Source organism: Meriones unguiculatus, chromosome 5, assembly GCF_030254825.1.
Source record: "Meriones unguiculatus strain TT.TT164.6M chromosome 5, Bangor_MerUng_6.1, whole genome shotgun sequence".
Lineage (NCBI taxonomy): Eukaryota > Metazoa > Chordata > Mammalia > Rodentia > Muridae > Meriones > Meriones unguiculatus.
In genome coordinates this window covers 103,901,822-104,018,490 of record NC_083353.1, presented here as the reverse complement: position 1 = coordinate 104,018,490, position 116,669 = coordinate 103,901,822, and the positions used below count along the sequence as shown (strand labels likewise).

General features: G+C 38.9%; 2 protein-coding genes, 1 long non-coding RNA gene, 1 other non-coding gene and 1 pseudogene across 16 annotated transcripts; 3 read left to right on the top strand and 2 right to left on the bottom strand.

Annotated features, from left to right (window-relative positions):
- Positions 1 to 750: 750 nt before the first annotated feature.
- On the bottom strand, positions 751 to 81,748 carry Setd5 (SET domain containing 5). Of its 11 annotated transcripts, none has more exons than XM_060383895.1 (24): positions 49,544 to 49,728; positions 48,514 to 48,738; positions 44,923 to 45,115; positions 44,546 to 44,651; positions 44,011 to 44,219; positions 43,614 to 43,672; positions 43,022 to 43,200; positions 42,071 to 42,109; positions 39,810 to 40,052; positions 39,190 to 39,338; positions 38,681 to 38,798; positions 37,888 to 37,997; positions 36,996 to 37,245; positions 36,279 to 36,362; positions 34,860 to 35,117; positions 32,902 to 33,225; positions 32,256 to 32,498; positions 26,689 to 26,818; positions 17,629 to 17,876; positions 11,297 to 11,767; positions 5,686 to 5,981; positions 4,312 to 4,445; positions 3,801 to 3,889; positions 751 to 3,344 (listed from the first exon to the last, which is right to left on the bottom strand). In XM_060383895.1, the coding sequence occupies exons 3-24, from the start codon at positions 45,012 to 45,014 to the stop codon at positions 2,736 to 2,738; spliced, it is 4,440 nt and encodes a 1,479-aa protein (XP_060239878.1). In that variant the 5' UTR covers positions 45,015 to 45,115; positions 48,514 to 48,738; positions 49,544 to 49,728; the 3' UTR covers positions 751 to 2,735. The 11 variants fall into 11 exon arrangements, with proteins under 11 accessions (XP_060239878.1, XP_060239887.1, XP_060239880.1 ...); XM_060383904.1 differs by lacking the exon at positions 44,923 to 45,115 and adding an exon at positions 44,315 to 44,451; XM_060383897.1 differs by lacking the exons at positions 44,923 to 45,115; positions 48,514 to 48,738 and adding an exon at positions 81,539 to 81,748 and having other exon boundaries at positions 49,544 to 49,730.
- On the top strand, positions 53,406 to 81,668 carry LOC110561371 (large ribosomal subunit protein uL5-like; annotated as a pseudogene).
- Positions 61,004 to 61,158, top strand: LOC132654453 (small nucleolar RNA SNORA81). The gene has a single exon (XR_009592095.1). It is a non-coding gene; the product is annotated as a small nucleolar RNA SNORA81 (small nucleolar RNA).
- Positions 81,749 to 81,886: 138 nt separating the features above from the next.
- On the top strand, positions 81,887 to 88,702 carry LOC110561367 (uncharacterized). The gene is made up of 2 exons (XR_002477171.2): positions 81,887 to 82,078; positions 87,688 to 88,702. It is a non-coding gene; the product is annotated as an uncharacterized LOC110561367 (long non-coding RNA).
- Positions 88,703 to 90,606: 1,904 nt separating this feature from the next.
- On the bottom strand, positions 90,607 to 115,092 carry Thumpd3 (THUMP domain containing 3). Of its 3 annotated transcripts, none has more exons than XM_021657752.2 (10): positions 115,003 to 115,092; positions 113,602 to 113,879; positions 111,966 to 112,043; positions 103,910 to 104,383; positions 99,914 to 100,044; positions 96,453 to 96,522; positions 93,625 to 93,740; positions 92,100 to 92,210; positions 91,578 to 91,701; positions 90,607 to 91,102 (listed from the first exon to the last, which is right to left on the bottom strand). In XM_021657752.2, exons 2-10 carry the CDS (start codon positions 113,854 to 113,856, stop codon positions 90,983 to 90,985), a joined length of 1,479 nt encoding a protein of 492 aa, XP_021513427.1. In that variant the 5' UTR covers positions 113,857 to 113,879; positions 115,003 to 115,092; the 3' UTR covers positions 90,607 to 90,982. The 3 variants fall into 3 exon arrangements, with proteins under 3 accessions (XP_021513427.1, XP_021513426.1, XP_060239889.1); XM_021657751.2 differs by having other exon boundaries at positions 114,986 to 115,087; XM_060383906.1 differs by lacking the exon at positions 115,003 to 115,092 and adding an exon at positions 114,712 to 114,878.
- Between the last annotated feature and the right edge of the window lie 1,577 nt (positions 115,093 to 116,669).

Genomic DNA, 116,669 nt, shown 5'->3' with positions numbered 1-116,669 from the left:
GTTTGGCCTGATACTTACTGATCTTGACACCACTGAAGACAAGTGCTGCCTCATTTTCATGCATGCTCAGTGTCAGGGGACCTTGATTACTTGTTTCCTGGGTTGCTCTTCTAAGGCTATCTGGAGTGTTATGGAATCAAGTGCCTCGGGCTGCTGAAAGGCAGGTGACAAGTGGTTTGTCTGGATTTGGTTCTCTTCCAGAGATATATTCTTGGGTTTCAAAGCTGTTGTGTTTGGGTTTGGAAAAGGCAGGGGCTTCCTTCTTTATGCTTTTGGTGAAAACATATTGTGCACGGTTCATGAAAAAAATTTTCATCTTGGTGAAAACAGTGCAATAACATGGAAGTATTAAAATTACATACTAGTTTTTATCTCTTCCCTAGAACATAAGCTTTAGGAGAGAAGAGACCTTGCTTTGTTCAGACCCAATTCCATTTTAATCTGCACTTACTATCACAAATAATGGCTGACCTTGCCTTTAAATGAGAAACGTCAACGTGTAACTAATAATGATAGACAACAGGACACTGCTCCAAGTCAAGTTAGCTTCCAAAGGTGTGTTCCAATATTGCAGGTTTGCATTAACATTGGCCTGATATCAATCATAGATTGATACCCAGAGGAAGGTAAGTCAAGGTAACTACTAAGATCAACTCTGGACATGGGTCCACTTTGCCCTTGGTCAGTTAATGTTAAATCAGAAAAAGTGATGTTCCAGAATTGAACAAAACATTCTTAACATTGTGATGATTATGGTTAAGAATTTTATTATCAAAATTATTACATCTCTTGTGAAAGTTCAAATGTTACAGCAAGGTGTAAACACTCCACTTGAGGAAGAAGCAATGCTCCTTCCCTTTCAAGAGTCCCCCCTCCCCCCACCCTCCCCCCCAGAGGTCTGGTCTTGACAGCACCCTGCCCACACAGAGTGGCTGGGGTCTCTGCACGTGCCAGGCAGGGTGAGGGCCGCCTGCCCGCTGGCCTCTCCCTTTGGCTTTGAGCCAAGGGGAGACTGCAAACCCCAGCCCAAATGGAGAGACATTTACATACGTTTTATATAATATACAAAGAAACCGGCATCCCAGGCAACATGATTTCCACTCCCAATGCTCTCCCAGACTGATGGGTTTTTGGGGAAAACAACAAAAAGAAAAGTACTATGCTGAGGGTTCAGCATTAAAAACAAAAAACTAAAACCAAAACAAACAAAAAAAAAATCTCCCCTCATTTGAGCAAACACCTGATTTCAATTTTGAAAAGTGAAATTTTGTAACAGTCACACACAAAGAGAGAAGACTGTGCATATGATAGTTGTGGGTCAGGGTAGAAAAGGAGATGAAAGAGGCTAGGGAATGGGAAAGAAAACAGATTAGAGGTAAGGAGGGAGACTCACAGTATATCTTGTCCAAAAGAAGTACGGTCCACTGCAGCACCAGGGATCACACTGTCATACACTCACTACCCTACCATGGTTATAGCTGAATACAAAATTAGATAAATAAAAACACGCCAGGTATTACAGTAAACAAGTGAAAGAAATAAGCTGGCAACCATATGGAATTTAAAAAGATTGTGTACCCCACCTGGGCCGGCTTCAGGGCTCCTCCAGGGGTGTACAACAGGCACAATGCACTGATGGGGAGAAGCCAGTCTGCTCTTGTCTCTCGTCAGAACAGTGTTAGGGGTATGGGTGACTTGTTAACTCTCTGACCTGCCCACTGTCATATAAGCATCCCCCAAAGAAACGTGGGGCAGGCCCCACACACAATCACAGCCCTGTCGGTGCCACTCTGCAACCCTATCTGTCCCATTCTTACCCTGCAGTCATGAGTGCATGCTTCTCAGTCAGGGAGGCTGTCCTGCTCTTAGGAAGGCAACTCCTGATTAACTGGGTATAGGAAAATTAAAATTCAAAGATTCCCCAGACCACTGAATCCTTCCTAAATTGGCCTGCCTCACTTCTCTACTTACTTCACAGGGCTATTACTAAGCTGTGAAACAATGTGGGAAGGAGTGGGATGGAAGCAGCTGGAGCTCAATCTACCCCAAATCTGCTCCCAAATAACCAGAAGCTGACCACCGGCTCCTCTCAGAGAGCCAGGGAAGCCTCAGTCAGAGCAGGCGCCAAGCATTCCTCTCCCTGCACATGTCCTGGTGGCTTTAAGACAAAGGTAGGGAGCACTCCTAGTGAACATACCTTGACCAAGCACCTGCTTTAGGAATGGTTGTCTCACAGCGAACATTTACATACCTACCTTTTTTTTCTTAAGTGCATAAAACCCTAATACTACTCAGATGGCTTGGGGCTTTGAGATTGGCTCTTTCCACGTCTCTCTTTTGAAAAGGAAAAAAAAAAAATTTTTTTTTTTTATTGAAAAAGATGTCCTTACTGCACAAGTGACTACAGGCTACAGGCAAGGATGGGAGACATAGGCTTCAACACAAGTCATTGCACTTAGAACCGTTACTAACCGAAACACCATTTGCTTGTTAACAATGTACCCTTAACAGCAGGGAGAAACTTCTTTATAGTCTCTGCTTCAGACAAGATTTACATCTTTCTCCAAGGCCGGAGGCCAGTCATGACCACAAGTCTCATTTCTTGCCGACCAGATCCATTCCTCTGGCACCTTGTACCCCTCTTCCCCAGCAATATGCTCGGCCTTGGTTCCAGAGGCAGCTGGAAGGAAGCAGCTATGGGCTCATTAAGTTCAGTTTGCCCATATCCAGAAGCCCTAGGAAAGTCCTGTCTGAGTCTTGACTCCTGACCCTTGCAGTGGCTGGAGTCGGTACTGGTGTACACCCCCACTCCCACGATGTGGGTAGTGCTGTGAATTGGAAACCGCAGATACCCTGGAGGCCTGGTAGGCAGCTGACTGCCCAGCACTGGGCAGACTGATAGTCCGTAAGTCTGATGGCAATGACGACCTAGAGTTCTGAGGAAAGGAGGTGGAACTCAAAGTTCCTGTGCTGGACTGAGAAACCGAGTCTGAGGTTGGTGAGTCCGAGGGGCCCTGTGGGGTAGGGCTAGCAGCACTTGAAGAACAGCTCCTCCTTGGAAGATTGCTGCCAGTGCTGTTTCCAGAATGCGGCTGGCTGCTGTAATACCCTGGAGTCCCCGTAAATGGGGCCAACGAGTCTGTGGATACAGGGTGGGCAGGGCTGGGGTAGGACGTAGAAGAGAGGGATGATTCTGAAGAACCATGAGAGGGAGGGTTTCCAGGTCTCAGTGCAGTAGTTCGATAACTGTATCCTGGAGATTGGGTGGGATGTCCTCTAAAGGGGGACGAACTCTGCTGAAGGAGGCTCTGTGATTCTGTCCGTGGACTGTCACACTGTAGGAGCTTGGAAGAGTTGGGAAGAAAGCACAAAGAAGTTAACATAGTCCTCTCAACAGCTTGAAGTGCTTATAACATTCTACTTTTACTCTTCACATTAAAAAGTAGTGTGTGTGTGTATGTATGTATGAGCTATACAACTAATGAGGAGGTCGGAGGACAACCAGAAGAAATCTATTTTTTCCTTCCAGTGTACGGATTCTAGGGATCACAGTCAGGTCATCAGGCTTAATTACAAATGTCTTTACTCACTGGGACCTCCAAAAACATTTTTTAGAGGATACCAAAAGCAGTCAAACGGCTGTCTCTGATGAACTCATTTGCTTTACTGAGATCTCTGGGGTAAGCAGACGACTGACTTACAGGGCTACTGAGACACTATGCAGATGCCCACACCTAGAAACACAGCATCTAAACTCCACAGACACCATCTCCCTAGAGCCCAGCATTTTCCTGACTTACCTGGTAGCTGTATCTGGAAGGGCTGTAAACAGTTGCTCCTTTAGAGAGTGCTGAGCTCAATGGCTCTGAGCCTTCTCCATCTGCAGGGTCTGGAAGGCATTATAAGAAACAACTTGGCTTCTCAGAATACACAGGAAATAGACATCATTCAATCAAATGATCAACGTTATCATCAACACGTGCCGCTCTCTGTGATAAATGAGCGCAGCATGCCAGAAGGGCAAAGTAAGTGGTTAATTATGCGCTAAATTTTAAATGCCTCATCTTATTCTCGTCTCCTTCTTTCTCTTCATCCTTCATGGAGGTGGAGCTCCGGAACTTTGGAGATGAGAGTTACAGAAAAGTATCCCTTGGGAAAAGAGCAGACAGAGAGCAAGCAATGCTAGATCTCATGAATACTGTAGCCAAAGAGTAAGACTGAACTGGAAGCTAGCATAAAGCAGAACCCAAGTGTGCCAGAAACCAACTCACTTATCCCAACATTTGCTGTGAACTTCAGACTTTGGCTCACCTGACTCTTTCTCTGTGATGTTACTCTCCCATGTGGGAGAAGGCTCTCCCTTTTGGGCGACTCTCACACTGCTTCGGAGAACTTTTGGGATGCTTCCTCCTTCTCGGAGTCGTTCAACTGATGTAGGAACCATCCTGCAAAGGTACCAGAGCATAAGTTTAAGGCACAGAAAGTAAAGAAAAAGAATGTGAAACAACCACGACAAAGATTGTGCAGTACAGTCTCTTAAAACATCTTGAAAACAAGGCATTTCCTCTGCTTCAAACTATATAATGTATAAAAGTAGGGACAGGAAGAAAGTAATCAGGGAAAAGTAGATAATAACTTTTAAATTGTTTTGATTGTGAAATTGCTTCTCCTGTGAAGCTGTGTTCCCGACACAAACACCATAGTTTAATATAGGATTCTTAGATTAATCAATGTAATAATTTGAGACCTGTCTCTTCCCAGGCTCATTTAAAGATCCCCATTGCTTGAGGATCCTTGGAACTTACTGGCCAGATATTCTGGCTTAATCAGTGAGCTCCAGGTTCAGTGAGAGATCCTATCTCATAAAATAAGGTGAAAAGTGATAGAGCCAGACACCCAATGTTGATCTTGCGCCCCCAAATGTACCCTCCATCCCACCTCCAAACAAAAACAAAAACAAAAAAACCAAAAACTGAGTGTTGTAGCCCTAGCTGAGGTCTGTGATGCATACTTAGAATCCTAGTAACTGGGAAGCAAAGGAAGGCGAATCAAAGAATTCAAGGCCTGTTTGGGCTAGAGAGCAAGACCTTGCCTCAACAATTGCAAAAGAAAACAAAAATAATATTTCTATCTCATTCAATACTCATAACATTTTGTTGCTCTGCATATGATATTCCATGCTATATATACATAAATAGAGTTCCTCTTGAATAGAGAAACTTGGAGTCAGCAGGATAGCTCAGTGAGTAAAGGTGATTGCTACCAAGTCTGAAGATCCAAGTTCAATCTCCAGAACCAACATAGTGGCAGGGAAAAACAGATTCCTGCAAGTACCCTCTGATCTTCATATGTACGTACGAATGTACACGAACACACACACACGAAAGAAAAAAGAAACAAAGAGAGAAAGAGGGAGAGAGTGCGCAATTGGGCCGGTTTACTTACCTTTCATATAAATTAAGACAACTCAAGAGCTCTCTAATAGCTTATGGGCACCCACAATTACACACTGTCCACTAAGACTCTGAAGGGTGAGGATGTGACTTACAGTAACTAGCTGAATATGACAGATGGTAAATTGGCTGCTTGGCTTAGATAAGTGTTCCTAAACATTTTAGGTAAAACTGGAAAAGATCCAAATATACTTCCTACCTGAATTTAATTATAAAGATAATATAAACTTACCACCTACTGCTGATGTTTTCTTGAGGTCTGCAGTGAGAAGAAGTGCCCCTGGAATCTGATGGGCTTACCGCCTCCAAATGAGACGTAGAGGAATGAGATGGGGAGAATTTTTTGTGAGGGGATGAGGGGGTTCGGGTTGAGGATCCCTGCACAGCATGGGCACCAGTGTCAGAAACAGAGTTACTGCTGCCTTGCCCAGTTCCTGCAGACTTGCTTTTGCTCTGTGAAGAGTCACTTCCCCCACCAGAATTCTCCTTGGCTTCTTGTTTCCGTTTGCGGTACTCTAGCAAGGATACCTAGATATAAAAAAGAAACAGTGTCATTATGGGCAAGAGGGGAAAGAAAAGGTGGGTAAAGCAGTAGCAAGCTATGCAAACAAAGCAGGCACCAATCATGACAAAACATTACTATATTTTGAAACTGTTATCTATGTGTGTACATCTTTGCATGCTGAGTGCAGGTGCCTGAGTTGGAATGCCCTTGGAGAGCTGGGTTACTAGCAGTTGTGAGGCATCTGATGTGGGTGGTGGGAACTCAACACCAGTCCTCTGGATTAGCAGCATGTGCTCCTAACCACTGAGGAATCTTTCCAGCCCCCATACAGAAAAACCTTTTTCAGATACAAAAGAGATCTGAGCACTGCTACAGATTCAAACCTGTCAGAAACTGGTGAGAACAAAAAGAATATTTTAAATGTCATTTCTGAAGAATGGTGCTGAATAGACTGTATCTATCTTTTTACTTTCTTCAGAGAAACCTGTGAGATTTCTATTACCTTGGTCATCTACTAATAGTTATATCCAACAATGGGGGCACCTGTAAGAATCAGGGCAGAAAAATGGAATGCTTATGTATCCTGGATAAAAGTTCTTCATTCATTAGGGACACCTACATCAAAAACAAACCCACAATAAATAAAGTATCACCAAGAGGAAAAAAAGCCAGTATTTTAGGATTCCTCATAATACTCAAAATTCAAAAAATACAGTGAAGTTAAGGACTGTTTGTATTACATATAAAGAAATGAAAGTATTAAAGAATTAAAAGAAGAAATATTTCGCTTATATACTTCAACAACCTGTACAAGACCCTCTTCCTGTCCAACCAATACTATGTTCTACTGCCTATTAAACCTACTAGAGAATCTTGTTTCTTGGTTAATCTGTAAGTTAAATCAAGGTATTGGCTAAGTTTACTAAGTTTTTAGTTTTTTTTTTTTTTTTGTATGTACATCCACATACAATGATGTATGTAGGGAAGTCAGAGGACAACTTTTCAGGAGTTGGTTCTCTTCTTTGACCTTGTTTTTGAGGGAGGTTCCTATATTTTCCTACTTTGCATCTTGCTCTGAGCACTGAGGCTGGGATTATAGACTTGAGACATTCAATCTGGCTTTGGCATAAAAAAAAAAAAAAAAGGAAATCTCATTTTTTTCCCCCTGTATATATGAGTGATCTCATCTTGTGCATATCTGGTCCTGGTGGAGGTCAGAAGAGGGTGTTAGATCCCCAAGGAATGGAGTAACAGACTACTGTGAGCCACCATTTGGGTGCTGAAAATTGAACCTGGATTCTCTGGAAGAGTAGCTCTTAACTGCTAACCTATCTTTCCTGCCCTGGCACTGGCTTTTTAAATGTGGCAAACTCAGGTTGCCAGACTCCATGGTTAGGAATTTTACCTGCTATTTTATCTTGTTGGCATGTATTTTACTTTCGAAAGGAAGACTTGGGTTCTTTTAGAAAGTCTCATGTTGTCCTGGCTGGTCTCAAATTTCTACTCCATTTCCCAAGCGCTTGCATAGCTTACAGTCAAGAAGCACCATGCCTAGGTCTATTTGTCCTTTAAAAAATTTTATACTTAGACCTTGGACTTAGGATCTACCTACTTCAGTCTCCCAGGTCCTGAGAATACAGTTTTGTGATATCCCATATAAGCTTATTTAGCTTTAATTAAAACAATCCAAAACAAACATTTACTATTATTATTATTGTGGACAACCCAGGAAATGGTTTCCCTCCTACTGTGTGTCTTGGGGATCAAACTAAGATTTGTCAGGCTTAGCAGGAAGTATGGTTGGTTATCCATTGAGCCATCTCAATGGCCTTTCCTTGGCTTTAAAATACTATTTTATTTACCCATACATAAATGTGCCTTCAGAGGGAAGAAGGGGATAAAAGATGGCTTGTAGCTGGAATAATTATTATTTGTACATCCTATGTAGGTGTCCGGTTCTGAATTCAGGTCCTCTGACACATCAGTAAGTGCTCTTACATGCTGGGCCATCTCTCCAGTCACCTAATCCTAGGTTTTTTGTTGTTAATATTTAGTACAAAAACCTGGCATATCACAGGTGCCCAATGTATTTTAGAAATATTTCTGAATCAAATTCTAACTTCAATTACCTGTATATACAACAAATGAAACCAGAAACGCAAAGACATTTCTCATCTTATTTATTTGAAAGCTTTGAGTCTCCATCATTATCCCTATTGTGTGCTAGAGTGTTCTTTTCCTATCCTAGGGCCTCTTAGTTTTATGCCTAAGTGTGAAATATCACAAAAATAACAGGAAAAATAATTTTTTGTGTGTATTTATATATATATAATCTTGGAGAAAAGTTAATAAATTTGGATAATTAATACTTGTAATTGAAATAAAGTCACAAGGCTCTATTTCAATGAAGCTATAACTAGTTTTTCTGTGAAACTGTCACACACAGGATACTCAGCATTGTTAATTCCTAATAAACACCTACAAGTCACTATCACAACCAAATCATAGATGGGGAGGGAGGCATTTAGGTTTTGTGATTTTTAGAAAAGGCATTAGGTATAAGCCTCAGGCCATGACAAGCTCTTGTAGGTCTGGTCTACCCACTGCGCTCTATACCTGCTTCCTGGTTCTGCCTGGTATCATAACTGCAGGCAACTGTCTGTACCCATCTGCATCCCAGTGCAGTGTCACACACTGACTGTACAGTTACATCTTCAACTAGATTTGTTGGCTGATTCCTAATTCATTGTTTGAAATGTGGCTAAACCTACCACTTCTTGATTCCTACCTCTCAAATAAAAGACTTGGCTTTTGTTTGTTTGTTTTGTTTCTGATTTTACGAGAACAGGGTTTCTCTGTGCAGCCTTGGCTATCCTGGACAGCCTTTGTAGACCAGGCTGGCCTTGAACTCACAGTGAGAGCCCTGCCTCTGTACTCTCGGAGTGCTGGGATTAAAATTGTGTGCCACCATGCACCGGCTCCTTCTTGTTCATTCTTAAACTACCTTCTGCTAACATATAAACAACTCCTTTGGAGCAACTACCACCACTGTAATTCAGGATTCACTAACGCCATTCTCTATGGAAGCTCCATTAATGCAGAATCTAGGAGGCAGTCTAGCACATTAACAACTAGAATGTGCCTCGGCCCCTCATTTATTAGCTGCCATTAAAGGCAAGATATTCAACTAGCTTCAGTTTTCTAATGCGCAAAACGGGAAACTCCCCTATTATAAAACCACTGTGGTAACACAAAATATGATTTCTAAGCAGTTAGGGTTTGCCTTGAATGCTCCAAAAAGTAATTAAGTGTGTGTGTATTGGGAGAGCACTATATGCTTTTAACTTTTGACCCAGCAATCCAGCCTCTGTTGTAGAACTTCTCAATCCTCTTGCCTCAATGTCACAAATGGGCACTGGGATTATAAACATGATGGCAAATGCCTTTAATCCCACCACTCTGGGAGGCTGAGGCAGGAGGATCTCTCAGAGTTCGAGGCTAGTTTGGTCTCAAAGTGAGTCTAGGATAGCCAAAGCTACACAGAGAAACCCTGTCTCAAAAAACAAAACAAACAAAAAAAAAAAATGAGCAACCTCATCTGTATGAGAAAACAGCCCCAAACTGAGTTTTGTTACTAACAGAGCTTTCAGTATTCTTTTCAGTGTTCTAGCCTTTCAGTTGCATATAATAGCTATTTAAAATTTGCTGTGTTTTCTGGAAATCAATCTGGCGCTTTCTCAGACAACTAGGAATAGTGCTTCCTCAAGATCCAGCCATACCACTCCTAGGCATATATCCAAAAGAGGCTCAAGTATACAATAAAGACATTTGCTCAACCATGTTTGTAGCAGCTTTATTTGTAATAGCCAGAAGCTGGAAACAGCCCAGATGCCCCTCAACTGAAGAATGGATGCAGAAATTGTGGTACATCTACACAATGTAATACTACTCAGCAATGAAAAATAAGGAAATCATGAAATTTGCAGGTAAATGGTGGGACCTGGAAAGGATCATCCTGAGTGAGCTGTCCCAGAAGCAGAAAGACACACATGGTATATACTCACTCATATAGACATGTAATATAGGATAAACCTACTAAAATCTGTACATCTAAAGAAGCTAATCAAGAGAGAGGACCCTGACTAAAATGCTCAATCCCCATCCCGAAAGGCAAAGAGGAAGGACATCAGAGGAAGAAGAAAACAGTAAACAAGCTAGAAACCCGCCATGGAGGGCCTCTGAAAGGCTCTGCCCTGCAGACTATCAAAGCAGATGCTGAGATTTATGGCCAACTGTTGGGCAATGTGCATGGAATCTTATGTAAGAAGTGGGAAATAGTTAGACCTGGAGAGGACAGGAACTCCACAAGGAGAGCAACAGAACCAGAAATTTGAACACAGGGGTCTTCCCAGAGACTCATACTCCAACCAAGTACCATGCATGGAGATAACCTAGAACCCCTGCACAGAGGTAGCCCATGGCAGTTTAGTGTTCAAGTGGGTTACATAGTAATGGGAAGAGGGACTGCCTCTGACATAATCTGATTGGCCTGCTCTTTGATCACCTCCCCCTGAGGGGGGAACAGCCTTACCAGGCCACAGAAGATGACAATGCAGCCACTCCTGATGAGATCTGATTAGAAGGAAGGAGGACCTCCATATCAGTGGACTTGGGGAGGGGCAAGCGTGAAGAAGGGGGAGGGAGGGAGGGTGGGATCAGGAGGGGGTTATGGGGGGATACAAAGTAAATAAAGTGTAATTAATAAAAAGAAAAAAAACTGTTGTGTTTAAAAAGCCTAGGATGGTTTCGAATTTGAAATCCCACTTCAACTTCCAGAATGCTAGGATCATAGACAGGTGCCAGCTACTATGCCTGTCTGGGTATTTGCTGTACTTGTATTTGAGTTGCTGGAGATGGAAGGCCTTACTCATGATACACAGTACTCTTCTATTGATGACACTACAGTCCTGCTGGCATTCAGATCACTTACCAGCTGTACTAACAGAGTCTACTTCTCAGGGGCTGATATATCTCAGCTGATAAAGGCAGTGGCCGCCAACAATGCCATCGACTCAAGTTCAACCCAGGACCCACATGGTGGAAGGAAAGAACTGATTCTTACAAATCATCTTCTGACTTCCACATGTGTGCCTCTGGCATGTTCATATCCCACCTCCACCCAACATAAACCAAAGAAGTAAATGTGATTAAATAAAAGACCTAATTTTCACAGCTCATATCACAGTGCAGGACATGTGCTACACACTGGAGCTTCGTAAATTATGAATTATTTGGCTAATATTCTTTTAAAGAGGCCCTATGTAACATGAATACTTACTTTTTTCCTTTGTGGTGGGTTCTGAGGAGCAGATGGGACTCCTTCACAGGCCCTTTCACCACCAGGTGACATGGATCCCCGAGAGAGGTCTTTCATAAAGCCATGTTCATATCTGCTGGAAAAGCCTTCTGCAGGGGAACAATATCCTCCATCTAAATGTAAAGGCTTCCTGTCCCCCACCAAGGGGGACCCTCTATACAGTCCATCTGCTCGAGGCATAGCGTTCAAAGGGGAGTAGGCGTACATCAAGTTGAACTCTGTCCTAAACGCCTGGTCTGAGTTTCTCAGCAAGCTCTGAGGGCCATCTCCACTCCTGCTTGGGAAGCCAGTCTCAGAGGTGGGAGCAACAGAGGGATGAGAAGCCAGGTCAGGACGACTGCAGTTGAGTAGGGAAGGCCTATCAGTGCAGCTGTGAGTGCTGGAGTCTGGATATCCCACTTTTGTCAAATCCAGGTCTTTTCGGTGACAAAGCTGAAAGAAAGGAAAAAGTCAAAGGGAAAGAAGGGAGTAAAGGGGCACAGGTGTACAAGAGGAAGTAGAAATTAACATATGTAAAATCCCACAGAGCAAAAGTATCCATACTCTAGATTACTGAAACAATCTCAGTGTTTCTGGATGAGAATACTGGGGAAGCTGGCATTAGACAACTGTGAAAACACGACTACTCTGCCAGCTCAGCCAACATCAGACTGCTGGTCAATGACAGACAGCACTTGGAGGATGGCGGTGCAGCAGGAGTGTATCTGAGTCCCAACCACACTACAGAAAGGTCTTAAATTGCTGGCTTCTGGTGTGATACAATACTAAATATCAATGGAAGCTCATGAGGGAAGGTGGGGGGGAAGCAGAAACTAGCTGAAAAGCCAAGCACGTGAATTATTGATTGAGTAGGTAAGTAGCATTAAAGGGCATTAAACTGTTCTTCATTCACTTCCATCTTAAAACTATGTTTCTTACACAACTTTCTGTTTGCTCATCTTTTTTCTGTGTCCTTTGCTGTCGACCAATGTATCAAAGGACTGCTGAAGTCTATCACTGAAGAGTATGGCAAAAGCTGACACACCAGCGACAACCCACCTACTATTGCTTATCTTCATCTTCTAACACCAAGATTTCCTCTACTAGGGCGACTGCCTCCAAAGAAGGTACCAGATACCCAAATACGAGGTCAAGTACCAAAGCCTTTCTATACTGGAATATTTAGCAACCAAGAACAGAGCAACCTATACTTTCCCAACAAATGTATACCCAGGAAATCATCAGTAAACCAGTAGAATACAATCTTTTCAGTTTCATAATCTATAGAAAGTCCTACTGGTTCAGAATTTGGTTAGTTCTTAGGGAGTTGGGCCCTGATTATTTTACAGACTGGGATTAAAGATTAATTATTTTCTAAAAGGTACAGAGATTATAACTTTCTTGTTAAGAGAGAGAAAAAAAAAGGTTCCGTATAGATTTACAGGACTAGTAACTACTACATCTGTCTAAAGCTTATATTAAAAGCTAACACTAAAGAGATCTCAACTCTGGCTCTTTGTATATAGCAGGAGGGTTTCTGAGAAAAGCATTCAAGTTGATATCCTAAAAGGATACAACAACTGTATCAGAGCCACTGTAGAATAAAGGCTTGTAACCCAGAATGTGGGCTTATGCTTTCCTGAATATTTATACCCAGCAAGGCACTCCAGAGAAAATAAAGGAAAGCCAGAGAAAGTTGGATGCCCTAAGGAAGCTGCTCACGTACCACACAAAGCCCAAATTCCTGGTTATGAAGAACTGTCAGTGTAATAAAGTATGTTGCTGACATGGTACTGAGACAGTGTCTACCAACTTTACTTGCCTTCTTTATGGACACCGCTATTCACTACTTTCTCTAACAAGGTTCTCACACACAGAATCTGCATCCTTTGAAGATTATCTTCTTTAGTGACTCTTCAGCCTTCTTCCCCCAAATGACAACAACAAAAGCCACCACAACATATATACAGCTACTTAATTTCCTTTGTCTAATCCCCTGATCCTGTGCAAACAGTTACAAAGAAGATTCATCCTACTTGCTGTGAATGAGTGGCTGCCCCCCAGACCAGCACCCCATTCCCTCAGATTCTTAGCCCTCCCACACATTCAGAACCACACTCATGTACACTCACTTTGATCCTCCATGTATGATTGAAATGGTGTGACAACTACCTCAGGTGATAGTGACCCAGGCCTATGTATAGGGGAACCCTCAGGGGAGGATATGTTCTAGAGGAGGGAAAAGCACCTTGTTATGTATCTTCTTTGAGTAAAAAAAGCAAAACAAAACAGAAGTAAAGGCAAGCATGAGTGCTAGTGACAACTTTTTAGAGGGAGGAGTGAAAGGTGGTTAGGCATTCATGGTGAAGTGTTTAACTGTAGAACTCATCTCCATAGACAAACTGGTTTGCTAAATGCTTCTTGTCTTGGAAAGCAATTAAGAATGTTTTATCCTATACGTAAACATCTCAAGTAGAACTCAGGAAAGAGTTAGGTGAAATGTTATTACACCTTTTTATATTTTAGGGGACTTACAGTATTTCTTAAGGGGGGCACCCTACCCATTATTCTTCCTAAAAGAACTGTTTCTTCACCTCATAACCCCTCTGATCATAGTCTTTCTTCATTTTCTTACCAACTTCAGGGCTATCAGTTATCAAGGGCTATACCTGGAAACTAACAAGAGATGGAGATTGCCAGTTCCTCTCAAATGACAGTTAAAGACCTGAACACCTCTAACAGAGGTGTACTTTAGAAACCACAAAACAAACAAACAGCCTCTCCCCCAAGTATCATGTATATGTAAATTTCTTCTGTGACTTACATAGGATACATAGGACAGGACATTTAGCTGAGGCAGTACCCTTCTAGCATATGGGTACTAGACAGTGAGCTCTTGTTGGGGTAGTGTGAACCGCAACAAGAAAGCAATGATAGCAGCTATGACAAGGAATCAGGGTACTCAGGCACTGGGATAAGGAGAGGGTTCTCAATATACAGACTATCAACAACTGCAGCCCAGATAGCAGACATAAGCTACGCCATGATATATATAGCAGGTTATACAGAGGTGCTTCAGCAAAACAAGGTTTGGATAGCGAATGTTGTTCAATAGAGAGGATGCTGGATGGACAAGGCATACTAGGGACTGTGTAAGACAGAGTACAGTACAGATCTGAGAGCACACAACAAGGGAAAGGCAAGACTAAGAATGCTTTGTTCTCTCAAGTAGTTTTCATTCTTCCAGATTCTTTCTCCTCATTCTATTTGACTGTATATCTCATCCCCTCACTAGATATATCCTGAACACGTTTACTGTTAAAAGATTTTTTTCCCTCTGCACTTGAAGCTAGTTTTAGTTGTCACACTTTTTGATATTTCAAAAAAAATTTCTGAGATTCTCTTTTTACTTTATGTGTATGAACAGTTTGCCTGCCTGCCTGCATGTCGTGCCCAGAAGGGGCAGAATAGAGCATTAAATCCCAAAAGACTGGAATGAATTACAGATAGCTGTAAGGAGCCATGTGGGTTTATTGGGACTTCAAAATTGGGTCCTGTGGAAAAACAGCCAGTGCTCTTAACTCAGTCACCACTTTAGCATATATTATATATATTTTTAAATTTTACCAGAAAATTCATTTCAACATTTTCTTCTCCCAAATAAGAGTTCCATATTAAAAAAAAAAAAACAATATAGAAGTAAATTTTGTATTATGCCATCTTTCAATGTATTATTTCCTTTTAAAAGACAGGATCTTGCTAATGTGGCCCACAGTGGGCTCAAACTTAGGTATCTTCAACTGTGGGGACTACAGATGTATGGCCAATACCCAACTGTTGGTTTCGATGAGAAAAAACTTGCAAACCAACCTTTCTGTACTCAAATACAGAAAAAGACCATTGCTGTCAGAAGGATGACAAAGACTAGAATGATGGTGACGCTTTTTTGTAATGATGAGAACAGTGACACTGCGTTATTAAATTAGTACTTTATAATCACTAATCTGAATTGTTGCTATTTAATATATTTCTTTCCTTCCTGATAATCTTTTTAAAAATTATTTTATTTTTCCATTTTTATTTTATGTACGGATGGGTGTTATACCTGCATATAATGTCTGTGCACCAGGTGCCTACTGTCTGTGGAAGGTAGAAAGGGCATTGGATTCCCTGGAACTGAAGTTAGAGGGTTATGAGACACTATGTGGGTGCTGAAAATCAAAGCCTAGTCCCTGGCAAGACCTTCAAGTGCCCTTAATTGCTAAGCTATTTACTAGCATCTAAAATATTTTAACTCACCTTAAAAAATTTATGGGTCGATGTGCCTGAGGAAGACACAAGAGGAAGTTCCATCCCTTGGAAGTAGAATTATGAGCAGTGTGGCCCACCCAATTTGGGCACTGGTAATGGAATTCTGGTCTTCTGCAAGAGCAGTATAAGCTCTTTACTGCTAAGCTATGTCTTTAGTCACTTCTTGTTTTTTAATTTATTTAATTTTATTTTATGCGCAATGGTGTGAAGGTGTCAAGTCCTTTGGAACTAGCATTAAAAACAGTTGTGAGCTGCCATGTGAGTGCTGGGGATTGAACCCGGGGTCCTCTGGAAGAACACACAGTGCTCTTAAGCACTGAGCCATCTCTCCAACCCCCAAAATTTATTTACTTATTTATACAGTGTTCTGCCTGCATGTGCACCTGCATGCCAGAAGAGAGTACCAATCTCAGTATAGATGGTTAAGAGCCACCATGTGGTGTCTGGAAGTTGAACTCAGGACCCTTGGAAAAACAGCTAGTGTTCTTAACCTCTGAGCCATCTCTTCAGCCCATTAGTTGCTTGTTTTATTGTTTAAAAATTACATTTACTTATTTTATGCCTATGTGGGAACTGAATTCAGGTACTTAGGCTTGGTAGTGCCTTTACTTCACTGATGAGCCAACCTGCTTCCTGGTATTTTAACATTATGCTCAGACCAAGAGTCACTATAACTTACGTTTTCTCTCTTAAAACACCTTTCATTTACGTAGCATTTATAGTTATTAAAAATGCATCAAGGGTAGAAAATGTATAACCTTCTTATTTCTGTAATTAATAATAATGAAACTTGTCATGATAAGGTACAAGTCCATTCCTATAAATGATTGTACTCCAGGAACAATTTCTCCTTAGGATACCTTACAATCAAATTCTAATTGCTAACTGAAAGCTTAACTGTTAAGTAGACAAAGTTAGATAGGTCTGAATTCTTCTTTAATATCTGATTTAAAAGGATAGCATAGGAATATGATAATTTCCCTAGAAAAAAACAAATGAAACCAAGATTTTTCCCATCTAGAAAGGTTTGCTCTATAGGAAGTAAATGCTGGACTGAGTTGGAAATAAAACGGCACATCGATCTGCTTTCAGTTGCTAGACTCCTTCAGAGTCCAGGTGTTGTTCATCGTTACACACTCATGAAGTCTCAAGCACAACTCGATCTGCTAAGATACTCAACTCAATCAAGAGAACATCCAGAGATGTGGACATTTTTAGTGGGTGGATCAAGTCTCTGACTCCAACAGACATCCGTCTAATTAAAGCAACATGCAAAAATGAGTTTTTTAAAACACATGGATAATATTCGTGACTGCCATGTGAAGTTGGATACTGAAATAATTGAGTATAACATTTTTTTTGAGTATAACATTTTTTAAGAACAGCTAATACACATATTTAATGAAATCCAACCATGAATGCATGTTAACTAGCCTCTAGTCTACTTCTTAGTCATAATACATTATAACAAGGAGGGAAAATCACCCACAGTGGGAAAAATAAATGAGCAACAACACAAAAAACCCCCAGATTTGCTGAAAGCCATACCCCAAATGTTTAAGCCCATTTTTCCCTGAGGCCACAGTGGAGGTACCACAGAACCTGGGAAAAACACTTTACACAGCTTGAGATCTAGACATACACCTACAGTGTAGTCTGAGTTCCCAGACTCATGAAACTAATAGGTACCATGGGCACCTAGACACCTCTTTTGACTAACACAGACAGTAGATAAAGATCCTGCATACTTACTACCTAAAATTAAGATTGAAGGATGGAATGGCAAAAGAAAGGTAAATGGATCTTAACAGCACTGTTAATATTCTGGCAAGAACAGGGGCTGCCAAGACAGAAGGCTACCACCTACCAGCCCATAGTGACCCTAGGTTTCCGATTTTCTTAGGAATGAAGAAGAAACATCTGAAATGATATTATATTTGAAATGAAAAGGTATAAACAGTGATTTTCATATCAATCACTCCCAACAACCAAACCCCAATCACCTCAAACTGCAGAGGAGTGTTGGAGCGACTAGCAGTAGTAAGAGATGTGATTGGTGAGAACATGAGGCTGTATCCATTTCGACACTCCTCTTCTCCTGGGTGAGTCTGGCCAGGTGTGGTCAGCTGGGGACTCTTTGAGCCTGAGCTGGGAGGGGGTGGTGTAACTGGAGACAGAGGCCGAAGCAACTTGGTGATATTCTGCTCCATCAGATAGCGAGACTTCCATTTCTTTAATGGGCTCAGTAAGTCTGTGAAACACAAAGCTTGGATGAGAGCTGAATCATATCTTACTGGAAGGCTAGGTAGCAAAGGCACCTCTATCCTGAAATGAATCCTAATTCTTCTTATGGCTCATCCCAGTACATAATCTCCTCTAATCAAAACCAAACCAAAGCCCAACTCGCCCTCCCCTTTTTCTGAGAGACAGGGTTTTGCTCTGTAGCCCTGGCTATATGTGACTTGCTCTGTAGACAAGACTGGTCTTGAACTCATAGAGATCCACCTGTTTCTACCTCCTGAGTGCAGGGATTAAAGGCATATGCTACCACCACCTAGATACCTAAACATAGTTCTCATCATTACAATGAAAATAACTTCTGAGGCATTCTGTGTCCCAGAGAAATGCCATATGAATATGGACAATTTTAATCATCAAAGGCAAGGGGATTTCTTTTCTTTTCTTTTTTTTTTTCCTGGAGCAAAATATAGGTTATATTCCACTGAGTTTTAGAGAATCTTAAACTTGTGTTATATTGTAAAACCACTTTCTACTTAACTTCTATACTATCACCTGCTGAACTGGCATACCTACATTCATCTATGTATTCTCTGAGCAGCTCTTCTGAAAAACTTTTCTGAGTAGGAGACACACATAATCTTGGATCCTTATCTAGCTCCTAGTGTTCAACACTTGAATACTAGGAGCTAGAAAAAAATGGTTTCTGTACAAAATACTTCTCAGCTATTAAAAAAACAAACAAACAAACAAACAAACAAACTCCTGATTATACTAACTGTATCCTTAGGTCCATTTAAAAAAGCAATTTATCATACTTCAGTGACTATGTTCTGTGTTATATATACTGCAGCTACTTGATTTTTTTTTTTTTAGACAGGTTTCTCTGTGTAACAGTCCTAGATACCTTGGAACTTGCTCTGCACAACAGGCTGGCCTCGAACTCACAGAGATCTGCCTGCCTCTGCCTCCCAATGCAGGGATTAAAGGTGTGTGCCACCCTGGAAGGTGTGATTACTTATTCTTAAGAGGACATTCAGGACAAAATATATCTCAGATGACAAATATACATTTATTCACTTACAGTTAAAAAGATCATTTATTTACTTAGTATGTACTACATGAAAAGCTAGTGTGTAAGGGCCATTATACATTGCTTTCAAAGAGCTCAGAGAAAATATGTAAAATATGTTTAACACAAATTTCTGATTGGTATGACCAAGCTTGACTATAACACTACAAGTTTTGAGGCAGAGACAAGATTGACTCAAATTTTAGGCCAGCCTAACACACATATCAAGTTCTAGGCTAGCCTACGATATAGTGAGGCCCGGCCTAAAAAAATAATTAGTGGTTCAAGAAGTTACAAAAAAAAGCGACTTTGAGATGATTTGACAAGTAAAGGTGCTTGCTGTTCAATCCTTGGAGCCTATATGAAGGTAGAAGGAGAGAACCAACTCCCAAAAGTTATCTTCTGAACTTCACATAGTATGGCCCCTCGGTTATGATGATAAATACACAAACATCCTTCAAAATAGGTAAAGTCAGATAAAGGGTTAAAGGACTATAGCCCCAGCTATTCAGGTGGCTGAGGTAGAAGGGCTGCTCTAGCCCATGAGTTGAGTCTGGGCCTGAACAATACTATGAATCCCATTTCTCAGAAAATAAAATAAAAGAACATCATTATTTAGGCACACATTGTATGGTGTGCTTGATATGAAAACTTAAATCTAGCATTATTGTTATTATCATCACCCTGTATTGAAGATGAAGACTCTGATGTGTCCCCTGCCCCATATGGTGCTGGAGATCAAACTTGGGGCCTTATAAACCCTCGACAGGAACTTTTGCCAACAGAGCTTTCATTTCTAGTCATCCAGTCTATACTCACAATAAAAGCATGTTAAATTGTAGCCCCATGGCTTGGTAGAAACAATGACAATCATATCAAGCCTTCAAGACAAAGTTTGGATCATAATCAGGGTGTACTTAGGAAGATTCCTCTGGTGATAATGTTCAGTATATAACTAGACCTGCAAAACTACTGGAGTAATAGAGCAGCCAATATACCTGCTACACGAACTAATGAACATGATATCAACCAACAAACGCAATGACTGCCCGAATTCATAGGACAGGTCTTTGCCATTTGTTTTCCTATTGTTTTTTGGATACAGTTGTCAAAAAAGTGTACATGTACACACACACACACACACACACACTCATACTCATTTTAAAAACCTTGCCTTAAACTTTCCAAGATCATGAAAAAACAACAAAAACAAACAAAACCGTTCATGCATTTAAACTCACACACGAGTTTCTGCTAGTGAATAAAATTTTCTTAAGTCTCTTTCTTTGGGGGTAGTATGGGGTTTGTTTTGAAATAGGGTCTTACTATTGTGAACTGGGCTGACCTTGATGTGGCTGGCATCTTTCGCCTGTCTTTGCCTTCAAAAACCTGGGATACGGGCATGCTGAGCTTGCTATGCCACGAACACTAAAAAGTTTCCTTTATTGCAACTATAAATGTACTCCAAAAACAAAAACTATCCTCCACTTGTTCTGTACTCCTTTTGTTATTTATAGGGCTTTCTGTGTCTTTTTCTACTTTTATTTATTTATATATATATTTAAAATAAAAGAATGACTATGGAAGCCAGGTGGTGGTGCCAGCCTGGTCTACACAGAGAAACCCTGTCTTGAAAAACAAACAAAAAGAATGACTATGGGGTTGGGCGATGTGCACACTTGAGAATATAAGTGTGAGTCTCATACATATGAAAAGCCAGCTATAGCTGCACTGCTGCCTATACCCCAGTGCTGGGGTGGGAGCAGACCAGATGGCTGGAGCTTGCTGTGCCAGGCTAACTGGAGGTTCAGTGAGACAATCTTTCAAAAGCAGCAGTGTAAAGAGCAATAGAGCAAGACACCTGACTGCGTCCTCTGATCTTCATGCATGTACATCTATACATTTACTTATGCTTACTACTGCTGTATTTACTCTTCTGTGAATGTAAATTCTGTGAATCTGCTAATGTTCAGCTTAAATAGTGCCAGTATGCTGGTCTTTCTTCTTTGAATTCTATAAATAAAGATGTTGACTGTCAAAAATGTTACAAATGTACTTTTTGTTTGCTTTTAAAACTTGGGGCTGGAGAGATGGCAGTAGTTAAGAGCATGTCTACTTGCAAAGGAACCAGGTTCAGTTGCCAGCTCTCACAAGAGAGCTCATAGCCATCTATAACTCCAGTTTCAGAGAATCTAAAGCCCTCTTCTGAACTCCATGGGCATGAGGACCATATGTGGTAAACATACATATGCATAAACAAAACACTCATACAAAAATAAATCTAATTTTTTTTCTTTATTGGCTTTGTTACAATGCTTTTTTAGTCAAATGTATCTAATTATGTCTTTGTAATTCTATTTATGAACTATGAAAATACTATCCATTTGCTCTATCACCTACCTTTAGGTTTAAATCTTTTGTTTTGTTTCCTGGTTTTGGATTTCTCTGTATAGCGTTTAGGTTTAACTTTTAATTTCTATTTAGTTTTAAAAAATATTTTATTTCATGTCCATGTGTGTATGTGTACGGGTTGGATGCATGCTATGTATGTTATGTCATAGATTCGGAAGTCAAAAAGAACTTGGAAAGTTGATGCTCTCTCCTTTACCATGTGGGTCTCAAGAACTGAGCCCGGGTTGTCAGGCTTGTATTTTCTTTGGTCTCACAGGCTGGTCTGTAATTCATAGATTTATGTGTGTGTTTGAGACAGGGTCTCTCACTGTGGCCCAGCATGTAGTCTAGGCTGGGATAGTACCTGTTGGCAATTCTCCTGCCAGTCTCCCACATATTGGGATTGTAGTATGTACAAAGAACCATTATCAGTTTGTTTTGAGGGTTAAACTGAGGGACACCCACAATACTGAGTAAGCACGCTCCCACTGAGCTATATATCCCTATCTTAATTTATGCTTAAGAAAAAGAAACGTGTGTGTGGCCGCATTTGTAAAGGCCCTATGTGGAGTCAGAAGCTAACTCTTGGGAGTTAGTGCTCTCCTTTTACCCTGCGGAAGTAGGACCTCTATTATACAGCATACTCCAGGTTAGCTGGCCTAGTCCCTTCTGGCCCTTTTACTTGTCTCCACAATCTCATTTGCAACAGTAGTGTTGGAATTATAAGCGTACGTCACTGCATCCTGCCTTTTACATGGTTCTGGAATCTGAATCTAGGTCCTCAGGCTTGACCAGCAGGCACTTTTATGCACTGAGCCACTCACTAACCCCCTAAATCATACTTAAAGAAAGCATTCTTGTTTACAAAAGTACTTATAATTAAGTTAGGGGCAGTGATTCCTACTCCACCTTTTTCCTTCTTTGAAAATCATCTGTAATTGAAAAACTATCGTCTTCTTTCACTGAATTAAAAAAAAAATCGTGTTTTCCATTACACTATTATTTTACATCTTTTTGTCCTTGTATATTTTGGCCATGTATTTTACAACTGAAGTACAATGCCCCCCCCCCAGCTTATTCCTATTGATTAAAAAAAAAAATAAAACAGTGCTTTTTCTAAAAATTATTCTATTTCTGTACAATCATACTGAATTGATATTAACATGTATTTTTTTGAGACGGGGTCTTGTAGAGTTGAACAGGTCGGCCTCAAACTGAGGATTTTCCTTTCTCAGCCTCTCCAGTGGGATTTTTACGCATATACCACACTGAGCAATACTCAGAATTTGTTTTAAACAAACAAACAAAAAACAAAAAACTGACTAGAAATGTTCTAGCTACTCAACTCTAGTTCGTCAAATTTCTTTGGAAAACCCTAGCTTAATTTTTTCCCCCTCCAAGGCAGGGTTTCTGTGTGTAGCCTTGGCTGTCCTGGACTCACTTTGTAGACCAGGTTCGCCTGTGCCTCCCCTGAGTGCTGGGATCACAAATGTGCAGCCCCGCAGCCAATAGGTTAATATTCTTATCAATGAAATATAATAATAGACATCCAAGTGTATATTGCAAGAAAAAAATGTTTTTACAATTTTTTCTTTGCAGCCCTGGGTGTTCTGGAACTTGCTCTGTATACTAACCCAGAGATCTGCCTGCCTGTGCTCTGAATGCTGTGATTAAAGGCATATACTACCATGCCTAGCTTGATAGCCCATTTTAAAGTTTAGTTTTCATAATAAATACATCTAGAAAGAGTTTTCAGATAAATTCATTAGAAAATTATAAATGTGTTTTATTATCCAATGAGTGGCTGTATTACATTGCTTTCTCCATTTCAAATGTTAAAAAAAAATATAAAGTCAAGTTTATACTTCTAAGAGAATTGGTCTTATACATTATCCTTTAATTCTCTTACAGAGTCAAGAAGATGAGAAAAACCTAATCCACAAATGATGCTATGCTTATTTTGTGGTCTTAGATCAATTTAATAAAACCAAGCAAAGGTAAACTATTTTAAAAATTGTGGTATCAAGAGATCAAACCAAGGGTTTTTCTCATGATAGGCAAGTACTATCACTGAGCAACAACCTCAAAACAAAAATAAAAACGAAAAGGGTCCATGAGATGGCTCTGAAGGCCAAAGTTGCTGCTAAAGCTGACTAGCTAAGTTAATCCTTAAGATCTACAGGAAGAAGGAAAGAACTGACTGATGCAAGTTATTCTCTGAATCTTACATGGGTGGTTAAGTGTGTCAGTGTACATGTGTGCCTAAACATTTGGTTGTCTACATCTTTGTATATAACTAGAACTAGTGAGTTTAGGATTACAAATATTCTCAAAGCACATGATGAATCTGAATAGACTATTAGTTGAAATACTATTCTATCATTTTTTTTACTGAGAACACTTTTCTTAGTATGTTAACTCAAGAACAGTATGAGCACAGAAACAAGAGCCAATACTACTTGAATTAAAGTACTATTTTTGTGATGGAACATGCCTCCACCTAGCACTCTAGAAACTGAGGCAGAAAGATGGCAAGACAGGACAACATAGTGCAAACCTTGTCTCAAAAATATAAACTCAAACAATCAAAACCAATCAACCAACCTATCAAAACAAAAGGAGCCCAAAAATAATATGGGAAAAATATTGGCACTTAGAATTTGCATTGGCAAAGGATCCAATTACTTTACAATATCGAAAAAAGTTGAAAATTCTAAGGCAATTTACCATGTCCCTATTTCACAGCTATGATAATAGTCTTGTACATGTGCTATAATAATTTGCCACTAATGTCACAGGGAAGCTAACTGCATTTTCAGAGAAGTATTAACTACCTTTCCAAGTTTTATTTTAAAAACTTTAGATTAACTTAGAATCAAAAATTTAAAAGAAGGCTCTATGTAAATCATAGGCGTAAAAAGAATATGGATGCATAGTATTTATTCTTTCTATTATTAAATACGAAATTTCCTTTATGCTCAAACTTGCAAAGTACTTCTCAGTAATGGTTTGCATCCCACATCCAAGTATATTCCCAGTAGTTTCCTAGCTTTGTTAAATTTGGGCATGTAAAACCTGTATTCACTCACTTTCTTAAGCACCTAAGTGATATTTATTCTACTTCTAAGCAAGGATTTTATTCAACTGTCAGCAGTTCTGAAATTTTCAGTTATTAAGGTATCCCTAAGGATACATACATGCTGTTTACAAACACAGCATCTCTTCCCTATATTAATGGTAATACCTTTTATTCTTGTACAATTTTAGCTTTAAGCATCCTTTTGACTTTTGCTTTTGAGATAGCCTTACCATACAGCCCACAAGTCTTGATTACTGGGATTACACATTAAGCACAACCAGAAAGAAGAATTTATCTTTTTTTATTAAATTTTTATTTTTTAATATTAGTTTATTCACTTTGTATCCCAACTGTAGCCCCCTCCCAATCTCACTCTCCTTCCCTTATCTCCTCCCATGCCCCTCCCCAAGTCCACTGATAGGAGGTCCTCCTCCCCTTCCATCTGACCCTAGCCTATCAGGTCTCGTCAGGACTGGCTGCATTATTCTCAGTATCCAAGTAGGTTCTGTAGTAAGGGGAACAGGGATTGTCTCTGACATGAATTTATCATCTTTAATCTAGGTAGTACATAGTAGACAAGAAAAGAGTATTCTATGTGGAATAACAGCAGTATTATCTATGGTGGGTCTGACACTGAACAGCAAGCACTGCTATTTTCACTGTACAGATGAAGTTCAGAGACATTTATTAACATCACATTTAGGGGTAGAGAAGTGAAGATCTGTTTGATTTTTTACTACTGCATCAACATTTCTCCAGACTTTCTTCAACTTTCCTTAGCATTCTTATCAACAAAACTAAAAATAAATCCACATGATTCATACTAAATTTTAGTGATGACTCCTGACTGATTTATGTAATGCTTTTCTTCTGTTTACACTGATGCTTAAAAGCAAGGTGTGTTCTGAGAACGTTTCTTGCTACTCGATAGGATGGTAGAAATGTAATGATGACTAAGTGCTAATTCTGTTCCACTGAGGGTATGTAGTAACAAAGACAATTCCTCTTTAAGTGTGTGATAGCCAGGACATGAACTGCTATGTAGTCTCTGTTTTCCAAAATTAACTATATACTTATGTAACATAACCATCACATAAAGGGAGGCACGTATTATAGTCTAATCCAGCTACTCTTCTAATCCAGCTATTCCTTCTAAAAGCAGTAAGTTGACACAATTGATGGAAATATGACTCAACATTTTTACTAAACTAAACCCAAACTTCAGTCTAATTAGATGAACAGATTAAAATCTAAATGAAAGTAGAATTTTAATACAAAGCACTTACTAGTAACATTCTTTTAAATTCAACTTTGTAACTACTCAGTACATCAACAAATAGTGGTTTAAAAATTACCCATAAAAACATATAACTTCCCATCCCCAAATAAAGTATTACTCTCAAATATTATGGTTTAATAACTAATTTGTTTTGGTAATTATTTTTTGTTTTCTTTTGAGATAGGGTCTTGCTATGTACCCTAGGCTGGCCTTGAAGTTGAAGCAATCATGTCTTATTTTGTTTCTCAAGTGCTGGGATTTTAAGTATCACCATTCCTGGCTATGGTATGTTTTGATTACTCAATATTCAGAAAACTAATTTGAATTTGAGTACTGGGGAGGATGAGTTTGATAACAGCCTAGATTAAACAAAGAAACTTTTTCTAATAACTAAACAAACAGGCTATCCTAAGTCAATGTACCAATGCTTTCAGGTAGAAGACTACAATATAACAGTGTGAAAGACAAAAAATAAGATTTTTTTTCATATCCATTTGGCTCAAATCCTTATAATTTTAAGTCATGTTATCTCAGGAATTTTATAGTTCTTGGGGTAAGTCCTTTTGAAAAAAAAAAAAAAATCAATAATGAATCCTCATTGATTTCATTATTTCCTGCCCCTTTAGTCAGGTCCCACCCAACAAGCCACTTAACATTTCCATTTTGTCCACCACCCTCTGAACATTTAATGTTCCACCACTTTCTACTGTCTCCCCTTATAAATACAAACAAAAATTTCCTAAACTTACTACTTTAAACGTATCTAACCTTTTTTATAACCATTTCTGCTGTTATCTGTATACTGTCTAGTTCCTTCTTTGTCGTCCTGGGAAAACTGATCCCTGACTCGAGATCTTTCTCTTCCTCTGTAAAGACAGATGTAAATTAACTATTTAGAGAACACACTAATTCTTTTTATAGCAGAGTACCAACACTGAAAATTTTATTGTGAACCTCAAATGATGACTGTTCATGTCAAATTTAGAAAAGGATCAGATACATACCTGCATTGTCTTTACAGATACTAGAAGAATTACTATTCTCATTACTTTGGTATAGTTGCTGTGTTCTAGTCTCTTGGGGCACAGATGATGTCTGAGTCATCCCTTCTTCCAAGGCTTGCTTTATCCAGCGCTAAATGGGGGGAAAACCCAGAGAATTTTCAATAACCATTTAAAACTATTTAGGACACCTATCTGCAGTGCACTAACCAAATCGTTACATACTAACTGGTAAAAAATTCAATACAAATACATTCACACAGTTTCATAGTCAAGTGGTTCTGGACAGGGTCCTGCCTGTGCAACCAAGTCTGGCTTCTACTGCTTTTTCCTTTCTCTTCAATGAAGATTAGTTTTGAAATATCTCATGTAATCTAGGCTGTCTTCAAACCTGCGTCATAGTTAAAAACAGCATTAAAATTATAATCCTGCTCTGCCTTCCAAACAAGGATTATCAGGTTACTGTAGGGTTAAGGACTGAACCAAGGGAGGCACTCTACCATAAAAATAAGTTACATTCCTAGCTCCCTCAGCCAAGTCAGTTTTTTTTCTACTATGCAATACTCAAACAGCTTGAATTATATACAATGTGATCTTATCAACCAATTAAAAAATAGTAAACATTCAACATTGCACACTGCTTTGGATAACATAACTGTTAAAGATAGGTTGACTCTATTAAAGATGTAAGTCTTTACTGATAACCTGTACATGAGCTTCTTTTCGCTTGTCAAGTAGTTTGGATAAATTATAACCAAGTAATGCAAATCACTGGGCAGGGGAGGGAGAAACAAAGAGAGGGAAGTTCTGAAGAAATCAAAAGTAGAAAAGGTTAACAAAGAACCCCCTAGTTAACTTTTTTTTTTTTAGTAACAAATATGCAATCTGGACGGATGGCAAATAAAAAAATTAAAAGTCAGAAGAAAACATGCAAGATTTGATTAGGTATCCCATGGAAAAATAATTTTATTATCTATAATTCTGTGCTTCTAAGATACAGAGTTGTTAAGTCGTCCCTCACTCTGCAGCTCTGCTGCCCTGATATAAATCTGAGGCAATTTTGATAAACATCAATTTCAGCCAGACTGTCTCCAAATAGAAAAAAGTGAACTACTATGATTTTATACCTTTAGAGAACACATACAATGGATAAATAAATATTTTCTTCCAAGATCTGTGGCCACTGGATACTTAGAACCTAAGAAAACCCAGGGAAATTTTACTATGAAAAATCTTCTATCATGAAAAGATTTTGTTGTTTACTAAACTGAAGAAAAAAGTAAACTGAGGTAAGATGGGTATATTAAAAAAAAAAAAAAAAGATAGCCAGGGTCACTTAGATCACATTATTATTCTAGGATAAGACAAGATGTTTGAAGAAAAGCCCTCTCACATATAGTATCCCAACACACAAGCTATCAGAAGCACAGACCCTTAGCATGTACAGGAGACCTCCTGAGGTCATCTTGGTTCTAAAGGTCTTTTTCAGAGATGGGGAAAATTGGCCTGGGACGATAAATAAAAAAATCTTTTGTAATGAATATATAAAATTTTAATTTATATTATATACAAGTTATTTTAAATTTATTTTTCTGTTCAGAGAAGACAGGAATTCAATTTCGGTATTTCCTCAAAAGAAAAAAAAAGATTATTAAAAGTATTTTCAGTGTCAGGAAGCCATATAAAAGTTTACATTCTAGATCTTAGGACTAAAAAAAAAAAGGTACTTGTTTGTCTTAACAATTTCAATCACCCTATGGATAAAAGATTACTTTTAAATTCCTGTTCTGTCCACCTATGAAATTTTTTAGACTAACTAAAGCCTGAAAAAAATTTTTATTTTCTATGAACTATAGTGAAGTAAAAAGTTTTTTAGGATGCCCAAAGATGAGTAAGTTATTTTTGAAAAAGAAAAGAGCAATGAAGTAACTAAGTTTTGGGATATAAATACCTAGTTGAAATCTGTTCTCAATTACTGGAGATGCCTTACCTTGGGCGAATTTTAGAACCCACTACTGGTTTTGAGACAAAACTACTAGATTTATGAACTGTAGCCAATGAGCTCAATATGCAAAGAAACCTTGTGGCATACCACTGGAAACACTCTAAACTTTTAATTTCTTTCTTCAGTGTGATTCAAATGACTCTGGATATCTTTCACTTATTTCTGTTTACTTCCCCCACCTAATTTTTAACAATATGTTTATGTTTAAAGGAATAGATTAACAATCTTTCAAGGGTATACAATAAAACAACAATGCAATGGGCTGGAAAGATGGTTCAGTGGTTAAGAGCACTGGCTGTTCTTCCACAGGATTCAGGTTTAGTTCCTACCACCCAGTTCCAGGGGATCTGACAACCTCACACACACAGATAGACAGCGACAAAACAGCAATACACAGAAAAATTAATAAAAATTAAAATACATTTATTAAAACAACAACAATGTAAAATATAGTCATTTTTTAAGCAATCTTGAAGACCAAAGGTCCTTTACATATGTTCACATGACTACACAAAACAAAGAGGGACACTACCTGAAGGCTTACACGTTTATTATTATAAAAAAAAAAAAAAACAAAAAAGACATAACTTTGTATATTTTTTGGGAACTGTACTGAACTGAATTTAGATACTCCTTGGATATTAATAAATGTTCTTACAAATGAATAATCTAGCCACAAACACATATTCACATATGGAAACACATCCTGCTTTTAACATATTAAGCTTATCACCTTTAATGATATACAAAACAGTGGATCTATATGTAAGAATATAGATTGTTCTTTATGTTCAAGAGATAGCTCAGTAGTTTAGTTGCACTTGCAGAGGACCTAGGTTTGGTTTTTAACACCCATATAGAGGCTTACAACCACCTGAAACTCAAATTCAAGGCTGCTGGCCTTCCATTACAGCAGGCATGCATGTGGTGGGTTCACTTACATAAATGGAGGGAAAACACTCATACACAAGAAAAGTCAACTTAGATCTCTAGCTTAAAAAATATACAGTTTAGTTTACCCTACCCAGAAAAAGCTGTGCTGTATAATATAACCTGGATTTTTTTTTTTTCGAGAAATAGTAAAGCAGCGATTTAAGCTGAATTCCAATGCAAACAGGGTTTTAGGAAGAAAGGAGGGTAAGATGGTCTTATGAGGCTGGCCTTATATTTCTGATTCTTCAGCCTTCACCTATCCCAAGTACTAGGAGGACAAATCTGCACCACTGCCAGTTTATTCACCAACTTTGTGAATGCTATGTAAACACTATTCCAACTGAGCCATCACCGGCTATAGTAAATAGTTTATAGACAGCGAGTGATAGAGAACTAGCAATACAGCTTGGCAAAGTGCTTGTCTGACATGTGGAAGAACCATGGTTAGAGACCTAGCCCTGCTTGAGAAAAAAGGTGGAGAGGAACAAAGGATGGGGATGTTCACAGATTCTTGGAGAATTGAATATGGAGTTCAGTTAAATTTAATTTCTTTTTATCTGTTGCCAAAGGAGATACTATAGATAAAAATGCTAAACTAAGTCAAGTGTTATGGTTCATGACTTTAACCCCAGCCCTCAAGAGGCAGAGGCAGACAGATCTTCATGAGTTTGAGGTTGTTCTCTTCTACATAGAGTTCCAGGCCAGCCAAGATTATTTTGAGACTATCTTTAAAACTAAGTAAGTAAATAGATAAATCAATGATCAAAATACAAAACCTGGCCAGATAAAAGGAGTTCAGAAGCAATTGGTAAGTGGGCAATGAGCAAATGCCTGATGACCTGAATTTGATAAAAAGGTGGGAGACAATGGACTCCAGAGTTATCCACTGACATCCCCATGAGAACCATCTCCCCACATACAGAGTAATAAAACAACAAAAACAATAGCTCAAATGAATTTTCCAATGAATATAAGTCAAGGTTTTAAACATTTTTTTTTGTTGTTAGTTTGTTCACTTAGGTCTCTGCTACTTGGAAAATCAAGACAGGAAAAAAGATTGCAATCTTGCATTGTAATTATGAAGAAGGCATTTGAAAAGTTAGTCTATATATGTACAACAATTTTATTTAATCTCTATTATCAATCTTTCCTATAAAAAATAGATTAATTTTAATTTATCTATGAGTGTTTTGCCTAAATGTATGTGTGTGTGTGTTTGGAGCATGTAGGTCAGAAGAGGGCGTCAAATCTCCTGGAACCAGACAGTTGTGAACCACCATGTGGATGCTAGGACCCAAACCCAGGTCTTCTGCAAGAGCAACAAGTACTCTTAACTGATGAGCCACCTCTCCAAAGCCTCCAACCAACTCTTAAACACCAGAATAGATTTTACTACCTGACTTGATAAAAATGCTTAAAATATATATATATATTTGCATCCTAATTTTCTTTTATAAATGTTGCTTTTCTAGCATCTATTAACTAAATAATAACAGGTCTCATTACTTTTCCATATACCTTTTGACCATAGTCATACCTTTTTCATTCTCTTTCTTATTTCCCTCCCACTCCCACTAAATCTTCTGTTATATAACCAACTTGATTTCTACTCTTATTTATTTTTAAACTTAGTAAGCAGAGTTTCAATTAGGGTTGTTTACAGAAGCACCTTACTAATGCCTACCTATTACCACTGAAGAATATTTACCCCCCTTAATAAACTGAGTATGCATAAAAAGTTAAGATTATACTGTTATTTAAAAAAAATTAAATTAAAAAACATCATCACCGTGTGTAGAACTGCAGATTTCATGCCTGTGTAGATGTTAAAAGACAACTGTATGAAATAGGTATTCTCCCTCCAGTTTTACATGTGTTCTTGAAATTTAAGTTAGATAGCTAGGCTTGTGTGACAAATGTTTGCCAAGGAGCCATCACATCAGATTCCTGCCATTAATTTTGATGAAGAATTAAGCAATGTTAACTTTGTAGCACAGTGGGTCTCAGTTTTGCCATTCTAGACTTAGGAGTTCTATCACTTACTATAGCCAGTATTTACATGCTTTGTTTTTTGAGATGAGATTTTGCTATGTAGCCCAGGCTGGCTACCTTTGTCTCAGCGTCCTGAATGATGGAACAACACTATACATGGAACATGTACTGGTAATAGTGTTTTTGTACAACAAACCCATTTTCCTTTTCAGATAAACTCATCAAGACCCAAGACAAGCTAGTCAATCTAAGTGACTTGGTATAAGTTAATTCCCTAGAGACCCAACTCTCCTTCATTACCCAGATAAAATGCTTATAGTGAGCAGATTGCCTGTGCTCTCTCAGTCAGTAATTTGAACAACTTCCAGGTAAGACCATACTGGATAGTCACAAGTCTGAGCACCAAAAATCGAATACAGTACATGTTTGAATTTGACCATAGTGCTCCTGAAGTGTCTAGGTCCAAGATTAACAAAACAATATAACCTCATAAAGTTATCTAGAGATTCTTGAGTATCTAGACAGTTCTGTAAAATATGGCACATCTATATGTATCCTACAAGTGAACACACTTTCATTCATGGTCAGGTACACACACACACACACACACGTGCGTGCACACACGGGCAGAGAGACATACCTTCTTACACGAGCTGAATGTGCCATCAGGCAGAAGGGGCCTTCGACGCCTCTCAGGCATAAAGGGTGAGCCAAAGCGGATGTAGTGTTTAGGGGTGGTACAAATTAATGGGGAATGAATAAGACCCGGTAGCATGTTCAGGGTTGTTGCCAATACAGTTGGGTCAGTGGTGATACGTAAAGGACACTCAACAGGGCATTCTTGCTTCTCTGCCTTGTCATTCAACCATTCTGTAACTAGATACTAAAGGTTAAAAAAAAAATCATTAGTTAAATTCTGTATACATAACTGAAGCATACATGCCAGAAGCAGTAGTGTATGGTGTATGTAGTCCATGACAACGAACCTCATCCAAACACTAGAACAGATGCAGTAACTAGAGTGAGGATGAACTGAGCATTCAGACTAGCTTTCCTTTACCTCCTCCATGCTCAAAGAAGGAATACTTTCAGTTATTAGTGATTTGAGTTCTGTCTAAAATCAAACGAACAACAAGTAAGTGGGATAGTTTCAATTTTCACCATAAACAATTTTGATGGAGAATGTTCAATCTAATTATTCTAAGATTCCTTCTTTTCTGGGGGATCACAGCCCTCCTGTTTTGCTCTGACACTCCTTACCATACTAAACTTATATTGTCACTTACCTTTTTGGTTTTGGGGTATTTAGATGTAGCACGGTTGACGTGGGATCCAGTAACTGATACTACAGTTGGGTCAGATCCTGTTAACTGTCTGTTCTCTCCGGAACTGTCTGTATTTCCAGCTTCAGGAGGAGTTACTGAGCTGCTACTTCCTCCTTCGTCCAAGGCAGCTTGCTGTGATAGTTCTGCCTGTTGTGCATTGGCCTGCTTCTGGCGTTTTAGTCTTTGGGCTGAACTGGTCCGGTACCGAGAAATGCGACTCTTCGGTCGGGGTCTAGAAGGCTTAGCAGGAGGTGGTTTGGGGATCGGTTTTTCTGTAGCCACATCCTGTAACAATATCAAGGACAAATGTTTACTAGAAATTTCTCTTCTCTTCTGCAAACAGGATCTCCATGGTGGCCTCTACCTTACAATCCTCTTGGCCTTAGCTTCCCAAGTGCTGAGATTAGACAAGGCCAACTCTCACCCAGCACCAGAAATTTTTTACCCGTTTCTTATTTAATTTTTTTCTCTATTTAAAGTATTCTAAATGATAATGTAAAAATATGTAAATGATAGTAAAGTAAAGATTTGTTGTCATTTTAAATATAAGGGGGCTGGAAAGATGAATCACCAAATAATAGCACTTGGTGCTCTTGCAACAAAGACTTAATTCAGTTCCTAGCACCCACATAGCAGCTCACAATTCCTCTAACTAGAGTTCTAGGGACCCCAGTGTCATCTTCTGGCTTCTGTTGAGTACCAGATACATACATGGTACACAAACACATATATATGTAACCATTCACACATAAAAATAAAAAAAAAATCTGAACTGAGTATAATGTCTCATATCTTTAACCTCAGCACTCATGAGGCAGAGGCAGGCAGATCCTTATTAATTTAAGGCCAGTCTGGTCTACATAGCAAGTTTCAGGCCAGCCAGAGCTATATTGGAAGATCATGTCAAATTTTTTTACAAATGTAATTTTTTTTTTTAAAGATTTATTTATTTATTATGTATACAGTGTTCTGCCTGCATGTACACCTGCATGCCAGAAGAGGGCACCAAATCTCATTGTAGATGGTTGTGAGCCACCATGTGGTTGCTGGGGATTGAACTCAGGACCTCTGGAAGAGCAGCCAGTGCTCTTAACCTCTGAGCCATCTCTCCAGCCCCCTACAAATGTAATTTTTAAGTGCAAAATTTTATAGACCTGTCACCTAAAGAGACCATAGACACACATCTGGCTTAGTTAATTCCATTTTTTTTCTTTTCTTTTTTGGTTTCTTGAGACAAGTTTCTCTGTGTAGTCTTTGGTGTCCTTGAACTCACAATGATCACTTGCCTCTGCTTCCCTGAGTTTTGGGATTAAAGGAATACACCACCATACCTGGCTAAATCTGTTTCTAATAAACACCTATAAAATAAAAATACATCAAAAGTCAGTTAAAGCCAGCTACCTAATATAAAGGTTCTTAGTAGGAAAGACAATTCTTATTTCCTTTTTACACTCAGGTTTTATGTTAAGCCTTAGTCATTGCTAGGTCAGTGAAGAAACTGGCACACTTAGCCAGAGAAGCCCTGGAAGATCAGGTACATAACTGGGCCATAAAGAGAGAAACCCATTATCTGCTTTCTCCCGTTAGGGGTGGAGACTAGGCTAAGTGAGGCCTTCTTCATGTTCAGTATGCATTTTCATACTAAGTCCAAAGCAAATGATTCTACAAACATGTCACTGTGCTTATCTGGAAGACACTCATGTGTGGAGGGGCTATGCCACTCAAATTCTGATTTCAGCTGTTACCCTGCATACCACAAACCAGCTGCTGAGATCAAAAAGGCTTTTACTGATTCTGATATAAAGCAATGTTGAAAATACTAACTTTTACCATTCTAAAAAAGAAAGAGAAAGAAAAAAAAAGAAAGAAAAGAAAACTGACATTAGTAGACACAGGACTTTAAGAGCTTTCACTCTTACCCCAGCGTGGGAAGATCTCCGAGTATTCACACCGGTGCTCTGTGGGGTGCTTGGGATGGCAATACTTGAAACAGGGTTGCTAACTTCAGACTCAGGAGCTGCAGTTTTTGTGTCTTCTCCAGCGGCTATCTCTGAACTGCTGGTGGTAATCTCTATGTCCGAGTTGCTCTGCTCTGTAGGTTGATCCCGTCGTTTCTTTCTCTTCTCTAGATTTTCAAAAGCATGCATGATAGCTTCAACCTTCCTATCTTCCCGAGTCTAGGGAAAAAAATTCGCTTCCAATGAAATTACCACAGAACACAAAAAATTCGCTTCCAACGAAATCAGCCCAGAACACAAAAAAGTTTTTGTTTTGATTTTTTTTTTTTTAAAGAATCTTCAACCAGACACAGGTGTAGCTATTTTAGAAGTTACATTAGTGCAGCTTATTTAAGAAGTTATTTAAGACAGAATATGCATTGCTGAACTTTAGGAAAAAAAAATTTTAAAAAAGAAAAAATTGTTTTAAACATATAGAAATATAGAGAACAGCTGTAAAATAAAGCAAATTCAAGAGTTACATTTTAGAAAAATAGGTGAGATGCTTTAGTACATAAAGCAACCACAACCAATTTCTATCCTATTTTCAGAGCTTAAAACCCAAGGAAATTGTCTTTTTCTAAGCACAAATAAATATAATTAACAAACTTCTTAAATCAATCTGACAGAAAAAGATTTATGGCTTGAATATGGAATATACCCCAAAGGGTTGTGTGCAGTGAAGGCTTGAAACTCTAATGTTAAGTACTAAGAGGAGGTTGAAGAAGGCCCAGGAACTGACACCTACTTGGAGGAAGAGCACCTACTTTGGGAAGGTGTATTTTATCTTTGGCCCCTACTCTCTTCTGTTTCCTGACAGCAAAAAGGTAAGCAGTTTTTCTTTGTAATGGACTCCTGGTATCCTATTTTTGCTTGTTCCCAAAGCAATGAAGCCTGCAGATCTGGACCGAAACCTGTGAAACTTGAGCACACGTAAACTTGGCCTCCTTTAAGCAGTTTTTCTGAGGAACTTCTGTCACAGGTATAAAGGGCTAACAAAGTTGATTCCTCTCCCTATTCTCCCAGTAATTTGAGATCAAACTTAAGACCTTGCATGCTGTACAACTAACTTACTATTAACAACTGTACTTGATTTTGGTCTTTAAATGTTAAAAACACAAAAGAAAACTAATCCAGCAAACGTTGGTCTTCATCAACCAGTTTTGGGGAAAGTAAGCTGTAAGAAGAAAATATCTTAAGGACACTTTCTGATAGTGTTCTTAAGATATATTGTTGTGTACATGCCTACACACAGAAAAATAAAAGCTATAATGAAACTTTCTTTATGGTAAAAATCTTAGAGCTAGAACAAGTGCAGAGACACTCCTGAATGATACTTACTCTCCTGCTATGAGCTGAGTTCTCCTGGTCATCTGTAGCCTCTTCTTTTTCTTCTTCTGGTTTTTCTTCTGGATTGTCAACTTCCTTTAAGACAGAAGCACTATTAGATCAACTGTGAGCAGCATTAACCTGCTTTATTCTGGCATCATTACCTCCCAACTCCTTTCTATGCTCTATGCTGGGAATTAAGCCCAGGTCCTTATGCATGCTAAGCAGGTGGTTTAAGAGTCAAAGGATGCTTTATTTTTGTCTGTATGTTTCTTGAGACAGGGTCTTATTATACAGCCTAAACTAGCCTCAAATTCATGATCATCTGGCCTTAGCTTTACAAATACCAGCATTATATGTGTATATATCACCACACCAGCCCCTGAAAAAAAGGTTTTTGGTATTTTTTTATTTTTCTTTCTTTTTGAATCAGCTCTTGTATTTTTCTTTTTTCTTTTCTTTTGACAAAGTCTGTGTAACTGCCCAGGCTGTCCTGGAATTCGATTTGTAGACCAGGCTGCCCTTGAACTCAGAGATCTACCTGACTCTGTCTCCTGAATGTTGTTATTAAAGGTATATACCACCATGACCTGGCATTATCTTATCGTTCATAATATTATAAAGTGAGAAGAAAATCCATGTTGATGTAAATAGCAGTAACTATTTTTAATACAGTTCTCTAAAACAATACATGAGATCAGACCATCCTAACCTGGCCAGGGAGATTACCTCATGCTCACTGGATACAGTCACTTTTTCTGGAACTTCTTGTGGTGGCGGGTCATGATTCTCTTCTGGGGCCTCAGTTTGCAGCTCCATCTCCAGCTCTTTCCGCCGTGCTTTTCTACGTCTAGTCTCTGCTCCAATGGTGGGAAAGCTAGGAGGAGGTGGGAGTGGCAATTCTGCAGCATTGGGATTTCTTTTCTGTATAGGGCAATTCCGGTTTCCCTTGTGACATGCACAGTCCACTTTGTAATTACTGTGCCAAAGAAACAACCAAAAGCATCTCAGCATTCTTAAAAACAGAGTATCACGGCATATCATCCATTTACTTTATTGAAACAGTAATTGTTAATAATTAATTGATAATGTTATCTTTGAATAACTTAGAATAAGTATGATACTTTCAATAAATATTCTGTTTTTCTGTATATCTCTACTTGTAGTCTATGTACAGAAGTGGAAAGTGAGCAAACCTCCATGTCTTTCCCCCCTAGAGACATGGTCTGCCTGGCCTGGAACTGCCTATGAAGACCAGAGTAACCACAAACTCAGACACATCCACATGCTTCCACCACCCATGTGGTAGGATTATATAGCTTCTATGCAGAAAATACATTAATTATGAAAAGAATAGGCAAAGCAAAAATGGGGGGGATTGAAAAGAAGCTTTTTGAGTTAAAATACCTTTTTTTTTATTTTGGTTTTTTTGAGACACAGTTTCTCTGTGTAGCCTTGGCTGTCCTGGACTCACTTTATAGACCAGGCTGGCTTTGAACTCAGCAATCTGCCTGTCTCTGCCTCCCTGAGTGCTGGGATTGCAGGCATGCGCCACCACACCCAGGTTGAGTTAACATCTTAAGAAGGCCATTCATACTGGTAACAATTCCTGAGGTCTTACCAGTTACTGTATTCATAATCAAATGCAATAGTGACTTCAGCATCCTTGGTGATAGCAGACACAGCATAGATACACAGGTGAATCATCCCATCTGCAATCATGTGTCTCACCTGCATGAAGAATGTTGTCATTAGGTCTGCCTTTAAAACTAAGTTTTCCATAGATGGGAAAAGTATGACACAAATAATTCCTCCTCATTTTGAGTTGTCTGTTATTTTGTTGAACTTTATCATTTCATTTGAAATTATTATACACTAATGAACAACCTATTAGACTTTTTCAAAATAGAAAACTCCAATGATATTATAAATCAGGATAAAATTACTTTATATCTTAAAAGGTATCTGCATTCTGCTAGAGAATTAAAATTCCTTAGCCTGCAAACAAAGCTCTGTTACTCTTATTGTTCCTACAATTAATGAATTTTAGAAATGTCTAGAAATTCTCACAACAGCATTTCTTACAATCTATAAAAGTGAAAACAAATGCCTTAGCCGGACCTAATAAAAACAACTACCATGTGGCCTTTCGCCCCAATCCAACTGATTCTTATTATTTGTTCCGTATTAGCAAATACTATCTTGCCTTTTCTCATTTCTGTCCTCTCTAAAACCTGTTTTTTGTCTTTCTCCATCTCCATAAGGCATCATACCTCTGCTTTTTATCTTTGCATTTAGAGACTATACAACTATTAGCCACAGACCTTTATCTGGGTGAAGTTTTCAGACTGTTTCTTCAGTAAACGTGTCCTTTGGTGGTTCCATTGAAAGGTAAGTTGCTAAAGATAGCTTACCTCTGCATTTGGTGTACATGATCTTCTGATGAACCGAGCATCATTACCGAAAGTACGAGCATCGACACACATCTCTACACCATTGAATTTTGAGTAGAAGAGCACAAAGGGATATGGTCTAGGGATATAATTAAAATTCCTGTAATTCTCAACACAAACAAATAGGCCACCCCACAACTAAAACTCTGATGCATCTGCTGACACAATAAAGAGCAGTCATTTGCAATTCTAAGCTAGCAAACACCACAAACTTGTCTGCTTCTCACTGATGAATAGCACAAAGCAAGGAATGCTGGGCTTGGAAAGAAGTCATCACCACTTTATATTAAACACTAAATGTTTTACACATTTACTTGCCCTTTTCTACCAATAACGACAGGCATGAGCTTATCTGAATCATTAGCATTTCCTCAGAAGCAGCCGATCAAGTAGAATGGTTTTCATAGTAACACTGACTGGTCAGCCAGAAACATGCAAGACCTCAGGTGCTCAGTGAATGATGTTCTTACTTTTTGAAGAAATGCCCATTGACCTCAAATTGTTGTCGTAACATGACTTTCCCACGATATTCTATTATAAGAGTATCTAAAGCCAAATCTCTTGCTGCCCTCAGAATTTTCCGGTGCTTTTGAACACGAGTGACTCTTCCCAGCTGTAACTGAATTTAAAACAACAACAACAAAAACCAGAGTGTTAACACTTAAGAATAGCAATGCAGTGTGGGAAGCATTTACAATGTTTCCTAACAGTAGTATGAAAAGGCACCAACATTTTTAGGTTTTATCTTGGAGATAAAATAATTTATTTTGACATAAGCTCAATTTCCCCAGGAAACATGCTCCAACTAGTGATCCCAGAAAAAGCAAGATCAAAGAAAGCTTAACATGTTAGTGGAGCCGTATCTATTTTACAATTTTATGAATTTACAGCTTTCTATAAATCTTTTGTAATTCTTAATTTTTCAAACATATACCTTGACACTTTAGCTACTGTAACCTGATTTTGGTCAGCAGGGAGGTAGTTCATTTGTTATTCTGTAAGGAACAATAATTCCAACCCATTCTTGTTCTTTAGGCATTAAAAGCAAAACAAAACTCAATCTTAGTGCCTTTAATGCTTTAGTTCTTACCTGCATTTGTGAACCAATTACTGTATTATTACAGGCCAGTTCAGTCTTATTGATAGTGTCTAAAATAGCAGGTTTGCCCACAAATTCCTTGTTAGAATGCAGATGTTGTTCAAGGGCATTCTGTACATCTGCACTATACTGATTAGTTAAAGCTTCTTCATACTGATCAGTCCATAGTCTTATCCGATTTTCCCAGCCCTCAGTGGTATTTTCATCTAAATTCTGTGCTTCAGAGGGAGAATTCTGTAGAGAACAAAGATCAAGTGACTTAGTAAGAGACCATTCATGACTATGCGGGCAGGATAAGCAAGACACTTGTTTTCACTTGGCAGTTGGTGTGGGGTAAGAGCAATGGACTAAGAATCAGGGGATTTGGCTTCTATTACCAATAAACTGGGCAGTCTTGGACGACTTCCAATGAGAAAATTATCTGCCCACTTTTAAAGTTAGAAATTAATATAGTCAGTATCTTCACCCATTATTGATTTCATAAACATTTTAAGTCATAAAAATCTTTTTCTTATCAAAATTGATAAATTCTTTACAAAAAACTCATCAAAAAGTAAAAGGTTCTTAAGTTATCATAGTGCACAAAATTTCAAAAATACATTAATATTCAGCCATATTAATATAGCACTATAATTACTGTCTTCTTTGTAGTAAGAGAATGACTTTTATTTTTGTGTTACCTATTATTTTCATCAGCAAACTATCTTATCACCCACAGGGAGTGTTAACATTTGGGGGCATTATCAAATATACTTTGAATAATGTACTGTCCTTCTATGTATTTATCGCACAGAATTACTTACCCAAATGTGTTGAAAAAACACTGGTTTACTTTATTGTTTTATTTTTAACATTTATTTTACTGGTGTGCATGTACCACAGAAGACAGCCTGTGGGAGCTAATTCTTTCCTTCCACCACGAAGACCCTGGGGATCACACTCAAGTTGTGAGGCTTGACAGCAAGTGCAAGTACCTGTTCAGCTGTCCTGCTAGCCCAAAACACTGGCTAAGACTTGTGTCTAGTAGAAAAGCTCTCGATTTTAAGACTAAAAGCCCAAATGCTATTTCTTATCTATTCTTATAGCTCCCACTTGAATCTTCAGGAAAAGCCTTATTAATTGTGAGGACAAAAATTCATAAACCAACTTTAATATTATAACTTAATTAAAGTAAAACTCTGACGGTCGTGAAATTCTGGAGTTAGTTACAGTAATTAGCTGATAGCAAAAACCGTTGAGGTCTACAGTTAGCCCCCAAATTCTACACAAGGTCCTTCTTAATAAATTGAATAAAGTGAAATGAGAAGTTAAAATAAATTTAGCTACTTGCAGATCTATCTCATTAAGGAAATAATTCTTATAACATGTTCCAAAACACAGCTTAGGTAAAATGTCACTCAACACCATTGATAACATCAACTGGTGCTCCAAATAAATACAAAGTAATCCTGGTAAGTTTCTCCTAACTCAAGGCATCACTGTTTATGTAATGGTCAACTTAAAGAGATTTAGAGATATGAATACTTAGAAGAACCATCCTAAAACTTAAATTCAAAAGCTCTTAAATCCTCAAGTTTTGGGAGATATGTGAGCTTATTCATGAACAGGTAAAAGAAGATACAATAAAGTACAACCAAACCTTCTTTCCATTAACTTTTTAAAACCAACTAGTTTCTACAACAACAAACAACAACCACCGGCCAGCATCTAAAAAGCATATTATTTTCCCATTGTTCAAGGCCCCCGAACCCTCCCTCACACTAGCCACTATTTGATAACTAGCATTACAAAACTCTGCACCAAACAGAAACGCCAAGAAAAATGGTACTAGTCCAATAAGACTACCTCATATTAACAACACCAAGTTCTCAACTTCCAAATGGTGAGTCCAAGCCACACACTGTCAGGGAGGGTTTACAAGAGAGCCTGGCTCATCACCAGAAAATCCTCACTCCTGAGGTTGAGTCCAATCAACAGAATAAGACACACTAGCCTCATCTAGTTTAAAAAGCTGACTTACTGCCCAACCCCACCACAGCACAAAGGCAGCTAATGAAACAGATGTGAAAATATTTCATAAAGTAGCCAAGAAAATCCACTTGGGAGAAAAGTTCTATGAAAACTGAAGGGCAACAACTACAAACTCATGAAAAGCAGACTCCAAGATTTCCAGACCATCAATGTCAGGAAAGAAGATAACCAAAATGCAAGATCAAATATTAAACACAGCATCAGGGAAGGTTACCCCTTACCTTCATCCGCAAGGACTTCCGGGATCCCTCTCGAAATGCCTATCCCAAAGAGGAAAACAAGTAGAACAAAACAAAACTTGGTACCAAGAATGACAGTTATATCCATGAGACTAGAAATAACCAGTATTGTATGCTGTCTCATTTTCTGTGTAACAAATACAATGGTATACCTCAAATTATGTTCCAGAAAAAAAGACAGTTCAAAGGCTAATGAACTCCAGTACTTTGGTGGAGCTAGACAACTAACAGATAAGAGCATGCACCACTTAAATACTATAAAAACCCCTAACACTAAGCAGAAACTACAATCCTTAAGTTGCAGATTATCAGTTTTGAAATTAAAAATGAAACAAAGACCAATCCCTTTTACAAAGGGTGGGCAAGTGACCTAGGAGCAACCAAGTTGCAATGATGGGGAAGAAAGAATAGCAAACACAACAGGTTTCTTCTGGAGACCCTCTAAGAGTATAGGAAAGTGATCAAGACAATAAGGAAACCTAGACCATTCAAGAGATGTTTTCTCATTTTTTGTGTTGTTTTGTCTAGATACAAAGATAATCAATCAGCCTAATGACATGAGGTCAGCCATGTAACCAAGACAAGAACTTCAGATTGTTTTGGGGCAAGGAAGTAGGGAGATGCTGTAAGTATAGTGGAAGCCTAGCCTTGAAGCTGCATTTCATATGGGATTGTACCAGGTAGGGATGGCATTCCATACCTGGGATGGTAGCTGAAGTAGAAGAAACTGAGCCTGTGGTGATAGTAAGGTAGGTGAGAAGACAGTTTGGTCTGTTTGTACATAATATAGATCAGCTGGTTTTTTTAAAGTAGGAAAAAGTGGACAAACACTGGCATCAAATTTCTTCAAAGAAATTTAGTGTATTCTTGCTCAAATCAAAAGTTCGAGCTATTTCAGACATATTTCTATTCAAGTAATTTTACACTGCATACCTTTATCTTCTTCGTCTTTGGTGCTGCACGACCCTTTTCTGGACTCTTTTTCCGCTTCTTGGGTTTGGTTCTTCTAACAGTTAAGGTGATGCTTGTAGGTGTGTGCTGTGTTGCTGTGTACAACACAGTGGAAGGAGAAAGCTCCTCATCCCAGCTTTCTGTTGCACTGCTATCCCCACCTGAAAAAAGATGATCATATACTTCAGGCACTAACATCAGCTTCCTTCCTTCTATATGTCCTATATCTGGTAAGTCATTACTTCTATTAACTTTATACTATATATCTACATAGACCCCACCTTTCTTCTGAAAATAAAATTTTTTTGCTGGCATTATGAATATAAGATATATTCTTTATTCCATCTATTTTCCCTCCAGACTCAGTTATCTGTAACTATAAATGGATAACTTAAAAAAAAATTTATTTATTTATTTTTGGTGCTCATAAAAGATAATTTGACTGTTACAGGTCCAAGAAATGTTTCCAGATAAAAGGGACTTCTTTATGCGAAAAATAACTATGTACTTGTAGAACATTTAAATCACAAAATATTTACAGTCAAAATGTGGGTTTAACCCACTTTCTGCTCACCTGATATGTTGTCCTGCTTCCGCCGATGAAGTCTAATAACCTTCCCCCTGCTCATTCCCCTAAAGAGGGAAAATAAACTTAAAGTAGTCCTTCCAGCAGCATGCAGCACATCACATCATACATGGGAGAAGTGTCTCTGCATATACTACCCCCTCCCTCCCACCTACCAAATGTTTCCAGGACATTAAATTTCATATCAAATTCAATAGCTTTAACATCAATCTCTCATTCCTTGTTGTCAGCAATTCTCACCTAGTGCAGAGAATTCGAGCCAAGGAGCACTAAGGAATCATCTACATTAACAAACACAAGAAAGAATACTTTGAGCTTTTCCCTACTGATAAGAAACCCTAATCCCAGCAACCCAGGTTTGAATTTAGATGGAACAGGATCTTACCTGCACTTGTCACAGTTGAGAAGGAAGCCATCCTGAGAAAGACCACAAGGACACCAGGTAGGAACAGTCTCTCCTTCAGAGTTCGGGCTGTCTCCACAGCGTTCCTCTACGGGCGACGGCAGGCCATTCAGGTCAGAACGGGGGATGATCGTCTGGACAGGGGGAGAAGCAGGAGGTGTCGGAGGAGGAGGGGCTCCGTAATTATGATCCTGAAAATAAGATTTTTTAAATCAACAGTGTCCAAACACTGGCCCCTCTCTCCCCTAAAGTATGGTACATATGGAAAGAAAGAAGAAAGTAGTACCCTTCGTTTTTTGGCTTCAACCAGGAAAGTGATAAAACAAAATGCCAAGGTCAACTGGGACATAAAAACAAGAACAATGATGCAGGGCTAGACGTCCGCTGGAGGCAGGGAAGTGCAAAAGGGGCAACTTCGTCATGCTGCATATAAACATTTCAAGAAAGTCACAATGTATAAGAATGGATTACACTCCAGGAAGATCACTGCTCTGGAGAGAAACAAGTGCATACTCACAGCATAAGGCAGTCCTCGACACCCATGCCTCTGAGTGGTCCCATAATTATGAGTGGAATACACGCTCTTCTCATTAACTGCTGGACTAGCCTCCACAGATTCAGGGCTGCACAAAGGCGAAAAGCAACGCATGATAGCAGAACACCTACTCTTCCCTTAAACTAATAGTTTACTTCCCATTCTAACCCCTTCTCTTTCCACAACCACCAGCCACTAGAATAAGAAAAAACTTTGTGAAAGTCTGTTAACGTAACTAAACCTATAAATAATAGTGTTACTGAATGTGGATTTGTGTGTAACATGAAGCCAGTACAGGCAGATGTCTCAAGGCAGGCACCTGGGATACAAGGTGTCCCTAATGACAAACACAAACGTACCAGCAGAGCGGGGAGTTTCCCCTAGAGAAGCCACTCTGGGCTGGTTTAGACTCAGAACTATTCTTCTTAATTGGATCTCTTAATACTTCCATGAAACCTCACATGACATTTGCAGTGAGTGAGATGATGAAAGTGCCTTCTGCACTGCCCCAGGGACCAGTCCCTCTTCCATTCACTACCAAGACAGGATACCCTGAAGAAAGTACAGGCAAAAACAATGGCATCTTATATTTATCACACCTCTCATCTTGATGAACCCCCAAATACCTTTCACATTAGAATTTCTCATCCACCAAGGACATGCAAGCATATTCAAGGACACAATTGTTTAACAGCTGCATGATAATAACATAGGGTTTCAAAATAATCAAAACTGAACTTGGGAGTTAAATTTGTTTCAGACTAAATAGTAACTGTGGCTACCATTACGAATTTATATGTATTAATTCGCTTAATATCTGTGATTATTAAACATGATAAGCAGCACTCCCTTTTTATAGAGAGGGAAGTGAGGCTGAGGTGGTGAGAATACACGATCTTCTGAAGTTTCATATGCTAAAAGAGCCAAGATTTGAAACAAAATGTTTGACTCCAAAGCCTTTCCCTTTCCATTATGTCTTGCTTGGGAGCAAAGACAGCATTCTACCTGTAAACTGTATTTGAGGCCTTTCTTAACCAGGCTCATTGAGAAGCCTGGGTTACTTTTTTTTTTTGTGTGTGTTGTTGTTGTTGTATCCTGGACAAGTAGAAAATAAACTTCCCAGGTACTTTTTTTTTCTTTTTTCTTTAATTAATGAACAAACTACATAGAAGGTTATAAATTTAACATAAGCTTTACTTGGTAACAAAAAGGCATCCATAGCCAAGGATAAAATAGGTTTTTCTTTGTTTACTTCAATTTTGTTACCTGGTTAGGTTTTGTTGACTTTTAAAATAATTATGGAATGTGACTGTATGACTTGGCAGAAATGAAATGGATTATCTGTAAGGTATATTAATCAGAGCAAAGATTCAACCATTAGCAACACCAAGGATTGGTGTTAACACAACTCCAGAGATTGAAGGGTTTTAGCCAATCAAATAATTTATTTGCTTCAAATAACCACCTTCCTGCTTTGAGATATACAAAGTAAAAAACACTGAGCAGGAATAAAGTGTGCAATTCAATGTAGTACGTTAACTGATAAGTGAGGGATAAAAGAAGATTCTGAAATATGTATTGAACTCACCTAGTTTTATGGTCCACAAGTGTGAGAAGGGGTCTTATTAATAACAGCAAAGGTCATTTCTAGGTGAGGAACTTTAGACAGAGGAAAGTATTCTCTGTTAGTGAGGTGCATGCACTTTAGTAACTGACAGGGTCTTTAAAATGGGAACTGGAAGTGGGGGTGGCTGGGAGGGGAATATATCAAGAATGCAAGTCAGTATTCTTGAGAAAAGGATGATTTGAACATGGGTCACTGAGGCAATTGGCTGAGTATTAGGAAACAGATAGGGTTTCCTAAATGAAAGGCAGACAAGCATTAATAAAATGAAAGCAGATTTGTTTCTATGATGGACAGTTAAAACAAAGAAATGGACTTATACACTGTTATTAACTATGTACGTTACTAGATAAGTAATCCAAAGGGCCATACAAATTTTTATGTAGGAGACTATATACCATTAAACACATGAGTGAAGTAAGAAAGTTGTTTATTAGAAATGAATTTTTTTGTGTGACAGGAAAAAAATAAAAGTTGCATGAAATAAAAGATGGCCATGGAGATGGAGCTATGTTGGTTTTATCTTACCCATCTCCAAACTGGGTAAATATGAACATATGCACTTCATGTGCAAGTCTAGAGAATAAAAATAAAACGTATATTGTGGAGGTTAACAGGCCATCCTACTGCTCAATACTTTGTAGTCAAGCACAGCCATTTAAAATATTGCTATGCATGCCTAATCTAAAAATTAAATACATATCGTTAATGAGGAAACTTTACAATGTCTACATTGGTTAGGGGTTAAATAATTACACACTGACATATACATTAATTTTTAATGTGTATTTAAAAATATAGATTAAAAATTTACAGTATAGGATCTAGGGATTTGGACTCAGTGGTAGAGTGCTTTTCTAGACTGAGGACCTGGGTTCAAGCCTCAGGACCACAAAAAACAATACACACACAGAAAAGGAGTATTAGGATTACATATTTTTATTAAACAACCACTATATGCAAATAATTATATCCTTTTTTTCTCCTGTGACTAAAATGTTGTTAACAGTTGGGCATACAAAGAGAAATTAGGCTCACAACAAATATATTCCATCAGTTACGTTCAATGAGCAATATGCAGCCTGCTATTCTAATGCCACCTCTTAGAAAGCAACTGAAATCTGGTAATCAAAGAGATGCAAAGATTTTTTGTTGTTGTTGTTATATCTACATATTTTCCTACAAGTAACTGTGTGTGTGTATGTGTGTGTTGTAGAATGTAAACTGCAACAATCAAGAGGTAAGATAAAAAAATTTCATGAGGCAAAGGTATAGGTGTCTTTTTTGCTTAGATATGTTGCTCTTAATAGCATGTTTAATCTAAAGACTACTTAAAATAATGGTTAGGCATGATGAGGTAAGGACAAACATCAATAATAATTAATAGCAGACTAGTACATAAGCTAAAAACAACTGACATCAATGTTCTTTGTAAAACTATTCAACAAGAAATGTGAAATTGGTTGTGACTATAGTATCAGAACTTTGTCTGCAGACACTGACTGAGCACTTAGAAAAGTCCTAGAACACAGCACTACTGTCATAGTACAGACAAGGCGACTTTCACTCTTCCATTACTCCTTGATTCCCCAGAACATGTATGCAGTTACTGTCATACTTTGAGGGAGTTACTGGTTTAAGAATAACTGCCTTGGGTCTTTTCCTTACCTTCCAATTCCAAACTTAATTGTTTAACCTCTTTATTCCTCATAAATATTAATGTTGTCTATTTATACATTATTAACATTGCAGTAGGTTATTATCTGACTTTATAAAGACCTATAACCAATATACAATTGAGCTGGCTATCCAATAACACAGGAAGACTTTTAAGTACTTTATTTTGGGCAAGAGCTACACAATTGGAACTTTCAGCTAATAGTATATAACTAAATCTTGTTAGCATGCAAAAAACCAAAACTAAAACAAACAAACAAACAAAAAACCCCAAACAGCAATAACAACAACAACAAAACCCCCTACAACAAAGACAACTAGTCTTTCCTATGCCCTCCCCCTCCCATAATTTTACTGGAAGAAGCTTAAAAACGACGTTCAATTCCAGACTACCCCAGAATACCATATATTACTGCCTAGGGTAGTTTCAGGTCTCGTCTTTAAGGAACCCAATAAACAGTCAGCAGTAGGTAGCTCTATGAATAAGTACACATGCTCTTTAATAATATCCTCAGTTTAAGGAAACCACTATTAAGTAGGGACGTCATTCAACCCAGAATTCTGGAACCACTGTTTTGCTTTGCTGAAGGGGAAAGAATTCCCAGGGACTGAAAATGGCAAGAGAAACGGGAATTAGAGCAACACCCACCTCACTCAAGAAGTGGCTGTGGGATCAAGAGTCTGAACTGGACCTGAACATATTCAAAACACCAGGGTTTCTCCAGCCCAGACCCTAATCCCTGGTCCTGCCTGGAATAGACTTGGCTTCTGGGGGTGTGCTGCCCCCTAGGCCCCTTGGGTCTCTTTCGCTGGACTTTCACATCCTGCTGTAGTGCCACTTCGTCTTGAAAGGTAGGGGGCTTCCACTTCCTTTCTGTAAGCAAGGAAGATTGGGTACAAGGGAGGTAAAAGGACAAGAGGGGGGAATCTGTGAGCGGGGGCAATCTTGGACAACTTAAAAGAGAAGGGATACAAAAGACTAAAATTTTTTAACTGAATAATATATAAAATTATATAATGAAGGCCTACCTTCATTGTCATTTGGCATTTAAATTCTTCAAAGACCTGAGTCTATTTTAGGGATTGGGCTTTTCGACAAATTCTGAATTTCTAATGCTGCTCTTAGCTGAAAAACAAGTTTAGTACCACTGACTTTGAAGGTCCTCTTTCTAGGCAACGAATATTGTAAAAACAGATGATACAGCTCTCCACATCTTCTACCCCAGAATGAGCTGGTTAAGCAGTCTGCCCATATAAAGTTTCAGCCCCTTTAACTCTAGATTAATGACAAGTACATAGGAAGAGGCCTTCAAAGAAAATCAATTGGAAAGAAAACCTCCTATCTCTCTTCATCAAAATAATTAACTCTTTAGAAGGAGGTGGTTAACACCTACTTCATTTCAATTTTCCCCACCCATAAAACAAAGGAAAATGTAACCATTGCTTTGCAACTTTGATTTCATTTATTATTTACCCAGAAATCCCTCCTTAAAAGTTCCTTTCCTCCCCCTTCCAACTCCTTTGTCCCTCCAGCTGGGGGTGAGGGGAGGGAGAGCCTAATGTTTTCTGAAGTGGGATAGGTTTTAAGAAAATATTACATATAGCTTATGAACTGCCCAGAAGAAGTCCATCCTCACACAAACTTGTAGAAATCCTATTACCTAGGAAATAGCACTTACTCTGATCCAGCAGCCATATCTGAGTAGGATGTATCTGGTGTGGTGACTCCCAGAGGGATTGCAATGCTCATGACGTCCAAGACAGCAGAAGGTGGAAATCACGGGGTCCAATTAATGGAGACTGACCATTCAGAGAATGGGGGTGAGCTGCAGAGCCTCAGCCAACATGTTATGGACATGAGGAATCCTGCACAGAAAAGGAAAATAACGACTGACCCGGCAGTTAAAAAAACATTTTTTTTCTTAAATGCTCAGTAGGATGTTTTTCTATTATTTGAATAAGACTTTGTGTTTGTGGTGTCTGTGTAATGTAGGTCAAGTGTGTATGCTTGAGTGCGCTTGTATAAGTACATGGAGACCACAGGATGGTTTTGAGTGTCTTCTATAGCTCTCAAATCTTATTTTGAGTCAGGGTCTCTCTCACTGAACTGCAAAGTTAGCATTTTGGGTGGGTTAGCTGGCTGGCCAGGAAGCACATAGGATCCACTAGCCTCTATCCCTACCAATACTAGCATATGAAGTCACATTCTGTCTCACATGGATGCTGGAGATTCGAACTAAGGTTCTCATACTTGCCCAAATGCTATTTATCTATAGAACCATCTCTCCAGCTCCTTGAATAAGGTTTTACTATGTACTCTACTAAAGAAGTTAGTAAAAAGTTATTCTTACTTTTAAATTTCTATTTTAATTATTTTCTTTTCTCACAAAGTGAAAACAATGGTCTGACTGGCTCACTAACAAGTACATGTTCCTCGCCTTTTTTTTTTTTTTTTTTGGTTTTGAGACAGGGTTTCTTTGTGTAGCTTTGGCTGTCCTGGACTCACTTTGTAGACCAGGATGGCATCGAACTCATAGAGATCTACCTGCCTCTGCCTCCCTGAGTCCTGGGTGTGTGCCACCACGCCTGGCTACATGTTCCTCACTCTTTAACTGACCAGCAGTCTAGAATATACCAAACAAGATTCAGGATGGTTATCAGAAGTATCCTAATTTACTCCTTAACAGTTCCATTTAAACTTCTTCCAGGCAATCAATAAACACAGCTTTACAAACACTTAGTCATTCCTTCTAAAGTAAACCTGGTAGAAGATACAATTAGTTACTTATAATCAATCAAACAGCCATTTCTTATGCTCTGACTTGTTTTATTAAAAATATACTTGTGTATGGGTGTTCCACCTGCATGCCTAAACACCTAATGCATGCAGTGCCCACAAAGGCCAGAAGAGGGCATTAGATCTCCTCAGACTGGCATCAGAGAGTCGTGAGCTATGTGGGTGCTAGGTATTGAACCCAGGGTCCTCTAGAAGAATAGCCATTTCTCCAGGCCCTCTCTAACTTCTTTTAAATAGTCTTAACTAGTCTTAGAAAAGATATAATTATCCAAAAAACTACATCTGTGTGGTAATATACACTGATAGATATAAATGAAAATGTAAGACGAGAGGGTGGAAGAAAGCAGCTAAGCATGTGTGGGTAGAGGACATACAGAAATCTGTGCCTCCTGCTCAGTTTTGCTATGACTTAATAATACTTTAAAATATCTTTGTGCTTTTTCTCTTCTAGAAGGTAACATAAAAATCCTAAACATTTCATGACAAAGGCTTTTGCATGAGAAAAGTAAAGAACATATTTTGACCTGATAAACATAAACTGGTATTATTTAGGTAGAAAAAAATATTCACTGAATAGTAAATGGGGGTGGGGAGCAGATTAAGCCACTCAGAAGTAAAAAGCAGAATCTGCATGATTCACATCAGTTGTTTCATAGTAATATAAAAAGAGCCACTGAAGGAGGAAACAAAAAGCATTTTTTTTATCGAGTGTTGAGAAGTCAATTTAATGTCAAAGATCTAGACTCTCATGACTAACACATTAATTTACATTAAGACAATAGAAAGTCAAATAATTATCAGCCAGGTGGTAGCGCACATTTTAACCCCAGCACTCAGTAGGCAGAGGCAGGAAATAGCTGAGTTTGAGGTCAGCCTGGTCTACATACTAAGCTCCAGGACAGCCAGGGCTACACATAGAAACCCTACACATAGAAAAATGACACAAAAGCTGCAAATGACAAGAGACCACCTAAAATAAACCCAAAGGACATACTAAAGGATACTCCCTCTAATTTCAGTTAGAATAATTTGCATTAAGAAAAGTTGTTTGACCAGATAACCATCAGAAATCTGATGACCATAACCTATGACTAGTAAAAATAATCCAAATCATGTGTTCTATTTCAGAAAAGGCCTTTTAAAAATAATCCTTTGCTATAGACACCACTAACATTCATATTAATAAATATTATCTATCCTACCACCCATCTGCATACACTCAAACCTAGGCTGATAGCTAACTTTTTTCCCCCCTCAGATAGTAACATGAAAAAAAGATATCCTACAAGGCAAAGATGGAAGATACTTCAGGTAGTATCTCCTTTCAAGAACAAATACATTATTTCTACATTGCCTAATGAAATTCTAACACAATAGCTAGGTGTGGTGGCACACACCCAGTAATCCAGCGTTCAATAGACTAAGGGAGAGGATCAAGAGGGGCCAGCCTGGACTACAATAGGTAAGAGCTTGTCTCAAATACAGTGATATTATACTAGCAACATGGACAGTTGATAACACATTTAAGAAATTAGCCTATTAGCTAATATGGTGGCATATGCTCTTAAGCCGAGCACTCAGGGAGGCAGAGGCAGGTTGATCTCTGTGAATTCGAGGACAGCTTGGTCTACAAAGTGAGTCCAGAACAGTCAAGGCTACACAAAGAAACCCTGTCTTGATAAACAACAAAATAGCCTATCAATTTTAATTTATTTATTTATTAATTTTATCTTCATAAATTCTTTTTCTTCCTGTCTGCTTTATGTAACTGTACCACTGCTACTGTTCTGATGAAGACAACTATAATAGGCCAATTGACCATATTGTTCTAAATCATGTTTTCATAATAATGGGGTCCTTTTTTTTTTCAATTTATTACGTCTATGGCCGTTTGGTCTGCATGTACATCTGCACACCAGGAGAGGACATCAGATCCCATAAGGCTATAGTTACAGATGGTTGTGGGTGCTGGAAATTGAACTCAGGAATAACAGACAGGGCTCTTAACTGATGGGCCATTTCACCACTCCCTATGATGAGGTTTCTTAATTCAAATCCTAATAATATAAAATTCTCTTTATATAGTTCCTTCCCTGAAAAACAATGTAAAATGGTATAATTTAAACGTTAAAAACTTTCACTAGATCATCTAGATACAATCTTTTATTATAACACTTATATCATATAAGAAAACAGATTATATACTCTGGTTAACCAAGATTATAGTTAGAATAACTATTAACTTAATTTCCTAGTTTGGAGATGTCCCTGGAAAGAGTGTAAGAACTGTTTTTAGACAGGAAAAATTTGAAAATATAATTTACTCCATTATTCAAATTCTTACCACCAGAACACAAACAATTGGCAGGGATTTAAACAAATATATTTTCACCCACTGCAACAGTGCCAATGGTCAAATGCCTGACACATCAAGAGGTATCAAGAAATGTTTACCGAGCTCATCACAGTAACCAAGTTCAGTATTTACTAAAATTCAAAATAAAACAAATTAAAAAGATGTGGGGCAGTAACCTGTGAGATTCCCAATTATCTGCAAAATCTAGAAAAGGCTGAGACACCAAACTAGTGTAGGAAGAAACAGTTTTATGCTCACAAAGTGCAAACCTACAGATTAATGATAATTTTATTTCTGTACTGCCTTAATCTCCTTACTTTCTATTTAGCATTAAGCTTAACCCTTTAACCTGCATGCCTCATTGTGCATAAATAAGGATAGGAAGGAAATGGCCTTGATTTTCCAAGGTGACGAGGTATTGTATAAGCTGCCGAGGTATTGTATAAGCTGCCTTTCTCTTCAAATCAAAACTCCATTTTCCAAGGGATTTTCAAAATTTTACTCTCTTTTCTTGGGGGTTGGTTCTTCACCAACCACTCTCAAACTTTTCTTTTTTCTTTGATACAGTCTCTGTAGGCCAAATCAGCCTCCTGGCCCAACCTCCCACGCGCTAGTGTGAGCATATGCCACCACACCTGGCACAGACCTCTTTTTATTAAATACCAGGTTTACGCTGGACAAGAGTTTTGCAAAACATATTAAGCCATGACTTCTTTCTTCCCCCTCATTCCATTCCTGACAAAACAGGGAGTCAGGGAGTATTGTCAGTTCTGCCTATGGTCAATTCCATCAATTATCTACAACCCTGAAAGGAAAGGAAACAGGTAACCTTTAAGATTTGGGGAAATGAGGAGGAAGAAAGGAAAGAGATGATCAGTATTTCTTAGATTTCACTGTTTTCTCCACACAGTCAAATACAGTATTGGCCAAAATGAGCTTTCCATACCTGAAACATTAGTAGGTCATAAATTGGAAAGAGAGCTGTTCACGAGTCACCAATCATTAAAGGACATGTACTTTACATTTATGCTTTATATGTGGATTTCCAATTTTTAAAAATCTGGAAAACTATACATTTGAACAATATTTCCAAAAATACATTCAATATTAAAAAACACTGGATCTACCAACAAACACAGCTTGTTTTCTAATGCTGAGTACTCTTTTGAAAGTCACCATTTATATGTAGTTTCTAGACTTTCAAGAGATTTCAGAAGAAATACATCAGACAGGTGAGGCGGAAGCAGCTGGAAGACAAGCATCCAATAAACAGCCAATCCAATGAAAGAAATGAAGAACAAGTCTGCTTTAGCAATCCTGTGAAGAGGACAGGCAGGAAGAGGAGTGCCGGCTACAGAAAGAGAACAGGCTTCAGACAGTCTTTGTACTGAGGCTGTGGACCTTGGCCACTCTCCCAGAGATGATGCAATCCTGATGAACAAGATCTGCTGCCAGACAAGTGATTGTTAGCAGCTTTTGCAGACAGCAACTCAGCCAAGAAGAAATCTCTGATCAGCTCCTCATAAGCCACAAGAATGTCAAATTTCAATTTCAGTCTCTGATAAAATAAAGGGATAATCTCCGCCCCAGACCCCCCAAGCCCTTTTCTTAGAATGCTCCTTTGTCTTCCCCTTCCTTCTTTTAACTTGTTTGGGTTTTCAGTATCTACCACTCATAATTTAATTTAAAAATGAAAAACCAAGAACATGTTCACTTTGATGAACAGAATTCTCAACACATTAACAATAATACCTTTACAGTAAAAATTTATACTTATTTTCCTCAGACTCCTAAGAAAAGCCTGGGATGCAATAGCCTTAGTAAGAAATCTGGTAACCAATTATGAGTCACAAATGCAAAGATAAATATTCTAGGGTCAGAGAGGTATATTTTGTATTTCTGAAATTACATGAAACCCAATACTTAAAATGTCATGTAGTAGAGAAAAAAAGAAAAAAATTTACTCTTGCTTAGGCCAAAATAAAAGTTAACAACACATCTTTACAATGCTATTTACACTGCCCACTTTTTACAAGCGACAGCAATGTTACAGCATGACTTCAGATCTTACTAGATCAATGATTGTAACTGGTTAACTTAGACTCCGACTTAAATATACACTCAATTTAAAATCTTCCCTAGATCATATGCCCAATTTATTGTTCAGTTTAGGTACCAGGCTTTTTCATTTATAACATTGTTTTTTCTCTTGTTAAAGACCTTAGATTAGTGATAGGCAACTACTAACTAGAAGCCACAAACCAAACCTCTTTTAAACTGGAACTCAACTAAAAACTCGGGTATCTAAGACATATGTACCCTGAAAGGATTATGTTCAGCCCTGTATTTACATAATAATAAAAGTTAACACACAGCACAGCTCTGAAAAATCTTACCAGCCTAATAAATGAGTAATTTAACTCAGTTAAAGAAGAAAAATTTTACAAAAAAGGGACTAGAGATGTAATTTGGTAGAATGCTTACCTGGTAATACAAAGCCCTCGGTTCTAGCCCTAGCCTGGCACAAACTTGGTGTGGTGTTACAGCGCTACAATCCTAGCACTTGGGAGATACATAGAATTATCAGAAGTTCAATGTCATTCTGGTCTACATATAGGAAATTTTGGGCAAATCTGCGGAATGAGATCCTATCTCTAAAAATAAGTAAATAAATAAAAATAAAAAATTACCTACAGAAAAACTGCAAAAGGGTTGGGAAAAATGGTAATTTAATGATTTAATCTTTCAATATGGTTATCTAAAATGTTGTACATGTAAGTTGAATTTTTTCTTAAATCAGTTTTTCTTATGATTATACAATTTTAAAGAATGGAAAATTTTTATATTAAGATTTTTAAATAACTTACCTTCAACAACTTCTATTTTTGTTTTAATCTTATACTTAATTTAAAAAAAAAATCACAAAAAAAAACAGTTCAAAATGCAGGCTTTACCCATATAATCAGCATTCTGCAGAACTCACGTGCCATCTGAATATATGCTTATCCATTTCTAGCCAAAACCCAACTATCCCAAGGGGAAGACTAGTAACACTATAACATATTACCTTGGAAGAAAAGGATGCTAGGAAAAATGATTACATAAGGAGCTAGAAAATTTGTGATGCAGCCCACAATTTAGTTTGAAGACTTCAGAAACACTGTATTACATTGAACTCTAAAGGTCTCAAAACAAAATACTCATTTTCATTTTTTTCTGCTTCAAATTTCTGTGAATCCTGGCATGGTCCCAACAGGTTGGTGATTTATAGATACTGTCTCAAGTCAGTCCAAGAGAACGAATACTGTCCTGCTGACTCTAAGATATACACCGTGAAGAATCTGCAGCAGGATGTTTACACAGCTCTGTATTTAGTTAACAATGTAGGAAGAAAGAGGAGCGATCACTAATCACCTGAGTGTGATTTCACTTTTCCCAAACAGTATGCATTTCAATTCTGCTACACAAAATACACGGGGAGAGGAAATTCAGAAAACTCAACAAAGTAAACAACCCACAATAAACCCAAACAAACAAACAAACAAAACCAACAAAACATACAGGTTGGGTGTGCTGGTAAAAGCCTTTAATCTTAGTCCCTTTGTGGAGATCTCTGTGCTCCAGGTTGTTTTCTTTAGCTAAATTTACATTCTATCCAGGGAATTGTGGTACCAGTATAAGCCAATGTCTGTGAAGCTTTGCTTACTATGAAGCAATTTAAGACCAATTAAAAAGAAATTCCTACTTATAACTTATACTGTGCCAGAGGTCAAGCTGTATGTAGCAGCAGGAGGAGAGGTAGCAAAAGAAGTAGGGTAAGACTACACACCATGACCAAAGCTAAATAATATGATCTTAACTTAGTAAGGCTCTTTAAAAATCAATATTTTATATCCGAATAAACAAAACAGAATGCTCAGAATCTGTATCCTAACAACAGTCAAGAAATGTTCTCAAAAAAAAAAAAAAAAAAAAAAAAAAAGAAAAAAAAGAAAAAAAGAAATGTTCTCTTCCTGTTCTCCATCATGGGACAAGATCAAGGCAACAAGGTGAACTCCATGTGGGAACTTCAGTATCTGTGTGGATGAAAGTGGAGACAGACAGACTGACCTTGGCAGTCATGGTGCTTGAGCAGTTCACCGGCCAGACACCTGCACTTTCCAAAGTTAGATACACAGTTATGTCCTCTGGCATAAGGAAAAATGAAAAGATTGTTGTTTACTATATATCCACTGGGCCAAGGCAGAAGAAATCTTGGAGAAAGACCTGAAGGTGCCTGAGTAGGAGTTAAGGAAAAATAACTTTTCAGATACTGGAAACTTTGGTTTGGGGATTCAAGAACACATTGACCTGGCCATCAAATGTGACCCAATCTTTAGAATCTATGGCTTGGATCTATATGGTGCTAGGTAGGCCAGGTTTCAGCATGGCAGATAAAAATAATAGGACAGACTGTATTGGGGACAAACAGAATTAGCAAGGAGGAATCCATGTACTGGTTCCAGCCTAAGTATGATAGGATTGCCCTACCTGGCAAATATATTTTATTCAAATGGCCAATACAATTTTCTCAGAGAAATGAAAAATAAAAAAGGAAGAAAATATAAAGTTTCTACTAATCAAATAGAGATCTTGTCCTCAAGGAATTTAGATTGAATTCAATACTCAAGACTTCTGAGCCCATTGTGGTGATGCATGCCTTTAATCTGAGCATTTAGGGGGAACAAACAGGCAAAGATCTCTATGAATTCAAGACCAGCTTGATCTAAACATTAGATTCCAAGTCAGCCAAAGGCTATATAAGTGAGACCCTACCTCATCTCAATGCAGACCAGCTAACATATATGCAGTGGTAAACACGAGATGATGGGATTGTCCTGCCTGACACATTTTATCCAAAGGCCGATAAAATTTTCTCAGAAAATAAAAAAGAAAGAAAAAAAAACAACAAGACTTTGGAGGTTCTGTCCCATTGTGTTCTTAAGAGTCAGAGAGTACTTAGAAACTTTCTCACTAGCAATGTACTTCAGTAGGCAGAAGAATCTCACACTTGCATATACTTGCCTCTTTTTACATAGCAGGAGGCATTAATACCTCACAATGGTACTGATTTAGGTAAATTCTATTTCATAAAAATGAAATTTTAGGGCTTAGAAAATGGTTTTAAAATTGTTTGTGCGAACACATGTTCATATGCATAATTATGAATGTGCAGGTCAAGTTATTAGTCCTTGCTTAAAATATGTACAGCTGTGTATACAATGTTAGCTGGCCTGCACACTTCTGGTGAATTTCTTGTCTCTGCCTCTGGGATAACAGGCCTGAGCTGTGTTCAGCTTTGCGTAGGTTCTGGGAAACACACTTAAACGCAGCACTTATGCTTGTAAAGGCAGGTACTATTAGCCACTGAGACATCTCCCAGGCTTGATTATTTTGTAGACAAAAACAGAATTTAACTTATGGGACTGGGGATGTAGCTGAATGATGAGTGCTTGCCTAACATTCAACAAGGTTGGATGGTTACAATGAAAAGGGGAAAATTTACTCACAAGAAAGTGACATATATAGCAATAGAGTTCAAAAGAAAGTTAAGATTTTGATGTGTAGCCTTTATTTATTAAAGCAACTAATTACTAACTACTTTGGATAGCAATATCTAAATTAAAAGTACTTATTAACTAGCACTACATTAAACAAGTCTAGAATACAACTCCCAGCTCCATAATATAAAATGGGGAAATTATATTATGTAGATTTCCACTTTCCCTTTATTCATCGTTGATTCAACAAAAATAATTACTATGAAGGTAAAAACTATTTGAAGGTGTGTCTTCCTACATGGTCTTAGGAACTTTGCAGGCTGATCCACTTGCCTCTACCTCCTGCATGCTAAAAATATAGGAATGTGCAAGACACCTAGAGCTTTATGTGGTGCTAGGAATCAAATCTGGGGTTTTATACATGGTGTGCAAGCACCCTTAGCAACTGAGCCACATTCTCACTCTGAAGAGCTATCTTTCTTCTCTTCTCTCTCTCTCGTTTTTTAAACAGGATCTCAGTATATAGTCCTGGCTCCTAAATGCTGAATTTAAGGTATGGTATTATCAACTCACCTGGTCCCTGAAAATGTTTTTTAACTCTGTAGGCTTACCCATGTAACAAGCATTGCATTTTCACAACCACATTAAAAACAAACAAACAAACATACATACACAAACACACACACAACAAAAACCTCTTGAAGTACGTTTCTTTTGATAACTGAGTCCAATTCTGAAGGGAGAGTAACCCTCCCCACTGCTATAGAGACAAGCCACTACACTGTTTACCAGGCAGAGTTTTGTTTTTTGTTTTTTTTTGTATAAAGTGTTTATGTTGTTTAGAGAAAATACAAACATTTTTCTTAAGAGCAAAGATAAATATGGCAGGAAGATTTCTTAAAGAAGAAATGAGTTTGACCATGTATGTTTTATGATGCCTGACGAAGTAGCTAACAAAAAAAATATCAAAGAACCTTGTTTAATACTCTGGTGTATCCAAGAGGCTTCCTCATTGCAGTTGTCTGGTTCTACCAAGTTTCAGGCTGGCTAGAGCCACACAATGATAATACATCTCACAGAAACCCAACATTAGAAGAGCATGAAATCCTTGTATACTTTTTTAAAAGAGAAGCCTGACTGGTTCTGTAAGCTGGTTTTTATATTTAACAAGATGTATCTTTGTGTATATATGTAGTTCTTCAATGATACTGCAGCACCATTCTATTGATTCATTCTATTTTAAGTTCATCTTCTGCAGGAAGATGCTCACACTGTTATTCATTTTTGGTACTCTGCAGTGCTACACTGAACATTGTACTTACTAGAACTATGTACAGGAGTCCTTAGATGGTATGAGCATGTTTCATATTCTAAATAAACCATCCTCCAGAAAATTAAAGTCATTAAAGTCTCAGACACTGGGGTTGATTAACACGGTAAGACGGCTATGTTATTTATCCCCAGGATTATCTTATATAGCAAGTTCCAAAAATACTAGATCTGCATATCACATGAATACAAAAGCAACTTACTTAATATAACTGGTGATAATGAGAGGGGCCTACTTAGCCTAACAATAAAGTTTGTGGAGGGGCTCAAGGTCTTTTTTTTTTTTTTTGCAAGATTCTAGCCTGCTGGGTAATGTTCAGACATGAGTTACACAAGTGCTTATTTAAAATGTTTCGGCGGAAGAATTCTCATACATTACTGGGAATACACATTTCTCATATGGAAGAATGAATAGCATTCTTACATATTGTTTGTCATCACATAAAAATGGGTAAAACACAGGAAATACTCCCCCCCCAATCAAGAAGACAAAAATCCATGTGGTGTTCTGCACACTGTCTCTGGAAAGATAAGAACTAATTACATCACATCACTGGTGACCAGCTGTTCTTGTTTTCACTTAGTGGTCTCTTAAGACTACATGGGGAGTTGTGAGTGGTGATAGACTTCAGACAGACTCATCTATTCCCCATTAGAAAAATAACTCAGTAATAATGGCTGAGTGTCAGAACAAAAACATGTAGCTGTTTAGACAATTTCTATTTTAAATGCAAAGCCAACATAACTTTGAAACAGGCCATAAGCACCACCAATGAAAACTTAATACTGTATCACCCACTACCCAAATAAACCTAACTGTACTTATGACAACGAAACTAACCTTAGAATCCTTAGTTATTTAAAAAGTAACAGTAACAGAAGGTAATAGCTACTTCAAAGAAATATGGATAAACATGAGTGAAAGCTTTGTCTTCGTAAAAACTAGCTTGTATTGATCACACAGCCACTGACAAAAATGTAGTCTTTGGATGGAGAGTGTACACATATTTCTCTAGAAGCCCATGAGAATGAATGGAATTAGACAGCTACTGATTTGGTCTAAGACCCAAGACCTTTGACAGTTCCTATCATCCAAAACATCAAAAATATTTAGATAACATTCTTGTATAAGAACTGTACTAAACTTGCAGAAATTAGGACAGTATATTGGTTTTTGTAATAATGCTAGCAGAATACACACAAGAATAAAAAAAGTAACTGCACTGGATCCTCTTTCTTCATGTCTAGTGTCCTTTGTTATCTTATAGATCATGACCTCTTCTGGAATCACATATCAGGTTATATATATTATGATTCGTAATAGCAAATTTACAAAGTAGCAACGAAAATTTTATGGTTGGGGGATTCACCAAAACATGAGGATCTGTTTTTAGAGGTTGCAGCATTAGAAAGGAATGGAAACTGGACACACTCTGTGACTTGTATGAGGCTTTGACTATCACACAAGCAGTTATTTTTCTCACTTCAAGGCGCAAGGTGGACTGGCTCACTGAGAAAACGAAGCCAGGGACGTCACAGTTTCTGTTCTGCTCTGCATGGTGACATGGACCAGAAGGAAGGAGATTTCATCATGAGCGAATTCCCATCAGGGTCAAGTTGCATTCTGATCACTACTGACTTGTTGGCTTGTGAGATTGATGTGCAACAAATGTCCTTGGTTATAAACTATGACCTACCTACCAACTGTGAAAACTATATTCAGGAGTTGATAGCGGCAGTTGATGAGATGGTGCACAGAAATGGCACTGACATAATTTATGATATGGAATCATAAGAAAACAGCACATGTTTGAATAAAGAGTGAGTTGAATTAACAGACGAGGTCTATTTGGGAGGAAAGGTGTGGCTACAAATTTTGTTACTGAAGAAGAGGATTCTCTGTGACACTGAGACTTTCTACAACACTACAGTGGAGGAAACGCCCATGAATGTGGCTGACCTGGGATGAGATAGTTTTGAATGCAGTGCTCGCTGTTGCTGAATAGGCAATTACAATGTGCACTGTGCTTCTTTGAGAATATTTGAATCTTGTTTCAATGCTCATAACAGATCACAAACACAGATTCTGACAGCAAAGCGACTTTCGTCCTGAGCTCTTGTGAGGCATTGGCTTTATCCTCTTTAGAGATAAGCTGTTGGGGGTGGGCATAAAAAGATAGGGTCTGTAAAATCTTTTTTTTTCCTTAGAAATTCATTTCCTGTTATGTAGAAATGGTTGTATTACATGTCCTCTACCATTTAATACTATACTTCTGGACTAAAAGACGTGTGTTGTAGAAAATCAGCCAATTATATTAAACTAGCATATCTGCCTTTGTGTTTGTTATTAGCCTAATTAGAAAGTCCTTTATAAGTGATTTTTAAAGAAAATATTTCTATTTTGTTGGTATTTTATTTATTCAAATAAAGTATTTAATTAGTGCTAAAAAAATTTTAGATTATCAGCTGCAAATATTTTTGCAGAAGACCTTAACATAAAAAACTATTCTGAAGCTTTGACATGGACACATTTTTTTTTTTTAAATCTAGTTTCAGTAAACATTGCACTGTATTTGGAATAAAATGTCTTCATACTTGAAAATTTTAGCTTCAGGGCACTGGTAAAGTAGTACTTTTGCTACTCTGAATTCCTATACAAAACATAACCACAACCATAAAGCACATTAACATTTTTTTGTAGTTATTTTATTGTCTCCTGAATCATTTGTTGTTTTTCTAGTCATACCTTAAAACAAGTAAGGAGTTTACTGAATGAAGTAAAACACAAAGTATCTTAGAATTTCTATGCATCAGTTATTTTCCTTTTCATTAAAACACCTTCTACTTACGAATTTTTCTTGAGCAAAGTAATGAAGACACGGTTGGCCTCGAACCCACAGCAATCTGTCTGACTCTGCCTCCCTGAGTGCTGTGATTAAAGGCATGTGCTACCACGCCCAGCTGAGCGAAACATTTTCAAATGAATGTTTTACCACTGCTTTGTAACCAATGTAAAAACTAAGATTTGATTTGAACATGATTATGTGGCTAAAGATGACCTTGAATTCTTGGTTGTTCTGCAATTATCACCTCCCAAGTACAAGACCTATACCACAACACAGGCTAAAAATTTATTTTAAAAAATTCCATGTCCTTGGGCCAGTGAATAAGACACTGTGTGGATTCCCAGTATCCATACAGTGGAAGAAGAGAACCAAACCCAGCTTCTGACCTCTACACAAGAGTCCAAATTCATGCTGCTGCTGGTGCAGCAGCAGCAGGCCTTGAACTTACAGGGAGCCACCTGCCTCAGCCTCCCTGAATGCTGGGATTAAAGATGTGCCCCAACATACAAGGGGATGGGGGGATTCAACGCTTATAAACCAACATTTACAACTAAAAAGCAGAAGATTCCAGTTTTCTGAGAGAAAAATAAAAGATCTTTGAAAGTGCAAAAACTGGCCAGTGTGGTGGTACATGCCTTTAATATTAACATTCAGAGGGCAGAGGTAAGCATATCGCTCTGAGTCTGGTCTGGTCTACATAGAGTTCCAGGACAGCCAGAGATACACAGTGAGACCCTGTCTCAAAACAAACAAACAACCCACAAAAATAGAGAAGCACTGTAGAACTAGCAACGCTTTTGCATAGGATTCTTTATTTTCTATCCTAACAGACCACTAGCAATTTACAACCTGGCTAATTACCACTTGCCCCTAAGAGTGACAAACCTAACATAATTCTATAAATTCAGGTTTTCTAATTTTCAAGATTGCTTTTTCAATTATAAATCCCAAAACTTAGAGGAAACAAACACACTGGCTCTCCATTTGGCTCAGTACCAATATTCAAAGACCTTTAACTAATCCTGGATGTCTGTTAACTAGCTTGTTTTTCTACCAGCTTTCAAACATAATACATTTTAGCTATTACTTGAGTACATACACTCACAAATTCCTGCCAATCCTGCTTTAGTGAACTGGTCAAAGGAGACAAAATATTGGCCTTCACTTTGGCTATCAACCTGCTGAATTCTAAATACACTTAGAAAACAAAACAAGGAAAGATAAAGTTTAGGGGCTATCATCATTCCTTATTCTTCTGAAATTCAATTAGGAAGTCTTCTGTGACTTCCAGACCTGTTAGTAATTCTTTCTAAAGAGTACTTTTAAAAAAGCTTATCAAGAGCAAACAGAGTGCTAATACAAATAAAGACAAGCTGGCTCTAACACCTAGTAGCAAAGTTATTTCAATCCTCAAAAATAACAGAGTTTATTATTTATTTAGCTCAGGCAATAACTGCCTCATCGGTGGGCTTCACAGTAGTTTATTGCCTGTCCTCTTCCAGACACCCCCCCCCCAAAAAAAAACTTAGTTGAGTCTGGCACGTTGCTCTCTTATGAAGCCAATTCTAGGATACCTGTAGTTCTTACTATTTTAAGGAGTGGTCACTGATGTCCATAATAATCTGATAAAAACTACAAACTTTCCCTCAAATAAAAAATAGAGAAAAAAATATGATCTAAAAGTGTTTAGAAACTCATATGCTTTTGCTCTCTATACCCTTTTCTGAACTGCAACAAGCGGCAAGCCTGGAATAAGGGAGGCTCAAAAGTGACTTATAATGTATAGATATTTGTTAGAAGCTATTGTCTCCCATTACCAAGGATTTGCAATCACTATAATAAGGGATAGCTCTCAGTAACTTCCTATTCATTCCTCTTTCTATACATAGTCTATGGCGCAAAAGTCCTATGCAATTCTGACAAAGAATCCTGATCAAAATGGATCCAGACAACCAAGGAAAGGAAGTGCAGGTTTTATCAGCAGAGTAAAAGGTTCCAGAAATGAGGAGGAGGATGTGGTATAATGAAAAGATCTTGGAATCAAAAGATTTGACATATTGTATTACCTAGCTGTGTGGTCATTCTTACTAACTCTTATTGCAATCCACCTCAGTGCATGGTTCTAAGAATTAAGCATAGTACAGAACCCAAATTTTGGTATACAGCTTTCCAGTACTAGGAAGGAACAAAATAGGGGACTGGATGAAAACAAATAAGGAACTGCTTTCCTTCTTCTAAGGTAACTATTTCAAGTGGAGGAGAGGATCAAAACTCTGTCACTAATGATGCTCATGTGTGAGTAATACACAACATACTTAAGTGCCAGGTCACTGTTCTTAGTTAAGTCCTCAGCATAGATCTCATGATATTTATGAGATGCTTCTCCAAAAGTTAAACCAACTCAAAGATACAATATATATTATAAACATATTAACAGTTAACAAATTTGCTTCCTAAATCTCCTGGTCAACTAGGCTTTCCAAACTTTGTAGATCTCTTTAAAAGTTTAAAAATCACGATATCCATCAGTTTGGTCTATAGTTCCAGAGCTGCCAGAACTACATAGAAAATCCTGTCTCAAAAAAACAAAACAAAACAAAACAAAGCCCCCAGAAAAACAAACAAAGCAAAGCAAAGCAAAACAAACAAGTCTATACAGGCCAATATATTCTTTTGAGCCACTCTATTTTGTTGTTGACAGGAACTATGTGATGGTCAGGAGATAAACTTGGCTCAGAGTACACATAGTAAACAACAGGGAGAAACCAAAACATCTGGTTCTGTTTGGGGTTTTGTTTGATTTTATTTTGAGACAGGACCTTATTCTGTAGCCCAGGTTGACCTCCAAATCTTCCTGTCTTATCTACACTAACAAATATTCTGATTACAGGCATCCCCACTGGTTCTGTTAACCACTACTAAAATCTGCTTTACCAGGTCCTACCACGGCCAACTCTATGAATACTTTTATTTTAAATTGAAACTGTAAGTACAAAAGTAAAATAGTATATAGAATTCCATCTAGTCATTATCCAGTTCCAACTAACACCTACAACTGATTTTGCTTCATTATCTCTTCATTCCACAGCAAATACAGATAATCTACTATTCATAAATATTTCAGCATATAATTTTAAAAGATAAAGTTGCTTTATCTTTTTGCTTGACTTTAGATTGCCATTTTGTCCTTTCCTACATTCCCTATATCTAAAATACTGTTATCTAATACAAATTTTGGTATTATTCAACCTCCAACCTCAAAATATTTTTAAAGACTGAATTTATGAATAACCTGTCAAATGTGTTTTTGTCCATCAACTACTTAAAAAGCAAAAGTTACATTTCTATGGTTAAGGAATTCCTGGACTTGGTGGCAAACCTGTAATCCCAGCTACTTAGGAGGACTGTTATTTCAAGGTCATCCTGGGAGAGTTAGTAAGACAGCTTATTTCTAGGGTTTAAAAAAGGCAGCACGCATGCTTTAATGGCAAACTATCTTGGTAGAAAAAGAATGAACCCTACAACTGGCACTAAAACTATGTTTAAGGGCTAATTCCTAAGGCCTTAAAGCTCCCTTGTCTATTAAATTTTTAAAACTTTATTTTATTTATTATCAAGTGGACAGTGGGTGGTGGACATATATCACAGCCCCAGCATGGAGGCCAGAGAACATCTTTTGGCAGTTGGTTCTCTCCTTCCAACTTAAAATGAATTCCAGAGACTGACTCCAGTTGGGCTTTCACAGCAAGATTTTTTTTTACCTGCTGAGCCATCTTGTGATTACATTTCTGAAGCAAACACTGGCATATTTATAAAACAAGAGGCCTGCCTAGTGTGATGACCAAAGCATGTAGTCAAATTTAGGAGTGGGAAGCAATCAGATGCACAAGTTCAAGGTCAATCTGGGCTACAAAGCCTCAAGAGGGGCTGGGGGGTACAGCTCCGTGGCAAAAACAACTGCCAAGTACAGGCAAGGCCCTGGATTTGAATGCCTGCATTCTAAGCAAACACGTCAGAACCTTTTCAGCTGGGTACCAATTACTCCTTTGTTAGCAATCAGTTATTTTCATAAAATCAACCGAAAAATGAAAATCAGGTGCTACTTACAACATGTGAACATAATCCCAAGTAAGGTTGACACTGAGTTTAGAAAACTAATTACTCATAACAGTAATACCAACTTTAAAACTGAAAGCAATTGTTTACTGGATTATTCTGTCCCAATCACTGTTTCTATACTCATTTTCACTCACTACCTCATGTAATGTTTATAACATCTTACTAGGCCAAAATTTAAATTGCCAAGAAACGTGAGTTAAAAATTAGAATCTGGGGGTTGGAGAGATGGCTCAGAGGTTAAGAGCACTGACTGCTCTTCCAGAGATCCTGAGTTCAATTCTTAGCAACCACATGGTGGCTCACAACCATCTATAATGTGAGCTAATGCCCTCTTCTGGGCATGCAGGTAGACATGCAGGCAGAACACTGTGTATATAATAAATAAATAAATTAAAAAAAGTTAGAATCTGGCTGGGTGTGGTGGCACACTCAGCACTCAGGAAGGCAGAGGCAGGAGGATCTCTGTCAGTCTGAGGGCAGCCTGGTCTACAAAGCAAGTCCAGGACAGGTTACACAGAGAAGGTAACCAAGGTTACACAGAGAAACCCTGGTTCAAACAAAAACAAAAAAAAAAGTTAAATAAAAAATTAAAAAAAAATAAATTGAATCTGTCTGGACAGTGGTGGTGCATGCCTTTGATCCCAGCTCTTGGGAGGCAGAGGCAGGCGGATCTCTGAATTCAAGGGCCAGCCAGATCTACAGAGTTGAGTTCCAGGACATCCTGGGCTACACAGAGAAACTGTCTTGAAAAAACAAAGAAGCACACAAACTAGAATCTGGGGCTGAAGAGATGGCTCAGCAGTTAAAGAACACATACTACTCTGGCAGAAGACCCAAGTTCAGTTCCCAGCACATTTGTTGAGCAGCTCACAAATGCTTTTAACTCCACCTCAAGGGGATCCTGTACCTTCTTGCCTTCTCAAGCACCCAACATGTGTGCACACACATTAATAAAAGCATAACCAGAACATGAATAGGTCTATTCCATTCTAAAGGCCCCATCTCTTCTTGTGGGAGCTGTGAGGGAGACAACTCAATCTCAAAGTATACTCATTTCCTTTCTTTCCAATTTAAATTTGTATACACAAATATATACTGTATATCCAGCATATGCTTCTCAGACCCTCATTTTTCCTTTCAGAACTTTCACATACTTATCACTATTTCCTCACTGATTCACCCATTATAATTTAATACTATTACTACTTACTACAACTTGATAGTGCTGAAACATGAAACTCTAAGATATCAGTTAGCAAGAATTAAAACATTCAACTGATTTTAGAACACTGAATTTATTTGGAACTGAATTGATGAAATAAAATGGTATTTTTTCTAAGCAGTGCCTGAATTCAAGAAATGTCTGCTGAGGAGCCAGCACCTGAAGTCACCAGAAACACACATAACCTAGCATTTCAATAAACATTTTTTAGTATTAACAGCAAGATTACTACTATCCCCAAAAGTTATACTAAGTCAAGAAATTCTGGTTCCTAAGAAACTCTATGCCACTGCTTTTATGGTCGAGAACTATTCATTTTCATTACTGAAAAATCTAAAAGGAGATAGTTTTAAATTAACTTAATCTAAGTACTTCTCCCATTAAGACAAAAGTATCCTAAGAAAAGACCATATGAGGGCCAGCAAGATGGCTCACCAGGAAAAGGTGTTTGCCACCAACACTAAAGACCTGAGTTGGATCCGTAAAACACATACAACAGAGAAAACTGATTTACAATTAACTTCTGATTTCACGCATGCAGATGTACATGCCTCCTCTAAATAACTATAAATCAAAAAATACTATGAGGTTTATAAAGAACAGGTCAAGCGTAAGTGTCTGATACAAAGATGACAGGAGAGAAGACCTTTGGGCTAGAAACAGGAGTTTTTGCTAGGTTTTCTCTTTTTCTTTTTCTGAGACAGAGTCTCTCTGTGTTAACAGTCCTGGCTGTCCTGGAACTAACTCTGTAGATCAGGCAGGCTGGCCTCGAACTCAAAGAGATCATCCACCTGTTTCTCTCTGCCTCCCAAGTGCTGGAATTAAAGGCATGCACCACCACGTTTGGTGAAGCAGGACATTTTTGACCATACTTTATACATTTTACACAGTAGCAAATAAAGTATTTTCATTTACTTGTAGAACAAAAGGTAATCTCTGAAAAATCTTAAAGTGAAATAAAAAATTAACTTCATTGAGTATCAAGCTGGTGGCATAATCACACAGAGAAAACACCAAAAGATTTTTTCTTTAATGCTGTAATTTAATTGACTATGTCTGAAGGGATATGCTGTTCTAAAAGATTTATTTATTTATTTATTTGTTTATTATACATACAGTGTTCTGCCTGCATGTGTGCCTACAGGCCAGAAGAGAGCACCAGACTTCATTACAGATGGTTTTAGATGGTTATGAGTCACCATGTGGTCTCTGGGAATTGAACTCAGGACCTTTCAAAGAACAGTCAGCACTCTTAACCTCTAAGCCATCTCTCCAGCCAGGAGGGATATGTTTTAAGAAAAAAGGAAACAGAATAAAACAATTCACCCACCTTTTAGTAACCACATTGTCCTACTAATTTAAAACTGTGGCAAAAAAAGTGAAGAAATACGTTGGTGTCACTGGAAATTGAGAATTGGGCACAGAAAAAAAAAAAGATCAGCTTACAATAAATATTGGTACTAAATGTGAAATATCAGTGATTAGGTGTTTTAAAAATAAAGCATTTTGAAACCCTCATTTTTAAAAAAGATCTAGAAACATCATCAATTCAAAAATAACGAACATTTTCAGTCTCTAAGGATCATTTCCTGAATTTGTTTTAAACTAAGGCTGGGTGAGGAAGATCATTCCAGGCAGGCCTGTACTATATACCCCAAAAACCTGTCACAAAAGCAAAGCAAAGTACCATTACCAACAACCACATACACCAGAAACTGCGGTGAAAAACGGTAAAAATGATCCCAGAACATTCTGTCATACTAGAACTAGAATGCAACAAAACAAAGAAAAACCATTAAAGATGAACCGTTAAAGATTTACTTAGCCAAGAGGTAAAGACAGTACAATCTGAATATCAAAAATAGTAATGAGACCAACATATTAAACATATTCAAAACCATGAGCACATAACACTTCACTGATCACCTCCTAAAGTTGCTAAGTTACCAATCCACTATTTTGAAAACCGATAAATAGGGGTAATAAAAAACAAGTACTAATCTTGCCTTTTGTATTCAACTGTAGTCCTAAAGGGGTTACACGAGAGGAAATATTTCAGCCCAGACAATATATGAAGTAATATTATACCACCATTTCACAAGCATAAAGAAAGTAGAATGGATCTTCACCTGAGATCCAAGCAGAGTGAAATCTGCTAGACTCCCTCGAGGGAGACCTTGAGTTTTCCCTTTTCTGACTATATGTCCACAAGGATTATGAATGCCCTCTGTTTTCAGCTTATCACAACAAATTAAAGAAGGGGCTTTGAAAAAGCAGCTGTCTTTTATTAAGATAGATATTAAAAGATTTGCAAAAATGTAAAACAATGTTATTTAAAAAGCAATGTTATTGTTCATTAAAAACCTCACGTCAAGTTGGTGGTGGTGGTGCATGCCTTTCATCCCAGCACTTGGGAGGCAGAGGCAGGCAGATCTCTGTAAATCTGAGGCCAGTCTAGTCTATAGAGCGAATTCCAGGACAGCCAGTGCTACAGAGAAACCCTAGAAACATAGCCTTTAAAATCGAAAACCTAGAAACACTACAAAAGACAATTTAAAAAATATATACACAAGACACAAAAGAAAGGGAGGTAAATAAAATTATAGATTCAAACCAATCAAGGGCAATGTAGTTCTGCCTGCGTGTAGGTATCTGCCTGGTGACTGTGCAAGTCAGATCCCAGGGAACTGGAATTACAGAAGGTTGTGAGTTACCATCTGGATGCTGACAACCCAACCCGGGTCCTCTGCAAAAGCAGCAAGTGTTCTTAACTGCTAAGTCATCTCTCAAGTGCCATTATGGCCCTTAATCAAGTGACCTGAGTAGGGTGAGCTGGGAGAACTAGGCATATGCCAGGCACATGTTCTACCATGTTACCCAAACAGGTTATTATTATTGTTGTTCTGGGGCAGGGTTTCACTGTATAGGCCTGGACCTCACTTTGCAGAACAGGCTGGCCTTGAATTCAGAGATCTACCTGGCTCTGCCTCTTGCGTGCTGCAATTAGGCATGTTCTACTATGCCCAGTCTGAAATAGTTATTTTAAACAATTTGATAAAATCTGAAGGAAAACCATTTTTCCTATTCTGGTGTATTTAGAATTTTCATAGTAAAGTTTTAAAATCCAACCCAATCTCTAGCTATTTGTTGCCATGCTAATAATGAAAAGAAAATACATTCTAAGAATTGCTTACTAGGGAAGAATAAGAGACCGAGAGACAAATTCTGGCATAGAATCAGAACTCAACAAAGAAAACTGGTTTGCTAGGTAGGGGCTAAGCGTTACCTCCATAGTTGATGTTCACCTCTAGGCCAATTTTGGAGAGTGAAAAGGATGTTATCAATGATGCTAGGACAGCGGGACTGTTCTAGGGAAACTCAGCTGTAGCACAGTCCCTCCTCATAAAAGATTAAGAAAAATTATTTCAGGACTAGGGTATAGTGATAGAATTCTTGCCTTTCCCCTCATTACTCTAAATAAATAAATAAATAATAATAATAATAATAAAACATAATCAACTCAGGTGCTGAAGAGATGGCTCAGTGGTTAAGAATACTGACTGCTCCTCCATAGGACGAGAGTTCAATTCCTAGAACCCACATGGTGGCTTACAACATTTGTAAATACAATACCAGAGGATCTGATACCTTCATTTTGTTCATGCATGCACATAGTGTATAAACGTAGCTGCAGACAAAACACCCATACACAGAAAATAGAAATGTAAAAATTTAGCTGAATCCTTTGCACAACTATCTGGCACAGAATGTACTTAGGAAATCATTATTACACATTTAGGAAAAACTAAGAAATCCTACCCAAAAATTGCTTTTCACTTCTCTTGGTTAGCACACTGCTATTCTATGCAAGATTCATCTTATTTTTAAGTTATATGTACATGCATGTGGTTTCCGTGGAGGCCAGAAGAGACCATTAGCTCTCTTTAAGCTTGAGTATGCTAGGAACCAAATTTGGTTCCTCTGTAACAGTGGTTTTCAACCTGTGGGTCATAAAACCCCTCAGGTCACCTAAGACCATCAAAAATACAGATATTTACATTATGGCTTGTAACAGTAGCAAAATTATAGTTATGAAGTAGCAATGAAAACAATTTCGTGGTTGGGGGTTACATGAGGAACTATAATGTACTAAGCATTAGGAAGGTTGAGAATCACTGCTGTAGAAGAGCAGGAAAGTGCTCTTAAGCCTGAGCTGTCCAGCTCTCAGACTGCTATTTTATAAAGTAGGGTATGCCTACTTCTTGTTGCTTTGTATACCATTCAAATCTCTAGCCATTCCTTTTCATACTAACAGTTCATATTAAACTTTAAGAGGAAGATTACACCTACCCAGAGCCATGTTTCTCAAAAAATGTCTTCCCATACATGGTCTAGCTGGATTTCTACTCAAACCATGAACTGACACATTATGACTAGCAATACTGTAAGGTCGATGAGCTAAGCATCACGTATGTGAGTGACATACATTTGGTTCAAATCAATTAAGCCCAAGATTTCAAACTAAAACTGCCTTGGAGTTAGCCACCTTTCTTATTTACTTGTTCTACCTGCTATGTAGCAAGTAACTTCTGAGCAATGTACCTGATGTTAGTAATGTTGACTTGTTCTGGTTCTTTGAAGGTGTCTGAATTTTCTGTTTACTTACTATGCAGTCAATAAAGCGACTGTTTATAACCTGTGAAGATTTTATTTCGTTTTAAAGATTTTAAATACTGACAGACACACTTTCAGTAAAAGGAGTCCAAACACAAAAATCCCAACAATTTCATATACTTTTGGCGTCATCTTAAAATAATCAACCTGTCCTGTACTTCTGCTGGGTCATGAATTAAAGTTCTACTTGGTATAAATAAAACCAAATTTGTCTAGAAAGAAGAGAAATATTTTAAAAGAAACTTCAATTTTTGAATAGCTCCTACATTTTTTTCTAGATCTTCTGAAGAGGAGGAAGAGGAAGAAGAAGAGAAGAAGAAAACAAGAACAAGAATTATTCTAGCTAACATTTTTCAGGCTGTGGGCACAGAAACACATTCACTTCTATGGCTGTAGTAGTTTGTGCCACAGAACTGAGAAAAATAAAATAACAAAGATGGGTTTTTGAGACAGTTCTGTTTTAGGAAGGTAAATACTTGTTTTTAGCGTAAAATTTGTCTCTCTTTTTTTAAAGTGTCCTTTTGTGCTCATATATAGATAGTACCTGCCAACATATGCAAGGTCCTTGGTTCAATTCTCAAAACCACACACGACACACAAAAGCACTCTTTTGATTCTATCTCAAATGCCACAATAACCACATTATATATATATATATATATATATATCTTCCCCTAAAAACAAGCCAATTCTCAATAGTCCATAATAAAGAAAAAAGTAATATAAATGAATGCAGAGGAAAACTAATTGCTAATACCCTTCAAGGCTCTTTACATGTTCAGCTGATTGTTAACTGCAGACCACCCTTCCTCACAGAAGCCATGAAGGCATAACACTACATGCTAGTCAGGAGCAGGAAGGAAATATAAATTTCAGTATGAGTTAAAGATCGGAACAAGACAGAAAAGTTGTGCACGGAGCTGGGAAGATGGCTCAGTGGTTAAGTGGCTGCTCTTCGAGAGGACCTGGGTTCAATTCCCAAAACCCACATGGCAGGTCACAACTGTCTGTAACTCCAGATCAAGGAGATCTGCCTTCACACAGACATACATGCAGGTAAAACCACTAATGCACAAAAAATAAAAACAAATAAATTGTTTAAAAAAAAAGTTATGCACATTGGGAGAAAAAAAAAAACCAACTTCCTAATACAAATCAACAATGCAAACATAAAACAATGAAATCCCTGTGGAATGACACTTGACTATTAAATATGCTAGTGCAATTCTGGAAAATCCTAACCAGATCATAATGTCTAGAATCACAAAATTTCCACTCTTAAAGTAACATCAGCACACATACCATCTTCAACTACTAGGGGTCTTAAGCCTTCACATTTCAGGAGTGAAGAGGGGGAAATCTGAGCACCAAAATACAAAGTAAAAACACTAAATTAAAATTTTCATTTTGAGCAGTGTTGGAAAAGAAGTCTTAAAGATTTTAAGAATGACATTTTTATACTCAAACAACTATTTAATTGGGTGAGAGGTCAACATATATAAAGGTTTAACTTTAAAAATCTTAATTCTAGTCATAAACACAGACATACATGGGTGATCTCCAATACAAACTGCAAACACAGAATGGATTTCATTTTATAATAGTGACTTCTGGCAGTGGTAACAACTATGAATAGCCAATGAAATTATATGCTTTAAAACCTTTCTATAAGCTAAGAACCTGAAACAGTGTACCAAGAGTAGAGGACATAAGGTATTTGTCACTAGACTTTTAAGTATTAGCTTTAGAACATATAAACAAATCCACAACCTACCATAATATATAAACTACAGTAGCCCATTCAATTCCCCCCTTTGTCCTAGTTTCTTTTTTGCTGGGAAGAGGCGTAGTGGGATAATAATAGCAGGAAGTAAGGTGGAGCAGCTGCACAGCAAGATGAGGTGATGTATGTGCTTCACCTCCGTGTTGGCCTACTGCTGCCTCGGCTTATGAAAATGAAATTAGCTGTTTGGGAAGCCATAAGTTATAATAAATATTACTGGGATCAAGATGTAGTCTCCTACTTTTCTCATTTTTATCAGGATCTGTTTTAGGCCTCTAGTCAGATTCTGTCAACAGAAGCAATAAAGGCCACATTTTTAGAGATTTTGAGTATTTCAGAAGGGAACCCTAATGCTAACAATAGATACTTGGTGGAGAGACTGAGGCTAGGACTAGCTTCCTTTTAGTCCCACAAATCTATGGAAATAATCCATGTTAATTGACTGTCAAAAAGAAATGGCCATCTAAATATCCATAAGAATGTATGATACACCTCCCTAAAGTTCATATCAATGCTGTTTCTATTTTGCTGATGAAAAACTTTTCCAAGAAGTGATAGTAACGCAAATTTATTTTGTTTGGGCCCGTGTCCACATGGGGATACATGCTCAGGCATTAACTTTCCCTCCAACTCTCAGACAGGGTCTCTTACTGGTCTAAACTGGTCAAGTAGGCCAGGATGACTGGTGAGTGAACCCTAAAGATCTGGCATCTCTGCCTGCTCAGGGCTGGGATTACAAGCATCCATTACCCATCACATACAGCTGTTTTACATGGGGAACTGAACTCGAGTACTCTTTTTTTACAAATTCCTGACCAAGGGAGCCTTCTACAAGCCTCTCACATTTTTTTTTTTTTTCTGGATCAAAATACCCTATGTAACTGTCAAGACAGCCATACTTAAAAGTGTTACATAGGCAACACATTTGTAATTTTATTTTATTTTTTTACAAAAGAGAGAAATGACACAAAACTTGATCAACGTGTTACAACATTCTGGTTATGTTAATTTACAGCCATGTCTTCTTTACTAATCCATAAAAAGAAACCGGCCTTCTGGTTCTTTTTAATCTCATTCAAGCAATAGATGTACTCTTGGAAAAACGGTTCAAGGATTTTTAAAACTTAAATTCTCTTAAAACAACCTGTTCATGGAAATGAACAGTCATATATTACTTTATAAAGAAGAATCCTTTGTAATCTAAATAACTACTGTCTAATTTGTGAATGGAATTTTAAAAAAGAACTAGCATACGTGTAACATTTGACATTTAACTAACTGAAATGATTCAGGACAGACTCTTAACATGTTAATGACAACTTCAACAGGAACCTAAATTTGGCAGTATCTCATGGGTTTGCCTATAAAGATATAACTTACACACCTCTAACACTGTAACTCTTAGTAAGTAATGAGCTAGATATAATCACCTTTTGCTGAGAGCTAAGCACCAACTAATAAGATTGAGCCTAAACTATAAGTTGGGGCAACAGTAATCTCCAGTGCATCAGATCCTGCAGGAAGTAGGAGGAAGACTGAAACAATAAGGTAGCTTTCCTTTTTTGTGTATGTGGTTATTGTTTTTTGGATTTGGTTGGTTGGTTTTGCTTTTTTGAGACAAGAATCTTATTCTGTAGCTTGGCTGGCATTTTGGCTAAGCTTCCTGACTCAGTTTCCTGAGTACAGGATATAGAGATGTGAGCTATAAGGCCCTGTTATAAAAAGACTTTTTTTAGTACACATTTTTTCATGATAGTGATCAAATATGTTGGACTGTGCACTTCCTCTTACTAAAATAAACCAAAATTAACCATGTGCGATTACTGTACAAAAAAACCCCATAATATTTGACACCTTGTCGAATCTAAACCCAACCAAAAATTGAAACACAAATATAATTCACACAGAATAGGCCCTTCCAACCCTCACTAAAATCTGGCTAGCAGATGCTCTGGACAGCTCTACTAAGAAGGCAACTTACACTTAGAAGGGAAGAGAACACGGAACTTACTTTAATACATACAAAGCTTCAGGTCCCCTTGTACCTTCTCTCCCCCACCCACTGGGAGATAGGACAGGTTCTTCCAGATTTCTAGTATATATGAAATTTAGGCTTAAAAGGATATGCTTGGCATAAATTCAAGGCTTAAGTGGGAACTAAAAACAGTTTCTTTAATTGTAAACCAAAGTGAATAACCTCCTGGGGGAAAAAAAAACCCTCTTGCTTTTCCTACCTCCTGCCCCTCCCCCACCAACACTGCATCCCTGCTGTGCAAAGAGCCCTTTGTCCTGCCCCGCACTTATCTAGCTGTTTGGCCATATTGACAGGCCTACTGGAGGCATAATAAGGGAGTCAGTCTGACATAAGCAGCTGGCGATTTGAAACAAAAATCTTCCTTTTCTACTCACATCAAAATCCTGCTGCAGAGGTCTGTGGCTCCTCCCATACTTCCACCTATTTCTCAAATAGAGCAGCAAGGAACTGGCACTTCCCTTTGATTCGGTAGTATAAATAAAAAACTTGATTCCCTAGCCAGAAATTCTTACAGCTACTGGTGTTTGTGTGTTGTAATGTATAATATTAAGGCCAGAAGGTTCCTCACCTCTAGGTAGACACATGTATCACTTCAATTTGCCATGAAAACTCTAGAAAGTCTCATACTACAAGACAGAAGAGACAAGGAAGTAGCAGACATATTTATCAAACAAGCTGACCAATAATCTTAAGGTTTTGAAAACACCAAGGATTCAAAAAGCCAAAAATTCATTTTCTTGCCTTCCTATCAAGACATTTTATGGGATTTACATTAAGTAAGGCATTTCCCCAGTTACTCTGCAAAATCAATATAATAGAAACAGAGTGGGGCAGGAAGGGGTTTGAGAACTTTTACTCAGAAGAAACATACAGTCTGGACTTAGTTTCACTGTCTCTTTGGTGTACATCACAAATCCCTCAAGTGCTAAGTAAAACCTCTCCCGAGTGATGCTCTCTAACAGAATCTCCCCTCAGTATTATTGGCATCTTTACCCAGTTTATTATAACTGAATATAGAATAGGACAATTTTTCTAAGATTACATAATTTAACAAAGCATGTAGAGATAAGTAAAAGGCTATTCGCTCTACCTTTTGCAGCCTTCCCTGAATTCTAGCCACTTCACAACACCAAGTGAAGGTCATGTCATTTACTAAATGTGTTGAAGCTCTGGGGTCCAGAGTACCATCATATTTCAGAGCCGCATTATTCTTTTCTAAGAAGTTGTCTGAAAGGACACTTTATACCAGTTGAACTAGCATACACACATTTTCTAGTCTAAGTTCACCACTAGTCAGGCCTCCTAATTTCAGACTAAATCGACAAGTCACTAGAGTTCAGCGAAAAGTTACAATAAAATTTTATTTTACTTATGATCTAACTTCTCTTGGCCATGTACTCAATAATTACTGGCTGGTATGGTCTAATAAGTTATTTCAATATGAAGATGATTTTATTTCCCCAACCAAAGGCCAAGCTGTAATTTCAGAAAGTATGCAGACTCCTAGATACTAAACAGTAACAAAAGATGTAAGCATTTTTAAGTGTGCCAGTCCAAATAATCCTTCTAAGACAAAAGAGTCTTGCTCCTCCAGAGTAATTACTGTGAGACCACAACCAATTCCAAAAAACAGGAAATAAAACTGGTAGTCACTATTTTCTAAAGAAACTTGTGTAATTAAGCTAAAAACACTAGCACCTTTAACTGTAAATATTATTACAGTTAATATTATTAAGCTGTAGTATTATTAAAAAGTCAGTATGAATGAAACCATACCTAAGGGATACAGCATCTTACCTATGACACAATATTCTTATTAAAACCACCTAACCACCATTAAGAGATTTTTCCTGCTTCTAGCACTGGAAAAACAATATGAACCACATCTGTGAATATAGAATACTCTCCATTGTTTCTTGGTTCCTTGCCACAAATGCCAGAGCCATACTAAAAAATTATAGATGTTTGTGGGCTTTAAATACATGTGTACAAAGCTGAACAAACAGAATCCTAAAGGAAAGGTATCGTTTGCAGGAGTAATTTAGAGAGGAAGGAAAAAACAAAACAAAACAAAAAAACAATCCACATGATTTCATGTGTTGCACATGCCTGGGTGAGGGTTCTGTTTCAAATATTCCCTGCCAGGCAAACTACCGGTTCTGTTCAGTTAGGAGTGGGGTGGTGATAATCAAAACTTAGAAGGGACTCTTGCTGCCTTACTATCCTGAAGTTGTTCAATTCTAAATATTCCTTCTCTTTTTCTGATGGATTGTTGCCAAAACACATTTTTGTTCAGTGGAAAGAGTATAATCCAACACATACATGACCAATCCAATTTACAAGTCAAATATCAGTGAATATATCTAATCTGGAGAAATCTACAGATTAATATAAAAATTAAGACCAAAACATTAAATATTAATCCAAAAGTAGCTCTTTTTAGTTTAGGTATCCAATTGTAATACGATGTTTAGGGAAAATATCTATTCACGTAGGTAAATATGGAATAACATGGAGAAAGAAATATAAATCAGAAGGAAAACATTTCAGTTGCTTTGGAAAAACAAAACAAAAAGATCCTCCTTACCCTATTCTGGTACCCAGGAAAATCTTTACAAGGATTAAAAAAGATCAAAACACTAAAAAATCTTTTAGTCAAGTCGAAGTACAACCTCAAGATAGTAACAAAAAGCTGCCAAGCCCCTCCCCAAACAAAAACCTGAAGTCTTTAACTTTGATCCAGCTTTCAGATGCTGATATCCATAAATGGATACAGTTATGAATTGCTAGTTCTGGTCTCTTCACGAACAAAAAGCAAACCAGCTCAGCAGTGCAATTTCCCAGGAAAGCAAGCTAGGTTTCTTTCCAGCCCTGAGCAGCCATCGCCTAAGTGCAGTTCCCTGCAGCCAACAGCATTAATGGACGCTGCACTGCTGTCCTTCCCTGGAGACAGCAGCCAGCACTACTCCAAGCTTCTCACGTAGCAACCAGAGCTCCAGAGCCAGCAGCTGCCGCCGCCTTGTATACTCACTCCTGTGATCCAACACAGGAGCAACCTTCTCTTTACCCCACCCCCACTTCTTAACACACTTTCTTTTTGGAGGGGGGGGAACCAATGCTCCATGATGGAAGTATGCTTTTAGAAAGAAACAATCCTAAGGTCACGGTCTTAAATTGAGATCTTTGATTAAAAAAAAAATCAATATATAGCAAATTCCAAATATTTGTTTTAACTAAACCAGCAATTTAGGAGTAAGCATTAAGCTTTAGTTTTTAAAACGCCAATTTTTCCAAACATTCAGCAATCAAATTTAAATTTACAGCTAGGGACAAGAGCCTTGGGTTGTGTGCTACTAAAAGGCATATCAGTGTTCTATACACAACAATATGAATAACCTTAAAGGCTCTAATCCCATAACGGACCACAAAATTTGGCCAGAAAACTAATGATCCTCATGAGAAAACTGGAAGAAATCCAAGGGAAAAAAAATTCCCGTGTCCTCCAAGCTCAGAAATCTCTGATTATGTCAGAATTCTCTGCTTTAGTCCTAGGTCAGTTTACACACATCTAAAATTACCCCTTACAGCTTTCCTCCTAGCGACCTAACCATTATTAATATAAAATTAAGCGTCAAAAACACTTTCCTCTCAATATGTCGCACACAAACCTCCTAAAAAGCTCCTAACAGTCAGCTGGATCCACCTGGATCTTTCTCAATCAAAAGCATAGTTAGCTATTTAACATATGCCAAAGGAAGTACTGTAAACACGACCTTGATCACAAATATGTCATCTAAAAACAATTTAGTCAAGGTATGGAGGAAATTAGAGAATCTGAATTCCTTTAAGTATTCTGAGCACAGGGAGGATTGGCAAAAGGAACTCAGGTATAGACAAAAACCCATAGAGTCCACAGCTCTGGGCAAGAAATGAGTTGCTGGTGAACATATTACACAAGTAACATGAGAAAGCAGAAAATGCAGGTCATACACGCACCCCTGACCCAGACCAGTAGAGCGGGCTGCAGCATCAATACACAGGAGAAAGATCCCTTATTCCTAAGCATGAAAAAGGCAAAGGCTCTCTACAGAATAAATTAGCATAGAAGGGGGTTTCCCAGCAGTTAAAACTTTCGCTCAGAGAGCGATTTACCTACTAAAACCAGGGCTATTGTCCACCACCATTCACCTCACATCTTGGCTTGCACACATAGAGGAAGAGGATTCATAAGGGGCACATTTTTTCCCTCGTCTTTAAAGTCATTCTTTTAAAAGATCGATCTCCACACCCTAGGCAGGAAAAATGACAAAATTTGGCTCAATTCCAGTCTGGAACCCTACAAATTCAACAGGGATATCGCAGGGATACTGGGGCATACGCCACAGAGAGTCCAAGAATGTGAGGTGGGGGTGGCGAAGGTAATGTCTTTGGTGTGGGAAAAGCAGCAGCCATCTGATACAGGGACTCGAGAACCAGAGGGGAGGCGTTCAGAAAGATTATGGAGGGGAGGACGCCCCCCCCCCCGAGCGATCAGAGTTGTTACAAGGCCGCAAGAACAGGGGTGGAGGTGGGGGCTCAGGGACAGAAAAAAAAAAAAAGTATGCCTGTGTATTTTGAGAACAGGGTTGCGAGAGGCCTCTCCTGAAAAGGGTATAAACGTGGAGTAGGCAGTGCCCAGGAAAAAAGGGGAGACCAGAGTAGGGGGAGGGGAAGAGTCTTGACCCAGGGAAGACATTAAAAGGGTAGTGGGGTCGATCAGATTAAGGAGAGCCTTTCTCCCTGGGCAAGAGGGGTGCAATGGTGTGTAAGGGTTGCCGAGAAGGTGGGAAGGGCAGCATCGTCCTGCTACTAACCTGGAAAGGCCCAGGGCCCACGACCCCGAGGAGAGAGAGCACGGGGAGACTGAGGTGACCCTTCTTCCCCCCGGGGGCCCGGTCGTGTGGTTCGGTGTCTCATTTCTGTTGGACCCTTACCTTGACCCAGGCGCTGCCGGGGCCTGGGCCCGGGCTGCGGCGCACGGCACTCCCGGGAGGCAGCGAGACTCGAGTTAGGCCCAACGCGGCGCCACGGCGTTTCCTGGCCGGGAATGGCCCGTACCCGTGAGGTGGGGGTGGGGGGCAGAAAGGCGGAGCAAGCCCAAGGCGGGGAGGGGGAGGGCCAGGGGCGGAGGGGGGCCGGCACTACTGTGTTGGCGGACTGGCGGGACTAGGGCTGCGTGAGTCTCTTGAGCGCAGGCGGGCGGCGGCCGCCCCTCCCCCGGCGGCGGCAGCGGCGGCGGCAGCGGCAGCTCACTCAGCCCGCTGCCCGAGCGGAAACGCCACTGACCGCACGGGGATTCCCAGTGCCGGCGCCAGGGGCACGCGGGACACGCCCCCTCCCGCCGCGCCATTGGCCTCTCCGCCCACCACCCGGCACTTATTGGCCAGCTCGCCGCCAATCAGCGGAGGCTGCTGGAGCCGCCTAAAGAAGAGGCTGTGCTCCGAGGCTCCGGCTCCTCAGAGAGCCTCGGCTAGGTAGGGTATCGGGACTCTGGCGGGAGGGTGGCTTGGCGCGCTCGTGGGGACGGGCGGCTGCGGTGCGCCCTCCGAGGGCGGCGAGGCCGCCTTGTGGGACGGCCGGGCACGGCTCGTTACGCTCAAAGGGGCGAGCGGGTGGGGGGCGCAGGACGACGGTCCGCCCTGCAGCAACCGGAGGGGGAGGGAGAAGGGAGCGGGAAGTCTCCGTCGGACGCGGCCTTGGCTCCCCCAGGGGCCGGGGGAGCGCTTCCGGTTCACGTCTCGTCGCTGATTGGCCTCTTCTCCTCCCGCCGCGTGTGAAAACACAAATGGCGTGCTTTGGTTGGAGTGAGGCGCCTGTCAGTTAACGGCTGCTGGAGTGCGCAGCCGCCGGCCGCCTCGCTGTGCCCACTGGGTGGGGCGGGAGGTAGGTGGGGTGAGGAGAACTGGACGTGCGGGCGCGGCCGGCCTCTGGCGGGGCGGGGGAGGGGAGGGAGGGAGGGTCAGCGAAAGTGGCTCGCGCGCGGGCGGCCTCCCACCCTCCTCTTCCTCTGGGGGAGTCGGTTTACCCGCCGCCAGCCTGGCCTCGCTGCCTGATTGGCTCCCGGGGCCCAGAAAACTGGCCTTTGCAATTGGCCCGCGTTCATGCAAGTTCAGGCCGTCGGCGGGCTGGCGGGGGCGGCAGGGAGGCGCTCGCAGGTTCCGGCCCTCCCCGAGGCCCCGCGCCGCAGAGTCTGGCCCCGCGCCCCTGCGCAACGTGGCAGGAAGCGCGCGCTGGAGGCGGGGTTGGGCGGGCTGTCTGAGCCGCGGGGCGGGGGCGGGCGCGATTCTTCCCTTGAGTTGTAGCCACACGAGGGACGAGAGGAGCCGGACATGCACCGTGCACTCCTGGGAGCGGAGGAAGGAGCGGGGGCTCAGTCAGTCTAGCTTGGAGGCAGGAAGCACTTGCTCTCCAAAAATTGGTGGGAGCTGCAATCCATGAGGGAACCGCAGTGGAGTAGGCGGAGAGAAGGCCGCACCCTTCTCGGTAGGGGGAGGGGAGTGCTGCAGTACCTTTCTGGGAGTTCTCTGCTGCCTCCTGTCTTCTAAGGACCGCCCTGGGCCTGGAAGAATCCCTTCCCCCTCTCCCCTCGTGATCTGCAAGTCGAGGCTTTCTGTAGATGGGCGGTAGTCTTCTGGGCAGGCTTAAGGCCTAACCTGCTGCCTGGGCGTTGTCCTGCAGGGGAATTGAACAGGTGTAAAATTGGAGAGGGGAGACTAACCTCTGACTTTCGTTTGTGTGGGGAGATAATTATAATAGGGGCAAACAGAAAAGGGAGACTAGGCACTCAACTGGGGTTTCATGCAGCAAAACTACAGGTTATTACTGCTAATGATCTGCCTTGGAATATTTCTCTTCGAGGCAGATTACAGACATGCTCACCCGAGTTTTATACTCTCCCACTTGAGATTCTTGCTACATCATGAAATTAGAGTATTGTGAATTAGAATACATAAACAGAATTTTAGCATTTTTTACAGAGCCCGGTACTTTATGTCCATCCCTTTTCTCTGCAGCCCTACCAAAAGATATTTTAGCGTTTTCATTTGTTATACTAGCTCATCCAATCCCTAGACAGAGCACTGGCATTCTCCCTCTCCTGATCTTAGAAGCTCGATGAGTCATGAAACCAGACAGATTAGTTATACCACAAATTGAGGCTGTAGCTGGGGCCTTACACTGCAGTTCTTTTATTCCTCCTTAGTACACTTTGACTCTTCGCCTAGATTTTCATTTTCTTTCCCCAGCCCAAGTGTTCCACACTTGGGTCTATTCACAGTCCAGAGAGCTTCACAATAATAGATTTGTTGAGAATTTTCATCTTTCTGCTCCCATGGATGCCTATCTCCTTTTTCACCATTAATAAACTGAACTGTGTCCAATTAATGGCTTCCAGATGGATGTCTCCTCCCTCCCAATATTACCTGATATATCTTAGATTGTTGTTAGTCTGATTGTCTTAAGAGGTGCATGAACTGACACACAAAACTTAATGCTTTAGTGGACTCCATGAGAACAATACAGAAGACTAGTAATGAGCTAATGACAACTTTATTTTATCACTTCTCATACACACCCCTTAAGTCACATGGAATTGATAGCTGCTTACTAAACTTTTGTCTCTGTACATGTGTAGAAGGTAGTTCCTATATAGACTGAAGGTTGAGATTTTCTTCCTGACCTAAGGTGCTGTGAGCCTATATTTTTCTATTTAAGCAGTGTTTTCTCTTGATCTCTGGCTTAATTCATGGCATTCCTCGTGTTATTGCTGGTTTAAATGTGATTTTGCCAAGCTTCTTTAGGACTGTCTTACTGAGTCATGTTCTGCGAAGTAAAATGGAGTAAGCAACATAAATGTATTTGAAGCTTGGTCTATAGGTTCAGTTTGTGCTCATGCTCTGTAAGACTACTACCTAGTAAAACTTACTGCATGGGATATTCTGTGTTTGTATTGTACCAATACAGTAGCCAGTAATCAAATTACTCCTTAAACACTGGAAATGTTACCAAGGAAGTAATTTTTATTTGAAGCATGACTATGGACAGAGGAGCTATAACTGCAAACTTGTTCATTACAGAAGACAAATGTGTTTTTTAATGATTTTCTCTTAGACTACGCAATAAAGAAATAAAAATTGAAGCTCTGGTAGCCCATTTGTTTAAGCTGCTTGTTTTACTTAATTTTTGTGCCTCATCTATACTAAGCTAAAAGCTAAAATCTACAGGTCATTACTAAACATGAAAGCAAGTACTTAAAAATTTGTATTTCAGAAACTTAGGGCCAGAGTTTAGTCAGGCAGTGATGGCATACGCCTTTAATTCCAGCACTCTGGAGGCAGAGGCAGGCAGACCAACCTGGTCTACATAACGAGTTCCAGGACAACTAAGAACACACAGAAATTGTGTCTCCAAAACAAAAACAAACAAAACAAAAACTTAGAGGGCTGAGATTTCATTAAATCATAATTTAGGCAATCCGTTCGAGCCACCATGGGATTTGGCAGAATGTGCCCACCTTTCTGAGGCTGGATATTCTTATTTCTATCTGCTACTGGTCAACCCAATAGCTTTTTTTGGGGATTCTTTTTTCTTTAAGCTTCCTTCCCAACCATGTAGCCCCTTGTTTGCCACTGTCTTAATTCCTATTCTGGCTTAAGTGGTATGGCTTTTTGCCTTATGGGCAGCTGATTTCCTGGGTGGGGTTAGCAATTCTTTCAAACTCTAAAGTTGTCCCTTTAAAAATTTAGTGGGGGGTTGTATAATATAAAAGAATACAATAGTTACATAGGAGTGAGGTTGAGCTAATATTAAATGAGCCCCTCCTCTATAAAAGACATTGTTTTCTAGGAAACATTTCTATGTTATGTTTAGGACTGGGGGCAGGGGGCTTTAGTATGCAGAAACTTGTCAACTTGTTTCATTGGATTTTTCTAGTCTCACCCAGAGGATTTAAATTCTGGGCAACCAAGGTCAAATTACAGTTTTGTCTTTTCTTGTTCATTTGCTTACGGTAAATTGAAAAGGTGGCTTCAAAGATTGTTTTGTTGAGGCAGGGACTCACTGTATATATCTGGCTGGCCTGCAACTAGCCTTAAACTTACAAACTTCTGCCTGCCTTTGTCTCCTGATTGGTGAGGTTAAAAGTGTGACCAGTAACTGTCAGCCTGAACTGTTTTTTTGTTTTTGTTTTGTTTTTAAGCTTTAAAAAGCAACCAAACAGTAACAGTGAAATGGAAAAGAAAAATGTAGTAATACTTTTGGAACTTGCAGATCAGATTCTTTTGAAGGGACTATATTAAGGAGTCTTGGGTGATAATTGGTAGTGTTTGTGGTGCAAGCAGTGAGAACTTGAGTTAAATCTCCCTGACACACACACACACAAAAAAATCCAGGCATGTCAGAGCTCGTTGTTTGAAGGATCTCAAGGACTTACTAGCCACACAAGTCTAGTTACTTGGCAGGCTCCAAGCGAGAACATATCTCAAAAAACAAGGCAGACAGCAACTAAGAAACTACAGTCAAGGTTATCTGTCTTTCACACCCATTTGCATATACACAGAGATTAAAATATTCCAAAGTTTTCATTCAGCAACATTTATCTGGTACTATGTTTCTCCCATCAAATTGTATCCCGCAAGGACACAGGGATTGCTTCAGTGAGTAAGCAAGAGTTGGGAACTGATTTTTTTTTTTTTTTAATTTGTGAAATACAGAACAAAGCTCCTATTGTGCAGTAACTGAGATCTGGTTTATACTCACAAGCACTTTCTTGGGTTTCCCTGCACCAACCATTGCAGATATCCTGTTTCTGTGCTAGGCGTGCCTTGGGCTAATGGTTATTTAAATCAACTTAGTTTCCTGTCAGGTGGTGCCATATAATTGCATATACTTATGGCAGAAACTTTGTTAAATATTAAACATTTGTACTTAATGTGAAAGTTAAGTGAGGGTTTGTGATTCAGTTTAATTTTCAAATTTTGAGCAAGATAAGGCATTTTTACATGTCTTAATGTTTGATGTGACTATTATGGTTTGTAGTCATTGGTCTAGAATGTGAAAATTGAGCATAACAAGGGCAATTGTGACTAGTTGGCTGGAGGCAACCCTAGCTATAGAGCACTTTGCTGGGTCACAAGTCCAGGAGTCAAAAGCATTTGACCTTGAAGGTTGAGGCCTTGATTTTGTTAGTCTAGTGTATGCTAGTTTATATATGGGAGGACATACTTATCCAAATGATATTCGTGACTCCATTTTTGACTGAGTTAAGACACTGATTAGCACTGTTAGTGAACATGGAATGGCTTTTAGGCTTGAACTGGAGTTACTTGTTTCTCTGAAGTCTAGATTCATTTTCCCTACCTTTCCCAGTAATCACTGGTGGTTGATTGATTGATTGGGTTTTTTGCCCTAGTACTTTTTAACACTTTGTTTTCTAGGTATTAGTTTGTTCAAAGAAATGTTTAAGTTTGGGTCTTCCTTTTGGCACAGTAGCATGTTTTCAGGTCCTATTTACAAAGTTGAATGTTTTGTTACTTGGCTAATATCACCAGTGGATGGATTTTTAATTCTCTCAGTAGTCTTGAATGGTCTTTACTGATCCTTCATTAAAATCCAGTATGAAGTACTATTCACCTTAACAGATGCTATTGGTACCAGTCTGGACAGGAGGGAACTAAAGCACAGTGGGACTTAAAAGCAACTTACCATGAATATACTAGCAGATTGAGGAGCTAGGGATAGAAATTTAACTAGCTAGCGTTTGATATACCCACCATCTTTTATACTACCTTGCTCTGATAGAAATATTGTTTTAGGAAACATAGATATTGTGTACTTTAAGTTTGTAGTAGGCTTATAGAAAGTTGAAAACAAAAAAAAAAACTATTAGATTACTAGATATCTCCAGGGAGAATTAAAAAAATTTGACCAAGTGTTAAGTCACTGAGAATGGTCTCAAAAGATCACTTAAGGAACTTTTCTTTAATGCCCTCACTCCAACACCATTTGGTCCACTTGAATGTTGTCATAGCTCTTAAAATTGCAAGTAAGAATAGTAATTGTGTAATTATTGTTTTTCTTCTTTTAGATTGTTCCTAGGGGACAGGACAGTGCTTGTTTAAGGCTGTATTCCTGCTGTCTGAGCAGGACCGTCTTCGAGATCAACATACTTTTCATAATACCAAGGCTGTTGCCTTTTACATTCTCAGAAGCAAGCAGAGGCACATGATGTTGTGTTAAATACTGTCACTATGTTAAATATTGCTGTGCAGTTCCGGTTTTCCTAAGGTAGTTTAGGTACTATGTATATGTTTTGAATTAACTGTTACACCTTCCATAATCCATGCAGTGTGTCATGAAATTGTTAAGTCTTGTAGCTTCGTACATAAGGATAAAGGTGTTTTATTGTCATGTTTTGAACATTTCCCCAAAGTTCCGAATTATAAAATTGCAACTTTAGAATTCATTTAAGGAAGATGGTTGTGGTTTAAGATGATGCTTAATTACCATTTATGTTTTGTGTTAGAAGATATTATATAAAACTGACGTGTGGAAGTGCTGGTCAAGAAATTTTAAGAAATGTGTACTGTCTTTAGAAAGCATTTAACTAGCATGTCTTTTGCAACATACTAACTTTGAATAGTGTTGGCACCAGCTATGTTGTAGAGTCATTTTAAAGAGGCCTTCTAATGAGTGTTGGATTGTTTTGAATGCTGTTGAATGTTTTAAATGCAGACTTGTTTGTATTCCATAAGACAACTGTCAGAAGCTTCAAACTAGAAACATAAGCTGAAATATTTCAGAAGGTAAACAAGCTACTTGTATTGGCTGTAATGTATAATGGTTATGGTTTTAAAGTTAGCATTGCTGAGTAGTATCTACCTGCCAGGTGAAAAGAAATGTTCCTAGTGGTTCTTTTGAATAGTATAGCAACTTGTTATGTAAAAATCTTTCCACAGATATGAACTCTAATTCATACATGTAGGTGTATATGTAATACCTTACCGATGGATGAAGCTACAAACATGACTGGACTTTATATTGTGATTGTATTTATTTATGTGAAAACTTGGCAATAAACCTATGTCCTAAAATAGTCAAAAGTGTGGGATGACTTTTTAATCTCAAAGCTTATCCAGAACTGTGTTGACATTTGCCCTGACGGTGAAAAACAAAGTGGGTAGAACATGCAATGCCTTGGCACACACTGTTCATTGCCACTCATTTGTGATGTCAGCCAAAGAGGGAGGCATGTGCTTTTACTTCAAAACACCCTTCTGAAAGACTGACAAGTTTTGGTAATCACGGTTGGAATTGGGCAAGCCTGGCCTGTTAGGTAAACAGCTGACAGGGGCATAATTAAATCCAAACTTTGAGGGAAATTGGAAAAAACTTGAATATTGTGTGGACCAACTTCTGGAAGATGTATATAATAACTCTGATTCATTGCCTTCCAGCTGACCAATACCTATGCCCTATCAATTGCATGCATAAGATAACATCTGGGCCTTCTAGCCCAGAAATTGACAGTTCCAAACTCCTATGTTAGTGTTCTCACTAATATATCCCCAGCCCAGTCTTGAAAACAGAGTTGATGCTACAATGTTTCAAAATTTTAAGAATGAGAATTAGAAAGTTTTAAATTTTCTAAAGATGGCTTCTTTAGAAAGATGTACATAGGGAACACTCTGACTCTGAAAGAGCCTTGAAGACTGGGACTGGGCACACTACACTAGACTAGCAGGTTTAAGTGGAGAAAAGCATATATTGCTTTAAGTGGGTCGTACAAGGTAGGTAGGAAGTTAAGAATTTGGGTTGAACTGGCATCTCAAACGGCTAACATCCACAGATAAGCAAGAACTTTACCCTGAGGCAAAAAATAAATAAAAAGGTAACAATGGAGCCCAGACTACCATCTAGGAGGACTTGCATTCAGATCTCATCACCCACACCAGGCAGCTGCTAATTGCAGCTTCTAATCTTCCCAGGTACTTGCACATAGCTGTACATAAACACAATTTAAAAATAAGCCTTCCACCTGGCAAAATACTGCATTTCTTTAATGCTAACACTTGGAGGCAGAGGCCAACAAGGGCTATATGACAAAACCTTGTCTAGTGGAAAAAACTACTCATAGCTCATTACTTACTCTAGTAACCAGATTAACAAAATTTACCAACTCGAGTGCCCACTGTAACTCAACTTTTTTTTTTTTTTTTATTTAATAGAATTAGAGCTATGGTGAATCAAGCACAAACCTGGTGTACTAACTTGAGAAGTTTGCATAAAAAGTATTAGTTCATTTGTTCAGTAAATATTAAATGCACACTGACAAATACTGTGCAAGGAACTTGGTAAATAGTGATGAAACGAGATAGCCATCCCTGTACATCCTGGCTCTGCTACCTTGGTTTGAGACTTAAATGGTTTCTTTTGTCAACAATGGAAATTTATGTTCAATAATGTATTTTGACAACTGCAAAAATGCCCATCTGGTGTATAAAACCTTTACAAATTTCTTAATCCAGTTCATTCTGCAGTGAGTAGTTCCAAGAAGTCAACTGGCTAGTGACTGTGCTGCAATGTGGATTCTGTCCTTAAAGGAAGTACTGTGTCCTTTATTCTAAATAGAAACATAATACTGAAAATCTAACCCAAATGAAGCCAGACTCTCCAAAATAACTTCGCATCAAAGCTCAAGCAAGGCTTGCTTTAGGAGGCACTGTTAAGGAACTGATGAGTACTGAGTTATTTAATTTCCCATACAACTATCTGAAGAAGGCAACTGGAGAACTGACAAATGGGTAGGAATAACAGGGCTCTCAGTCAGGTTTTCATTTAAAGATACATTTTGCTACCCCCCACCAATACTGACAGGTGCTTTGTGGGGTAGGGAGGGAGCTTTGGAAAGTAACACTTTTGTATCCTAAAAGAAAAAGTCCTTTGTACCCCATCTGCTGATGCTTCTATTACTAATGCACTATTACTAATAGTCACACAAAGCATCTTTGTCCTGTTTTGGTTGTGTGTATTTATTTTAAGGCAAATGGCAAACTGTAGGTCTTGAGAGATGCTTCAGTTTCTGAGGGTGATATATAGAACAGGCTGCATAACAGGCAATAGAATGTGGCCGGAAGTGTTCTAAAACCTAGAAACCAAGCAATGTAGGGTCCTCAGGAAATACTATTACAGTCACCTTGCTAACAATAAAGCATTCCAGAGTAGTTAAGCAGTTAAAACTGCAAAACTAAATTACTTTTCTGCTATTTTTCTCCCAAAGCAAGTTCTTTATGCTGACATTGCCAGTGTTAGGAACTACAAATACTATTAAGTCGTCTTCATTCTTTGCTTTACCAAAGAGGGCCTCTTTGTCCATCTTGTTCTCAGGGATGAACAAAGGCTTGAGCCGTGCGTTTCAGAAGATAGACTGCAGCATGAAGGCCCCCGATGTTCACCCAGACTGTATGGACCTTTCGCCACACATGTCCCATTCCAGATAATGCCTGGAACACACAAAAAGCATAAAAGTCATTAGGCCACCAGTATGCTTCTAAACCAAACTGGAATCTTTGCCACTTTAGAAATGCTATGGGTAGTGAGATGGAGAGTTGGTTCAGAAGTTAAGAGCACTTGTTCTTCTTGCAGAGGATCTGGGTTCAGTTTCTGGCACTACATGGCAGATCACAATTCTAGGGGATCCATCCAACACCCTCTTCTGTCCTTTGAGGGGACCAGGCATACATGTTGTATACAAGTGGGTGTGGCGTGCGGGTGTGTATGTGTGTGCTTATTTAAAGTTTGGAAGGGTCTCAACTGAACCCAGAGCTCACTGAATGGCTACACTGGCTGGCCAGCAAAGCTCTGGGGCCACACCTGTCTTCCTGGCCTGCTGCACCCATATCTTGGCCCTAGGGCCCAAACCTTCTTTTAAGAATCCTAAAGTTGCTTTAGGCTGGGATTTTAGCTCATGTGCAGTACCTTGTTAAAACATTTCTTGTCCTGGGTAAGCAGTACAGCTCTGCCTGTCCCTGGTCTACAGACACGACTCATTTCCCGAAGGCATGCTGGATATAGATTCCAGTTTCTCTTCTTGGAGCCCATCCTGTAAAAGAAGGCCAAGTATAAACTATTGCAAAGGATAAATAGGTAGTTTATTACGTGAGACAAGAACAAAATCCAAGATACGAAGAAGTCATCTTTTAGAGGTCAGGTATCCTATGCCAATGAAGAAAGCCATGTTAGTCAAGTGCTCAGAGTTTTCTATCACAACACTTTTTTTTTTTTAACAACTGTAACATCTCAATGATGTAACAAGAAATCAAATTACATGAGCCAAACCACTAAGTAGAAATCTGTCTCAAGAAGCAAGCACTCAGCCTTTAATGTGGACTAGGATCATGTAATGGCACAATGGGTGAAATGAATTATGGTACGTTTTTCTGAGAAGACAAACAGTAAAATAACAGGTGAATTCACACTCCATTAACAAAAAAATTCTACCTTTTTCCAAATGGCATATCTGTTACGATAATATCCACAGAAGCAGTTCTCAGTGGAAGGTTGCAGATATCCCACTGAACAGCATCAATCGGCAAACCCCAGGATGTTTTTCTGTGAAGACAAAGGAAAGCTATTTCAATATATTTTCCCAGGCTAATGAGATGGCTCAGCATATAAGGGCACTTGCCATTAAGCCTGATGACCTAAACTTTATCCTCAGGGCACATGTTGCAAAAAGAGAACTGAATCCTTAAGTTTGACTTCTAACCCCTGCCATCATGTAATAAATAAATAAATAAATAAATAAATAAATAAATGTAATAATATTCTGTAGTATGAATTTTTAAAGATTTGTTTTTCCAAATAGAAATGTTAAAGTAATATAGGAAGAAATATGTCCATAACTGAAATGCAAGTTTTTGTAATGGTTAGGATTAGTTTTGAAAGGATGTCCGGTCTCACACACAATTTAAGAAAAGCACCAGGGAAAAAATGAGGTTACATACAAAAAAAGTATCTGAAAGTCCAGAGCAATGACCCAGCCAGCAAAGGTGCCTGCCACTAAGCCTGACAAATGGAGTTTGAGTCCTAGGACCCAGAGAAGGAAGGAGAGCACCAACTCCCACAAGTTGTTCTCTGACCTCCACACCATGCATGACACAGTTTGATGGCATACTTAGGCTCACACACATCAGAAACAAAGTGATTTAAACAGGCCAGGGTCACTAGGAAAGATACCTAGTAATTTAGAAGTTATGGTAATGGCTTTCATGCTTCTTTGAACTCACATTGTTTTAATTAGTCAATTATGTTTTTCAAGACAGGTTTTCTCTATGTAGTCCTGGCTGTCCTGGCACTCAATCTGTAGACCAGGCTGGCCCTGAACTCAGAGATCCACCTACCTCTGCCTCCAGATTAAAGGTTTGTGCCACCACCACCTGACTCAACTCGCATTTTAGAAAAACCTAAAATAAACTGTAGTAGTTCTATATAATGAAATAATGTGGTCATTAAAAATAGACTATATAAAAAATATTGAAAGTATTTTCAAATCTGTGACATTAAAATTAATCTACTCATGTACTGCAGATGTGAACAGTTGGATTTGGTAGCTCTTGGTAGCTCTTGTCTTGGGAGGTGAAGACAGGGAGATCACTATGAGTCTGAGGCCAGCTGGGCTATACAGTGAGTTATAGGGTATATGACCATGAAAATCTATACCATACTGTTTGGGAAAAGGACACACACACACAAAAAACAAACAAACAAACAAACAAAAAAGAATTAAAACTGCAATAAAGTGCCAACACTATACAAAGAAATCTTGCCTCGAAAAAGAAAAAATTGCAACAAACTATAGAAATTGTAGTTAAATTACAGGTAAATTTCAATTAAGTTAGATGGTGTCTTCTCATACTGTTCATTTGGTTAACAATACCATAAAGCACTCAGGGCGAATGTTAATTCCAAGTCACTAGGGAGAGTGACTCAAAAGCTGCAATGCAATCTTTGGAGTTAAACTTACCCATCTTTAATCTGGCTCTTAGTTAATAGAGACGAGATGTTATTTGCTGCTCTGTTCACTGCCAGTGGATTGTTGTCCCCAGCAATATGGTAACAGTGAGACCACTCAGTAGCCCCCTATAAGACAGGAGTGTTGGTTAAACATGTCACAAGAGAAAACTGAAGGGGATGTCACTGTGGTCAACTTTCAGTAACATGGCAGTCCTTGTCAAAAATGACCTCCCTGTTCTTTTTCTGCCTGTTGAACTCTCACCCACTGGAGATGTGGCTCCAATGTCACCCACTATGACATCAATGCCAACCCAGAAGCACTTTGTACACCTCTGTTGTGGCTGACTTGCCCCATTTTTAACTATGTCTATCAACTCTGCCTTCTAAGCAATCCAGCAACTCCTTCCAGATATGTCTAGTGTTTTATTCAATCCCTAACAAGCAAGCAATGGCTAGCCCCTATGAGGGACTGAATCCCCTAAATAAACATGATTCTAAAAATTAACTAAACTAACCAGACCTAAATTCTCTTGGATTGTGAGAGTTTAGCTTTTAAAAGATAACGACCATATCTCTGAAAGGATTTTTTAGTTCAGTAAAAAATCAGCAGCATATAAATGGCAAACAGTGACATACTTATGAAGTAACACACTAAGGTACAGTTTCTAGCAAAAAAGACATGCATGCGTGAAGACATGCCACGACGACACCCACTTCATAACTTTTTATTTTGTATAGACCCTTAAGGGTGATGACATTCTAGTCTATTATGACTGCAAACAAAAGGAATATTCAAGTATGCCAGAAACTGGGTGGGCAGGCAGGGATACAGGAGAAACCCACAGAGTAAGTTTCTCAGGTGATTCTTGGTTGCCAACCTTCTTTAAATTTTTAGTCTGATATGTATTTCCCACCATAGGGGCTGCACGTTACAGTACTTCTAAATCAAGAGTATTCAAGGCCAGGTATTTGATACTTTAGTGGACACATCTGTATATAGATCCTGGAAACTCTTCACAATTTTCATCATTTCTCATCTGAAGTTCCTACATTGGTACTCTCACGCCTACTTTTACATGGAAATGGCTCAGTCTGATCCTTCTCCCTCTTTCATTCTGATGTCTATTTCTGTTGCATGTTTCTTGATCCATGGTAACTTTACCTGTGTTTCATAGATAAATCATGGTTTAATGCTAGAGAACAATAGCTTTGTTTCCAGAATTCTTGACTCAGCTCTGTCCAGACCTCAAGCAGTAGTCACTCCCCAGCAATCAATAGTAGAACATGCAAACTATATGGTTTCCTCTTGGATTTTAACTCCTGATCAAAGTCAGACCATAGAGTTCCTAATTAACACTCTGGATTATTTTTCCCTTTGTGGGTTACTATGGGCTTGCTCATCTGTCCCATTTCTGCCCACTCAACGCAATCTGTAGTACTTCTGTGCAGTTTCTTTTCCCTGGCTTTTAGTATAATCTGGAATATTTCACCGTATTTTACACAAAACTTAAAGTGATTTTACTGTGAGCTCCTGCTTGATCACTCACACAGGTGATGTGATTCACTCAATCTCCCAGGTTCTCTACCTACAAGATAAGATCCCTTTTCCATGCCTGTAATTCCAGCACTTGGGAGAGGCTCGAGCACGAGGACCAGAAAACATTGAAGGTGAATCTGTGCTACATACCAAGACCCTGCCTCAAAAGGTTAAAGAAAAAGAAAAGTAGAAAACATCTTCCCATTTCTTGTTTTGCCCTCTGTATTTTTGTTTGTTTGTTTGTTTTGTTCTTGTTTTTGGAGACAGGGTTTGCCTGTGTATCCCTGGATGTCCTGGAACTAACTCTGTTGACTAGGCTGGCTTTGAACTCAAAAGAGATCTGTTTGCCTCTGCCTCCCAAGTGCTAAGATTAAAACTGTGTACCTCACCCAGAACCTTTTATAGTTTTTATGAGTGTCGTAGTAATTCTGAAAATTATTTAACGTCACTGAGTATGCAGCTTTGTCATATTTTTTAAAACATTTAAAAATAAAAAAGATAACAAGATCAGTGTGAGCCTGACAGCATCATATATCTGTAATCTCTGCACTCAGGCAGAGGCAAGCGGATCGCTGTGAATTCAAGGCCAGCCTGGTCTACAAAGTGAGTCCAGGACAGCCAAGGCTACATGGAGAAACCCTGTCTTGAAAAAAACCAAACCAAACCAAACCAAAACAAAACAAAAAAAGACCACAAAACAAAACAACAACAAAAATACCAGGTGTGATAGTTTGTATCCTTAATCCTAGAGGATAGAGGTGAATTGGGTGAAATCTGAGTTTGAGATCAGCCAGTGCTACATAGTAAGCCTGTATCTCAACGAAACATAAAGAATGCTCATAGGTAGTGGGTTTGTTACTGTTTTTGTTTTGCAGTGCTGGAAATTAAGCCCAGGACATCTATGTGGCATGCCAGGCAAGCACCCCAGCACTGAGCTGTACTATTGTGGCTTCTCCTTTTCATGACTAAACTTGTTCACTACAGGAACCTCTAATTATATAGAGATGAGAACCACCTTCCAGTTTATGATGCCTTCAGTTATCCCCTGCTATTCAATCTAGTGACTTATCCATTTGTCATAGAAAAAGGGCTTATCAGTTTGTCTTTCTCAGCTCCTCTGTGATCCAGAAAACAAATTTCACTATCTAGTCATATTACATGTTTTGACAGAAGTTTTAACTTGACTATTAGAATTCTTTGTAAAGTTTTGGAGGTTTTCTTACTATACACAATTTGCCCAGTAAGTCTAGAACACTTTGAATATATCACTTGCTTATGTAAAAATAAACAGGTGTTATTACCTCTATTGGTATAGCCCCTGTTCCACACATTGGATCCACTATTACATCAGTAGGTTTAGGTTCACAGAGCCTGGAGGGAGAAAACAATTCAGGACATATGAGGATCAGTCAAAAGCTGAGGCTTCCACAATAGAGATTCCTGAAGGTTAGGATCAAGAACCCATCACACTGGCATGAAGGACCAGCCATCTACAGTTTGAAAGTCGGCCTAGGGCTGGCACTCAGTACAAGGCTTTGGGTTTCAGACTCAGCACTGGAAAAGAAAAAAAAAAAAAAAAAAAAGAGAAAGAAGAGAGAGAGAGAAAGATTTGTTACTGTAGCTCTGAGGCAGTAAGATTTTTTAGTGGACATTTGCTGACAACCAGACATTCAGTATCCTTTCATTTTGGATTTAGTTGTATTAACATCCTTAACATAAAACAACTGCTTTAACTTTATACACTTATTTTATTTCACTGAATGCTTGCAACAACCCTATTATCATTTAAAGACGAACTGATGCAAAGAAACCTTTTTCCTAGGGTTAAAAAAAATGAGGTGACAGGAATACAAGTCACTTACCAGACCTCAGGTCACTAAGTCACATCTGTTCTAATCTGTTCCGTTTGAGACCTTGCACTATGCATGTTAATGATCTCTCTCAGAAGATAGATTCGTGGACAAACCTGTAATGCCAGTCATTGCTAATGGGCCAGGACTGGGCACTTGATCAAAATATATCACTCAAGTCCTCTTAGGAATTTGGAATAAAGAACAAGTAGCCCTGGGTTGGGTGAGCCAATCATATGCATCTGGAGGTACATACATTTAAATACTGGGTAAGCTAAGCAAGAGCCCATAAGCTTTCAGGAGACAGGACAGCAATCCTTTGTATTTTCTACCATCTAGTTTCTACATTTCTTAATTTTTAACCTTTATGTGCATGAATGTTTTGCCTGCATGTATATCTGCATCACATGTGAGCACTGCTTGTCGAAGTAAGAAGAAAGCATCAGATCCCTTGAGACTGGAGTTATAAACAATTACAATTGTGAGTCACTATGCTGGGGCTAGGAGTTGAACCCAGATCTACAAGAGCAGCCGTCTCCCCAGCCTTGTAGTTTCTACTTTTCTTGAGATGTTTTCAAAGTTTTCTGTGGACCTGGTATAATTTTTGCTCATCTCCCATCCTCAGCATAATCATCACTTCATGTGTATGTGTACATGTGTGTGAACACTTGTGTTTGTTTGCCCACATGCATGTGAAGGGTCAACATTGGGCATACCCCTCCCTTTTTCTCCTGTGTTTTTTTTTTTTTTTTTTTTTTTTTTGAGAGAGAGGGTGTGTCTACAGAACACTGGCTATCCTGGAACACACTCTGTAGACCAGGCTGGCATTAAATTCAGAGATCCACCTGCCTCTGCCTATTAAGTGCTGAGATTAAAGGTGTGCACCACCACATACAGTTGGGGCTCCTTCTCAATTGCTCTTCACCTCATTTTCAAGAGAGGGTCCCTCACAGCCTGGAGCTTACAAATTTAGTTAGGCTGCCTGGCCAGAATGCCTCAGGGATCCTGTCTCTACCTCCTCAGTGCTGACAAAATTACAGACAAAAGTGCTTCTGGGAGGTCAAATTCAGGCCCTTGTGCAGACACTGTAGCAGGCTATCTCTTCAGCCCCCATTGTTACCTTTTTTCTACTTAGTTTTTAATAATTGTACTCAAAATAACTTTGTATGCTGGTTTCTATAATCATGGTTGGAGGCAGATAATAAATGTCTGTTCAATGAATGAAGCTTAGGGTTTCTTTTAAGCTGTCCATTATTAAGTTAACATGTTCCAGTTGTGAGGAACTATGAATCCACACATGAGCAGAATAAAAGAGGAAGCAAGAAGCTGAGTGTGGTGGCACACGCCTTTGATCCTAGCACTCGGGAGGCAGAGGTAGGCAGATCACTGTGAGTTCAAGGCCAGCCTGGTCTACAAAGCTGTCCAGGACAGCCAAGGCCACAACAGGGAAACCCTGTCTCAAAGAGAGAAAACAAAAACTGAAAAGGAAAAAAAATGTAACTATATAACTCACTAGAACCTGCCAGACACTGTATAGAATAAAATAATTTGTCGTGTTTCTGCATTCGGCCCTCATGAACAAAACTTTTTCATAAAATGTTTTTATTTTTTATTTATGTACGTGTGTTAGTCTCTGTCCTGTCTCTCAGTGTTTGTGTATGTGTGTGCATGGCCAGGCCAGAAGAAGGTATTGGAAAAGAAGGTATGGAGCTGGAATTAAAGACAGTTGTAAGCTGTCAGACAAGGGGCCTGGGTATGAGCTCTGGTCCTCTAGAAAACCAGCAAGAACTATTAACCTCTGTGCCATTTCTATAGCCCCAAAGTCAGCTACCACTCTTTTTTTTTTTTTAAAGTATGTGTATGTGTGGGTGGATATGTGCATGTAAGTGCTGGTGCCTGCAGAAGACAGAGGTGTTGAATCCTCTGGAGCTGGAGCTGCACGTCATTGTTAACTGCCACCCTGATTGCTAGGAACCAAACTCAGGTCCTCAGCAAGAGCAACATACACTCTGAAACCTCTGAGCCATCTCTCTAGCATGAATAAATCTTTCCTTTTTTTTTTTTTTTTTCTTTTCTGTTGAAGGGCAACACTTTACAAATCCGTCATCTCTATGAAGGGGCCATGCTGATCTCTGTATTGCTTTAATTTTATAATATGTACTGCCAAATTGAGCACATGAATACTTTTTTGAGTCCCACATCAAGAAGCCCATTTTTACAGTCTTAAATCTCAATTTAGAGGGAAAAAGACTTATTTGAGAAACACTAATAACATAAGAATGATAACATGGAAGGGTTGCTTGCCTTGTACTTCTGAAAGTCCCAGATAATCTCTGGCTTGGTGCCAGGATGGGGTGTGGTGGTGTGTACTGTGATCCCAGCACTCAAGGTATCCAACTTCAGTCTGGCCTATGCAGCATAGCAACACCTCCACTCAATATAAGTTCTGTATTCACTTACACATACTAAGAATCTCATCTGCCTCTCAGTACAAAAGCAAAGCACAGCAAAACTTTCCCCATCTCCTCCCAACAGAGATGGCTACTCCACCAAAGACACATACAAAACTACCATTCACTTTATAATCAAGAACACTAACCAGGCATGATGGTGCATGCATTTAATCCCAACACTTTGAGAGTCAAAGCAGGAGGATCTCTGTGAGTTCCAGGCCACTCTGGTCTACAGAGTGAGTTCCAGGACAGCCAGGGCTGTTATACAGAGACAGAGAAAGCCTAATAAATCATCCTTGTGATATTTTCTGAGTCACAACCTGACAATATTGAATACTGAAGAGAAAATAGGTGATTTTGTGATTCTAACTAAGAATTTTTTTTTTAAGAAAATGAGTGTTTTAATTCAGAGCAAAGTGTCCCTTAACATATATATATAACAAAATCCCCTTCTGTTACCTGAGCATCCCATAGGCAAGAGTTGATCTAAGAGTTGTAGGTCCAAAATGTGTAATATTTCTGCGATGGAGACTCTCCTCTGTCAGTGCAATGCCAACAATGACTTCATTATCATGGATGTTTAGAAGAACCTACATCAAATTAGAAAAGAGAGAACAGTCAGCATCTTCAAACTGCTTTTATTACTAAGACTTTTTAAAAGCAGGGCCTTATCAAAGCACTTAAGAGGCAGAGGGCAGGTGAGTTCAAGGCCAAACTGATCTATATAGTGAGTTCCAGGACTAAATAGAGATCCCTGTCTAAAACAAAACAAATAAATTTGTAAGAATAAAATAAAACAGCCTCAGAGCCAAGATTGGCCTGACTTTCTGATATAGGCTACCTGGGCTGAAACACAGTCCTCTTGCCTCTGCTTCATAAATGCTGGGATCACACATATGAGATGCATGTCTGCCTTATTAAGACTTTCTGAATTTTTAAGATAAAATAAAAACAAAATACCTTTCTTTTCAGGGCCAGGGCGATAATTCAATGGAAAGATGACCTGCTATGCAAGCATGAAGATCTGAATTGGGATCCCAGCACACACTAAAAGCCAGGCATAGCTTGTACATATACCCATCTCACAACTTTCTTTTTAGAAAATTTTTAATTTTTATTGTATGTGTATTAGTGTTTTCCCTGCATGTGTATTTGTGCACCATATGCACACTTGGTGCTCATGGAGGCCAGAAAGGAGTGTCTGGTCCTGGGAAAGTGGAGTTTCTGATGATTTCGAGTTGCCTGCTATGTGGGTACTGGGAATTAAACTGTGTCCCCTGAAGAACAGCCAGTTCTTTCAACTGCTGAGCCATCTCTCCAACCCACACGAACTTTCTGACTAAGTTGCAGTTTGCTCACAGTAAAGTACATAAAATTCATTTATTTTTATATTTGTATTTATATGTGGCCTGGGTCTGTGGAGATCAAAGAACAGCTTTCACAATGTATCCCAAGAATTGAACTCTCGTCAGCAGCTTTGATGGCAAGTCTGTCTACTGTCTTAGCCATTTCATGACCCCAGAGGTATATAAATCTTAAGTACATATATATTCTGTGAGCTCTGACCTATACTCAGTACTCTTTAGAAGGTTCCTTTTGTCTCCTTCCTGGTCAACATGCAGGGTGATCATTAATCTAACACTATTATAAATTAGTTGTGCCATTTAAAAAAAAAAGAAAAAGAAAAAAAATAGTATATACTATTTTCATTTAATTTTAAAGTATTTTATTCTTTTCACTCACTATGTATATCTGGCTGGCTATCACTAGAGTATCTCCCAGTTTTTATTATATAAACATATTTTGATGGTGTGGATTTAAAATATAAGTGTTTGTGGGTTTTTCCTACCACTTTTCCTTTTTTGTTTGTTTGTTTGTTTGCCAGAGACAGGGTTTCTCTGGCTATCCTGGAACTCACTTTGTAGACCAGGCTGGCTACCTGCCTCTTTCTCCCTAGTGCTGGGATTAAAGGTGTACACCACTGTTGTGTGTGTGTGTGTGTTTTATTGTAGTTTGTTTTGTTTAAGACAGTGTTTCACTATTCACTCTGGCTGGCATGGAAATTACTATGTAGATCATGCTGGCCTTCAAATTACAGAGATCTACCAGTCTCTGCCTCCTGACCAAAGGCATGTACCACCACACTTGGCCTATATATATTTGAAGTGTTTTCAGAAAACACTTCAAACATACGTAAGTGCAACAAGCCCACTTTCACAGTGGACTCTCAAACATACCCTTTATCCAGAGTTGATACCATGTCACATTTGCTTTTATCAACTCTTGTTTTTCTAGTGTTTTAAAATAATGTCTGATATGACTATTTTTGTCCTAGTTTTTGTAACTCACAGATATCTTATGAGGATAAAATATTACCCACTCTTCCCCTTATAATGTCCTCATCATGGCCTTACCAAAGGCAGAAGTCAAGAGCTGGCACTCCAACAAGGAAGGCCCTACTTTACATATTATACTTGCATGGCCTTATGTCCTGTGAAGCCCTCAGAGCCTGGGACATATGCCCTGTTACACGAGTACCTGAGTTGCAATTTACCCCAGGCAGTGTGGCTCCAGGATTTGTTTTCTGTGCCACTAATTTCTGTACATGACTTTCTTTAGCCAATTTGTTCTCATGGCAGCTGTGTAAGGGAATAGGGAATGGGGAATTGTTCTGGTCTGACATTTAAAAAAGAAAAATCACAAAGAAAGTGACATGCCCCAGATTTAAGTATCCCAAAAGAAACAGAAATTGACTTCTTGGTAAAATCGTCAACTGCTAGAGACCATCAGAAATTTAAGGAACTGCAGTTACTATCACCCACATTAGTCATGCAGTAATCCAAGGATAATCAGGCTAATAGGAGGCATTTGGTTTTAAGAACTTGGCTGACTTTAAAAAGAGCAGAGCTGGCTCTAGATGGAGATTTGCCCTAAAACCTAACTCAAGGTTCTGAAAATTAGATTCCACTAATGTTTAGCGGCAGAACTCTGCAATGAAGATAGAAATAAGTTTGTTTTAGGTAAATTTACAATCTAGAAGTCCATGTAATGTAGAAAAATACTAGATTAGAAATTAGAAGACTAAGCCAGGCGTGATGGCACATGCCTATAATCCCAGCATTCAGGGAGGCAGAGGCAGGTGGATCTCTATGAAGTAAGTCCGGACAGCCAAGGCTACACAAAGAGTTCCTGTCTCCAAAAACCAAAAAAAAAAAAAAAAAAAAAAGAAAAGAAAAAAAAAGGAAATTAGAATTTACAGAGAAACCCTGTCTCAAAAAAAGAAAGAAATTAGAAGACTGGGGCTATAGCTTAGAAATAGTGTGCTTATTCACTATGCAAGGCCCTGAGTCCAGCACCCAAATTAAAAAAAAAAAAAAAAAGACTCATTTTTCTTCTGCTGGATGCAGTGATGCCAGTTCAGAAACAGACAGACAAACAGAGCATACCTGAGGGTTTTCAAGACAGGGTCTCTACATAGCCCTGGCTGTCCTGAAACTCACTATATAAGCCAGACTTGCCTCAAACTCACAAGAGGTCTTCTGCCTCCTGAGTACTAAGATTAAAGCCATGTGCTACCACTATTTGAGTTCTGATAGCATCTAGCCGTTGAGCACTTCGCATACACCAGCATACTCTACCAAACACTTTAAGCCATTATTTCCTGTGCCATCTGCAGTATTGACCTTAAAGGTATATACTATTGTAGGCTCCATTTGAAACAGAGGCCCAAAGAGAAATCTTGTGTAGAGTTACACAATAAAAATTTCAGTCTATACCTATCCATTTATCTCCACATGTATAGGCCATGCTTATTCCGAACATCCTCCTAGCTTTCTGGCCACTGTTTAACTATCCTTGTGCTGGGTTAGTCTGGAATATCTACAAATGTGTGAGAGCCTTCTTTTTTTTACTTTTGTGTGTGACTGCACAGAAGCCAGACTTTACATTGAGTGTCTGTCTACGATTTTACCTTAGTTTTGAGATTGGGTCTCTCACTGACGATTTTACCTTAGTTTTGAGATTGGGTCTCTCACTGACGATTTTACCTTAGTTTTGAGATTGGGTCTCTCACTGAACTTGGGCCCGCGCTGTTTCAGCTGGTCTGCCCAAAAGCTCCAGGGAACTGCCTGTCTCTGCCTATCAGTGCTAGGGTTAACATGCATACACCAGTTCCAGCTTTTATGTGGATGCTAGGGATTTGAATTCATGTTCTCATGCTTACTCTGCAAGCACTTTACCCACTGAACCATCTTCCCAGCCTCATTACAGAATTTTTTTTCAAGACAGTTTCTTTGTGTAGCTCTGCTGCCCTAGAACTTGCTCTGATGACCAACCTGGCCTAAAACTCACAGAGATTCACTTGCCTTTCCCTCCCAAGTGCTGGGATTATAGGCATGTGCTACCACTACCTGGCAAGATTTTTTTTTTAAATTATCAGTCAAAGCTAATACCCACCTCTACATCAAAGTTGGTCATATCAGCCTTCCACTTGAAATGCTCCTGAACAGCACCCCCAAACTCTCTCGCAGCCTCATTTGAGGTAAAGCAATGTTTTTCTCCTGCTCTGTTGCAGGTAACTCTAAACTTCTGTACTTGTGGTTCAGTTTCTTCTCTTAAGCTTTCACCAGTTTCATCTTTGCAAGATGCCAAGACATCACCTACTAAAGTTGATATCTCTTCTTTGATGGCTGGATTTTCATAATAGTCCAAGATATGTGAATCTGTAATGCTGCTGGCAAGCTTCTTACCATCTTTCTCATCTTCTTTATCTCCTTGTCCACAGTCAACCTTCTCTTTACCTGCACCCTGATTTGCCTTTCTGCGCTTTGCTTTCTTCTTCTTGAAAGTGGTGTTAATTTGCCAGACTTTTAAAGGGTCCGACCATGGGAGCTTTTCAGCCAATTCTTCAAAGTCCTTTAGAACCTCTTCCTGCAAAGAATGGAGAATGAAACCCTTTTGTTTCTCACTACTTTACCTAAACAAATAAATGCCTACTTTCTTTATACACAACTCTGGTCCTTATGATGAAGATGGTGGGAATGCAGAACAAAAGGGTAAACAAAATAATTCCTGCAATTAAGAAAAACCCAGTTTCAATGGTAAATAATATAAACTTTAGACTACTAAAGAATAACCCAGCAGAAGGAAGTTCAGATGCACAACACTGAGGAACTACCTATGAGGGGAAGCAGACAAAAGGCAGCAGAGGGAAAGAATACAACATATCTAGGTGACTTCCTTTCAGGTCTTCTGAATTTGGGCAAAAATGGTAAGTTAAAAAATGTCATCTGTCCAGATTTTAAATAGTATGATTATCTTTTTTGTTTGAGGGTCTCTTCTCTATAGCCCTGGCTGTCCTAAAACTCATTCTATAGATCAGACTGGCCCAGAATTCAAAAAGATCCACCTGCCTCTCCGTCCTGAGTGCTAGGATTAAAGGCATGCACCACCACACTTGGCTCACATGTGTATCTTTTTTAAAGTAAATTTGAGGGGCTGGAGAGATGGCTCATAGATTAAGAGCACTGTGCTCTTCCAGAGGTCGTGAGTTTAATTCCTAGCAGCCACATGGTGGCTCACAACCAATCTATACTGAAATCTGATGCCCTCTTCTGTCATGCAGGTATACATGCAAGTGGAGCACTCATATGTAAAATAAATAAATAAAATTTTTTTTAAAGTTAATTTGGTGGTGCTGCCCTGTCCAGTTCTTCTCTTCCAGTCTGACTTTATTTACAATACTAAGCATGGTCTACAACTGTAGACCTCTGTACTATTTACTAGCAAGGCCACTCCTATAAGTTCATGGTAGAAACACCTTAACTACCTCGACTTTTATTATAGGCCAACAGCAGAGGCATATAAAGGGTGGTTAATATACAGCTGCCAGGCTAGGGTTATGGACACAGGCTTATAATCCCGGCTAGGCTACTAAGCAACCTGAGGCAAAGTTACAAGTTCTGGCCTTCCTGAGCTACAGAGTGGGTTCAAGGCCAGCTTAGATAAATTATTAACACCATATCTCAGCTGGGTGAGGTGGTGCACACCTGTGATCCCAGCTCTCTGGGAGGCAGAGGCAGGCGATCTCTGTGATTTCGAGACCAGCCTGGTCTATAAAGTGAGTCCAGGACATGCAAGGCCAGAGAAAAACCCTGTCTCAAGAAAACAAAAAACAACACCACCATATCGCAAAATAAAAAGTAAGAGGGCCAGGAATATAGCTCAGTGGTCCTAAATACAATGCATGGGGTTCTAAATTCAATTGCTAGTACTGCCAGAGTAAACAACAAAGAAGCAGTTATTGGATGATGTGATTAAATGTTTAAAAGGTTAAATACAGAAGACTGCTATCCAATAGAGCAAGCACTAGCCAAACAGCTACAGACTCTATATACACATCAACAGTATAGATTAAAGATTCAGAAGCCAGGTGTGGGAGTGTACACCTTAAATCCTAGGCAGACAGATGGATCGCTGTGAGGCTGAGTATAGCCTGGTCTAAGTGAGTTTCAGGCCAGGCACAGATGCAGTAAGCCTCTTGTTTCATAAAAAACAAAACAAAACAAACAAAAAAAAAACTTTAGGAAATTAAGTACTTAGTCACATTTACACTCCAATCTAGCAGTTAGCATACTACATAAATCCATTTTTAAAAATATCTTTTGTCTACAGTTCACTGACAAGAGTTAAGTGTGCTTTCCTTGATGAATAACTCCAAAGCCTCTGATCATGAGGTTAAAGAGGAAGTAAAGATTACAACAGTTCATTTAGTGGAATGAAAATTATACTTCAGTAAAACAATAAAAAGAAAAAAGGAGGAAAAAACTTGTTTATCCCTAGTCAGTCCAAAGGAGAGCTCTTCCTGTTCTGAAAAACTCTCACGGTCCTGCCCTCAGGAGCTTCTTACAAAAGGCAGACCCAAGAGAAATTGCTTCATTCACAGGTGAGTAAGTTCAAAACTTATCAATACAGAACTTAAAAAATAAGCAAAAGGACACAAGGGAAGGAAACATGAGTAGGGAAGAAATAACAGGAAAAAAAAGTCACCAGAAAACTGCCCAGACAGTGTTAAAAAAGTGATTTAAAGACAATGAACAACAACAACAAAATAACATCAAAAATATGAGAAAATATCTGGTAAACAAGACCTCATAGCAGACTTAGAAATGAAATGAGGTGAGTCACCAGGAAATGGAGTTTATAGAGCTTAAAGAAAAATGTAAAAAAATAAAAATAAAAGCAGAGAGTTGAGTGTATGGAACAGTTGATAAAGTTATTGTTGCAAAAGTATGAGGATCTAGTTCTTTTCCTCAACACTCATTTTAAAAAGTGGACATAGTGCTGTGTGTCTGCAATCCCAGGGTTGGGTGGGGAAGACAGGAAGATTCCTGAGATTTTTCTCACCAGCCAGCCTAGGTGACAGTGAGTTCAATGTTCACCTAGAAAACTTAACTCAAAATAAATAAATAAGGAGGAAGAGGCTAGAAAGTGACTCAGTGATTAAGATCACTTATTGCGCCAGTAAAGGACCCAGTTTTGGATCTTATTACCCACATAGTAATTTACATTATCCATAACTTCAGTTCTCAGGGATACAGCTCCACAAGGGGGACCTGTGGCAGTGGATCCCCTAGCTTGCTGCTGGTCCCTGCTGTCACATTTGCTATTGCTGGCTTACTAGATTGCTGGATATTCTGACTCGTCCCTAGGAACTCAATGACCCTAACCAGCAGGAAGTAGTCTAAAAAAGTCTATGTCCCCTTTTCCTTCTAACCTTCTTTCTCACTTACCTAGTCTTGGAGGACTGGAAGGGATTGGAGTGGAGAAGGTGGTATGTATATAAGAAATAGCTAAAAACAACAACAAAACAACAACAAAACACCTACAAACATGTCCTGATAAGAAATTATCAACAATACCAGACATAGAACTTTTTAAAAAAGACTTAAAAAAAAAAAAAGCTGAGGTTTTTGCTTATATTTTTGGTCATCACACACACACACACAGACACAAAACTCAGAAAGCAAGAATAAGGGAGAAATACTTAGGAAAATCAACTCAAATGAACACTGACTCTTATGGTCTTTTTAGAAGGGGAGACTAGTTCTTTACAGTCCACCTCCTGAAAGAACACACAAAGCCAAACATCTCTCAACTCAGGCCAGTACAAAATAACAAGAACCAGCCAGGAACAGGGGCACATGCTCACAACCTCAGGAGGATCTCTTCAAATGCAACCTTAGCCTGGGCTACAGAGTAAAACCCCATCCTCAAAACAAGCCAATAGTAAAGGACAGGAAGAACACCTTTATTCACTTGGCTTTAAGACTAAAAGAGAAACAAAGTGTGGGTTGTGACTATAAAACAAAAGCAAAGTTACACATCAGCACATAATGGGAAAGAGAAATTAAGAATACTATAGTCCTTATCTCTTATACTTATAGGTCAAAGGATAGAAGTAAAAGCTGATACAGTATAATTAATGGGCCAACACTAAGGACGTTAATAAAATCAGAAGGCTGAGGAAAAATGACAATTTTGTCTGCAACCACAGCAGGGATATAAAAAATAATGAAAATAGTAAATTAGATGGATAATAACAAATTGTATATAAAGCCAATAGCTAGGAAACATATATAAAACTTCTAAACTATTAAAAAGTATAGCACAAGAGCCAGATGTGTTAGTTCACACTTTTAATCCCAGCATGAAGGAGGCAAAGGCAGGTGGATTTTAGTGAATTCGAGGGCAGTCTGTTCTACACAGTGAATTCTACGACAGCAGATGAGATTGTGTCTCAAACAAAAAAACAAACAAACAAAAAACCCCAAAAGAGAAAACATAGTACACGAAAAAAGTTACACAAAGAGATGTTTAAAAGAAAAAGAATGCATAATGGAAATATGACAAAACTAAGACCAAACAAACAGAAAAACTACCTTCAAACCCTACCGTTTGGTTATACCAATGGGATTAAACATAAACAGGACCCTCAAAGGATGCAAAGAGGGCTCAGAGGTGAAGCACTTGCTGATCTTGCAGAAGATCTGTGATCAGTTCCCAGAATCTAAACCAGGCAGCTCAAAACAACCTGTAACTCCAATTTCAAGGATATAATGACCTCTTCCGTCCTCCTTGGGCACTGGCACATAACACATGAAGGTGGCACAGGCCTTTGATCCCAGCACTTGAAAGGCAGAGGCAGGCTGATCTCTGTGAGTTCAAGGCCAGCCTGGTCTATAGAGTGAGGTCCAGGATAGCCAGGCTACACAAAAAAAAAAACCCTGTCTCAAAAAACAAACAAACAAAAGAATAAAATAAAAAATTAAAAACAAGGCTGTGGGGGTAAAGACGTCTATATAAAACTTCACTATCTGGGTTCGATCCTCAGGACCCACATGATGAAAGGAGGGAACTGGGAAGTTGTCCTCTGACTTCTGTGAATATACATCATAGACACATCAGATTATGTGATTTACAAAGGTTTGGGGGCTGGAAGTGTGGTTCAGTTGGTCGAGTACTTGCCTATTACACACAAAACCCCCAGTTTGGTCCCCAGGACCTCATAAAACAGGCATGGTAGAATATGCCTGCAATCCCAGTACACAGAAGGTGCAGGTAGGAGATCTGGTCATCCTCAGCTACATAGTAAGTTTGAAGTCAGCTACAGGAAGCAGTTAAAAAAAAAAACAAAAAACAAACAACAACAAAAAAAAAACTAGCCAGGAATGGTGGCCCATACCTTTAATGGCAGCACTCCCAAGGCAGAGGTGATCTGTGAAGGCCAACCTGGTCTACATACTGAGTTCCAAGACAGCCAGGGCTCTGTAGAGAGATTCCATCTCCAAACACAAAAACAAATAAACAAAAAACAAACCCCAAAACCCAAAACAAACAAGCATATAAAGCAAAAGACAAATTAAAGAAAAACAACCAAACCTTACCCATTATTTTATAAGCTAATTTAGAAACAAACAATTAAAACTATCTGTATTGTAAATGTGCAGGCGTTTAAAAAATAAGTAAAAATGAGATTTCATTAGGGAGATGGGTAGTACAATTTACATTCATAAAGTAAGGGATTAACAATTTTTCATAGTCAAGACACAGAAATTTCCTTTGCGTAGACCTGAAAATGTATCTGAGCCCTTGCTCCTTCTTTTGAAACTTATACCAGGAATGCTTTGTGGGTGTGTGCTATATGCATGTGCTTGTATGTGCACATTTATACAAGTGCATGTGCAACTGTAGCAGCCAGAGGTCAAAGTCAGTGTCTTTTCCTGATCATGCTGCATCTCATATTTGTTTGTTTGCTTGCTTGGAGACAGGGTTTCCTGGCTGTCCAGGAACTCACTCTATTGACAAGGCTGTTCCCTAACTCAGGAAATCTGCCTGCTTCTGCCTTCCCAGTGCTGGGATTAAATGTCTGAGTCACCTCTACCTGGCTGCATTCACTTTTGGGACCAGAAATTCTGGCTGGGTGGTAGTAGTAGCACGCCTTTAGTCCCAGCACTCAACAGCAGGCGAATCTCTGATTTTGAAACAACCTAGTCTACAGGACAGGCAGGCCTACAGAGAAATCTCATCTCAAAAAACAAACAAACCCAGTGACAGGATCTCTCAGTGAATCTGGAACTCGTTCATGTCGACTATCTCTCCTACTCCCTTTGTAATGGGTTTTAGCTTACATTGCCAGGCTCAGCTTTGCTGCTGGTGCTCGGCTCCTTGTGCTAGTGCAACAGGGACCTTACCAACATGGATTTCCTCTGCCTTCAAAAAGCTTTTTTTTTTGGTTCCTTATTAATGTATATGAGTGCTCTATCTGCATGTGCATCTGCATGCCAGAAGAGGGCATCAGATTGCTGTATAGATGATTATGAGCCACCATGTGGTTGCTGGGAACTGAACTCAGGAATTCTGGAAGAAGAGACAGTGTTTTTCATTTAATTGCTGAGCCATCTCTCCAGCCCTCTTCAAAAACCTTTTTTACAGTGATTTTCAAGGCAACTCTGAAACATTAGCATATGTAGACTTGTACCACAGCAATCAAATTCATCCCTTATTAGAGATCAGAACTACATCAACTAAACAAATTTTAAAATGAGTTGGGGGCAGGCAGTTGGGGAGGTGGTGCACACCTTTAATCCCAACACTCAGGAGGCAGAGGTAGGCAACTCTGACTTAGAGGCCAGCTTGGTCTACAAAGCAAGTTCCAGTATAGCCAAGGCTATTTGGAGAAATCCTGTCTCGGGAAAAAAAAATTATGATGACAAACATCCAAGAATTTAATAATGTCCTGGTAATTTAAGACAAAAGAATTTAGGACAGGAAAAATTTTTCTTAATGCTCAATAGTATTTATTCATGCATAAAACTGACCTTCAAAATTCCCAAATACTTATCAGCTTAACTTCAAGACTACCTCTTAAGATTTTTTAATTATCATTCAGTTGGTAGTAACTATCATTCTCAAGAGTTAGGCCTGGAGATGTAGTCAGTGTCACTGCTTATGTAGGATGCAAAGATCAAGGGTTCAATCCACCAGGACAGCACTAAAGAAAAAACATGAGTCTGAAGGATTACAATACTAGTGTTGCTAATGTTGAAAGTTATTTTTGTAGGCTGTAAAATTTTTAGATATTTTCAATGGTATTCTTTTAGAGCTGTTTAAATTTTCTATAGGCTATAGGTTCTATTAGCTTTTGTATTGCTGTTTAAATTTTTTACTAGGATCTAATAAGGAAAAATGCTTTATCATTAAGCCCCCAACTACAGATCAGTTTGATTGATTTGGGGATACTTTGGTTTTCCAAAATAATCTGGAAAATTAATAAAGACAAGAGAATTAGAGAGCATGCCACAGTTCTTTCAAGAAAGATTAGCTCTAAATTAGACATTTCTGTAACGTTGACAGAAAGGGTTTTAAGAACTTGAGTCTGGAAACCTGGACAGAAAGTGATATAGGAAAATAACCTAAAGTGTTACTGAGGTCTATTTTCAACCTTCAGATTAAACAACAGTTGAATATTTAGAACTCAGATGATAAATACAGGCTGGAGACAAAGCTGTTATCCTAACAACTGAAGGGGTATTAAATGTTGTTTTGGCTTCATTTCAAAACATGAATCTAAAAGAAGGCAAAAGAAAAAAAGGAAGGGAATGCTATTTGTGCTCTCTGTCTCCCGTTCACACGCTAGAACCAATTCTACTTTCAAACCATGTGTACTATGGGTCAAGCCAATGTAAGACTTTTTCCCTATAACTTCAAGTTTTTCTTAACACTGACCTTTAAAAGCAGCCTTTGGGGTGGTCTGTAAAGAGATTTCTGAATTTTAATGAAAAAGCTTATTGTGGTCACATGCCTGGCTTGTGCAAGGCTCTTGTTTTATTCTCAACATTGTAAACAAATAAACCAATAGCAAAGCTAAGTGACAGATAGGTAGTAAATAGCAGAAAACAATCTCTTTGGGAAAGATAGCTGATAATGAGCTACCATGCTGGGAATAGCTCACCTTTGTGTTTTTGAACTGGTAATCTTTAAACTCCTGAACAACCACAAACAAGTTATCAACTGATCTCAGACAATGAACCTAGGGAGGAAAACAAATGTTAAAAACACACTGAAAATACCTTTGAATAACATAAGCTATCATCAGTTAAATATTTAAAAGAAAATAGGTACAAAACTGTTTCACTTTGTTGTTTTCTTGTTTTGTTTTGTTTGAGACAGGGACTTGTTATGTTGCTCTGGGCTGCCTCAAACTCACAATTCGTCTGACTCAGTCTCCCCAGGACTGGAAATTAAAGGTATAAGCTACCGTGTCTAACTAAGTATAATAATTTTAAAGCACCTCCTATCTGTATTTTATATTTAAATTTTTTCCCATTCCAAGTGTTCTATTTCTTTAGTTACTGATCAGTTTCCTGCTTTTCCCAGGAGAAAGAGCTAATGAGATAAAAGTATAACAGTCTGAAATGTCATGAAGGAAAAAAAAAAGACTGGTTTGGAGAAGGGAAAAATATAAACCAAATGGGCCTCTAACATACTTCTCGTGGATTAAAGTGGTATGCAGTGTACCGCAGTGGGTTAGAGCATGTGACCTGAAAGATGGATATACACAAGCATGCGTACAACCCCAGCATTCTGGAGACACAGCCCCCCTCAGCTGTGTAGTCAAGTGTAGGCTAACCTGGGCTACATCTCATCCTCCTACCTCCCAAAAAAACTACATGGGTATAAGCTCTAGTTCTGTGATAGCTAAGTTACTGCGGACAAACTACTTTTCTTGTTAAATCTAATGATTAATGACAAGATAACAGTACCAAGGCTTCAAAAAAACGACTGAGGGCATAAAGAAAATACTTGCTTACTAACAAAAAGACAGGTGCCTACCACATGTTATATTCTACAAGCCTGGGGTACACTGGCAAGACAAAAACAAAACGTAAAGAATCTCCAGGCAGTAATCCACGCCCTACGTCACTTTTGTGACAAGGGGATGGTGGTTTCCTAGCCTCTAATTCCCATAGTCATGCATAATTACTTTTGATCAAGAATGTCTCTGAAGGGCCTGGAGAGATGGCTCAGCAGTTAAGAGCACCAGCTGCTCTTCTAGAGGACCCAAGCTCAATTCCCAGCACCCACAAGGCAGCTCACAACTGTCTGTAACTCCATTTCCAGGGGATCTGACACCTCCACACACATACACACAAAGGCATAGCACCAATGTGCATAAAATAAAAAAATTTTAAAAATCACTAAAATTAACAAAAAAAAAAAAATTCTTTTTAAGTGTCTTTGACACAGATGAAAAGGAAAACCTCTGCTTTTGTACTTACCCAAACTTCTGCGAAAGTAAATTTAAGTGTCATAGACATTCATATATATTTCATTTTGGTGAATAAATCGTCAAGAAATGCCATGATCACTTCTAAACCACAGTTGATGCTAAAATGTACTAAACTGAATATACATTATAAACACCAAAAAACTAAAAAAATACAGTCAATTTCACAAATCAATATACAACAGAAAATGCAGCAATACTTTGAACAGAACAAGGTAAAGCATTCTCAAGGGGTCTACAAACCAGAAAAATAATTCTAAAATAACCAAGTTAAAAGACTAATTAATAGTTTTGTTCAAACCTGAGCCAGACTTTCCACTGCAATATCAAAATATATCTTGCCCCGGTCTTTGCTGATTGAGCATGATGACTTCAATTTCTCTCTCACTTCATCTGCAGCTGTTTGCTCAAAGCCAGTAGGGACAGTGGCTCCAATAGTGACTCGGAAATCCTTGGACTCACTTCCGATGCCACTTTCTGTCATAGGCACAGACCTCTTGCTCTCACGAAGGTTCAGATCCAGGATCTGTCTGGTAGCTTCTTGAGTGTCAGACATGATGGGAATGTTCCTGACGGTCCCTTTAAAGGCAATACAGAAAAGGGGGAAAAAATAAGATGCAGTCACTTTTCACAGTTCAGTGTATGTACCAGGGCAGGGATTACAGGCAATGAAACATGATTAAACAAGCAAAATACGGGCACGTTAGAAGAAAAGAGGACGTCAAGAGTATTTCCACAGCATGCAGTGTTTATTTAGGGTCATCTATGTTGGTAAGAACCATCTTACAACTATACTTGCTAACAGGAAAACAGAAGGTCCTCCCATCTTTTCCTTTCAGTTTAGCAATTCAGAGGCTCTGTTGGTTCTAAATTTGAGTTCATGCCTCCCACACTACTCACAGGTCCAAGGATTAAAGTAAATTAATCCTGCCTAGCCTCAAACTGGGAACTAAATAATCTCTTTCCCAAAGTTGCAAGATTTTAATAAAAACAACACAGTTCTGGACTAATGATCCATTTTTTTGTTTGTTTTGAGAAAGAGGGTTTCTCTGTATTGCCTTGGCTGTCCTGGACTCACTTTGTAGACCAGACTGTCCTCGAACTCACAGCGATCTGCCTGCCCCTGCCTCCCTGTGTGTTGGTATTAAAGGCGTGTACCACCACCGCCAGGCTAGATCAAAAACTTATTGTATCTATTTTCTCCCTCTAGTCAAGTGGGTAGTCAATAACTTCCACTACCGAAATAATTACAAAGATCCGAAAGCTTATTGCAAGGTGACGCTGACATCCAATGATGTGCATCCAGGGGAGATCTTGTAACTACCTGAAGCTATTAAAACAAACTTCCTGTATTAGTGTTTGTGTAGTTTGAAGGGGCTGGAGGGGTGTTACCGGGATGGAGGATCCATACCTCCCATTAGACTTTTAAAAGCGTTGTGACTTAAACTAACACCTTCCCTGTCCCTATGCCGTGCCAAGGACAGGCCACAGAGGCGAATAACTCCTACAAACAGGTTGGAGAGTTGATAGGTTGCTCAGATAGAAGGGAAGTTCGTCTCCCACTGTCACTCGCGGTAAAACGCAGCCAGAGGCCAGCTCCTCCGCCCCAGCACCGACCCACACAACGCCGCCGCTGCCCTCTCTCCGTCCCGCCCACCCAGCCACTCCCACCCGCGGCCAGTTACCGGCGGCAAGCACAGACCCTTCCGGCCGCTGCACCTGTGGGCCCTGCGCACTCAGGGCACGCCGCCGGAAGCCGCGTTGCCGCCCCGGAAACGGAAGTCAGGCCTTGGGGTCATGGCGCTCCCGCGCTCAGGGTGCGCTCGAGGTGAGACGAGGATGCGCGTAAAGCTATGCGCAGTTGGCTGCACTCTGAACCGGAACTGGAAGTGCTGCCGGCTGGTCACCTGCTGAAGGTAACCCTACGGAGGGCGTAGCCACAGCGAGCGCTTTAACACAGATTTTTTTTTTAAGCCCAGGACTTAAGAAAAACATCTCAAATGGAAAAGGAAGCTTTTCCTTTTTTATTTTTCATAAATGATATAGGATGCTTCAGAAGTACCATGGATGGTTTTACAATCTGATAAAACCAGGAGCCACTAGGATTGTATAACGGGGTTAGGGCTTGCCCTTTACTACATGGATTTTCTGATGAGAGTCCTAGAAAATTATAGGTTTATAGATGGGAAGGGAGAAAGGCATCAAGCAGTTGCTAATTGTTTTGGAATTTGTGATTCTCAGCTGTTGAAAGGGAGGCTCCTTTTGCTTCTCAGGTCTTTGTAGTTTCTTCTTTCTACTCTGCTTCACAAAAGACTTGCAACAGAGCTTTCCGAAAAGATACATAAAAGTAGGTGAAACAATGGTCAGCATCACTAATCATTAGGGAAATGTAAATTAATACTAACTTTCTGATTACTATTCAAATGAAAAGCATGTTCTTGGGAGGACATGGAACAATGAAATCTTGCTACTGTCAATGAAAAATGTTAGAGCCACCATGTTAGAATTCAGTTTAGCTTTTCTGGAAAAGTGTAACATATAATCACCACATTACCCATTCTACCAGTAAGTGTATACTCAGAAGTGGAAATATGTTCAAACAAGAAGATGTTCACAAATACGCATTGCATATAGCCTCCAAAGTAAAAACAACCTGAATATCCATGAGATGATGGACAAACATTTACACAAATACAGGCTAGTATTTAGTTATTATAAAGTACTGTTAAAATTTTTTAAGCCCAGGACTTAAGAAAAACATCTCAAATGGAAAAGGAAGCTTTTCCTTTTTTATTTTTCATAAATGATATAGGATGCTTCAGAAGTACCATGGATGGTTTTACAATCTGATAAAACCAGGAGCCACTAGGATTGTATAACGGGGTTAGGGCTTGCCCTTTACTACATGGATTTTCTGATGAGAGTCCTAGAAAATTATAGGTTTATAGATGGGAAGGGAGAAAGGCATCAAGCAGTTGCTAATTGTTTTGGAATTTGTGATTCTCAGCTGTTGAAAGGGAGGCTCCTTTTGCTTCTCAGGTCTTTGTAGTTTCTTCTTTCTACTCTGCTTCACAAAAGACTTGCAACAGAGCTTTCCGAAAAGATACATAAAAGTAGGTGAAACAATGGTCAGCATCACTAATCATTAGGGAAATGTAAATTAATACTAACTTTCTGATTACTATTCAAATGAAAAGCATGTTCTTGGGAGGACATGGAACAATGAAATCTTGCTACTGTCAATGAAAAATGTTAGAGCCACCATGTTAGAATTCAGTTTAGCTTTTCTGGAAAAGTGTAACATATAATCACCACATTACCCATTCTACCAGTAAGTGTATACTCAGAAGTGGAAATATGTTCAAACAA

Coding starts and splice junctions, on each gene's coding strand:
- Setd5 (XM_060383895.1), bottom strand. CDS start 45,014: ATGGAAGTATTAAGAGATCCAATTAAGAAGAATAGTTCTGAGTCTAAA. Junction 44,220..44,545: donor GTCGAGGACTGCCTTATGCT/GTGAGTATGCAC, acceptor TCTTATTTTCAG/GATCATAATTACGGAGCCCC. Junction 43,201..43,613: donor GAAGCAGGACAACATATCAG/GTGAGCAGAAAG, acceptor ATCTTTTTTCAG/GTGGGGATAGCAGTGCAACA.
- Thumpd3 (XM_060383906.1), bottom strand. Junction 93,741..96,452: donor CAGGGGCTATACCAATAGAG/GTAATAACACCT, acceptor CCTGTCTTATAG/GGGGCTACTGAGTGGTCTCA. Junction 91,103..91,577: donor ACAAGAAATGTTTTAACAAG/GTACTGCACATG, acceptor TGTGTGTTCCAG/GCATTATCTGGAATGGGACA.